The sequence below is a fragment of the Mustelus asterias genome, chromosome 4, assembly GCF_964213995.1.
Source record: "Mustelus asterias chromosome 4, sMusAst1.hap1.1, whole genome shotgun sequence".
Lineage (NCBI taxonomy): Eukaryota > Metazoa > Chordata > Chondrichthyes > Carcharhiniformes > Triakidae > Mustelus > Mustelus asterias.
Window position 1 is genome coordinate 94070743 of NC_135804.1, and position 144179 is coordinate 94214921.

Sequence of the window (144179 nt, forward strand, 5' to 3'; positions counted from 1 at the left end):
AAGGGGTGGCAGAGTGAATCAAAGGTTCCACCACAGCATTTGAATATTTCTAATCTCACAGCAGCGGCTACACTTCAAAAGTACTTCATTAATTGTAAAATGTTTTGGGACATCTGAGAATGTGGAAGATGTTATATAAATGCAAATGCCTGTTTCCTTAAGGGAATGAGGTGGGAGATGGTGCAAAAACGCAAATTTATAGCATTGATTTTGATCTTTAGCATACATCAGCTGAACATTGGGCAATTTGATTGCAGTACCTAACCGATGTTGTGCACAAGAGACTCCATCCAGTGGGGTGGTCAGGTTTCACTTAAATGTAATTGCTGTGCTGCACTCCTAGAATCATAGAATCCCTACAGTGCAGAAGGAGCCATTTGGCCCGTTGAGTCTGCACCGATTACAATCCCACCTAGTTCCCATCCTTATGTATTTATCCTGCTAGTCCCCCTGACACCAAGGGGCAATTTATCATGGCCAATCAACCTAAGCCGCACATCTTTGGAATGTGGGAGGGAACCAGAACACCCAGAGGAAACCCACACGGACACGGGGAGAACATGCAAATTCCACAGACAGTGATCCAAGCCGGGAACTGAACCCGGGTCCCTGTCGCTATGAGGCCGGAGTGCTAATCACTGTGCCACCATGCCACCCTGGCTTGAGTTTGTCAGGAAGTTTGCCATTTTGGAAGGATGATAATGGGGGGGAAAGGGTGTGCGGGTGAGGGAGGGGCGGTGGGGGTTGGGGCAGTGAGCCTGTCCCTGAGCATGGGCCTGCAGCGTTCCACTAAAGGGATGAGTTGGGCAGAATCAGAGGGATGACCAAGGACTTAAATCATGAGACTGGAGATTTTACAGAAGGAGCATTTTAAATAATCCTGAAGGTTCCAAACTAAGAAATTAATTAATTAATGTTGTGGCCAGATTTTCAAAAGTCAAAACGGGACACAATGATAATCATGTGAGGGTGGGGCTGTGATGATTGACATGTTGGGTGACCAATGGCAGGAGCCTGCTGGGAGGTCATGTCACGACATCCATTGGAATATATCCATTTAGAGTTGGCAACCTTATTCTGTAGATTGTGTAAAAGGTGTCATCAGCAATGGAGCTGTTGGCACCAATAGCGGGTAATGGCTGCTCCATTGGAGAGGTCAAAGGGCGGTGGGGAGAGGGAAACAGATGTCTGCTGCATGCAATGTGATGGATGTTAACAGGAAGGAGGACAAAATTTCACCCAAATTTTCTTTCCTCTGGGCACAATTTATATTTGACAAAAGGGAAAGAAGAAAAGAAGAAAACTGGGACATTTGAATGGTTTGTATCAAGACGCCAGGATATCTAATGATAAACTGGGACTGTCCCAGCAAAACTGTTAAGTCTGGCTACCTTATTAGTTAATAATACAACCAAAACTTTTTACATTGATATCTTTAACTTGCATGGGATCTGGCTGCTTCCTCCCAACATCACTCCATTCCCCAACCCCCAATATGTCACCACGAATAGTGATTAGGTTTAGCAATTGAGTGATGAGAGAAATTACATAATCACCTTAAAGGCACCCTATGGGATCTCAACTTATATTGAATAATAAGTCTTTGTGGCACAGTGGCATAGTGGTTAGCACTGCTGCCTCACAGCGCCAGGGATCCGGGTTCAATTCCAGCCTTGTCTGACTGTGTGGAGTATGCACATTCTCCCCATGTCTGTGTGAGTTTCCTCCAGGTGCTCCAGTTTCCTCCCACAATCCAAAGATGTGCGGGTTAGGTAGATTGGTAGATGCTAAATTGTCCCTTAGCGTCAGGGGACTAGCATGGTAAATATGTGTGGTTACGGGATAGGGCCTTGGTGGGATTGTTGTCAGTGCAGGCTTGATGGGCCGAATGTCCTCTTTCTGCACTGTAGGGATTCTATGGTTCTTTCTACTGGGAACATCTTCAAGGCCTGTTTGAAAATTGCATCAGGCAGCTGTCAGGCTCATCCAGCTGCTCGGGATAGAAACTGTGCCAACATTCAAGATTAAATTGAATATGTTTATAAAGAAGAAAGGGATATAAAGCAGGAAAATGTAGTTTGGATTCTTTCCTGACATTGATACAAGGAGCAGAAGGGCAAACACCAAATAAAAACTAGTGGGCACCGTAGAACATGGAATGTGTGGTAGCTATGATGAAATATTATGATTTAATTTTATAAGTTTATTTTTCAATGAATTTATTGTTTAAAATGTCTGCTCCCATAAAAAGGGAGCACTTGCGGCACTGGAGCGGGCCAGTGTTGTTCGAAGGAAAAGTAAAACGGCCTGCTCAGCGTTTTTGTATTTTCCGTGTACAACAGCAATGAATCAAGCAGCATGGAAGCTGCACCTTTCTGCTGGTGGTTAAAGTTTCTTTATGTAGCCTGGATCTTAAATGAGAGTTATTCTTCTCAGATCCTGAGTGCTTCTTAAAAGTGTTTCCTTACAACCAGGCCTTTGTTGTCTCTGTCTGATTGCTGTCTGATTGTAATCTTGAGCCAGGGGTAAAGTTGCAGGGCTGGCACTGAGGGGAAGCGGGGGAGGGGTGGGAGGCTGGTCATCAATATCTAGCGGTTTTTCCTGATAAACGCCGAGTGATTGATAGAATCATTGCACGGAAACATGAGCAGTTGGACCTGCTGGCCTGCTCGTTTGAGCTCAATGAGCTGAAATTCAATTCTTGCTATTCACACTCACTGAGAGAGGAAAAATCTACCTCATGTGTATTGGGGTGGAATCTGATTAAATGTCACTGAATTCCTCCTTGAATACAACAATTTGTCCCTCAGTCTGGTTTCTTTAGGTGAACTTGACACCTTGAGTTTGTCGTATGGTAACACTTGTTTTGTCCAATTCTGCATTAAGTTTCGCCTAAAGTAGCATGCACAGTGTACACAATTATTTGATCTGATTCATTATTGTCACATGTATTAATATACAGTGAAAAATATTGTTTCTTGCACACTATACAGACATAGTAAAGTTCATTTATTAGTCACAAGTAAGGCTTACATTAACACTATAATAAAGTTACTTTGAAATTCCCCTAGTTGCCACAGTCCAGCACTTGTTAGGGTCAATGCACCTAACCAGCACATCTTTCAGAATGTAGGAGGAAACCAGAACACACGGAGGAAACCCATGCAGACATGGGGGGGAAATGCACAAACTCCACATAGACAATGACCCAAGCCGAGAATCAAACCCAGGTCCCTAGCACTGTGAGGCAGCAGTGCTAACCGCTGTGCTACTGTGCCGCCCAATATTGTTCAGAGAGAAGGAAAGGCGAGGGTGCAGAATATAGTATTACAGTCATAGCTAGGAAGTAGAGAAAGATCAACTTAATATATGCTAGGTCCATTCAAAAGTCTGGTGGCAGCAGGGAAGAAGCTATTCTTGAGTCGGTTGGTACTTGACCTCAGACTTTTGCAGTAGAAAGAGAAAGTTCAGAAACCTTTGTATTCTAGGAAATAGAAACAAAGCACAACAAATATGGTATAATTTTGGATTTGGGTATTGTTACAAGTTTGAATAGTGAAATGGGATTCCCTGATGGATTAATGCAATGCCTGGTGTTACTTTGTTCATTAAGGTACAAGGTTCCATTCTTGATCTGCTGGTTTGCCACAATTTATAGCTGTGTCTCTGTTATACCAAAATGAAAAATTGGCTACAGTTCCTGATTCTAATATTTCTCTGATGACTCCTGCTGGTGGGTACTTGTGCATGGAGAGAGAAAGGGGTTTTGCAGCCCCTGCGATTGAATCCCGCCAAAAAGTTAAGGCTAAAAGTTTTGTGCTCCAGGAAGCAGAACTGGGATTTATTTTTTTCAAATATTTCCTCAGATCTCCATTTCTATAGCCATCTTCTTTTTTGCTTCTTTTACATCCTGTCACCCTTTTAGGGTTTGTGTTATCTCATTTTCTCTATAAAATATTGTATGGCTTCACTTTTCTGCTGTTAAGCAAGTATCATAGAATCATAGGATCCCTACAGTGCAGAAGAGGCCATTCAGCCCATTGAGTCTGCACTGACTCTCTGACAGAATGTCTGACCTTGGCCTTCTCCCCCTGCCCTATCCCCGTAACCCCACAAATTTACCATGGCTAATCCACCTAAACTGCACACCTTTGGACACAAAGGGGCAATTTAGCATGGCCAATCCACCTGATCTGCACATCTTTGTGCATATAAGTATAAGTGCAAAAGAACGCCGTCTACTTTGCACCAAATTACACAATGACCTAAACTTTAAAGCAACACCCCCAAGCCTTTTTGTCTATCTCTCTCTCCTCTTTTAAGATGCTCCTTCAAATCTAGCTCTTTTTCAAGCATTTGATCATCTGCGCCAATATCTCCTGTGGTTCGATCTGTGTTTTTTTATTGATGTCACTTTTGCGTTAACCCGGGAACATTTTGTTACGTCAATTGTTCTCCATCAGCGGTTCCCAAATTTTTCCTTTATGAGGACCACTTGATCGTCATCAAAAGCTTTTGAGGACCACATTGTACGCAAGCTGTTTTAAACATTTCTTTTTAGATAGCTTATGGCTGACAGGACAGGACTCAAACTCATATATCAACGGGTATTAAAAACTCAGCTATTTCTAATAGAGTGATGCACACTCACCAATACATTGCACTCATCACAGCACATTTACCTGCAGGATGCCTACAGTGGAAACAGATAATGCTTACGTAATGAGAAGGCTGATGTTATTTCGCAGACGTCAAACGCTAAGTATCAGGCTCCAGGAATGACAGTCTCAATCGGAGATTTGGTTCAATGTTAATTTTCTTCCGATATTTGGTCTTCAATGTGACAAGCCCTGAAAATCCAGTTCTGCAAAGGTAGGTTTTAGGTAAAGGCATCAGAAACTTTACTGCCTTGTTGGACAGTTCTGGGTATTCTGAAGCAACTTTAACACAAAGGTCAATCAGGGTCAATAAGATCAAGCATCAGGTCAAGCCCTTCGAAGGGTCATCCAGATTCGAAACATTGGCTCTATTCTCTCTCCACAGATGCTGAGATTTTCTAGCATTTTCTATTTTTACCTCCCCATGGATGGTGCAGTGAATGGATGTTGCTAGCGGAGCCATTGCTTTTACACGTGTAACAACTCCACTGTGTTATCTTGACATTGCACGGGCTCAGTCTGCGCTAACTCCTACACATTTTGACAAGTCAATTCCATTGCAAATAACAATTTAGCATCAGTTATGATACATATGAGCTACTGGGCAGCAAGATGGCACAGTGATTAGTACTGCTGCCTCACAGCGCCAGGGACCTGGGTTCAATTCGGGCCTCGGGTCACTGTCTGTGTGGAGTTTGCACATTCTCCCCATGTCTGCATGGGTTTCTTCCGGGTGCTCCGGTTTCCTCCCTCAGTCCAAAGATGTGCGGGTTAGATTGATTGGCCATGCTAAATTGACCCTACTGTCAAGGGACTAGCAGGGTAAATATGTGGGGTTACAGGAATTGGGCCTGGGTGGGATGTCAGAGCAGACTCGATGGACTGAATGGCTTCCTTCTGCACTGTAGATATTCTATGATTCTACTGTATTATTTGTAACTTTTCCCCATGGACTACCTGCAGTCCCCTGACGGACCACCAGTGCTTCGTGGATCACAGGTTGAGAAGCACTGCTCTCTATAAATGTGATTTGTTGTTGTAATCATTGAATCATAGGATACAGAAGGAGGCCACTTACTTCATTCTGTCTGCACCTGTATTTCACAGAGTTAGTGCCAACCCTCCATGCTCTCTGCATACCCTTGCAATCTTTTCCTTCAGTTATTTATCCAATTTCTTTTTGAAGGCTACTATTCATTCTGTTTCCTCCACAGTATCAGGGAGCACATTCCTAATCTCAACCACTCCTCACCTCTGGTTCTTTTTGCAGTTACTTTAAATCTGTGTCCTCTGGTTATCAACCTTTCTACTGTCAGAAACAATTTCTCTATTTACTCTGAATCAGGAATGTCTTGCAAGCATTCAATTTGAGGCGGCACGGTAGCACAGTGGTTAGCATTGCTGCTTCACAGCTCCAGGGACCTGGGTTCGATTCCCGGCTTGGGTCACTGTCTGTGTGGAGTTTGCACATTCTCCTCGTGTCTGCGTGGGTTTCCTCCGGGTGCTCCGGTTTCCTCCCACAGTCCAAAGATGTGCGGGTTAGGTTGATTGGCCATGCTAAAATTGCCCCTTAGTGTCCTGAGATGCGTAGGTTAGAGGGATTAGTGGGTAAATATGCAGGGATATGGGGGTAGGGCCTGGGTGGGATTGTGGTCGGTGCAGACTCGATGGGCTGAATGGCCTCTTTCTGCACTGTAGGGTTTCTATGATTTCTATGATTCTTGAAGGAGGGGAAGGAACACCAGGGGAACCAATCTGGGGAGGGTGGAATGCACGAACTTCAAAGATAACTGGTATTGGAGGCCTCCAACTTCCTCTGACGCCCCCACATCTGCCTGAAGCCTAGGCAGGGTAACCTGTGGAGCTTCCCTACTATGCCTGGAATCTTTCCTAGTGGCTTCAGAATTGAACCCAGGGCGGGATTTGTCATGAGTGGCTATTGATTGGTCACGTAAGGGCCTCAATTGGGGCGAGGGGGGGTGGGGCCACCCTAGGCTTGATGGAGCAGGCTTGAGGAGCCGAATTACTTATACCTGCTCTGAACTGGTATGTTCATATGCACCCCATGAAATTGTAGACAGTTTGGGGGCAGTTGGGGGTGTAACACAATGACCACCAGAGAATTTTATGGGCCTCCCATCTGCAAACCTGCTAGCATGGGCCTGTAAAATTCTGCCCAATGCTTCCAAAGCTAGAAAATATTCTTATCACGTCCTGGAAATTGATTATATGATCAGTTTACGCATTTTTACACAAATACGAGGACACATACCTTGTTCCAATGCCAGAGTTTAAAATATATAATCGGAAAATTGTTTGATATATGTATTTAATTATGTCTGTTTTCAGCATCTTTCCTCTGCCAACTCTACGCTCCCACCTGCTCCTCTTTGAAGGTGACTCCATTCTGATGTACAATTTGTTTGGAGCCAGTAACTAAACTCTGCCCCAGCCCGCCCCAACCACCTCCAAGTACCCTGCCAAAGTGACCATGTGTGATGTATAAGGTAATTCAAGTTTTTAGGTGTCCGGATCACCAACAACCTGATCTGGTCCCCCCCATGCCAATACTATAGTTAGGAAAGCCCACCAATGCCTCTACTTTCTCAAGAGACTAAGGAAATTTGGCATGTCCGCCACAACTCTCACCAACTTTTACAGATGCACCATAGAAAGCATTATTTCTGATTGTATCACAGCTTGGTATGTCTCCTGCTCTGCCCAAGACGCAAGAAACTACAAAGGGTCATGAATGAAGCCCAGTCCTCCACTCAAACTAGCCTCCCATCCAGTGACACTGTCTACACTTCCCGCTGCCTTGGAAAAGCAGCCAGCATAATCAGGGACCCCACACACCCCGGACATTCTCTCTTCCACCTTCTTCTGCTGGGAAAAAGATACAAAAGTCTGAGGACACATACCAATCGACTCAAAAACAGTTTCTTCCCTGCTGCCATCAGACTTTGAATGGACCTACCTCGCATTAAGTTGATCTTTCTCTGCACCCTAACTATGACTTTAACACCATATTCTCCACTCTCTCCTTTCCTTATCTATGTATGGTATGCTTTGTCTGTATACTGCACAAGAAACAATACTTTTCACTGTATACTAATACATGTGACAATAATAAATCAAATCAGATCAAATCAAAAGGTTGAGTTTTAGATCTGAGATTGATAGGATTTTTGTTATCCAAAGGTAGGGATATGGAGTAAAGGTTATATGGAGCTAGGTCACAGATCAGCCCTGACCTCATTGAAAGGTGAAACATGCTTGAGCAGTGAATGGCCCGTACGTATATTCCTATGAAAATGTGGGATAATAAGATACTTTTTCAGAATGTGGAGATCGTTGTCTTAGCTGAGCATAATCCTATCTTCATCCGACATCCCCTCCATCCTTGGATCACCATACCTTAGGTTGCCAAATCTGACTGGATTATTCCTGGAGATTTTTGTCATATGACCTTCCGCCTCTAATCGCCCACCCATTCAAATAGCCATTTTTCCCATCTCCAATATTTTCATGACAAATACACAAAAGTTAAAAAAAAATATCTGCTATGATTTTTCTTCCAAATTGCTCACAGCAGTGTCTTGGAGATTCGTCTTTATTTCCCAGAGACACTAAGCAACAATCCTAAAGGGCTGACAGTATGACCCACACGTACACAGACAAACCCTCCAGCAATGATTTATTGATAATACTCAGCAATCAATGTCCCCTTTCTAACCTCAGGGATGGTGAGGCTGCTTGTGATGTGACTGCACTACTCTGGCTGTCAGCAGCTAACTAATCCAACTCAGATCAGGATTAATGGTGTGTAACTATTCACTGGATAGAAAGAATGGATCATTAAAATAAAGTTATATTTGTTTAAATTACCATGGAAGTGATACCAATCAAAAATATGGAACTGGAACTGAAATGGTAATGGCTTTTTGTTGTTAGATGCAGAGGACAGTCTGGTTGCTATGACAATAGACAGTTGGGCCTCCACATAAGAGGTCTAGTTAGAATGCTAATCTCAACTGACTTTCCCTTATTTCCCTATGACCTTTGGAAGCTCAGACATTCCTCCTGGTGATTGAACCTGTGGAACAACCTGGACGATGAGATTCTTGGCAAGCTCTGAAGCATTGGGTGAGCATTGTCTGTGTTGAGTTAATGCACTTTTACTTTAATGCTCTGATTTCAGGAATCTTTTATTATCCATTTGTGGGACATGGGCGTCGCTGGCTGGCCAAAATCTATTGCCCGTCTCTAATTGCCCTTGGAGGGCAGTTGAGAACCAACCACATTGCTGTGGCTCTGCCATCACATTTAGGCCAGACCAGGTAAGGATGACAGATTTCCTTCCCCAAAGGTCATTAGTGAACCAGATGGGTTTTTCTGACAATCAACAATGGATTTCGCGGTCATCAGTAGATTCTTAATTCCAGATTTTTTTATTGAATTCAAAATCCACCATCTGCTGTGATGGGATTCGAACTGGGGCCCCAAAACATTTGCTGGATTTCTGGATTAATAGTCTAGTGATAATACCACTAGATCATTTCCTCCCCTATTGGTGTATGGTCTTCATGTGCCATGCTGACCATTTACATTTCTAACTGGCATGGTGCCCAATTCAGATGCTTGACAAAAACAGAGAAGGGGAATCACAATTTCAAAAAATCACAATTTCACTATTTCCTTGTGAAGAAAATAGCTCTCCATTGCTGCTTGAAAAAGGGAAGTTTACATTTAAAAAAAATTTCCGAGTGAAAGTGTTGGCTGCCCAGTTACAATGTCATGATGTGGAGAGGATCTGCAGTTACAATGTAACAGTGCCTTCAGCTCAACACTACTATAAGAGCAGTTACACGTTACTATCGACCTTAACTCCCTGGGTTAGTCAGCAAATTAGCCTGGATTCCTGATCCTACTTTTGTCCTGTGACAACTTCTGGAAAATATACTTATGTAAATGTGCAGTGTGAATGTGATAAGACTTGGCTGTGGTTCAATCTCCTTCCCCTGTCTCCATGATCAAAGAATCATCTCTATTCACTAACCCTGATGTTAATAGAAACAGGCTTCCGAGTGGTGAAGTAGAATTGGTAAGAGAAAGCCCAGAAGTCAAATGAATTGTTAGGAGTCTGTGATCTCTACTTAACTGTGCCAATTAAATTTGACTTCTGGACTTCACATGTCCAAGTTGCACAGCAGGCATGATGCGTGCTTACATTACGCAATCTCAGCTGTACTTAAAAGGATAGTGCACCAATGGAAATTGGAGCTTAAGATGGATGGTAGACAGAGGATAAGGGCAGCACCTAAATTCAATGGCATCTTACTGGAAGAAGCAGGAGGAACAGGATTTTCCCGAGCAATGGGAGGTAAAAGCCTGTACTCTCACCAAGGAGGCATTATTGGATGTAACTGAGGAGGGGAGGGGCTGGACCATATCTCATAGCCATGCTATCCAAATGCAGTACACCCAGAGGTTGAATACCTTACTCAGGTCTGATCTCTTTTCTCTTGTAGAGAAGAAAGCGTAAAACGAAAGGGAAATTGAGCTGCCACAAATAGCCCAGCTGAGGATTTCATTTCATGTATATTACCCAACCTGAATCTTTAAAAAATTGGGACATTCTTGGGATACCTGGCACCAATATAAGCGGCTGATGTGGCATGGGTGCATATTCAATCCCGCTATGAGATTCTCCACTTCCAACTCTGAGCAAAAAGCCCCTTTGTCTTCCACCTACAATCCTGTCTGTTGTCCAATGCTATACATTGCTATCACCTAGATATTTTGCTAGTGAGAACTAATGGGCATTTCTAGTCACCTAAAGTATATCTTCAGAATGCCAATACACAAAAGCAGATGTTGGAAAACTGAAATAAAAAATTCCAATGGTTTGCTTGATGGTGATCATGTGACTCTTGTAATGTTCTTACATCTCATTGGTGAGGTTGCTCACAGGTATCATGGACCAAGTTTGAAAATGGTATTCCATGCTTTTTACAAGCCAGTCATTAAGTCTGTTCCTCGAATATGAAGACCTAGAGATTGAACTGTTACAGGGAGCTTGACACAATCCTCTTCTTGTGGTTTCCCACAAAAGCTGTGCATTGTTGGACAAGTATCCCATGTAGCTGATTAAAAATTATTGGATTGCTGTGGTGCTGCTCAGATTTCTGTGTGCATGCAGTCAATGGCACCCTGCACCCATGGGAATACAGCCAGCAAGGTGAATCTCCTGGCTATTATTATCACAGGGAAGACTTACACAATTGCCAATCCTGGCAAATAATCCATCTGTCACCTGCCTTATCTGCAGCCAACTGGGAATTCCTGGATATATCTCTGGTAGAACCATGGAAGGATCCAGAGAAGAGAACATTTATGGCAGTGATCACTTTGACCATCGCTAGTAATGCATGGCCACCAGCTCCAATGTCATTCAACTTGACAACCTCAGCCTACGGAAACATGACTCTTTCAAGAGCTCAAGGAAACACTCCTGCAAGCAGAGTACTTTGAGAGTTTCAAGTTTTACACCTTGCAATTTGTGTACTCAATACCTAATGGTGTTTAAGAAATTACATAGAACATAGAACAGTACAGCACAGAACAGGCCCTTCGGCCCACGATGTTGTGCCGAGCTTTATCTGAAACCAAGATCAAGCTATCCCACTCCCTATCATCCTGGTGCGCTCCATGTGCCTATCCAATAACCGCTTAAATGTTCCTAAAGTGTCTGACTCCACTATCACTGCAGGCAGTCCATTCCACACCCCAACCACTCTCTGCGTAAAGAACCTACCTCTGATATCCTTCCTATATCTCCCACCACGAACCCTATAGTTATGCCCCCTTGTAATAGCTCCATCCACCCGAGGAAATAGTCTTTGAACGTTCACTCTATCTATCCCCTTCATCATTTTATAAACCTCTATTAAGTCTCCCCTCAGCCTCCTCCGCTCCAGAGAGAACAGCCCTAGCTCCCTCAACCTTTCCTCATAAGACCTACCCTCCAAACCAGGCAGCATCCTGGTAAATCTCCTCTGCACTCTTTCCAGCGCTTCCACATCCTTCTTATAGTGAGGTGACCAGAACTGCACACAATATTCCAAATGTGGTCTCACCAAGGTCCTGTACAGTTGCAGCATAACCCCACGACTCTTAAACTCCAACCCCCTGTTAATAAAAGCTAACACACTATAGGCCTTCTTCACAGCTCTATCCACTTGAGTGGCAACCTTTAGAGATCTGTGGATATGGACCCCAAGATCTCTCTGTTCCTCCACAGTCTTCAGAACCCTATTACAAATTAATTCATCCGCTTACGGCTGATATTGACTAGACTGTGGGAACCTGGCGAGCTCGGTTAGTTGTTGAATGAACACAGCCCACTCTCAGCACTCGGGTATACTTTGGTAGGTTTTGAATTTTCTTCTTTTATAATGAGGTGACTGGAAAGTCAGCATCCTGACCAGATCAGGCGGCTGTTAAGAGTCTGACTACATTCACCTCTCGGCACTTTAACAATCAGATGCTACTTTCAGTGATGTTCAATGGTCGGTCCAAATATACCAGTTACTAGGTGAACAAAACCATCAGTTAAATCGCTAGTAACTGCGGTAGTCATTAAATGGCTGCTGTCAGTATTTGAAACAGCCCGCCCACAATTACTCTTGTGGGGGACAGATACAAATATTTCCATGATTTTACTGATCTCTCTTTTGACCTGAAGTTGATATTCGGACACTTTGTCCTGAGCAGCCAAACATTGAGAAAACATTGTTGAGCAATTTTACTAGAAGCTGTCCTGAACCACCAGCGAATATAGAGATGAAGATGCTCGCTTTTAATTAAAACTAACTTGCCTCACAAAAGACAAGATGTACCCTTGGATGATTTGATAGGATCTGTGATTTTTTTTTCTTTTGTTGTTTCAATAATGTGTGGGGGTTAATATTTGCAATATCTAATGTTTACATTGTCAAGATAAAAATCCTGGGCATAGGACTTAAACATCACCATTATTAATCCTACCTATGCGCATATCCCCACCAAGTGGGCTAGAAGTGTTTGCATTTCACCACAAGAAGTGTGAGAATTTTCCAGCCCCTTGTTCTGCAGTGATTTTGCCACTTTGTGCTGTACAGGGGATGTGTAAATTCCACCATTTGGTGGAATTCCAACTTTTGGAAGAAAGTTCCCTTTTATTTTCTGACTCTCGCCTCCCATCAGCCACGAAACACCAAAGCCGGGAAGAGAGTCTCAGAAAGTCTGGAAAATCTCTGCCATAAGGCTGGGAGCAGCCTCTTGGGAGCCTCCACTCATCTCACTAAGAGATGAAAAGAGTTAGAAAGCCCTGCTGCTTTATATTTGGTGGAACCGGGAGTGGAGAGATCAGCGAAGCCTGAGTTTCTGTGGGGTTCGGCAGGTCTGGGCTAGGGTTTGTGAAGAGGGACCCTGAGTGACAGGGTGAGGGGAAGGTTGGAAGATGCACTGCTGAGTGAGTGGAGAGGAGGTTTGGGAAGATGGGCTGGTTGTGAATGATGGGGAGGATGGTTAATGAGTGAGTTGGGGGTTTTGGGAAGATGGGCTGTTGAGTGAGGGAGAGAGGGGCTTGGAAAGGGATTAGTGAGTAAGGGAGGGGGTTAAGACGAGCTGCTGAGTGAGTGGGAGGTTTGGGAGAGGGGTTGAGTGAGGAAGGAAGTTGGGAAGAGGGGATAGTTACAACTTGTGTAGGATTTTTTGATTTGGTTTGATTTGTTACTGTCACATGTATTAGTATACAGTGAAAAATATTGTTTCTTGCGCACTATACAGTGGTAGCACAGTGGTTAGCACTGCTGTTTCACAGCACCAGGGACCCGGGTTCGATTCCCGGCTTGGGTCAGTGTCTGTGTGAAGTTTGCGTGTTCTCCCCGTGTCTGCATGGGTTTCCTTCGGGTGCTCCGGTTTCCTCCCACATTCTGAAAGATGTGCTGATTAGGTGCATTGACCCGAACAGGCACCGGACTGTGGTGACGAGGGGAATTTCACAGTAACTTCATTGCAGTGTTAATGCAAGCCTTACGTGTGAGTAATAAATAAACTTTAAAGACAAAGCATATCATACATGGAGAAGGAAAGGAGAGAGTGCAGAATATAGTGTTACAGTCATAGCTAGGGTGTAGAGAAAAATCAACTTAATGCAAGGTAGGTCCATTCAAAAGTCTGATAGCAGCAGGGAAGAAGCTGTTCTTGAGTCGATTGGTACTTGTCCTCAGACTTTTGTATCTATTTCCTGATGGAAGAAGGTGGAAGAGAGTAAGCCTGGGGTGTGTCCTTAATTATGCTGGCTGTTTTTCCGAGGCAGCGGGAAGTGGACACCGTGTCAATGGGTGGGAGGTTGATTTGAATGATGGACTGGGTTTCATTCACAAACATTTGTTGTTTCTTGCAGTCTTGGACAGAGCAGGAGCCATACCAAGCTGTGATACAACCAGAAATAATGTTTTCTACGGTGCATCTGTAAAAATTGGTGAGAGTCGTAGCTGATATGCCAAATTTCCTTAGTCTTCTGAGAAAGTAGAGGCATTGGTGGGCTTTCTTAATTATACCGATGGCATGGAGGGACCAGGACAGGTTGTCGGTGATCTGGACACCTAAAAACATGAAGCTCTCGACCATTTCGACTTCATCCCCCTTGATGTAGACAGGGGCATGTCCACCACTACACTTCCTGAAGTTGGTGACTATCTCCTTCGTTTTATTGACATTGAGGGAGAGATTATTGTCGTCACACCAGTTTACCAGGTTCTCTATCTTATTCCTGTACTCTGTCTTGTCATTGTTTGAGATCTGACCCACTACGGTGATGTCATCAGCAAACTTGAAAATCGGATTGGAAGGGAATTTGGTAGGAGAGAAGGGCTTCACACATGCAAGCAGACACCCACCCATGCACACACATATACTGCACACATCCACTGCACACACATATACTGCACACATCCACTGCACACACATATACTGCACACATCCACTCACACACACACTGCACACACATATACTGCACACATCCACTGCACACACATATACTGCACACATCCACTCACACACACACTTCCAAGTTGGAATAAACAACAAGGGCTTTAATGTTATTGTCTCTCAAATGAAATGAGGTTGTGATTTAATGGTGTGGGGGTCACCCTTGGGTAAGAAGACTATAAGGTTATTTAAGGCCAGACAGAGGTACACTCTCAGACTAATGTTTAAGAACACAGAGACTGAAATTGATTGTGTCGACATCAATTTATTTTGGTAGATCAATCTTGCAGATATTTGAGTAACTTGAGATACAAGTGGAAACAAAAAATACAAATGTCAACAAACACATCCGCAAATTCACAAAACAATCCACCTTCTCAAGGGCAATTGGAGATGGGCAATAAATGCTGACCTCGTTAATGATGCTTCCACCCCATCAGAGAATAAAACAAACCCTTCTTCAAACTATTACTTAGCAGATTTGAACCAACATCGGTGTTAGGGCTGCAGCACTGCCCTGATTCTCAAGTTTGCACTTCATTGGGGTGTGAATTTACCCAAGCATAAAAATGCATTCGCTTTGTCTCACTTTATTTTCCTCCATTTTCCCCTAATCCTGATACATGAATGTGTAGAGACCATCCCTTAACAATCAGTTCTGATGAAAGGTCAGAAATCCGAAACGTCACCTTAAATGTTCATCCTCGAGGTGGATAGAGGGAATTGGGAAAATTCCTGGCTTTTCAGGCCTGTCTGGGGATGAAGTGGCTCTGGAGACCTGTTCCTCAGTGTCAGGAGGTGGACCCAGGCTAGAGTCAGGCTCGCCAAACTAAGAAAATACATCAGAGATGGAGGTGGGACTGACTTCGGAGGTGGACTTTTCACGACTTGGGCCTAGAGTTGCCAACTGTAATTGAATGTATTCCTGGAGATTTTATCACATGACTTGTCCCCACTCTTTAGCCATTAAGCAGACAACACATCCATCCTTGTGACGTACTGCCTTTCTCTGCCAATTGGAAAACAACAAGACTCATTACCCAATCAGATGATGCTTGTCAGCCAAATGGCCTTTTTCCCTCGCCATTTTCAATGTTTTTATATCTGGTGAAGAGTCTGTTTTTCTCCAGGTGGTTGCACACAAGTCTCCTGGTGATTGATCTTCAATTCCTGGAGCCTCCAGGCCAATCCTGGGGATTTGGCAACCCTTCTCATGCCCTATATGAAGGGTGACCCTGGGAGTCACTCAGTGACAAGAAGGATGTTATGAAGAGATGGCAAGGCTGCATGGGAGGAGATTTCATTGCCTTGTGATGTGAGTTGAAGTTTTAAATGTTGACCACCTGGTTATATTTGCTGTCAGATATGGTCCATTTAGAGACTTCCAGGAGTGTCCACACAGCTAATATTCACTGTTTGTAAAGATCCTCCACCCCAGTAATGTGGATGCCAGCATCATTGCAAGAAGAACAGGTCAGAGTACAGCAAATGAAATGAGCAGGGCACCTCAGGGGCGAGTACCAGGACCCCACATGTAGATCCTTCATGTCCAGCCACATGTCATTTCATCTGTCACATTTCCAAGTGTGGCTACCCAGAAGTGCCTTGCTCATCACCCTAACATCAGCACATTGAGCTCACAAGCATGTGTGACTCCAAGGGAGTATTCCAGCTGGGTCTTATAAGCTCCAGATCATGAAGTTCTGTGGTGATCAGACACAAGCGCAGTACACCTAACCCATGGGTGAACCACCTCCACCCCCCCCCTCCCCCCCGCCTGCCACCACCCCCACCTCAACAACATGCACTGCTCATGGATGTCGAATAACTCAGCATAAAGGGAGAATCATGACATGCTTTATTCATTGTGTTGGCAGAATATTCCAGAAGAGCAGCGTGCTTAAGTTTCATGGATTTAATGCACCCAGGTTCTGTGATCAGGACCTGGAGACCCTGGTGCAGGAGATGGAGGACTGGAGGGATGCTCTGGATCCAGCAGGTAGGAGGAACCCTCCTGTCACCACGAATAGAGTGCAGCAGGCATTTCCTGCTGTGGTGAGGACATCAGCAGCATTTGGACAAAGATGGATTCGGTGCTGCAAGCTGTGCTCAGGCAAGGTGAACTGTTTGACTGGAGTATATATCGGATGGGAGACAATTGCAAGTATGTCACCATCAACATGGATGACCGAATGGATGTGACACTCTCATACTCCTAAGCATGAATGGGAGACATCTGATTGGCAACTTTGAGTCCTGGCCACATAGATCATGAATGTACAGGGATGCATGTGGACAGATGAGCCTCAGTGATCCTGTGCAGGAGAGGGACAGGTAAATAGTACGTGTGCCTTCCCAGGCCAATGTAGGAGATACCCAAGCACCCATTGCAGGTGCTAAAGGCAGTGACAAAGGCACTTTTGATCATGGTTTCACTGGTGGTAGTGATGGTTGTCTAGCACGTGGGAGGTGGATCGAGTGTAACAGGCAGTTGTAGGGTATAGAGTACAAAGGAACCATTCTGGGCTGAGGTTTCTGCTCTGATGGATTTTGATAGTGACCTTTGAGGGGCACAGTGGCACAGTGGTTAGCACTGCTGCCTCACAGCACCAGGGACCTGGGTTTGATTCCTGGCTCGGGTCATTGTCTGTGCGGAGTTTGTACCTTCTCCCCGTGTTTCCTCTGGAATTATTCTTCTGTGACAATGTATAAATAAATAAAAACTTTGGGGTGGCACGGTGGCACTGCTGCCTCACAGCGCCAGGGACCCGGGTTCGATTCCGGCTTGGGTCACTGTCTGTGTGGAGTTTCCACCTTCTCCCTGTGTCTGTGTGGGTTTCCTCCGGGTGCTCCAGTTTCCTCCCACAGTCCAAAGATGTGCGGGTTAGGTTTACCATGTGCCATGGTAAATTGCCCCTTAGTGTCAGGGGGTTAATAGGGTAAATGGGTGGGATTGTGGTCGGTGCAGACTCGATGGGCCAAATGGCCTCCTTCTGCACTGTAGGGACAGTCTATGATATAACTGTGCATGTGCTGGCACCAAGCAAAGATTGCACTCATTACTTCCAGTTGCATCTCACTCTGATATCCCAGCGCTGCAAGCCCAGCCCCCAGAGGCGGAACCTCCAGCAGGCATCAAGAGGAGGAGAATGAAGAGATGTCTGAGAAAGCGCCATCCCATCTACCCAGCCCACAATTCACCAACACAGATACTAGCACTGCAGAGGGAAGCAGGGCGCATTCCGTGCCTGCTGCCCATGGTGAAGGTCACCGTACCAGAGTGCAGGTGGAGGTGTCTGAGTTAGACAGGTCACTGCACAGCCCCTTCAGAAGATAGAGGGCAGTGACAATGATACTCCAGCTGGCAGCCTTATTGGGCACAATACCTGAATCAGCAGTTGCAGATGTGGGGACATCTGGCAGAGTTCCCTGAGTTTATTGTTTAAAACTAAGGGGTTGCTCATTTAAGACAGAAATGAGGAGAAATTTCTTCTCAAAGTGGATTGTGAGTCTCTGGAACTCTACCTTAAAAGGCGTGGAAGCAGAGTCCTTACATATTTTGAAGGCGGAACTAGATGGAGTATTGATAAACAGGGGGTGAAAGGTTATCAGAGGTAGCCAGGAATGTGGGATTGAGTTACAATCAGATCAGCCATGATTGCATTGAATTGTGGAGCAGGCTTGAGGGGCCAAATGGCCTACACCTGCTTCTAATCTGTGTGTTGTATGTAGGCAATGTGCGCTGATGCACAGTGATTGGAGGAATCCAATGAATTTGACTTTGTCTCAGGGGATTGACTGCATGAGCTCTAACCATGAAAGACTGGCCAATCTCATGGAGGGTCACGTGCAGCATCACACTTAGTGAATGTAAGAGCAGCTTCAATTCCTGCAAAGGGAGCAAAGCTCACTCAGTGGGCTGGATCAGTCCATTCAATGTTTGGACACTGGCCTCCATGGAATGCATGAGGAGTTGTGTACCAATAACAGGATGTTCTCGCTGGTGGCACAATGGAAATTGGAATGGATGATTGCTATGCCCCAACAATCAACCCCACCCAAACGTCCAGAAAGACAACCCAGAGTTGAGCAGGTTGCAGAGGAATGTGAGTCTGCTGTGAGCAGTTCTGCCCACTCATCTTCCACAGTTCCCTCCACAGAGCCCTCATCTGTGGTACATTCTCCTGTGACCACGGCTGCCCCTGTCCATCCATCACTCTCCTGAGAATTGTGAAGAGAGAAGCCATGCATTGGCAGCATAGCCAAGGTGGATGCTGATAGCAGTTGACCGTGGGATGTTGGTGTCAATGGACAGGTTTGCATTTATTGCCCATCCCTAAATGCCTTGGAGAAGGTACTGCTGAGGTTTTTTTCTTGAAACGGTGCAGTCCATGCGTTGTAGATATATTCGCAGTGTACCTACAGGAATTCAGCTCCAGGATTTTGACCCTGCAACTGTGAAGCAGTGCCAATATAGTTCCAAGTCAGAATGGTGTGTGGCTTGTAGGCGAACTTACAACTGGTGGTGTTCCCATGTATCTGCTGCCATTGTCATTGTGGATGGTAGTGTCACAGGTTTGGAAGGTGCTGTTGAAGGAGCTTTTGTGAGTTTCCATAGTATATCTTGTAGATGGTACACTCTGCCACTGTGTGTTGCTGGTGGAGCGAATGAATATTTAAGATGGTGAATGGGGTGCCATTCAAGCTGGCTGCTTTGTCCTGGATGGTGTCAAGCTTCCTTAGTGTTGTTGGACCTACATTCCTCTAGGTAAGTGGAGAGTATTCCATCACATTCCTGACTTGTGCCTTGTAGATTGTGGATGGGCTTTGGGGAGTCAGGAGGTAAGTTACTCACCACAGGATTCCCAGTCTTTGACCTGTTTTTGTTGAAACACTGTTTATATAGCTAGTCCAGTTCAGTTTGTGGCCAATAGTAACCCCCAGGATTTTGATTGTTGGGGATTTTGTTTGTGGTAATGCCATTGAATGTCAAAGGGCAATGGTTAGATTCTCTCTGTTGGAGATGGTCATTGCCTGGTACTTGTGTGCTATGAAATTATCTGGTCAGACCCCATTTGGAACATTGTGAGAAGTTTTGGGCCCCATATCTAAGGATGGATGTACTGGCCTTGGAAAGGGTCCAGGGGAGGTTGACAAGAATGATCCCTGGAATGAAAAGCTTGTCGTATGAGGAACGGTTGAGGACTCTGAGTCTGTACTCGTTGGAGTTTAGAAGGATGAGGGGGGATCTTATTGAAACTTACAGGATACTGAGAGGCTTGGATAGAGTGGATGTGGAGAGGACGTTTCCACTAGTAGGATAAACTAGAACCAGAGGGCACAATTTCAGGCTAAAGGGACGATCCTTTAAAACGGAGATGAGGAGGAATTTCTTCAGCCAGAGAGTGGTGAATCTGTGGAACTCTTTGCCGCAGAAGGCTGTGGAGGCCGGGTCATTGAGTGTCTTTAAGACAGAGATAGATAGGTCCTTGATTAACAAGGGAGTCAGCGGTTATGGGAAAAGGCAGGAGAATGGGGATGAGAAAAATATCAGCCATGATTGAATAGTGGAGCAGACTCGATGGGTCGAGTGGCTCAATTCTGCTCCTATGTCTGATGGTCTCATTGGTTTTATGGAATGTTACTTGCCACTTGTCAGCTCAAGCCTGAATAGTGTCTGGATCTCGTTGCATTTGGTCACAGACTGCTTCCATATCTGAGGAGTCGCCAATGATGCGGAACGTTGTGCAATCATCAGTGGACATTCAAACTCCTGACCTTATGAGAGAGAGAAGGTCATTTTGAGAGTATAAACCATGACTTCCTGTTCTCTCCTATCTCTTTAAATTGCCTGGTTGATTCATAAATGCTGTGTGTGTGCATTACACCCCTCCCCAAGTATCAGAAACATCAAAAATGTATTGAGATGATGCATTAAAATGGTAAGATTAAGACTTGAAGAGATCGAAATTCATCTTGGTCAATGACACAAAACAGGGGCACCAGTTAGACCCGCTGCCCAATAGTCAGTTCCATTCATTTCAATAGACTGATCGTCAAGCAGATGAATAAAAGACAACAGATGCAAGCACACCTATTTATCCCAAAATGGATTGTGGGACCTATCACCCTTCTTACTCCAGGTTTGCCACCCTTCCCCTGATTGTGATCAGCTCTGGAACTCCCACTCCCACCATTACCCTGACTACCTGCAACCATTCCTATGAGTACCTGGCATCAACCTTCTGCTCCACAAATTCCTGCTCACCAGCCAGATAGTGATTCTCACCGGGAATAGGCAGGAGTCCAAGCCAGAATATTTAATGAGACCAGGGAATCACAGGGTGGAAACTTGGGTCAAGATCCTGAAATGATCCAGTTGGAAGGAGGCGAGACCCCACCCCCATCCCAGCCCCCGCCGCCCCCCAGCGCAAGTTGGGCAGACGGAGGATCAGCTCTCACAATGTTTCTGAGCACTGGTACCTCAGGAAGTTCAGGCTCTTGTGACTGGTCACTGCTGGTATCTGTTGCCTTCTGGAACAAGATCTCCTTCCCAGGGAACCCATTGTGCACACACTGCCAATGGTCCACAAGGTATCACCAACCCTTCATCTCTGCCTCTGGGTGTTCTCTTTCTGCAAGAAAGGAGCTCTGAGTGATGGGAATAGTTAGTGTGCAGAGGAGGGAAGGACTTTAGTGTTTGAGTAAAGTAGGAAAATACTGCAGGTGCTGGAATCTGAAACAAAAAACAGAGAAAGCTGGAAAACTCAGCAGGTCTGGCAGCATCCATAGGAAGAGAAAACAGAGTTAACACATGACCCTTATCAGTCTCAGAAGGTGCAGTGACTGTCCCTTTACCTGCTCCCTCCTCACCATTCAAGGTCCCAAACACTCCTTCCAGGTGAAGCAACATTTCCCCAGCACCTTCGAACTCTATATTGAGAGACTAAATGCAGACTGGGTGACCGCTTTGCAGAACACCTCAGCTCACAAGCATGACCCCAACATTCCTGTCCCTTGCCTTTTCAACTCAACATCTTGCTCTCATATCCACATGTCCGCCCTTTGCCTGCTGCAATGCTCCAGGGAAACCCAACTCAAACTGGAGGAGCAGTGCATCATCTTCCAATTAGACACATAGGTGTCCAGATAACCAACAACCTGTCCTGGTCCCCCCATACCGATACTATAGTTAGGAAAGCCCACCAATGCCTCTACTTTCTTAGAAGATGATATTTGGCTAAGACTTTCACCAACCTTTACAGATGCACTTAGAAAGAATTCTTTCTGGTTACATCACAGCTTGGTATGGCTCCTACTCTGCCCAACACAGCAAGAAACTACAAAAGGTTGTGAATGTAGCCCAATCCATCAAGCAAACTAGCCTCCCATCCATTGACTCTGTCTACACTTCCCGCTGCCTCAGCAAATCAGCCAGCATAATTAAGGACCCCACGCATCCTGGACATTCTCTCTTTCACCTTATTCTGTCGGGAAAAGATACAAAAGTCAGAGGTCACGTACCAACTGACTCAAGAACAGCTTCTTCTCTGTTGCCATTAAACCTTTGAATGGACCTACCTCGCACTAAGTTGATCTTTCTCGACACCCAAGTTATGACTGTAATACTACATTCTGCATCCTCTCCTTTCTTTTTCTATGAACGGTATGCTTTGTCTGTATAGCGCACAAGAAACAATACTTTTCACTGTATACTAATAAATGCGACAATAATAAATCAAATCAAATCAAACACGTTACACTCCTTAGAACTCAACATTGAGTTCAACAACTTTAGACTGTGAACTTTCTGGTCCATTTTTTGTTTTTTTTATATCCCAAGCATTTTTGTTCCGATGCAAAAACTTGCCTTCCCCCTCCCTGCCTCATCTCTCACTTGTTCTTAAATTTTGCGACGTTTTTGTTGAAATCTCTCCCAGCTTCCACTAACCACTGTCCCAGCTGTTCCAACCCCTCTTACATATAGTCACATTTTTCTCTCCCTTTAGTTGAGGAAGGGTTCTGTGGACTCAAAAGGTTTTCTCTCCCTACAGAGCCTGCCGGATGTATTTGAGATGTGGTTCACAAGTTGAAAATCATAGAATCATACAGTGCAAAGGAGGCCATTTGGCCCATCAAGTCTGTACCAACCACAATCCCACCCAAACCCTATCCTCACAACCCCATGTATTTACCCTAGCTAGTCCCTCTGACACTAAGGGTCAATTTAGCATGGCCAATCAACCTAACCAGCACATCTTTGGACTGTGGGAGGAAACTGGAGCACCCGGAGGAAACGTACGCAGACACGGGGAGAATGTGCAAACTCCACACAGATAGTGACCCAAGGCTGGAATTGAACCCAGGTCCCTGGCACTGTGAGGCAGCAGTGCTAACTATTGTGCCACTGTGCCACCTGGTCCCACTGATGTGCCGGAGACTAAGGCAGTAAGATTTCATCCAAAATCTCTCTTAGCTTGGCATGTACCTTTGTCACTCGACCAGGCTCCCTATGCACACTGATCTCACTCTGACTTAAAGTCACGGCTGTTAACCTGTATTTCCTTCTTTAGGTGGGCAGCCTTGCCAACAGTTGCTATTTTTACTTGAACTTTTAACTCCAAACTTCAATTTTACATTTGAACAATATTGATGCAATTCCTATCCACCTATAGCTCATACAATTTGTGGAAATGATCTTGAGATTTGTAAGCAGTGCCGAGCTACATAATTAAAATGTAAAAACAAAATACTGCAGAGGCTGGAATCTGAAACAAAAACAGAAGTGCTGCAAAAACTCAGCAGGTCTGACAGCATCTGTGGAGAGAAAATGGAGCTAATGTCTGGATGACTCTTCTTCTGAGCTGAAGAGTTCTGAAATATATTCAGTTCTAAAATGTATTTAGTTCTTTATTGATAATAAAGTTTAAAGTTTATTTATTAGTGTCACAAGTAAACTTACATTAACACTGCAATGAAGCTACTGTGAAAATTCCCTCGTTGCCACACTCCAGCACCTGTTCCAGGACACTGAGGGAGAATTTAGCATGGCCAATGCACCTAACCAGCACATCTTTCAGATTGTGGGAGGAAACCGGAGCACCCGTGAAAACCCACGCAGACACGGGGAGAACGTGCAGACTCCGCACAGACAGTGACCCAAGCCAGGAATTGAACCCAGGTCCCTGGTGCTGTGAGGCAGCAGTGTGAACCCGCTGTGCCACAGACTGCCTTTCAAAGGTTACTTCTGTTTAATATTTTTAGCCCTTCTCTCACTCATTATCCCTGAGCAACATACACCATAGAATCATAGAATTCCTACAGTACTGAAGGAGGCCATTTGGTTCATCGAGCCTATACCGACAATAATCCCACCCAGGCCCTATCCCTATAACCGCATGTATTTACACGGTGGCACAGTGGTTAGCGCTGCTGCCTCACAGTGCCAGGGGCCCGGGTACGATTCCCAACTTGGATCACTGTCTGTGTGGAGTTTGCATGTTCTCCCTGTGTCTGCGTGGGTTTCCTCTGGGTGCTCCGGTTTCCTCCCACAGTCTGAAAGATGTACTGGTTCGGTGCATTGACCCGAACAGGCACCGGACTGTGGCGACTAGGGGAATTTCACAGCAACTTCATTGGTGTTAATGTAAGCCTTACTTGTGACTAATAAATAAACTTTAACTTTTGCTAATTTCCCTGCCACTAAGGGTCAATTTAGCATGGCCAATCAACCTAACTTGCACATCTTTGGATGCATCTTTCACAGCTGAAAGTTTGAGTGAGCATGCCCTAAGCATCTGGCAGTGTTCTGGTTTAAAGCAGACTTTTGAAATGGCTTGAGGTGGCTTGAGGTGACTCTCTCAGATCAGATCAGGCCGTGATCCCATCCTTTAACTCTGTATGAAACAATCCATTATTATGCCCTCAATGAGAGATCTCTCACGGTGCAGCCTATTTTAAATATTGGATTTGATTTCTTCTTTCCCTGATGTTTATTTCCTGTTTGGGAATATTTACCAAGTGACAGATGCCCTCTGGTATCTCTTCAAAATGGCCATTCGTCACGCTTGGCAATGAACAGATTGTGGCAGATGAACTGATTGCATCAGGCTATTCTTCTCTAGGCACTACAGCCTAATATCCATACATGCGCACCAGTTAATGACTCCAAAATTATGGAAAGACAAGTCACTCATCCACACCTGAGTAAAGACTCAATATTTGGACTCGTTCATGCAGAAGAGCCATTTAAACCCTGTGTCAGCAGTTATCTGGCTTCCACAGAACTGTACTTAAGACCAGTTAGCACTTTCACAAGAGGAAAGGAAAGGGGTTAATTGACATGAAGGACATGACAGTGGCTAGTACTGCTGCCTCACAGCGCCAGGGTTCAATTTTGGCCTCAGATAGCTATCTGTGTAGAGTTTCTATGTTCTCCCCATGTGTGCATGGGTTTCTTCTGCATTCTCCAGTTTCCTCCCACTGTCCAGAGATGTGCGAGTTTGGTTGATTGGCCTTGCTACGTTGACCCTTACTGTCAGGGGGAATTAGCAGATTAAATGTGTGGTGTTACGGGACGAGGGCCTGGATGGGATTGTTGTCGGTGCAGGCTCGATGGGCCGAATGACCTCCTTCTATTCTGTAGGGATTCTATGATTGCAGCACATTCCAGTTCAATTAATCCCAAGCATTGAATTACATTGCACATCAGCTTTGTGTTACAGAATACAGATGCACCTCGACCCAATGACATTTCCTGTCTGTGTGGCCCTTAATTTGTTATGATAAACGTATGTCAAAAGGAAGAGAAATAAACCATTCAAATAATTTTTATTGTGGAAATGTGGCTCTGAAATCCCCAATCTGTTACTCAATCCTCTCTGGCAGGTGAAGCTTGCTGTTACATTTAAACAGTGAGGATTGCATAAGCAGCAATATGTATTCACAGGAATCTATAATGGCAAGTAACCCCAATTCCTGAAGATATTAGCTCTTTTTTATGCTGTGAGTAGGACATGGGCAGTATTTAAATGGAAGCTCATGAACTATGAGAGTATCTTCCCTTTCGAGCTGGCATTGTACGGACAATCTTTATTTTTTTCTGTAATGACCTGGTACAGATAGAAACCTATGTTTAGCATTTATCCAGAAAGTATGAACCTTAGGCCATGGATGCCAAAGGTCAAGGGTTAATTGTCTTTAAATTGGGAATGCCTGTAAATGGCAAATTATCAACCCAAAACTACTTGTGAAACCATGCATTGTTTTTTAAAAAGACGTTAGAATATACTGGCTGGAGACCCCTAATTGAATATTTAAAAAAGACTAAAGGCACATTCCAGTGACTTAGGATCACAGTCAAAGATGTCGGTACATTTGCATCACTGTACCTTCGACATTCCAAAACCCATTGAAATGGAGACAATCTGTCTGAAAAGCTGCAACAGGAACTATGACCTTGAAAGAGAATGGGCAGAAATGTTTGCTCCCACGAGAACCAGGAATCATGGTGGGTGAGGCACTTAAATTGGTGCAAAGTGAAAAAAAGGTTTGTGATGGCAGAATGAAGTGTTTGAATTTTGTTCTCCCAGCTTTCAAGGCAAGTTAAAGGCTGGTAGAGCTTCCGGATAATCAATGTCAGGATGTCTATTTTTATGTATTAGCATTTAATGAGCACGCTCATTAAAAGGCCATCTCACTGGAATTAAATTCACCTTCCAAATTAAGTTTCCTGCCAACGAGAATTTGTAACATTCAGTTTTATGGCTGTATATGTGATTTGCACCCGGTGAGCTTCACTTCTTCCGAGACTTTGAGATCAGTAGATGCTGTTTACACCTTCTTGGGGACTGCACATCATTTCACTCATGTTGAGAACCAGTGGCAAAAGCTTCCGGAGGCAGGCTAAGGAGGGAAGCAGCAGCAGCGGCTGGTGGGGTGGTGGTGGTGGGGCAGGGGGGAAGGGTGGGGGGGGAGAGGGTGGAGTTAGTGGAGAGAGTATCTGGGGAGCGGGTGGGAGAATGTCTTAGAGGGCAGGGTCAGTGGTGACAAAGGTCCATCCTGAGGGGAGAACTCAGGGTACCGGTGATAGGAGGGAACAGACACAGTCACAGTCAGAGAGACAAGTGTGTGCAATCTGACGGAAGGACCAACGTGAGAGTTTGTTAAGTGAAGGTATCATGGATAGAAATTGCTGGAAAATCTCAGCAGGTCTGACAGCATCAGTGGAGAGAGAATACTGCCAACGTTTCGAGTCTGGAGGACTCTTTGTCTGAGCTCTGAGCTTCATCCGAGGAATAATGCAGAACTCCTGGCTTGCAATGAATGTATATCTGGGTGCTATTTAAATATGGTGCCAGGACTTTCGAACCCATAAAATAATGTAAGGGTGGCAACTTCCTGCCCACCCACCTGCCATGCGATTCACTGTGTTACTCACGGGTGCATAATTAATTGGCTGAACAGCAGAGGATGGTGTGTGTTCAACCAGCCAGCCACCAGTGGGAGTCATCTGACTTCCCTGCCTGCCACCTGACTTAGTCTCCGCAACAGAAAATTCCACCAAATGAATGAGAGCCATCTCCAGTTCCAATAGCAAAGCATCCAGACAATCACCTGGGTACTCAGCTGGGTGGAGATAATCACAGTAAGAGTTTTAACAACACCAGGTTAAAGTCCAACAGGTTTATTTGGTAGCTGTGGTAAACCACTATTAGCTTATTACCTGTATATGTGACATGCCTGGACACATCCCTGCTGGCCCTACCCGAGACTCCTCCCCCCCCCCGGTCCAGGTATAAAGGCGACTGCTCCCCACCCCCCTGCCTCAGTCTGGACCAGTTCATCGGCATGGGTGTGCTCCAAGTCTTTTGCTAATAAAAGCCTATTTGTTCTTGCATACAAACTAGTCTTTGCTCGATTGATGGTGCATCAGTAGCAAATACCATTAGCTTTCGGAGCGCTGCTCCTTCGTCAGATGGAGTGGAAATCTGCTCTCAAACAGGGCACAGAGACACAAAATCAAGTTACAGAATACTGATTAGAATGCGAATCTCTACAGCCAACCAGGTCTTAAAGATACAGACAATGTGAGTGGAGGGAGCATTAAGCACAGGTTAAAGAGATGTGTATTGTCTCCAGACAGGACAGCCAGTGAGATTCTGCAAGTCCAGGAGGCAAGCTGTGGGTGTTACTGATAGTGTGACATAAATCCAACATCCTGGTTTAGGCCGTCCTCATGTGTGCGGACCTTAGCTATCAGTTTCTGCTCAGCGACTCTGCGCTGTCGTGTGTCATGAAGGCCGCCTTGGAGAACACTTACCCGAAGATCAGAGGCTGAATGCCCGTGACCGCTGAAGTGCTCCCCAACAGGAAGAGAACAGTCTTGCCTGGTGATTGTCGAGCGGTGTTCTTTCATCCGTTGTCGTAGCGTCTGCATGGTTTCCCCAATGTACCATGCCTCGGGACATCCTTTCCTGCAGCGTATCAGGTGGACAACATTTGCCGAGTTGCAAGAGTAGGTACCGTGTACCTGGTAGATGGTGTTCTCACGTGAGATGATGGCATCCGTGTCGATGATCCGGCACGTCTTGCAGAGGTTGCTGTGGCAGGGTTGTGTGGTGTCGTGGTCACTGTTCTCCTGAAGGCTGGGTAGTTTGCTGCGGACAATGGTCTGTTTGAGGTTGTGCGGTTGTTTGAAGGCAAGAAGTGGGGGTGTGGGGATGGATAATCACTCAGCCATTGGGACCCCTGGCGGGGTGAGGAATTCCCAGCCATGATCTAATCAGGTTACAATTGGAATACACTAGCTATGACCTTATTTGGATCATTGGATAGTTTAAAAGATGGCATTTGCTACCAAATAAACCTGTTGGACTTTAACCTGGTGTTGTTAAAACTCTTACTGTGTTTACCCCAGTCCAACGCTGGCATCTCCACATCATAGTTTGAAAGAAGTCATGTGATTGTTTTAAGCACCTGTTTTCTCTGCAAAACTGCGATGCTGAATGAACAAGACTCTGAGTGATTATCTTATCTTTTCTTTCACTCCATCCAACATGCAAGTTTTCGAACACTGATTTCGATGATCCATATGCTGCAGATAGAGATTTCAAACAGAATTCAACATTGTGCTCTTGTCTCCAGAAGAACAGATAAATTGTCCCTTTAAACCAGCTCGGTGCCAAAAGAAGCAGGATCACCAAATTCAGCCTGGAGCCAGCTGAGTCACCAACCTTCAAGAGCCCCACCTCCCACCACATGATCCAGGCCAATGTGGGTTGTCTGCATTGCCAAATGGAAATCGCAGTCGATGCAGGAATGAGCGGTAGGCTCCTTAATCATCTTACAGAGCAGCTAATCTGAACCTGAGTCAGCCCATCTCAAAATGGCTTGCGGTTAAGATGGGGGAATCAGCACGGAGGCCAGAGGCACCGAATTGCAGGTAGCCCATCTCCGATCCAGATAGTCACCCTTTTAAACATTCAGCCCCCTGTGTTAAACAGAGCAAAGAACAGTCTTCTAATCGATAGCATTGGGTAAACTAAGTCCTTTTTCTGGTGCTGTGGGAGATATTTTGAAATGCAAATGAAGGATGGCACAGCCTCACAGTGCCAGGGTCCCAGGTTCAATTCTGGCCTTGGGTCACTGTCTGTGTTAAGTTTGCACGTTCACTCCGTGAGTTTCTTTTGGGTGCTCCGGTTTCCCCCCACAGTCCCATGATGTGTGGGTTAGGTTGATTTGCCATGCTAAATTGACCCTAGTGTCAGGGGATTAGCAGGGTAAACATGTGGGGTTACAGGAATAGGGCCTGGATGAGATTGTGGTCAGTGCAGACTTGATGGGCTGAATGGCCTCCTTCTGCATTGTAAGGATTCTATGGATTCGAAGCTATCTTGCATTATGCAGACATCTTGGTTTTGTACAAAGCTGGCTTTGTATGTGTTAAGACTGCTATGAGAAGATACTGACAATTTGAAACATGGTTGCCATCTATTGGTCATGAATAAAATTGCAGAAACAGGGCAACAACCTCAATGGAGGCTGCAGGTAAAATAATCTCTTTACACCAAGCATTGAATAATTGCCTTGGTGACATCTGTAGATTTAAAACTGATGTGGAGATGCCGGCGTTGGATTGGGGTAAACACAGTAAGAAGTTTAACAACACCAGATTAAAGTCCAACAGATTTATTTGGTAGCAAAAGCCACAAGCTTTCGGAGCCTTAAGCTCCTTCTTCAGGTGAGTGGGAATTCTGTTCACAAACAGGGTATATAGACACAAACTCAATTTACAGAATAATGGTTGGAATGCGAATACTTACAGCTAATCAAGTCTTTAAGGTACAAACCATGTGAGTGGAGAGAGCATTAAGACAGGTTAAAGAGATGTGTATTGTCTCCAGACAGGACAGCCAGTGGGACTCTGCAAGTCCAGGCAAGCTGTGGGGATTACAGATAGTGTGGCATGAACCCAATATCCCAGTTGAGGCCGTCCTCATGTGTGCGGAACTTGGCTATCAGTTTCTGCTCAGCGACTCTGCGCCGTTGTGTGTCGTGAAGGTCGCCTTGGAGAACGCTTACCCGAATATGAGAGGCCGAATGCCCGTGACTGCTGAAGTGCTCCCCAACAGGAAAAGAACACTCTTGCCTGGTGATTGTCGAGCGGTGTTCATTCATCCGTTGTCGCAGCGTCTGCATGGCTTCCCCAATGTACCATGCCTCGGGACATCCTTTACTGCAGCGTATCAGGTGGACAACTTTGGCCGAGTTGCAAGAGTATGTACCGTGTACCCGGTGGATGGTGTTCTCACGTGAGATGATGGCATCTGTGTCGATGATCCGGCACGTCTTGCAGAGGTTGCTGTGGCAGGGTTGTGTGGTGTCGTGGTCACTGTTCTCCTGAAGGCTGGGTAGTTTGCTGCGGACAATGGTCTGTTTGAGGTTGTGCGGTTGTTTGAAGGCAAGAAGTGGGGGTGTGGGGATGGCCTTGGCGAGATGTTTGTCTTCATCAATGACATGTTGAAGGCTCCGGAGGAGATGCCGTAGCTTCTCTGCTCCGGGGAAGTACTGGACGACGAAGGGTACTCTGTCCACCGTGTCCCGTGTTTGTCTTCAGAGGAGGTCGGTGTGGTTTTTCGCTGTGGCACGTCGGAACTGTCGATCGATGAGTCGAGCGCCATATCCTGTTCTTATGAGGGCATCTTTCAGTGTCTGGAGGTGTCTGTTGCGATCCTCCTCATCCGAGCAGATCCTGTGTATATGGAGGGCTTGTCCATAGGGGATGGCTTCTTTAACGTGTTTAGGGTGGAAGCTGGAGAAGTGGAGCATCGTGAGGTTATCTGTGGGCTTGTGGTACAGTGAGGTGCTGAAGTGACCATCCTTAATGGAGATGCGTGTGTCCAAGAATGCAACCGATTCCGGAGAGTAGTCCATGGTGAGTCTGATGGTGGGATGGAACTTGTTGATGCCATCATATAGTTGTTTCAGTGATTGTTCACCATGAGTCCAAAGGAAGAAAATGTCATCGATGTATCTAGTGTATAGCATCGGTTGAAGGTCCTGTGCGGTGAAGAAGTCTTGTTCGAACCTGTGCATGAAGATGTTGGCATATTGAGGTGCGAATTTGGTCCCCATGGCTGTTCCGTGTGTCTGGATGAAGAACTGGTTGTTGAAGGTGAAGACATTGTGGTCCAGGATGAAGCGGATGAGTTGTAAAAGTGCATCTGGAAACTGTCAGTTGTCGGTGCTGAGCACTGAGGCCGTTGCAGCAATGCCATCATCGTGGGGGATGCTGGTGTAGAGTGCCAAGACATCCATCTCGCCAAGGCCATCCCCACACCCCCACTTCTTGCCTTCAAACAACCGCACAACCTCAAACAGACCATTGTCCGCAGCAAACTACCCAGCCTTCAGGAGAACAGTGACCACAACACCACACAACCCTGCCACAGCAACCTCTGCAAGACGTGCCGGATCATCGACACAGATGCCATCATCTCACGTGAGAGCACCATCCACCAGGTACACAGTACCTACTCTTGCAACTCGGCCAATGTTGTCCAACTGATACGCTGCAGTAAAGGATGTCCCGAGGCATGGTACATTGGGGAAACCATGCAGACGCTGTGACAACGAATGAATGAACACCGCTCGACAATCAGCAGGCAAGAGTGTTCTTTTCCTGTTGGGGAGCACTTCAGCAGTCACGGGCATTCGGCCTCTCATATTCGGGTAAGCGTTCTCCAAGGCGGCCTTCACGACACACGACGGCGCAGAGTCGCTGAGCAGGAACTGATAGCCAAGTTCTGCACACACGAGGACGGCCTCAACCGGGATATTGGGTTCATGTCACACTATCTATAACCCCCACAGCTTGCCTGGACTTGCAGAGTCTCACTGGCTGTCCTGTCTGGAGACAATACACATCTCTTTAACCTGTCTTAATGCTCTCTCCACTCACATTGTTTGTACCTTTAAGACTTGATTAGCTGTAAGTATTCGCATTTCAACCATCATTCTGTAAATTGAGTTTGTGTCTTTATATGCCCTGTTTGTGAACAGAATTCCCACTCACCTGAAGAAGGAGCTTAAGGCTCCGAAAGCTTGTGGCTTTTGCTACCAAATAAACCTGTTGGACTTTAATCTGGTGTTGTTAAACTTCTTACTGGATTTAAAACTGAGCAGGAAGAATTCTCATAATGGAGACGACGGGAATTTCTCCCCATTACTATAAATATCTAAGTGTGAAAGGGAAAGAAACAACTTGCATTTATGTAGCTTCTTTCTTGATCTCAAGACATCACATTGTACTCTACATTGTCAAATTCTTTTGAATTTTAATCACTGCTGTAATGTAGGAAACATGGCAGCCCAATGACTGTAGATGGAGGAAGAACAAGTGGATGGCCATTGCCACTGAGGTATCACAGCAACATTGAGGTTGAACAACTTTTTTTTGATTTATTATTGTCACATGTATTAACATACAGTGAAAAGTATTGTTCCTTGCTCGCTATGCATACAGAGCATACCATTCATAGAAAAGGAAATGAGAATGTGCAGAATGTAGTGTTACAGTCATAGCTCGGGTGTAGAGAAAGATCAACTTAATGCAAGGTAGGTCCACTCAAAAGTCTGACGGCAGCAGGTAAGAAGAAGCTATTCTTGTGTCGGTTGGTACGTGACCTCAGACTTTTGTATCTTTTTCCCGACGTAAGAAGGTGGAAGAGAGACTGTCTGGGGTGCGTGGGGTCCTTAATTATGCTGGCTGCTTTGCCGAGGCAGCGACTTCCCGATCAGGTCAGTGACACCATCCTCAAAAGCCCCCAGGAAGAATGGAGAGCTAGTTTAAGTAATCTCTGCCAATTTTCCTCTTACCTTCACTGTCGAGTGTAAATTTCTTGAGTGTAGGATGAAGGAAATTATGCCCAGTCCATCATGCAAACCAGCCTCCCATCCATTAATACACTGTCTACATGGCATTGTGGCACAGTGGTTAGCACTGCTGCCTCACAGCGCCAGGATCCGGGATCGATTCCCAGGTTGGGTCACCGTTTTGTGTGGAGTTTGTGCATTTCCCCCGTGTCTGCATGGGTTTTCTCTGGGTGCTCAGTCCAAAAGACGTGCTGGTTAGGTGCATTGGCCATGCTACATTCCCCCTCAGTGTACCCAAACAGGTGCTGGAGTGTGGCGACTAGGGGATTTTCACAGTAACTTCATTGCATTGCTAATGTAAGCTAACTTGTGACATTAATAACTAATTAATAAATAAGCTTTAAACTTCCCGCTGCCTTGGAAAAGCAGTCAGCATAATCAAGGACCCCACGCACCCCGGACATACCCTCTTCCACCTTCTTCCTTGGGAAGAAGATACAATAGTCTGAGGTCATGCACCAACTGACTCAAGAACAGCTTCTTTCGTGTTGCCATTAGACTTTTGAATGGACCTACCTTAGATTAAGTTAATCTTTCTCCACATCTCCTTTCCTTCTCTGTGAACGGTATGCTTTATCTCCATAGTGCGTAAGGGACAATAGTTTTCACTGTATACTAATACATGTGCAATAATAAAATAAATTAAATCAAATCATATCAAAAAGATTCACTTCATTATATTTATTTACAGCTTATAAAGCCTTTGCTCACCAGAATTCATTAATTCTTTTAAAAGGAATTTATTTGCTTCATTAATTTTAACAAATTGTGGAAATGACAAGATTAACTTCTTCAGTTAATCTGATACATTCCTCAGAGATTGCAGACAGTCATAGACTCTGATGGTGTTTGAGCTTACCATCATGCAGCACAGTGGCAAGTGGTTAGCACTGTTGCCTCACAGTGCCAGGGACCCAGGTTCAATTCTAGCCTTGAGTGATTGTGTGGAGTCTGCACATTATCCCTGTGTCCGCGTGGGTTTCCTCTGTGTGCTCCGGTTTCCTCCCATGGCCCAAAGATGTGCAGGTTAGGTGGATTGGCCTTGCTACATTGTCCGTTAGTACCCCAGAACGTGTAAGTTAGGGAAATTAGTGGGATCAATGCGTGAGTTCCGGATATAGGGTGCCCAGTGGGCCTGGGTAAGATGTGCTGTTAGGAGAGTTGGTGCAGACTCAATAGGCCAAATGGTCTCCTTCTGTACTGTAGAGATTCTATGATTCAGTGACGGCTTGAATCATGCTTAGGAAAAGTTAAACAACAGTCAGATGCTGGCACAAAGATGGGGGCGGCATGGTGGCACAGTGGTTAGCACTGCTGTCTCACAGCACCAGAGCCCGGGTTCAATTCCCGGTTTGGGTTACTGTCTGTGTGGAGTTTGCACGTTCTCCCCGTGTCTGCGTGGGTTTCCTCCAAGTGCTCCGGTTTCCTCCCACAGTCTGAAAGACATGATAGTTAGGTGCATTGACCCGTACAGGCGCTGAAGTGCGGCGACCAGGGGAATTTCACAGTAACTTCATTGCAGTGTCAATGTAAGCCTTACTTGTGACTAATAAATAAACTTTACTTAAGGAAGCATCTGCATGTTTGGCCATGGATGAGAATATCTTTGCATGTTTACATGTCAGGCATCCCTTAATGGTTAGTGCTGCATGGGGTAAACTGTTGCATAGAATGGCCTTCCCGGTGCTTGCAGGCATACTGCCAATTTGTGACAGCGAGCCAATGGCTGAGAGGTTTAAAGTTTATTTATTTATTGTCACAAGTCAGTTTACATTAACACTGCAATGGAGTTGCTGTGAAAATCCCCTCGTCGCCACACTCCAGTGTCTGTTTGGGTACACTAAGGGAGAATTTAGCATGGCCAATGCACCTAACCAGCAAGTCTTTCGGACTGTGGGAGGAAACTGGAGCACCCAAAGGAAACCCACACAGACACAGGGAGCACGTGCAGACTGCACAGACAGTGACCCAAGCCAGGAATCGAACCCGGGTCCCTGGCGCTGTGAGGCAGCAGTGCTATCCACTGTGCCACCGTGCCACCCATACTGGGAGCTTTTCAACATACTTCTGGCAAAATGCTGGCAGAAGGGGAACAGTCCCGAGGAGCTATCCAGCTATTTTGCCAGTATGGACAGCCAGGTTTTTTTTTCTGTGCGACATTTCACATACTTTTGTTATACATGAAAACACAATACTCAATCCAAGCCAGACGTGTTGCATCAATAGCAATGACATGAATGATGAGTTAATCTGTTTTAGGAGATAATGATTGAAAGAGAATGTGGGGAGTGCATGATGTTATGTATACCTAATGTTCATATGTTTTAGAAGTATAACTTTTTAGTTTTCGAAGTGTAATTTTAAATGTAAGTTCAGTGGGGAGACGAACACTGGTAAACATCTAGAGGCTGGAAAACCACACAGACTTAAGATAATTACAATTCAAAATGTAATTTTGTATTTACGGGATAAAGTCAAATTAGAAGGGTTAGAGTCATAAATCAGCAAGTTGTCTTACTTAGTTAAAGAACTGGAGACATGAGGTTATCCCAGTAAAGGATTTAAGTTATTCAGGTTTCCCAGAATTAAGGAAAACTTTGGAATTAAAATGTAGTTAATTTCAATTTTTACCTGCAAGCAGGTGTCATATTGTGAGGGAGGTGGCCGGAGCTCAGTGAGATTGTTTGTTTGTTTTATCAGATTATCTTTGAGACTGGAATGAGGCAATGGCCAGCAGACAAAACTAGGTGAGCAGCTAAGAGACTGTGTTAGATATGGATCTTATGTAGCTTATCTAGAGCTTCTTGGAAGTTGAGAGATAAAGTCAGACCTACACCTAAAGTGGACTAAATGCGAGACCTATCATCCGTGATATGGCCTGCAACTGGGATCTGGCATTCAGGGTAAGACAAAGGCAGAAAGAGGAAAAACGACTGGAAGATTTGTTTAGCTGGAAGTTAAAGGAAGAAATCAACAATAATCCTAAATAAAAGGCAGTTAACCTTGTTATAATTGAAGTTCTGGAAGTAGTCAGCTTGGGTGCAGTTTGAAATCATAGAAGTGGGCTATTGGAAACCAAAAGTGTTTTCTGACATCTTAAAACACTTTGCAGGAGTTGTAGGGAGGCCTACACCAGAACTGTGGAGTCCAGAGTCATGAAGTCGGTAAAGAAATTGGAGAGTCACTAAGCCAAAACGCTAATGGAAAGACCCCCATAAAATCTTGTACCTCAGTGGATAGTTGGAACACTGAAGAGAAATCTGAATGAATTCCAGAGAGGTGGTGACATACCTTTGAATTGGTCCCAGGAAAAGTGAATGAACCTTTAAAGATTTCTTAAGACAAAAAGAACACTTGTGAGGAAGTAAAACAGTAGCACAGATATAGCACAAGTCTGTATCTATTAACGTAGTGCTACGTTAATACTTTACTTAATTTGTTTATAAAGTGAAATCTTGTGGCATGGTCCTCTTGACTAATTGCTTGTGGTTCAGATTTCTTCTTTAAACATTAACAGCTCCTAACAGGATTGGAACATTGGAATTTTCATCCCTCAATTCCACAGGATCTTCACGTTACTTGACCAACTATATCAGACTTATGTGTGGTCTAGTTAAAGAAAACAACATTTATAGTGCACGTTATAATATCACCAAGATATCACAAAGTGGCCAATATTATTAGTTAGACAAACAAGTTTGCTATTTATTGTCCCGCAAAGCCCTAAAATAGTAAATGAGCCTAACTTAACAAAATATGTTCCAATGAAATAAGCATAAGCAAAATTCCTGGTACATATAGAGTAACTGACAATTAGAATATTGAAACCACATTTAACCAGAGTAGGAGGGATTAATTGACATTATGGAGAATCACGTGGGAGGCTTAAGCTGTTCTCACGTTTTAATACAGTGAAGGAATAAAAACAGCTATTCAGGCAATAGGGAAGCTGTACATTTAAGTCAGAAGTCTGTGTTAACAGTAAGCAATTATACATGACATCTATTTCCAGCAGACCTTTATTTAGGTTACTTATAAAATCAAATGCCTCGGTTGAGACTCTGGGGAAATTCCTCCCCTCAGAACACACGTGGAATGGAACATTCCAGTTCCTTTAAGAACTATGCAGCAGTGTGAGGCTGGGGAGGAAGCCCAGCAGCTCACAGGAACTCAGTTATTTATTATTTAACTTTGTGTTCTCAGGGACCTGAGTGAGCGGTAAGCATAGAGAGCACAGCACATAATCTCCCATTGAACCCATGAAGGAAACCACTAAATGTCTCTCACCCAAGGGTCACAGTTCACTTAGCCGAAAGGTGAGACGAGATAACATGCCTGTTACCAAGGCGACACTTTCAGTCTACAGTGGTTTACCAAAGAAAAATGGAGGCGGGAATGATTTCACTAGCTCTCTGTGAGAGCTAGTACTCAGTTCCTGGAGCTAACAAACTGTTGTACTTTCAGCCTCACTCCTCAGGTCCATCATGTCAGGTTTCATTGACTTTGTTGAGCTGTATATTAAACAGCTAATGTTCTCTGTTCTCTTGTGACAATTGGGCTAATTCTGAACTCTCATGTGCTGGCAGAGAGAATGAGTCAGTGAATCAGTGCTACAATTTTTCCGCCCTCTTAACCTGATCCTTGTATCTGTAGCAACCTTCTGGCAGAGATGAATTATCGAATTACTCTTAACTGTTTTCGATTTTGTTTTTGAAAATGTAATCCCCCCCCCCATTTTCCAACTTTCTGTTATTTGACCATGGTGAGGGACTGGGGGAGGGGTGTGCGGGGTTATGTGTGGGGGTGTGTGTATGGGGTGTGTGTGTGGGTGTGTGTCTGGGAGAGGGGTGTATGTGCGGAAGGGGTGTGTGTGGGGGGTATGTGTGGGTGTGTGTGGGGGAGGGGTGTGTGGATGGACGGGTGTATGTGGAGATGGGTGTGTGGGGGAGGGATGTATGTGGGGAGGACTGTGTGTAGGGGAGGGGTGTGTGTGTGGCGGGGGTGGCAAGAGATGGTTTTTAAAAGTTGAACCTGATCCTAACTCATACACTTCCAGCCGGGGTATTTGACTGTGGTAAAAGAGCAGATACTCTGGGCACTTTTTTAATTTGCTAATTTAGGTTTATACATAGTATGCTAACTGTTAATGCAGCTGAGATCAGCTAATACATTAATACAGCATATTGGGAACAGTTTGTTGCAAGGCACAGAGTCCCTTCTGAATTCAGTCTCACAGTTTTAGCCCTCTTTTGGGAGCTGCCCCTTTTACTTTGTCCTGATTTAATTTGAGTTTGTTTACTTGGTTTGACCTAAAAAGAGGTCTAGGTGTTGGAGGCCAGGAAATCTCTGTTACCTTCTCTGAATGATCATTCTTCATGCATAAATTTAGATAACAAGGGCGGGCAGATTATTTAACCAGGGGGGTAAGTCACTGCTGAACCTTATCGCGACATTGATACACATGTACTTTGCAGCAGGAGCCTCTTGGCAAGGTGGACTCGTGCTTATTAGCCCAGGGAACTGAGGAGAACATACTGCCATCCCACCTGAAATTATCGAACTCAGCACATGCCAGGAATTGAATCTGTCTTCAATCGTACACATTAGTGCTTAGAGTGGATTTAAAACATGAGGGAAGCTGCCGCCTACAAATCATCTTCATTCTTTTTATTTTAGGTGCCCTCCTCTTACCCATGGCCAACAAAACAGAAACTAGTGAAGGGCAAATTCCATTGAAGCACCTTGACGATGACTCCTGTGAATCGTGTCACAGCCGCAGTAACAGTATCGTGAAATACAGCGATGAATCGTTTGCATCCTATACTGATGAAAATGAGGAGAGTGGTCAATCCTACAGTCAATCATTTGAATCTTATCATCCTTTCAATGAGGATTCTGAACCAAGTACGGAATCAGTAACCACTACAATCAAATCTGAAATGGAATCTCCACATGTCAAACAAGGTGAGGGGGAATAATCAACTGTTAAGATGCATTATTGGGCAAGCTTTAACATGCTATCTTTGAATTTTCTTTCCCCTCCAATTTTATCCCTATTTCTTGCCCAGTGACTCCTGCGAAATATACTACATACCAATTGTGTAAATATAGGAACAGCAGGACCAGAGTAGACCATTTAGCCCTGTGAGCCTATTCCGTCATTCGGCGAGATCATGGCTAATCAGCAACCTAAATCTTTTTCCTGTCTTTGTCTCATATCCCTTAATACCTATGCTTAACAAAAACCTATCAATCTCAATTTTGAATTTGACAATTGATCAACCATCAATTGCCATTTGTGGAATAGAGTACCAGACTTTTACCATCCTTAGTATGAAAAGATACTTTCTAATATCACTTCTAAAAGGCTTGTCGATATCTTTTACGATGTGGAGATGTGGAGAATAACTTTTACACCATGCCCCCAGTCCAAGAGACCCCAACCAGCAGAATTAGTTTATTCTGATGCCCCTATCTGTTCCCCTTAACATCTTGAAAACTTTGATTAAATCACCTCTTAACCTTCTAAATTCCGGGGAATACAACCTAAGTTGTTTTTAATCTTGTAAGCTAACCTGTGGAGTGGGATAGCATTATAAAAAATCAGTGCTGCCCTCTCTCCTCGGCCCAATATACCTTTCATGAGGTGCAATGCCAGAACTGCTCATCATCCTTTTGGTGTTTTCAAACCATAGAATCATAGGTTTATACAGCACAGAGGAGACCATATGCTCCATCACACTGGCTTTCTACAAGAGCTACTCAGTTAGTTCCACTTCACTGCCCTTCCCCCTTAGCCCGGCAATATTGTTTTGTTCAGATGCTTATCCAATTCCCTTTTGAAAGCCAGAATCAAATCTGCCTCCACCATGATGTCAGACAGGGCGTTCCTGATCCTATCCTTTTGCAGTGTTGATCCTTTTGCAATCACCATAGATCTGTGTCCTCTGGTACTCAACCCTTCCACCAAGTTGAACAGTTTCTCTCTAACTACTCTGTCAAAATTCTTCACCATTTTGAACAGTACCTCATAAATTACTCTTCCCAGAATTGGACTCAATGGGCGGGATTTTATGACTTGACTTGTCCCGAAACCATAAAATCCCACCTGAGGTCAATGGACCTTTCGATGGTCCGCCCTTCGCCAGCTCCAATTCCTGTTGCAGGCGGGATAGTAAAATTCTAGCCAATACTTCAGTTGAGGTCAAACCAGTGTTTTAGAAAGTTTCATAATGTTTAGCTGAAGGATGGTTTCTCGTTCTCTGAATATAAAGACCAAAATTCCATTTGCTCTTTCGATTATTTTCTGACACTTTTATGATCTATATACAGTTTCTATAAACCACTTTTTCTAACTTCCCCATTTAAAATATACTCTGTTCTATCTTTTTTAGACCGAAAGCAGATGACCTCAAATTTGACTACATTGAAATCTATTTGTCAGTTTTAATCATTCATTAAATTTTTCAATATTTCTTTGTAATGATATGATTCCACTTACATTGCTTCAATTCCTTGAGCTTCACCTTTTGTCAGTAGTATCTTCTGCATCTTTAACGAAAGCTACTTGTCCAGGTTCCATTACTGAACCAGGTGAGCTGGCTGAACATCCACAGCAGCTGGAGGACTAATTAAAGTTAATTAAAGCTGTCATAGGCGGGTGACTTGACTTCTTGGAATACATCCGGCTTAACGCCAGCTGTATTAAGTACAACCCAAAGATGGAGCTTTAAACAGGTGACAGATCACTTATTTGACTCTGCAAAGGGATTAATGCCTGTATCAGGTGTAGGCCCTAAGACCATTTTTTTTTGCTGACATCAATATGGCGGCAGTAAATTTCACAATTATTAATGAACTTCCTGTCATCAAATTGGAACCTTAACAGGCCCTTAGATATCTGAAAAACAAATGTTGTATGGCAAATTATTAGGTACAAATGTTTAATTTCCCAGCATTAACATATCTCACTCTGATGAGCTCAAGATTTCTTTTTACAAAAAAATATTTGTTCCTCTGAACTTTTTTTGCTGAGGTGTCCAATGGTGTGGTGTTTTCCGTGATAATATCCAGAATATTTATGTGCTAATGTGTTCCATGTGTCCCTTCACATGTCCTTTTCACTCATGATCCTTTCTGAGTTCAGGCTTTCAGATGTATAATAAAACCAGTTACTCACTGTCACCCATTTGACTCTGTCTGCTTCACCGTCAAATTATCAATCATTGCTATAGACAGATGTCCTCACCTTGAACCCTCATCGCTTGCCCAAAGACCATTAACTATTTGAGCACCTTCAGAATACCCTTTGTATAATATCAGTAAAACTGTAAATATGTAAAGTTTAGTAAAATTCAACAGAACAAGAATGTATTGTTTATCAGTAGGGAGTGAAGCCATTTGGGAGGCTGGAGATGGCCTTTCGTTGTGAGGGGCTGTCTTTGGGGTAAATTTCTCTTAACATGATTTCAGCAAGGACTTATGGGTCCACCAGATATGATACTAATGTCACATTAAGTTTCTTTTATCATATTAATTTTTCTCTAGCAGCAGGTCAGCAGTTTTGAGCAGCTCTAAATCTGAGAGCACTATTTTAAAATTTAAACAATTTCGTTTAGTGTTTAATGAAGACCACGAACAATTGGAGCAGGAGAGACCATTATTTTGACCTCAATTTGAAGCACTCAGTTGAGAATCTATCTTGAAGAGGTGACAGGAAACATTACATACAACTTACAGCACAGAAACAGTTCATTCAGCCTCACCTATCTATTCTGGGATTTATGCCAAGAACAAGCCCCTTTCCACCCTAAGTTATCTAACCTTGCCTGCACATCAAAACATTCCTTCCCCCTCATGTTTACCTAGTTTCCCCTTAGGAAAATAGGAATCGGAACAGGAGCAGGCCATTTAGCTGCTTGAGTCTTCAATGAGATCATTGTTGGTCAATGATTTTTTTTCTGCCTTTGCGCCACTTTCCTTTATATGTTTGGCTAATATGAATCCATAAATCTGTTTTAAAATCAACGATTGATCTTGCACCAATTGTCATTAGAAAAGAGAGTTCCAAACTTCTACCTCCCTTAAAGTTCAGAAATATTTCTTCATTTCATTCCTCACAAGTCTAATTTTCAGACTATGCTCCTAGTCCGAGACTCCACAACCAGTGGAAATAATTTCTCACAAACTTACTATATTTGCTCTCCTTAATATCTTGAAAACTTTGATTGAATCACCCTTAACTGTCTAAATTCCAGGGAATACAACTCTAGTTTGTTTATTCTTTCCTCATAACTAACTTTGGAATCCAGATATCTTTCTGCTAAATGCTGTACTCCCTCCAAGGCAAATATATTCTTCCTGAGGATATATTCCTCCTCACAGTACTTAAAGTGTGGTCTAACCAAGGTTATATGTAGTTGAAACAAACTTATTTCCTTAGTATTCTGTTCCTCTAAAAATGAAGACTAAAAATAAGCCTTCCATTAGAATGCCATTTTGATTATCTCATAAATCTGATCACGGCATTTTTAGCATGTGTGCCTGCATCCCTAACTCACAGTTGGATGTCCACTATTATCTATTTGCCACAATTTTGTCCCTTCTCTTAGTCTATCAAAATATTATTGTAATTTTCCACTTCCACCTACACTGCTTACCAGCCCCGTCTATCTTTGTGTCATTAGCAAATTTGCATATCTGGCTTTTTATCCCATTTTGTCCCAACCTGTCCTGGTCCCCCCCATGCCGACGCTATAGTTAAGAAAGCCCGCCAATGCCTCTACTTTTTCAGAAGACAAAGAAAATTTGGCATTTCCACTACGACTCTCACCAACTTTTAAAGATGCACCATAGAAAACATTCTTTCTGGTTATATCACAGCTTGATATGTTTCCTGCTCTGCCAAAGACCACAAGAAATGACAAAGAGTCATGAATGTAGCCCAGTCCATCGCACAAACCAGCCTCCCATCCATTGACTCTGTCTACACTCTCAACTGCCTCAGAAAAGCAGCCAGCATAATTAAGGGCCCCATGCACCCCGGACATTCTCTCTTCCACCTTCTTCTGTCGGGAAAAAGATACAATCGTCTGAGGTCATGTACCGACCGACTCAAGAACAGCTTCTTCCCTGCTGCCATCAGCCTTTTGAATGGACCTACCTTGCACTAAGTTGATCTTTCTCTACACCTTAGCTATGACTGTAACACTACATTCTGCACGCTCTCTTTTCCTTCTCTACGAATGGTATGCTTTGTCTGTATAGCACGCAAGAAACAATACTTTTCACTGTATGCTAATACACGTGACAATAATAAATCAAATCAAATCGTCTAAGTCACTAATGAATACAGTGAGTAGTTGAGGCCACAGTACAGCCTCTTCTGGGAGACCACTAATCACATCCTGTGAATTAGAGTATCTATCCATTGTCTCTACTCTGTCACTTGCTTCTCATGATGTGGAGATGCCGGCGTTGGACTGGGGTAAACACAGTAAGAGTTTTAACAACACCAGGTTAAAGTCCAACAGGTTTATTTGGTAGCAAATGCCATTAGCTTTCGGAGCACTGCTCCTTCGTCAGATGGAGTGGAAATGTGCTCACAAACAGGGCATACTGAGACACAAAGTCAAGTTACAGAATGCGAATCTTTACAGCCAACCAGGTCTTAAAGATACAGACAATGTGAGTGGAGGGAGCATTAGGCACAAGTTAAAGAAATGTGTATTGTCTCCAGACAGGACAGCCAGTGAAATTCTGCAAGTCCACGAGGCAAGCAGTGGGGGTTACCGATAGTGTGACATGAACCCAAGATCCCGGTTTAGGCCATCCTCATGTGTGCAGAACTTGGCTATCAGTTTCTGCTCAGCGACTCTGCGCTGTCGAGTGTCATGAAGGCCACCTTGGAGAACGCTTACCCGAAGATCAGAGGCCGAATGCCCGTGACCGCTGAAGTGCCCCCCACAGGAAGAGAACAGTCTTGCCTGGTGATTGTCGAGCGGTGTTCATTCATCCGTTGTTGTAGCATCTGCATGGTTTCCCCAATGTACCATGCCTCGGGACATCGTTTCCTGCAGCGTATCAGGTAGACAACGTTGGCCGAGTTGCAAGAGTAGGTACCGTGTACCTGGTAGATTGTGTTCTCACGTGAGACGATGGCATCCATGTCGATGATCTGGCACGTCTTGCAGAGGTTGCTGTGGCAGAGTTGTGTGGTGTCGTGGTCACTGTTCTCCTGAAGGCTGGGTAGTTTGCTGCGGACAATGGTCTGTTTGAGGTTGTGCGGTTGTTTGAAGGCAAGAAGTGGGGGTGTGGGGATGGCCTTGGCGAGATGTTCGTCTTCATCAATGACATGTTGAAGGCTCCGGAGGAGATGCCGTAGCTTCTCCGCTCCGGGGAAGTACTGGATGACGAAGGGTACTCTGTCCACCGTGCCCTGTGTTTGTCCTCTGAGGATTGCCACAGACCCCTCCAGACGCTGAAAGATGCCCTCATAAGAACAGGATATGGCGCTCAACTCATCGATCAACAGTTCCGATGCACCACAGCGGAAAACCGCACCGACCTCCTCAGAGGACAAACACGGGACACGGTGGACAGAGTACCCTTCGTCGTCCAGTACTTCCCCGGAGCGGATAAGCTACAGCATCTCTTCCGCAGCCTTCAACATGTCATTGATGAAGACAAACATCTCGCCAAGGCCATCCCCACACCCCCACTTCTTGCCTTCAAACAACCGCACAACCTCAAACAGACCATTGTCCGCAGCAAACTACCCAGCCTTCAGGAGAACAGTGACCACAACACCACACAACCCTGCCACAGCAACCTCTGCAAGACATGCCGGATCATTGACACAGATGCCATCATCTCACGTGAGAACACCATCTACCAGGTACACGGTACCTTCTCTTGCAACTCGGCCAACGTTGTCTACCTGATACGCTGCAGGAAAGGCTGTCCCGAGGCATGGTACATTGGGGAAACCATGCAGATGCTACGACAACGGATGAATGAACACTGCTCGACAATCACCAGGCAAGACTGTTCTCTTCTTGTGGGGGAGCGCTTCAGCGGTCACGGGCATTCGGCTTCTGATCTTCGGGTAAGCGTTCTCCAAGGCGGCCTTCACGACACACGACAGCGCAGAGTCGCTGAGCAGAAACTGATAGCCAAGTTCCGCACACATGAGGACGGCCTAAAGCGGGATCTTGGGTTCATGTCACACTATCGGTAACCCCCACAGCTTGTCTCCTGGACTTGCAGAATCTCACTGGCTGTCCTGTCTGGAGACAATACACATCTCTTTAACCTGTGCCAAATGCTCCCTCCACTCACATTGTCTGTATCTTTAAGACTTGATAAGCTGTAAAGATTCGCAATCTAATCAGTATTCTGTAACTTGATTTTGTGTCTCTGTGTGCCTTGTTTGTGAGCAGATTTCCACTCCATCTGACGAAGGAGCAGTGCTCCGAAAGCTAATGGCATTTGCTACCAAATAAACCTGTTGGACATTAACCTGGTGTTGTTAAAACACTTGCTTCTCAGCCAGTTTCCTAACCAGTTCAATAATTTGCCAAGAATTCCTGAGCTTCACCTTTATCTAACACACTCCTGTGAGAGACTTTGTCAAATGTTTCTGGAAGTCCATATAAGTAATATCCACAGACATACCACCTGTTCACTGCTTCAAAACATTCAGTTAACTTCGTTAGGCATGATATTTCCTTTACAGACCCATTCTGACTCTTCCTGATCAGTTGAATGGTTTCAATTTGTCCAGTCACCCTATCTTTCCCGACAACAAAGTTAGACTAACTAATTCACTACTTTTTCCCTAATATCCTTCTTAAATAGTGGAGTGACATACACAATTTTCCAAATTAAAAAAATGAGAGAACTTTGGAAGATTATAGTTAGGACATCTGCAGTGTGTATCATCTACAAAATGCACTGCAGCGACTCACCAAGTCTCCTTCAACAGCACCCTCTAAACTTGCAGTCTCTACCACCGTGACAGATACAGGCAACAGATGCAATGGAACATGACCACCTGCAAGTCCCTCTCCAAGTCATACCAGCCTGACTTGGAATTATATCACTCCTCCTTAACTGTTATTGGGTCAAATTTCTAGTACTCCTGGTCCCTTCCCTTTTCAATAGTTTACTTGAGGGGAAATTGGTAAATTTATTTGAGGGAGAGAAAATATTCATCTTTCTATATAATGGGTGTACCTACAACACAGGAGAAGCAGTTCACCCTCTCAAGGAGAATTAGGGAGGTGTGATAAATGTTAACCTTGTCAAAGATTCCCACATTACAAAAATGAGTTTTTAAAAACTGTGGTCTAACCAAAGTTTTATACATAAGTATAACATAACTTCCCCGTTTTTCAATTCTATTCTTCTAGAAATGAACTCCAATTTTTGATTTGCAACTTTTTGGCATTCTTGTTTAACAGAACTTGAATGGCAGCTGGGATTTAGTAGGTCAGTTTGAGGCACTGGGGGTGATTCTCCCACTGCGACCTGCATATTTTCTGGCGGGTCCGATCGGGAGAATCACATGTTGGCCATTTCACGGGATTCGCGCATGCGTTCCTGACGCATGTGCGTTTCCCAAAGCCGGAGAACAGATGCAGTCGAGACCGTGCTGGAAACTGGCGGGAAGAGAGGTAAGTAATTTAAATCTGTTTTTAATATATTTTATATGTAGTTTAAATGTGATTATTGGGCCCGGCATGGAACTTGCTGGGCCCGATAGTATCTCCCACCCCGCCAGGGGTACTTCATTCCAGCGGGGTTTAGAGTAGCTCGCCACATTCGGGGAACTAGCGGGAGGCCCCGCTGGACTGAAGGAGGGGCAATCGGGGCCCCCAAGGGGTTGGGCGGTGGGGGAAGGGTGGTGCCTCCTGGGCATGGGCACCTTGGCAGTGCCAGCCTGTGCCCCTGGCACTGCCCAAGAGGCCAAGTGCTCATGCCCAGAGGGCACCTTGGCACAGTCCAGCAGGTATTGGGCAGTGTCAATGGGGCGGAGCCTATTGTGGGCAGGGCCTAGAGGTGATTGGTGGGGGTGGGGGGCCCCGCCGCCACTCTGCATGGAGATCGGTCTGGACTGGAGGGAGGCCACTGATTGAGGCGGGCTGGGGTGGGGATGGTGGTCTGCCGGGGGGGGGGTCTGCCTCTTGGGGGGGGTCTAACCCCAGGGGGGGTTCGGCAAAGGGGAGTCTGCCGGGGTGAGGGGGTGGGGGGATCGCCCCTGCTGGGGAGGGTGGGGTTAGGTGGGCTGGACATCAGGACGCTCTGGGACGGGGGGGGTGGCCGAGGCTGGCTGGGGAATTGTTGTGGGGGCCATGATCGGATTGTGGGGGGAGCTGGATGGGCAGCACTGTGGGGGTCCCGGGCTGGCCAGCGATCGAGCTGGCCAGCAAATGGGGAGACTGACAGACCAGGGCCATTGCGCATGCGCAGAGTTCCAGAACTGTCAGCCTCTGGCGCGAATAGGCCCCACCCCCTCCAGGTTTTTAATGAGATTCACGATTGTGACCTCTGCATTGCACAGAGTGGAGGGATTCAGGTCTAAAATTGCACTGAAAAAACAGTTGTGATCTAGACTAGTTTTCCCACCAATTCAACACTTTTGGGAGAATCGCCCCCATTGTTCCTGAGCTTGTCGACTGCAACCTCAGGTTTTAGAGGAGAAAATGCTTTGCTTTCATTTCTGGGGTTCTGCCATAGAAGATGCATGTTGCTGGCAGGCTGTCAAGTGTTAGTTTCTGAGGATTAACCAGGGCAGGTGATCGATGAGGGAAGCAGCCTCTCTCTCTCCCCTGTTTTTACAGGTGAGCGAGCCTCATTTTTTCTGTATTTATTTTAATAGTTGTTGCCTGTTCCTGAAGACATTTAATCAAGTTATTATCTGGGCTAGGATGCCATAGCAAGTCTCCTAATAGGTTTTTTAAAAAATCGTTTATCTACATATTGCCTTATTTTTCTTGTCATTTGTCTTTTAGCAGGAAATAACTGGATTTGACAGGCACATTTATATGAAAGATCCTATTTCTCAGCTGTGCACTGAATGTGTAAATAGTGGATTGACAAGAATATAACTTTTAAAAACAACTCACATGTCTCCGAGAAATGGAACTGACAGTGCAGCTTTTATCACATAAGAGGAACATTATTTAATATTTAAAAAAAAGATTTATATTTACACAGAACTCAGAACATTGTCAGGATATTTTCTAGATTATAGAATCATAGAGCAGCACAATGGCTAGCGCTGCTGCCTCACAGCGCCAGGAACCCGGGTTCGATTCCCGCCTTGAATCACTGTGCAGAGTCTGCATGTTTTCCCCGTGTCTGCATGGGTTTCCTCCGGTTGCTCCGGTTTCCTCCCACAGTCCGACAGACGTGCTGGTTAGGTGTATTGGCCATGCTAAATTCTTCCTTAATGTATCCGAAGAGGCACCAGAGTGTGACGACTAGGGGATTTTCACAGTAACTTCATAGCAGTGTTAATGTAAGCCTACTTATGACACTAATAAATAAACTTAAAAGTTTGGAATCCCTACAGTGCACAAGGAGACCGTTTGGCCCATTGAGCCTGCATTGACAACAATCCCATCTAGGCCTTATCCCCATAACCCATGTATTTACCCCACTAATTTCCCTCACGCTAAGGGCAATTTAGCATGGCCAATCCACCTAACCGGCACATTTTTGGCGTGTGGGTGGAAACCGGAGCACTCGGAGGAACCCATGCAGATGCGGCAAGAATGCGCAAACTCCACACAGATGGTCACCCAAGGCCTGAATTGAACCGGGTTCCTGGCGCTGTTAGGCAGCAGTGCTAACCACTGTGCCACCATGGGGATAACTGGTCTTTGTTTTCAAAATTATGTTTTGTTAAACATTTTCTTTTCATTTTCTTCTCTTTCTTTCCAGAGGTAACAATTCCCTTTAACAAGCAATTAAAAAAGCGCACAGAACCCTCAGAGATATCATCCAAATGGCTGTCATTCACTGGATCATAAATGCTGCCTGGCTACTCAGCCATAGCCTGCATCAGATCTAAGCCATTTCCTGTCTTCAGTCAACATCATAGAATCATAGAAACCCTATAGTGCAGAAAGAGGCCATTTGGCCCATCGAGTCTGCACCAACCACAATCCCACCCAGGCCCCAGCCCCATATCCCTACATAATCACCGCTGATCCCTCTAACCTACGCATCTCAGGACTCTAAGGGGCAATTTTTAGCATGACCAATCAACCTAACCCGCACATCTTTGGACTGCTCTGAACCCAGGTTAGGGTGAGTGGATTTTTCCTCAGAATTTCCCCAGATGATTGTGATATGAGGGTTTCTAAACTCCACTCCGAAAGCATGCTTTAAATCCCTCTCCTTACCAGGCTTTCCATTAACATCAACACATGCACACTGACTGATTTCCCCCTGCCACACACACACACACACACACACACACCCTAAAATGCTGAGGGCAATTGTCCCACTCCTTATTGTTGCAGGACTAATATTATCTAACACCAGCACAGGGGATTTACAAGGTTTGTGTTTATAGTTCACTAGTTAAACTTGCAAGTCAGTGATTGAACTCTGCGCTGATCTATATGGGGAAAGGAGGTGAAAAAGCACAGTCAAGTGGAATGTTTGAACATTTTGCTTTGCTCAAACTAAGAACACTGACCCATCATCATATTATAACTTTTAATGGTGCATTATTGCAAACTCTACATATTTCCAACTGGCATTGATGCTGTTTCGATCCTGGTTGATTGTATAACTGGATGGGAAGATCCCAGAATGGAACGCTGGCTCAAAAGCCTGCAACTATTATTTTTTTAATCAAATGTGAAGGAATAGAGTCACAGGACAATGAATTAGTTTAACAGTGGGAAAATAAACATTTATTAAACATGAAAAATTGGATTATAATACAGTACTCCTTTACTCCTCCTTTAGTTTAACAAATGCATACGGATTTTAAGATTAATACAGGTGACAAAGTACATGTGAACCTACAATGGTTTCATTAACACAAAGTCCATTTTTTAAGCATTCCGATCGGATGCGGTCAAATACACACACTCTGCTCTGAACCCAGGTTAGGATCAGTGGATTTCTCCTCAGAATTTCCCCAGATGATTGTCATATGAGAGTTTCCAAACTCCACTCCCAAAGCATGCTTTAAAACCCTCTCCTTACCAGGCTTTCCATTAGCTGGTTGCATTCCAAACTCCACTTCATGTTTTCCAAAGGGCTGCCAGCCCCAGGCAAGGCTTAGCACCTAGTTTCAAAGGATGGTCACTGCACAGAAGGAGACCATTCAGTCCATCAAGTCTGTGCTAACTCTCTGCAACAGCAATTCAGCTAATCCCACTCCCCGACCCTTTCCCATAACGCTACACTTTTAAAAATGTAGGTGTTTATCCAATCCCCTTTTGAAAGCGACAATTGAATCTGCCTCCAGTCTACATTCTCAGACAGTGCAAATCCTAAGCACTTGCTATGTAAAAAAAAAATCATATGACCACTACCATCTAGAAGGACAAGAGCAGCAGATATCTGGGAACATCATCACCTTGAGGCTCCCCTCCAAGCCACTCACCATCCAGACTTGGAAATATATCATTGTTACTTCACTGGGAACCCCCTCCCTAACAACACTGCGGGTGTATCTACAACTCAGGGACTGCAGCGGTTCAAGTAGGCAGCTCACCACCACCTTCTCAAGGGCAACTAGTGATGGGCAATAAATGCTGGCCAGCCAGCAACATCCATATCCCAAAAAATATGTTTAAAAACATGTTGTCTTTGGTTCTTTTGAATCACCTTAAATCAGTTTCCTCAGGTTCACAACGTCTGCACTAAAGTGAACAGTTTCTCCATGTTGACTCAGCCGAACTCCTTCATGATTTTGAACACCTCTATCAAATCTCCTCTTAATCTGCTCTTCTCCAAGGTGAACAACCCCAGCTTCACCAATCTATCCTTGTAACTGAAATCCTTCATCCCTGAGACCATTTTCATAAATCTTTTCTGCAGCCTCTCTAAAGCTTTCACATTCTTCCTGAAATATGGTGCCCAGAATTAGGTAAACTTCTCCAGCTGAGGTCAAACTAGTGTTTTGGTGAGGTTTCACCTTGTCTTTGTACTATGCCTCGATTCATTAGGCCAAGATCTCTGCATGCATTTCTAGCCACTTTCTGAATCTGCCCCGCCCTTTCAACAATTTGAACACAAATACTCCACATCTCCCTACTCCTGTACTCCCTGTAGAATTGTCCCCTTCATTTTATATTGCTTCTCTTGTTCTTCCTACCAAATTGGATCGCTTTGCATTTCTCACATTAAATTTTATCTGCCACTTGTCCGTTCATTCTGCGAGTCTGCCTATGTCCCCTCGAAGTCTATCACTATCCTCCTCACAGTTCACAATACCTCCAAGTACGCACAGGCCCAAGGCATTAATATAAATAATAAAAAGCAGCGATCCTGACGCATGCGCCTGTGAATCATTACTGTACACCCTCCTTCAAACTAAAACCATTAGGAGGAGAGGAACAAAAGATTAGGGAGGATAGCCAACATTAGCATCCAATTTTGCTGTTTTTTCAGTTCATTTCTGAATATTTCCCAGGGCACTGAATGTGCCTGCTTCAGGAAGAAAATTGTCATTAGCTGAGATAGTCATTGATGCAGAAGTGATTGAGCTGTGAATGTTAATTCAACATTCTCATTCCCTCCGGCGCAGTATTTATTACCAGCCAGGTTCTTATATTATCAACACTTGAGAAATATCAATCAAGAATGGACAGCAGAAAAAAGGAAATTACTGCTGTTATTTTTTTTGCCCAATTTCTTTTCCTTTTCATCTGAAGGAATAAGCATCTCCTGGGGTACAGTTGCATGTATTAGAAGCCCTCCAGTGTCTTGTTTGAGTGCTCATTCTCTGTGGGATCAATAATACAACCTGCAAATCCAGAAAGCTTTACTGCAATTTGAATGTCAACACCCATGTTATGAAGCACAGAAGCCAGGGGCTGAGCAGTACTACATACATTGAGCATTGGGCAGCATGGGCATCAAGAGCCTATGGTATTATAACCACATGTACTAACCAAAGTCTTACCAAAACCTCATTTATAATGGACAATGCTTCAAAAGCACATTTGTTGCTCAGTGTCTGTTGCAAATAGGTGATGCATGGGACAGTTGGAATATCTTTTCTTGGTTAATCCTGATCTTTCACAAAGATGACCTAGCTTAACTGCAGCTGGACTGTTGTGCTTGAGAGACTGATTTTACTACTTACCATCAACTTATTGCTTTCAAAAGAGATCCACTCAGAGCAATTGCAAAGATCACAGCATGAATGCATCATGTACACTGAGCATGGCCCACTTTGTTATGTGTAGTGCCTAAAATGCAACGGTTCAAGAAACATTTAGCAGGACTGTACCTTCAGTCCAAAGGAGGCTATTCTGTATCATGATATTGTGGAAGTACCCTATTGAAGATTGGTTCTGATTTCACCATTGGCAGAACCCTAATGGATGTTTTCCTTCTCCAACAGCAGTGCACTGAAGTAATAGATAATAGAAACATAGAAAAACTACAGCACAAAACAGGCCCTTCGGCCCCACAAGTTGTGCCGAACATATCCCTACCTTTTAGGCCTACCTATAACCCTCCAACCTATTAAGTCCCATGTATTCATCCAGGAGTCTCTTAAAAGACCCTATTGAGTTTGCCTCCACTACCACTGACGGCAGCCGATTCCACTCGCCCACCACCCTCTGTGTGAAAAACTTCCCCCTAACATTTCCCCTGTACCTACCCCCCAGCACCTTAAACCTGTGTCCTCTCGTAGCAGCCATTTCCACCCTGGGAAAGAGCCTCTGAGAGTCCACCCGATCTATGCCTCTCAACATCTTTTATATCTCTATTAGGTCTCCTCTCATCCTACGTCTCTCCAAGGAGAAAAGACCGAGCTCCCTCAGCCTATTCTCATAAGGCATGCCACTCAATCCAGGCAACATCCTTGTAAATCTCCTTTGCACCCTTTCAATCTTTTCCACATCCTTCCTGTAATGAGGCGACCAGAACTGAGCACCAACACCAACACCAACCATCTTCACCACCCCACCAACCTTCGTGTCGTCGGCAAACTTACCAGCCCATCCCTCCACTCCCTCATCCAGGTCATTTATGAAAATGACAAACAGCAAGGGTCCCAGAACAGATCCCTGGGGCACACCACTGGTGACCGACCTCCAATTAGAAAAAGACCCATCTATACACACTCTCTGCCTTCTGCAGGCAAGCCAGTTCTGGATCCACAGGGCAGCAGCCCCTTGAATCCCATGCCCTCTCACTTTTTCTAGAAGCCTTGCATGGGGGATCTTATCGAACGCCTTGCTAAAATCCATATAAACCACATCTGCCGCTTTCCCTTCGTCAATGCGTTTAGTCACATTTTCGAAGAACTCCACCAGGCTCGTAAGGCACGATCTGCCTTTGACAAAGCCATGCTGAGTATTCTTGAGCATACTACACCTCTCTAAATGCTCATATATCTTGTCCCTCAGGATCTTCTCCATCAGCTTACCAACCACTGAGGTTAGACTCACCGGTCGGTAATTTCCTGGGCTATCCCTATTCCCCTTCTTGAAAATAGGAACCACATCCGCAATCCTCTAATCTTCCGGCACCTCTCCCGTCTCCATCGACGACACAAAGATCATCGCCAGAGGCTCTGCAATCTCTTCCCTCGCCTCCCACAGTAACCTGGGGTACATCCCATCCGGACCCGGCGACTTATCTATCTTGATGCCATTCAAAGATTCCAGCACAACCTCTTTCTTAAAGTCCACATACTCAATCTTTTCAGTCAACCGCAAGCCCGCAGTACATCCACCCAGGTCCTTCTCCTCTGTGAAAACCGAGGCAAAATACTCATTAAGTACCTCTGCCATTTCTACTGGTTCCGTACAGATTTTCCCGCCTTCACCTTTTATAGGCCCTATTCCTTCACGTCTCATCCTTTTACTCTTCACATATTTATAGAACGCCTTAGGGTTTTCCTTAATCCTACCTGCCAAGGCCTTCTCGTGACTCCTTCTGGCTCTCCTAATTTCCTTCTTTAGTCTCTTCCTACAAGCCGTATACTCATCTAGATCCCTATCTTCGCCAAGCTCTCTGAACCTTTTGTACGCTTTCCTTTTCTTCTCGACTAGGTCCCGCACAGGTTTCGTGCACCACGGTTCCTTTAACCTACCAACACCTCCCTGTCTGTTCGGAACGTTGTCCTGTAGAACTCTAGACAGACATTCCTTGAATGTAATACTTCAACTGATACCCTTGCTTATATGTAGCTGACCCAATCAGACTCGGAATTGGACTAGGATCTTTTCTACAGAGGGCTTTGGCTGTGAGATTAGAAAGATTGGCATAGCTGAGAACTGCTTTGCTAGTCTTAAGTGATTTGATTTGATTTGATTTAATTTAATTTATTATTGTCACATGTTTTGGCATACAGTGAAAAATATTGTTTCTTGCTGCTATACAGACAAAACATACTGTTCATAGAGTACATAGGGGAGAAGGAAAGGAGAGGGTGCAGAATATGGTGTCACAGTCACAGATTTGTTATTTTTTTTATTCATTCGTGGGACATGGGTGTCGTTGGTTGGCCAGCATTTATTGTCCATCCCTAGTTGCCCTTGAGAAGGTGGTGGTGAGCTGCCTTCTTGAATCGCTGCAGTCCATGATCTGTGGGTTGACCTACAATGCCGTTAGGGAGGGAATTCCAGGATTTTGACCCAGTGACTGCGAAGGAACGGTGATATATTTCCAAGTCAGGATGATGAGTGGCTTGGAGGGGAGCTTGCAGGTGGTGGTGTTTCCATGTATCTGCTGCCCTTGTCCTTCCAGGTGGAAGTGGTTGTGGGTTTGGAAGGTGCTGTCTAAGGATCTTTGGTGAATTGCTGCAGTGCATCTTGTAGATAGTACACACTGCTGCTACTGATCTTCGGTGGTGGAGGGATTGAATGTTTGTTGATGTGGTGCCAATCAAGCGAGCTGCTTTGTCCTGGATGGTGTCAAGCTTCTTGAGTGTTGTTGGAGTTGCACCCATCCAGGCAAGTGGGGAGTATTCCATCACACTCCTGGCTTGTACCTTGTAGATGGTGGATAGGCTCTGGGGAGTCAGGAGGTGAGTTACTCGCCACAGTTTTTCTAGCTTCTGACCTGCTCTTGTAATAGGGTGTAGAGAAAGATCAACTTACTATAAGGTCCATTCAAAAGCCCGTTAGCAGCAGGGAAGAAGCTGTTCTTGAGTTGATTGGTACGTGATCTCAGACTTTTGTACCTTTCTTCCGATGGAAGAAGGTGGAAGAGAGAATGTCTGGGCTGTGCAGGGTCCTTAATTATGCTAGCTGCTTTTCCCAGGCAGTTGGAAGTGTGGACAGATTCAATGGATGGGAGGCTGGTTTGCATGTTGGACTGGGTTACATTTAAATGTTTAAAATAGTCCAGGCAAAGGAGAAGAAATATCAGTCACGGTTCCTACTTCTATCCACCGTCTGCTGATTACAGCTAGAATGTGCATATTTGTGGATATCTGATGAGGACAGCATCAAATTCCTGGGAGGCATTCCACTGTCAAATAGCCTGCAGTGAAAAAGGAAGATTAAAAAATAAGTTGATTTTCTGTACTTGCTCATATGAAGAACAGTGCAATAAATTGATGTATTATTGAAACAATTTATCGAGACAGGCAATTAAGAGGAAAATAAATGTTTTAAAGTATTGTGTGTGAAAATTGTTTTGTCTTAGTACTTGAGGCGAGGACTGATTGACTTACACCTGACTTCTACATCTCATGTAACTTCAAATTATTGATCCACATCCCAGCAAACATCAGCAGATAATTTGTTCTCATCTAATATTTCTTTGTTTTGAGAATTTGTGAATTAGTTTCAACTTTCTGTTGGTGTTTGCTCCTCTATGTTACTGGCCCTTTCCATTGGGTCCAAGCCAAAATGATCTTTCTGCCACTCTGACATAATTTTCAAGGACAATTAAAAGGCAGTTTTATAATTAGGTTTAAAAGCATCTCATATCTCCATTCCCGCTTCTCCATTCCTGAAGCTGTTGATTTAATACCAGGGTAAAGTTCAATGGGCAGCACATGCCTTTCACATCTCACTGTTCTTCAGATGTGGACTTCTATAGTTTAAAGTATAATTTGCTACAAAAAATAGGGAGTCCGATCTTACCAAAAACATTCTAACTGCCAAATAAGCGTGCAAATGGGAGTAATTCGCACCGTTTTTTGGATGACTTAAAAATTGACTCTTATCTGACTCGGTCAAAAAAAATGAGGCCAAACTTGTTTCCGCCAGCAGGGGGAGTGGGCAGGACCCAACTCACCCGAAAACAGGCTGATAACAGCTGAGTGCGCAATTGCGCATGCTCGGATCTCTGTTCGCAGAACACAGAGATCTGACAGTCTAGCTAGCCTTCTGGATAATCCCCCCCCCCCCCCCCCCCCCCACTGCTACTGTGGGGCTCTGCGGCCGATTTCCTGTTGCCTGTCCAGACCCAACCCTTCGCCCCCTGCCTGGACCGATCGTCCCCACCCCCAGCACGAGCTGTCTGATCCCTCCACCCCTATAGGGACTGATCAAGGCCAAAACCTGCCCACACTTCATGGACCAGCTGTTGCAGAGTGCACAGAGGCCCACCCTCTGATCGGACCACCCTGTCTGGCTCCGCCCTGTCTGGTGCCATCTCCTTGGCAGTTCCCAGTGACCAGTGTGCATTGCCAGGGTATCCAACTAGCAGTACCAGGGTGCCCGGTGGACAGTACCAGGGTTCCAGACTGGCAGTAACTAGGTGCCAGGCTGGCAGTGCCAGGCTGGCACTATCCAAGGGGCATCCCCCTCTGCCCCGACCCCCCTGGGGGCATAAGTGGCCTCTGGTCCTCCTGGTAAGGTCATCGCATCTGGTCCCCGTTGAGGGCGTCCAAACATGAACCTCACCAGAGAGAATCTTCACTGACGAGGCCACAGAGGCAAATGAGCCCGGATGATTGTGTCCTGCGCTCACTTGTAATATTTAAGTGTTTTTTACCAGAGCGTTTAATAATTGCGTCCTTTTCAGGCGCAAGGCTGATCTCGCCGGATATCCACTGCCGGTAAGAGCGTGAGAGGCGAGAAGTCGGCTAGCGGGGTGAGAAGGTAAAATCGCCCCCAGGGTCTCTGCAATGGTGTTTTACTTTAACTATTTGTCATAATAAAAGTTTTAAAACAGGAAATCTTGTTATATCTTGTTGTGAGATTCTTTTAGCTATCAACTGGAAGGTTGAATTTCTTTTTTAAATACTTCTGTTCTCCTCTGTGATCAGTTACTTCACCACTGAACAAGAACTGGATATGGCAGCATCCTATTATTTCTAACTTGTTACCACACAGTGATGTTTTTATCCATTTAGCTATTGGGAGAGCTCCAAGATCAATTGGAACTTTTGGTTATGTGATATTTAGCATTTCATCGTTAGAACTGCAACTCACGTGCTCTTACTTTCGCAACATTCCCCATCTTTGCTGCTACTTCACATCTACTGCTACTGAAAACCTGTCTATTCTAGTCTTCATTACTCTGTTTCCTTCCTGTCGCTAATCATTCAAAACTCCACTCGCCAGAATTAAGCCCACACGCTCAATATCCCATTCTCACTGGCTCACACTAATCCCCTGTCCCCCAATTACATCAAATATAAAATCATTGCCTTCATCTACAATACATCTCCATGGACCTTGCTACATCGACTTGTGCAATGTCCTTCAACATTGCATCCTATTCCGTTCCTTCAGTTCCTGTAGCACTGGTCTTTGTGTATCTTTCTTCCCATCTGAGCCTTCAACCATTTCAATCTCACCCCCTGGAACTCCCTCCCTAAACCCTTCTATCTTGTCACCTCTTTCCTCACTATTCAAAGTCAGCTCAAACCTGTTTCTTCATCCCTTTCCTGTGAAGCTCCTTGAAATGATTTTCTGGATTAAAGATGCCATATAAATGCAAAAGATGTCATTGTGGAAATAACCCCTATGAAATACTAATGGATTAATAAAACCTCAGCTAAGTACTTAACAATGGCAATTTAATTTTTTTTTAATATTGCGAAACTTTTTAACTGCCCATTTTACGAAGCAACTATTGATGTTTTTTAGAAATAAAAGAAGAATTTCAATGCTGCGAAGACCCTGAAGATTTACTCGCTAAAGAAACATTTCTAGAGAAGCATCTTGGTATATTGAACAGTCGCAGGTTTGACTCAACTCCATACCCTCAAAAGGAAAAATATATAGTATCTCAAAAAGGTAAGACATCTGGGAAAAATTGTTCAAATTTATGATTTCAAACTCTTTTGGTAATACTAATTTAAACCAGCATGTTATTTAACAACTAATATTCAGAAATCAATAGCATGAGTAAAACATTTGCTTTCTTTTGTGTATATAGTTTTCATGAAAGTGACAGATTAAGACAGTGAAGGACAAGTGAAGGACAAAACAGAAAGATTTCCTTTTGAGGGATTGGTGTTGAGGTAGGGGAGTCTAAAACTAGAGGGCATAGGTTTAAGGTGAGAGGGGAGAGATACAAAAGGGTCCAGGGAGCAATTTTTTCACACAGAGGGTGGCGAGTGGATGGAACAAGCTGCCAGAGGTAGTAGGGTACAATAAAAGGTGGGTACAATTTTGTCTTTTAAAAAGCATTTAGACAGTTACATGGGTAAGATGGGTATAGAGGGATATGGGCCAAACACTGGCATTGGGAATAGCTTAGTGGTTGAAAAAAAGGGTGGTATGGACAAGTTGGGCCGAAGGGCCTGTTTCCATGCTGTAAGCTTCGATGACGCTATGACTCTAATGATGATGATCCATTTTGGAACGCAACCAGGCTTTCTCAGAGTAGATACAGTTGGTTGGTAGCACAATAAAGCTTCCAATACTTCTGCTTATGAGGAACCAGAGTTCTTTTTGCTCCAAACTCCATTCATAGCTGACAGAAAAAGAATTTTTCCACCCCAAGCTAAATATGGTCCCTGCAGAGAATGCCCAATGTGCCAAGCAACTCCAACAACCTATTCCTCCAAAACACTACCGACTTTGGGATTCAGTAAACCAGGCATCACTGGTGAAAGTGACCTTGGAGTTTATGTCAGTAAAATACTGGTTTCTTTGAATTTTTCTCAAGATATTCTTTGCAGCTTCATAATTTTCTGGGCTAAAGTTTAGCACCAGAAAATTATGACTATGTCTGGATTGAGTTGAGGACAACACATTTCAGTCTAATTGAGGTGGAACAAGGGTGACCTGCACTCCAGTGGATGGCACTGCTTGTGGGTCAGGAGGAACCCCATGACCCAAACACCCCACTTATCAGATCTCTTCCCCCTACAAAGACTCCTGGGTCAGGGGTTGGCTCTCCACCACCATGGCCTTCCCCTACCTGGGATTGATTACCCAACCTCCAGGTTGGGAATTTAATCTCCTCCTTCTCTGGAATTAGAAGGACGTGCTCTGGAATCAGGTCCCTAGCCTCAGGTTTGGTGTTTGGACCAACCTGGTCCTGTCACCTTCTCTGGAGTCCTTCTCATCCCTTTGAATACCAGGCCTGTCAATTAAGCTAATTTCTGGGACATAAGATGCACAAAATGGAGTTAAAACTGCACAGCATGTGGGAAACCTTCTGTCCAAAATCCTGCCCCTGCCTCCATAACCCACCCATTTGTATCCGGGCGACTGTGTATTGTTTCCTAACTGTAGATTAATTTGAGTAAGGTGACTAAAAAAAACTATGTCCTAAAAGATTAAGTTTAAACAAAGTGAAAGTAGCTGTGGAGTAAAATAACATAGGGAGACTATGCACATCGCGGCAACCCCAAAGCAAAATTAGTTCTTTATTTGATGTTCCTGTCAGTGGAATAGGCTAAGCAGCTTTTGAGACTTGTTGATATCCATCACTTTCAGACATTTACTCAACTCTCTTCGGCTTTACCGTTCCCCGATGTCATTTGCCATTTTCCAGCCTAAAGGCAGAACTGTCACCTTTCAGGGAATGTTAGGAATGCATTAACTAGTGTGCAATCTGTCAGATTTCCTTACAGGGCTGCAACTGCATTTTTATTGTCCAAGTTTAATCTCTTCCCGTGTTAAAATACTGGGATATAAATAACAAAAGTAGCCAGAGAAAAAGAGACACTTGTTAAAGGGCTTGTCAGTTGTTTTTAATGTCTGTGATGAAGTGATAGAAAGAATTTGAAGAGGTGATACTCTTGTCTACTCGTACCTACTGTTAATTTGTGTACAGGTTGAAACTGTCTATTTCTGAGGCAGTTTTAGCACAACACAGAGGTTAGATGTGTCCCTAGCTGTCAAATTGCTTCCACTGCCCATAATTTGACACTATTACCAAGCATAACAGTTCTTAGCAAAGTTTTCGATGTGAAACTATGTCTGAGCCTGTGATGTCAGAGCATGCCATGTCAGAACCCGTGATGTCAGCGCTAGTGATGTCAGAGCGCGTGGTGTCAGAGTCCATTATGTCAGATCCTGTCTTGTCAGAGCTAGTGATGTCAAATCCCGCGATGTCAGATCCCATGATGTCAGAGTCCGTAATGTCAGATCCCGTGATGTTGGAGCCCGTGAAATCAGAACTTGTGATGTCAGAGCCAGTGACATCAGAACCCATGATGTCAGAGCCTGTGATGTCAGAACTTGTGATGTCAGAGCCAGTGACATCAGAACCCATGATGTCAGAGCCTGTGATGTCAGAACTTGTGATGTCAGAGCTTGTGATGTTAGAGCCTGTGACATTGGGGCCCGTGATGTCAGAGCTCGATTTCAGAGTCCTGATGTCAAAGTTCAATTTCAGAGCCCGATGTCTTCCTGATATATTTGCCTGATATCAGAGTCTGTTTTCTGAATCTGTGGTGTGCAGGTTAATTCTGCAGGCTGATATTAGGGCCTGGTGTCAGATCCTGGTAAAGAGTCGAATCTCAAGGTTTCACTATTAGAATTCACAGTCTGGGTTCAATGTCAGAGCTTGCAATGTCTGGGCCCATTGTCAAGTTCTGATCCTTGGATCTGATGGTTGAACCTGATCTAAGCCAGATGCCAGTGCTAATATTAGAACCCATTGTCACAGTTCAGTGTCTGAGTCTGACATCAGAGCCCAATTTCAATTTGATATCGGAAGTGGTGGCAGATGTTTGAGCCTAATGTCAGAGTACTGTGACAAACCCTCCTGTCAGGGGTGGAGTCAGGGCCTGATGTTAATGGCTGATGTCCAAGCACACAAAGCCAGCTCCTGCTTAATTTTTAAAATTTCATTGTTAAATTTATGATTTTTTTCCAAAATTAGTTCTTAGGAAGTGAGCATCACTGACAATTTATTGCCCACCCATAATTGCCCTGGAACAGATTGTGGGGAGCTGCCAACAACTGAATGGCTTGCTAGGGCATTTCAGAGGGCAGTTCAGAGTCAATCTGGAGCCACATCTAGGCCAGACTGGCTAAGGCTGGCAGATATCCTTCCCTGAAGGATATTACTGAATCAGTTTTTTTGCTATCATCTGGTAGATCCATGATTATTATTAATGAGTCTAACATTTTATTGCAGATTTATTAATAAATTGAATTTAAATTCCTCCAGCTTCCATAATGGGATTTGACTTTGTGCTTGTAGCTCATTTGTCCAGGCCTCTGGATTATTAATACAGTAACATTATCACTTTGCTACTTCTGACACTAATCTACCAAAACATTTGGTCTGATATTAGGATATCTGACATCAGGAAATACTTGTCCAACATTATGGGCAGCATGGTGGCACAATGGGTGGCACAGTGGTTAGCCCTGCTGCCTTACAGCTCAAGGGAACTGGGTTTGATTCCTGGCTTGGGTCACTGTCTGTGTGGTGTTTGCACGTTCTCCCTGTGTCTGTGTGGGCTTCATCCGGATGCTCCAGTTTCCTCCCACAGTCCAAAGATGTGCATGTTAGGTGCATTGGCCATACTAAATTGCCCCTTAGTGTTCCGGGATGCTTGGGTTAGAAGGACTAGTGGGGTAAGTAGGTGGGATTATGGGGATAGGGCCTGGGCGAGATTGTTGTCGGTACAGACTCAATGGGCCGAATGGCCTCCTTCTGCACTGTAGGGTTTCTATGATTTCTATGATGAAGGACTTGAAATTCATCTTGGGCAGTATAGCAACAGAAACGTGTCATATGGCGAACCCAATACGGATGGCATTAGAATGAATAATAATCAAGCTAAAACAGGGTGGCTGGTGTGATACCACCCACAATGGCTTTCTACCTGTTCCTGTATAATCCAACTGCAGGCGTGTGTTTGACATCAACAGTTGCTATGACACAGGGGGGAGTGATCTGATCTCCTGTGAGTGGAGTGGTTTACTAGGATTTGATCTGATATAGAATCTTGTTGGTCTGACCTGGATGGAAGTCTAAGATCAGTGGGTGATCTAACATCAGTGGTGGCAGAGGGGAAGTACGTTATAATGCATTTTGTGTGTGGTTTGTCATCAGACCTGTCAGGCTAAAATCTGAGCACATTTTGCAGAGGGCTGTCATGTTTGGATGAGCTCCAGTGTGCTATTGCATTGTAATCTAAAGGTTGTTTCACAGCCTAGGTGACAGGCTGAACACATTTGATGTGCTGGTATGCAAAACAGTGCCAGATACAATTTCATACTGATAAATGCAAAGTATTGCACATAGGAAGAGAAATAGGGTACATAATCTGAATCTTGTTAAAATAGTTAAGGATGAAGAAAGAAGTGTTGTCAGCATATTAATAGTCAACATTCACGTGCCCAAACATTGCCAAGTAGCAAACAAAAAGACAAAACAATAACGTTCAAGTTAGAACTGGCTCTGAGATGAGATATTGAGAAGAGTGCCCAGTTCTGGTCCTCAAGGTGCAGCTCTGCAACCTGGAAGACAGTGGCAAGGAGATATCACAGAGATACAGAAATGTAAATGATACACAAAAGATAGATCAAATACTACTTCAAATTACATTGTGACAATTACACAAAAGGGCACAGGTTTAAACTTCCAGAAGGTAAACTGATGTCAGGGAATCCTCCACACAAAGTTTAAAGCTTGTGTAGAATGGACATTTTAAGGCAAAAAAAACTCCAAAATAATTGAAGAATGCAGTGCAGATGGTTGTTTAAAGTTGAAGGGATTTCTTTATCTGTATCTATCTTGTGATCCATCTAAAACAGAATACATAAACCATGGAGAATAAACCACTCTTCAGGTTGTAAATTTTCCAAGGAATTCTGTGTTCTTATCACAGCTGTGAATAAACTGTTGAATTTTTGAATGCGAACATCCCTTGATGAACTATGCAGCTTGTTAGCTGGTGAAAACTTTCAAGTTGACTAGCAGTAAGGATACCGGCGGCCAGGTTCTGTTGGGTGACAGTATCAGCATTAATTTGGCACAGTTCCAACTAGAAGAGACCCAGGTGCAATTTGATTGCTGGATGATAGTAACCATGGAAATAGGTGAATTTTAATAGTCATTTCTAAAGAAGGCCCATATGGAGCTGTGATTAATTTTTGGAGCATGTGAGAGGAATTAAAATTGATTACATCATTAAAACAAATTGAGTGAGAATCACTTCAGATAAATAAAAGTTGACAAGACTTACATAAGAACCAGAAGGAGACTGGTTCATGAGCCATGGAGAAGTCTGTCAGAATCTTTGTAAATTCCTCCTCTGTTCCAATGTTGAGACACTTGATCATCATTTATTTTTCCCCATCTTAGCTACAGGGGGAATTCTACTGGTAAACATGCTCTGTACCAATGGATTGTGGATGACTGAGATGTGGTTGCATCGAAGGTATCACAAACTACGTCTTCAGTATTTGGGTGTTATTTATTCATCTCAGAATTCAACTGATGGAAATGGACTTTCATGTCAAGGATACAACATTTTTCTGTCCAATATCCCCACCCTGCCCCTCTCATCGAAGCACTGACTTTTGTTCCGCCAACTTGTCCATTTTCTTGTCCATGTCTCATTTGTGCGGCAGGTCTTACAGTTGAACCTGGTCCAATCCTCAATTAATGTCTGCACATGCACTTTCCACAGTAAGAAGTTTAACAACACCAGGTTAAAGTCCAACAGGTTTATTTGGTAGCAAAAGCCACACAAGCTTTTGGAGCTCCAAGCCCCTTCTTCAGGTGAGTGGGAATTCTGTTCACAAACAGAGCACATAAAGACACAAACTCAATTTACATGAATAATGGTTGGAATGCGAATACTTACAACTAATCAAGTCTTTAAGAAACAAAACAACGTGTTTTGTTTCTTAAAGACTTGATTAGTTGTAAGTATTCGCATTCCAACCATTATTCATGTAAATTGAGTTTGTGTCTTTATATGCTCTGTTTGTGAACAGAATTCCCACTCACCTGAAGAAGGGGCTTGGAGCTCCGAAAGCTTGTGTGGCTTTTGCTACCAAATAAACCTGTTGGACTTTAACCTGGTGTTGTTAAACTTCTTACTGTGTTTACCCCAGTCCAACGCCGGCATCTCCACATCATGCACTTTCCAGCAGGTGTCACTGCAGACATGGGTGTGATTCTGAGCTGATTGTTCCCTGGTGTCCTGGCATCCAATAATTCCTCTGGCCAAGGTGAACAATTTCAACATAAGCCAGGACCTGAGTATGGGCCTCTAAGTCTGCATTGCTTCATATTACATCCTAATGCCTGGCGTCCACTGTGGCGAAGCTTTGCACAGCAGAGATGCAAATTGATAAAATTACCCATACTGTGGCTATTAAGGGACATTGATATGAAGTTTTCCAATGAAAAATGAAAGGCAAAATTTTAGAGCACTACTTTATGCATGAAGCCCTGGAGTATTGTTTGAAAAGGGAAATTTTTTTTCCAGACACAGACTATTTCTATTATTCACAAGATCTTAAAATGAATTAAACATTGAAATCTTGTTTAATTTTTAATGCAATAACAGAAAAATTGAAAATGTAACTTGTGCATTAAATTCAGATTGAGATAATTATCTGGTCATTTATCTTGTTGCTGTATGTAGGAACTTACTTGAGGTGTTCAAGATTATGAGGGGCATGGACAGGATGGATAGGGAGCAGCTGTTCCCCTTAGTTGAAGGGTCCCCAGTTACAAGGGGATTCAAGTTAAAAGTGAGGGGTGGGAGGTTTAGGGGTGATTTGAGGAAACACATTTTTACTCAGAGGGTGGTGGAGGCAGGATGCCTCACATCCTTTAAAAAGTACCAGGATGAGTACTTGGGACACCATAACATTCAAGATTATGGGCCAAGTGCCAGCAAGTGAGATTAGATGGGCAGGTCAGGGTCTTTCATACGTCGGTGCAGACTCGATAGGCCGAAGGGCCTATTCTGCACTGTAGTATTCTGTGATTCTCTGACTTAATTGGCTATCGCTATCTGTCTGTATTCATAACAGGCACTTTAAAATAATCACTGATATGACAGGGGTGAGATTAAGGGCTTGGAAATGTGATTTATGATATATGTACATATAAAAATAATAGAGAGAAAAATACCTATTGGTCCATCTGCTTGCATTTGTCATGTGCTTTATGTATGATTAATTAGTTGGGCGCCCGGTGGCACAAGTGGTTAGTACCGCTGCCTCAAAGCACTAGGGGCTCAGGTTTGATTCCTGGTTTGGGTCATTGTCTTTGTGGAGTCTGCACATTCTCCCTGTGGGTTTCCTCCAGATGCTCCTGTCCTCTCCCACAGTCCAAAAGACATGCTGGCTAGGTGCACTAGCCATGCTAAATTCTCCCTCAGTATACCCGAACAGGCACCGGCCGCAGTGTGGCAACTAGGGGATTTGCACAGTAGCTGCATTGCAGTGTTAATGTAAGCCTACTTGTGACACTAATAAATAAATAAATAATTTCCGAGTGCAATAATTACATTTACATGGCCACAGCAGCAGCTATAGTAGACAATGGATGCTGGAAAGTGGACATGTTGAATGGAAACAGTGGCAGTGATCAGAAATAGTTTCTCAGCAGGGTTAAGAGTCAAAGGACCATCAAAAGATGACTGGGCCTTTGAAAGATGCTCAAATACAGATGAAAACAGGCTCTTAGGTTCATGACTATAAGCATTTGTTGAGATCTTTACCCTTGATGATGATGTTCTATTGGGAGTATTAAGAGTTGCTACTAACAGTCAGTTGTTAATATTAAAATACATGAGGTTATCATCTTAGATGGAATAAGGAACCTTAAAATGGTTGTCAATTCCAATGATAGCTACCCAAGGCTCCTTAAAGAAATAGGGCAGATGCTGATTGCTCATATCTTTAACAGTTCACAGAAGAATGGCAATGTTCCGAAATGTTGGAAGGATGTCGATATTATCTTAGTATTTATATAAGTGTGATAATACAAGCGTACAAATAGGAGCGCAAATAGGCCATTCGGCCTTTCAAGCCTCCTCTGTTCAATAACACATGGTTGTACTATTTGTGTTTCAAGTTCCATATTCCCATCTATCCCCAATAATCTTTGATTCCCTTGCCTAACAAGAATCTATCTCCCTCCACCTTAAAAATATTCAACAACCACGTCCCAAGGCAGAGAGTTCAACTTAGCACAGCCATCGAAAAGAAAAACATTCTCCTCATGTCTGTCTTAAAAGGTTGACCCCTAATTTTAAAACAAAGCCCCAGGGTAACTGGAAGCTCATTAGCTCGACTCCAGTAATGGGTAAAGTACTCCTTGTATCCTTAGAAATGCCTTACATGACCTCTTAAAGAGAGAAAGCATTATCAAGAATAGCTGATAAAGCTTCTGGAAAAGGAAGTTGTGTTTTACTAAGTTGATTAAACGTTTTGGGAAAATTGCCAGATTTTCTGTTATTCTTTCACAGGATGTGGGTGCCAGAGGCTAGGTCATCATTTGTTGCCCATCCTTAATTTCCCTTGGGAAAATGGGGGTGAGCCACCTTTTGAATCATTGCAGTCTATATAGATTCACAGTGCTATTAGGGAGGGAGTTCCAGAACTTTCACACAGCGACAGTGAAGGAACGGCGATGTAATTCCAAGTCAGGATTGTGTGTGGCTGAGGGAGGAACTTGCAGATGGTGTTCCATACATGTACTGCCGCTGTCTGTCTAGATGGTAGAGGTCGTAGGTTTTGAAGGTGCTGCTAAAGGAGCCTTAGTGGGTTGCTGCATTGAATCTTGTAGATGGTGAACACAGCTGCCACTGTGAATTGGTGATGAAGGAAGTGAATGTCGAAAATGGTGGATGAGATGCCAATCAAGTGGACTTCTTTGCCCTGGATGATATAGAGCTTCTTGAATGTTGTTGGAATGACACTCAACCAGGCAAGTGGAGAGTATTCCATCACACAGCTGACTTGTACCTTGTAGATGGTAGATAGGTTCTGAAGAGTCAGGAGGTGAGTTACTCACCACAGAATTCCCAGCCTCTGATCTGCTCTTCTAGCCACAGTATTTATATGGCTAACAGTCACATTTGGCTCGTCCAGGTCAGTTCCTGGTCGGTTAATAATGGGGGATTCAGTAATGGTCATGTAGTTTAAGTGGGTCAAGGGGAGATAGTTAGATTCTGTCTTGCTGAAGATGGTCATTGCCTGGCACTTTTGTGGGATGTTGTCTAGGTCTTGCTGTGTATGGACACAGACTGCTTCATGACCAGAGGAATTATGAATCATGTTATTACATTATCCAATCATCAGAGAACATCTCCACCTTTGACCTAATGATGGAGGGAAGGTCATTGATGGAACAGCAGAAGATGGTTGGGTTTAAGGCACACTCTGAAAAGCTGCTGCAGTGATATCCTGGAGCTGAAATGATATATCTCCAAGAATCACAACCATCTTCCTTTGTGTCCAGTATGACTCCAACCATTGGAAAGCTTTCCCTGATTTCCATTGAATTCAATTTTGTTAGAACTTCTTGATGCCACACTCTCAAATGCGGCCTTGATGTCAAGGACAGTCAAGCTCACCACACATCTTGAGTTCAGCTCATTTGCCCATATTTGGACTAGAGCTTGAATGAGATGAAGAGCTGAATGGCCCTGGTGGAACCCAAACTGAACATCAGTGAGTAGGTTTTTGCTGTGTAAGTGTTAGTTGCTTTTCACTGTAAACTAATTCATGTGACAATAATAAATCAAATCAAACTGATAACACCTTCCATCACTTTGCTGATAGTCTAGAGCTTATTGATGAAGGATTAATTGGCTGGGTTGGATTTGTCCTGTTTTTTGTGGACAGGACATACCTGGGCAATTTTCCATACCTCGGTAAATGCCAGTTTTGTGGTTGTGGAACGGTTTGGCTAGGGCACAGGTAGTTCTAGCGCACAAGCCCTCAGCACTACTGCCTCGGTGGCACAGAGGTTAGCACTGCTGCCTCACAGTGCCAAGGACCCTGGTTCAATTCTGGCCTTGGATGACTCTGTGGAGTTTGCATGTTTTCCCCGTGTCTGCGTGTGTTTCCTCCCACAGTCCAAGGATGTGCAGGTTTGGTAGGTTGGCCATGCTAAGTTGCCCCTTAGTGTCCAATGATATGTAAATTAAGTGAATTAACTGTGTTAAATGTGCGTGGTTACAGGGATAGGGCAGGGATGTGGGCCGGGTGCGATGCTGTTTTGGAAAGTTGGTGCACATTTGATGACCTGAATGGCCTCTTTCTGCACTGTAGGGATTCTATGGTTCTATGATTCTATGAATATTGTCAAGGCATACAGCCTTTGCAGTATGCAAGGCCTTTGGTAGTTTCCAAGTGTTATGTGGAATGAATCAAACTGGCTGAAGACTGGCATTTGCACTGCAATAACCTCAGGAGGAGGCTGAAATGGATCCTACGCTTGGTACTCCTGGTTGAAGATGGTTTCAAATACTTTAGCCTTGTTTTTTTGCATGGATTTACTGGGCTCTCCCACCATTAAGGATGAGCTGGGCCATGAGGTTACGTATTATGGATGAATACAATTCTGCTGCTGCTGATGGCCCAGCCTTGAGTCTATCCCATTTTCCTTGGCGGTAGTGCCAAACAACATGATGGAGGGTAACAGAACTCAGTCTTCACAAGAACTGTGGGTGGTCACTCCTATCAATCATGGACAGATGCAGTAGCTTGGTGAGGATGAGTCAAGTTGTTTTTTTTTCTTTCTTGTTGGTTCCCACATTGTAGACCGATGTTACCATCCAGTGAGGAACCAGTAATTTTTTGGTTTAAAGTAGACAAAGTTTGAAATCCTGGTTACCCACTTAGAGAATAAAGCTACAAGGTACCATAGTTTTGAGCAAACAAATTAAACTTAATTATACAAAATCAAAAAAGTAAAATAATTTTCAATATCTATCTTGGACTCTGACATTCAACTTTAACATGTGGTAAATGTGAATTGTCCTGCAAAGGGTAGGCAAACACACCACACTGCCCATTAAATGGCAGATGCGAGCAAGACAGATCCTGTAGATAGCTCAGCAATTCACCCAGATGGCACTGACCATTGTTCGTCACAAAATCTTGTCAAAACTCTCTGCCACATGAAAGATTTTGACACTTCACTTTCAAAGCTCTAGGCCAGAATTTTACCGTCCCACTTACCACGGGAATCAGAGCGGGCGAGGGGCAGACAATGGGATGGTCCGTTGACCTCGGGTGGGATTTTACATTTTTGGGATGAGCAAGGCCGTAAAACCCCACCCCTAGCCTCTGGATGCCATCAAAAGCTACTCCACTCAGACTGCCTCAAAGACTGCTCACCTCCTGTTGATTAAATATCTTCTCCGAGGACTGTATTCCATGGGATTCACAAATCTGAAATCTTGCCTCTAATTACTGACATGTTTCCAACTCTATCAGACCACTACCTTCACTAAGTTGGCACTGCCCTTGGGTTTCCCTGAATTCCAGTCTCCTGGCTGCACCAAGTTATAAATACCTCCCAGGGTTTCCTCTGAGCCCTAACCCTTTCCTGCATGAAACCAGCAGCCTCCCAACACTTTTCAGCTCCCCAGGACCTCTTTGAGCCTTAATTTTCTCTAGCATGGAACCCTCTCTCCCAGCAAATGCACAGATAAATAGAAACTGAGAACCTTCCTTAGCTCTACCTATCTCCATGACAATGTAGTTTTTTTTAGGATTCACTATCTGCTTTTAAACCAATTTATCTCTAACTCCCAAAACAAAACATTTCTGTGGGCTGTACTTCATTGGGAACAGTATGTCTCTGTTTCTCGGCTAAGTAAGATACTGTTTTGGTATCATATTTTTATAACTGTTAACTCCTTAAGTCAACATGACCTTGATCTCTTAATAGAATCCAAGCTGCTTTAGTTGCATTTTTCCCATTTTCTACAGTTAAACTTTATTCTTCCCTAATTAATAATTACCTCTAAAATTTTAACATGAACCATGAACAAGATATTTGTCACATCCAGTACAGCAAATATGTCCTTTAGAACTCAGCCAGCTTTGTCAGTAATGATATTACCGAGGGACTCTTGATGATGGATATTGACGTCACCCATCCAGAGTTGAATCAGTGCCCTTCTAACCACCAGTGCTTTCTCCAATTGATGTTCAATATACTGATTTATCAACTGAGGGAGGGTGTTGGGTGATTCTGTACTGATTCATTAGGAGGGGGTTTTGGGGTGTAGTAGATGGTACAGTTTCCTTGGACATGTTTAACTTGATACCATTAGTCTTCATGGAATCCAGAGTCAATCCCAGGGCAACTTTCTCCTGACTGTATACCACTGCGCATTAGTGATTCAGATGGGATTTTATGACAATCGATAAAGTTATGATCGCCATGAATGAGACAAGCTTCTCTAAATTCCACATTTGTGAATTGAATTTAAATTCCACTAGCTGACACGGTGGGATTTGAACTTATGTCCTCAGAGCAATAGCCTAGGCCTCTGGATTACTAGTCCAGTAACATTGACTCGATACAACCACCACCACCCACCACACATTCTTTCCAAAAGCTTTTACAAGAGACTTATCTTGCGGAATGTGCAGTAATCTGCAGTGATAAATTGAGAATTGGTTAAATGTCTGTAAGCAGAATATTGTTGTCAATGTATTTTGATCTGCTTGCAGACTGGTTATCAGTCATGTCTTTCAGGAATTGATGCAAGGTCCTTTGCTATTTACTATTTTCATAAATGATGCAGATTATGGATATGTGCCAGTAATACAGTTGTAGAAGATGCTTGCCTACCCTAGGGAGATCACATTGCCTTGGGAATGGACCCATGCTTGGCAAATGATGTTCAACTTAGAAATGCGTGGTGTTCTGTATGTGGGAAGATCAAAAGATAAAACTGCATCCACCCTACTGGGAGCAGAATTGAAGTCAGCAGTGAAAAAGAGATCCAGATGCTACAATGCATCACTCTTTTTAATGTTTATGACCAACAGTGTGAGACTACAGCTAAAGCCAGCTAAGTATTGGTAGAAACATTACCCACTTTTAATGAAGGATGTTGCATCACATGTGTTTATAATATAACAAGGTCAATTTGTGAGTGACAGAGCTATCCCCTTCTCATCACAAATGTGTGTTTTGCTCCCATCAGGTTACTTTTTCTCTAAGCAAGCTTTGGTATTAGTGTTCTTTCTTCTGGGATTTATCTTGCATTCTTTCCTCATTAGAGACCACTCAGCCACCCCCAGTAGAATCAGCACCTTTGCGAATGTATTGCCGTATGAAAATTGATCAACTTCAACAACAACTACAAGCGAAAAAATCAGTGTCCTATAATCATGGAAAGCAACATTCAACCAGGCCATTGAAAAGACAGCCTGCTCCTCAACAAAACCGCATTGTGCCTCAGCATCTGATAAACCAAGTACGGCTTAAATGCATCTCAGAGACAGTTAAACAGGTACTCCAGATTACATTACATTCTCAGTGAAATCATTGTTTGTTCATCTACTTGTTGCAGCAGGATTAAAGTATATGGCATCCTATTAGGATTAGGGTTAAGGCACAGGAGTGGCGATTAAATAAGTTATATAATTGCCATTTTTTCTTCTCCTCTCAAGAGAGTTATTTCTGGTCCACAATTCCAAACGCATCAGGAACTCTCTATTAGTCATGTTTTAGTTAGTCTCACCCCCAGCAGCTGTCGGGATGCTCCGGTTGTCCTTAGCAAACTCAGCTAACATCAGAGCAGAAACAATCAGTGTTGTCATTTCACCGACCCGGCTGAAAAGTGGGTGGTACTTTGAGGTCAGGTGACTCAAATCTTGACCTCACCTGAGTCCCAACTTGGGGCAGGAATGGTGAGTGTGTTGTTGAAGGATGTGGGGATCTGTCCGATCTCTTCAATGGTGAACCTTGAAGATTTGAGCTCTTGCCCACAATATGCTGACGCTCAAACACAGCTGGCAGCAATGTTATTACCTTCAGCAGGAAGGAGTTTTAATTCAGTGGAACACGGGCTGGGATGATGGGCTGATGGTGTAGGTCCTGCTGCTGCTGGGCCTGCTGGAAATGTTTTTCAGCAAGGTAAGCCAAGACGGGTGAGGAGGGGGAATTGTGAAGGTCCATACCCAAGGGAGGGAGAGAAATCTCGGCCAAGGGTTATTGAGTTAGGAAGAGCACCTTTAACCTCGTTCAGCTAGGAGTGTTGCTGCCGCTAATTTTTGCTGCTGGTTGTGTGACTGTTTGGTAGCTGGTCAGGTCCACAGATACAATGCTCCATGTGTTCCAATGCCATCAGCGGGATGTGGCTTTGCTATTTGAATTAGACTCCCACACCTCTAAGATGGCGTAATGAAGGAGCAGTGCTCTGAAAGCTCATGATTCTAAATAAACCTGTTGGACTTTAACCTGTGAAACTTTTACTGTGCCCTCTAAGATAGGCAGCCTTCTGGGGCCTGAATTCAGCCAAATTAAGGTGTTGGGACAGGAATGAAGCATAAACTCCCTTATCTATCTTAACCCCCACAATTTGCACTGTTTACTCGAGAAGGCAGGAGTTAAAATCAGGACACTAATTTCATCTTTGCTCACTCTGTAGCAGCAGTCATCGATGATCAGGAAGAGAAGTCCTGACTTTTAACCATGGGTTCTGCCCAAATGTACCCGGCTCAGACCCGGCTCAGATCAGCAAACTCCACCACACCAAAACTCAAAGCAGCGACCTTTCGGGGACATATGGCATTTTATTTAAAATTCAGGATAAGACTTGCAAGCAACAGCATAATCAGTTTTCTTTTGCAGCTTAACTTTCAAAGGTTGCCCTTGTGACAATTGGCTTTATGGCGATAGCACTTTCCAACTTGATTCTAATTGCTTTTGATTCCTGAGTTTCACGATGCATTCCGCACAATCAGCCTTAATCAAACCTTCTTGTCGCTTCATCTGGTGGCAGCCAAATATCACAAGCACCTCCGTGATACGGAGACCACAGTGGAGAGAAAAGTGAGATGGCTGTGTAGCAATTCCGGAATTATAAGCGATTAAATCTGCACTGGTGCATTGCAGTGAATAGAATGTTGGAATTGAAAACCAGCTTGTGCAGCTGTGATATACCTTTCATGTGGGATTATCCACTGTACAGGATAATTAAAAATTACTGCAAATCATACCTACATTCCATTCTTGGCACTATGGCAGAACTCATCCTCGTGTGCATTTGAAACAATTAAATTTGCAATGCTGCTGGGAAGGGCTGCTAAAGTGGTGCACTATTTTTAGATACTGCTGTCATCAACAATGTTCAGAGTCTCAGGAAGCAAGTCTGAATCAGTAAAATGAGATTGTATGCAGGAAAAAGTTTCTTTAATGCATCTTTGATTATTTGAAGCTTGATATATGTCAGGTGAGAAACCAATTATTGTTTGCCAGCAAGTGTAAAAAGCCAGTGATATCAATCTTGTCTCGTTGAACTTTTACCTCAGGTTATTTGCTTGTGTTCACTGCTGAAGATCACTCCCATCAAAAAAAAGCACTCATTCCCTTGGAACCAGAGCAAGTATTTACCTGTTCAATATCCAGGTCATTCTACCAAGAACAAATACTGATCGGAGGCCCTTTGTCAGTAGATTCGGATTCGTAAATTTATAATATGCTCCACACATCCTTGACTTCAGAAAGCGGAAAAAAATAAACACTCCGATCAGACTGTGGTTGATCTATAAACTAACACTTATTACCAGCAAATTTTAATTATATAAATTAAAATTAGAGGGGTGGGGGGGGGGCACTCATTGGACTTATGCACAAGAAAGAGACAACTTTCTACCCAACCATTTGCCTCTCTTTTGTGATTATGTCCATGCCTGGATGTCCTTGGAGAGGGGGGGGGCATTGTGTCCTCCAGTACACTTGAGGCTTTCCTCAAACAGTGGGCAGTGCAGGGGCTGGATTGCATTATCTCCCCACAGAATGATATCTTAATTTGAATTGTTAAGTTCCCTTTCAAGTTTTGTGCTATTGTTACAGTGTCCCTTTAATGGGTGACCCATTAGTCCATTGGTTTACTTGTTTAACTGTCATGCTCAAAGGGGGAGAAAGGGACACTTATTGACAACGGTGATGGGTCATAGGGCCCGATTTTACCATTTTGATTCTAAGTGCTGGGTGGACTTGAAACTGGGAGTGTTTCAGATCCGACTTTTAGACCCGTTCTCAGGCGCCCCCATACACACTCTGCCTGCAAAAATATCAGCGAGTCCGAATCGCGCTGCACAAACCTGTGGGTGGGGCTTATCACACCCGAAATACTGCAGCTCCGATCGGCACCTCCGACTGCACATGCGCAGAACAAAATGATAGAATAACGCTCCCCTGCCACTTTGCTCCCGGGCCGGATAATGCCTCCCCCTGGCCCCCACAGACATTGCCCCACCTCCACAATATTACTGACCCCCTTATCCCCCCACTTACCCACCACCCAGACCGATCCCAGCCCCCTCCCCCCTTCCTCCCCAATGATCTCAGACAGAGTGGCAGCGGACCCCCCTTCCCCCACACTGATCGCAGGCAGAGAGATCCACCCTTCCCCTCTCTATCCTACAGATATCAGGTAGGGTGAACTCTCTCACCCCCACCCCGGACCCTCCCGCACAAGGCCCCCATCTTCTCCAGACTCTGATGTCTGTGTGACACCTCCCTCTCTCTCCCCTGTCCCCAATCATTGAGGCACTGATCCACTCCCGCCCCCCTCCTCATCAGCACACCTGCAAGTGCTCACTTGCCTTCCCCTCAATGCTAACAAGCAAACTGCGTGTAACTTGCTGGAATATTCTGCCAAACTGCCTGCAGCTGATCTGCTCTAACGAGGGGTAGCTCCACTAAAAACTCAAGAATGGACAGGCATTCCTGCACAAAATGTGTGCACGACCAGCCCCCCGATTTTCTGAGGGCGACCTGGGGAGGCTGCTGGATGCAGCAGAGGTGAGGCAGGACACCCTCTTCCCCCCAGGAGGACGAAGAGCCAGGGAGGCTGATGGAAATGCGGTCTGGGAGGAAGTCGCCGACTTGGTCAGTGCCAGGGCACTGGCCCCCCAAACCAGGAAGCTGTGCTGGAAAAAAGTCAATGATCTCATCGTTGCAGCAAGGGTGAGTGCCGAACCCCATTTTGCATCTTCCCCCAAATTTCCCCCGATTCTCCCATCCCCAGCACCCTGCATGCTTCCAGCTCCTGACCCCCAAGTACCTCCTTCCTAACCCCCAAGGGCGCTTGCCCTCTAAGGGCCACCACCTGAGACTCTGCAGGAGTCACGCCATCATTTCTTTCATGGCTCCTTCTGTCTCCACAGGAGAAGACGACCATAACACCTGTGAGAGGACGAACACAGGGGGTGGTGAGCCAGACCTCTGGGTCCTCACCCCCTTTGAAGAGCGGGCGCTGGAACTGTCAAGGGAAGGGGAGATACGGGCTGTTAGTGACAGCATGGTCGGGCTGCTGTCAAGACGTGAGCATCTGTCATTCCTCCATTCATTTTGAGACGACTTCTTGGCGGCACGAGTTTCGACTGCGAAGGGCAAGGTTTAAAGGAGATATACAAGGCATGTTTATTTGCACAGAGAGGGTAGTGGGTGCCTGGAACTCGCTGCTGGGGGAGGTCGTGGGTACAGATACGATAGTGATCTTTAAGGGGCATCTCTACAGCTATGTGAATGGGATGGGAATAGAGGCATATGGTCCCCGGAAGGGAAGGAGGTTACAAATCAGATGAGCAGCCTGATCGCTACAGGCTTGGAGGGCCGAAGGGCCTGTTCCTGTGATATAATTTTTTTGGTGCTTTGTTCTATGTTCACTGGAAAATGTGAATCACATGTTTGGCATCCCAGATTCCTCTCCCTCCCTTGCACTTAACCTTGTGTCCTGTGTTGCAGGGACAGATCCGGACGCCCCGGGGACTTCTGGACTCTAGGACCTACTGCAGCTCCCACCCATCCTGGTCCAGATAGCTCAGACTAGTCCTCAGAGGATATGGGTGAAGGGGCCTCCGAGGGTGGCACAGTTTTGGCGCCAGCTTCCACCTCACAACTCACCATCCCAGATACTGACATGTCAGTGGGTCCAGTTAGTGGTGAGGCTTCTGGGTCACTCTCTGGTGAGCACAACACATCTGATAATGTACATAGGGAGAAAGAGGGAACGTCCGAGATGTCTGGCATGCGGGGGCTTGCTGGAGGCGAGGACTCAGCTGGCCCCAGGCTACATGCTGGGCCTCTGAGATCACTTCTCCCTCAGCTGCTAGAGATGCAGCAACAGAACCAGGGAATGCAGGAGGGGCTGACGGCCACACTGGACCAACTGCAAGGCTGTTGGGAGGAGTCCCAAACCTTTCAGGCAGACCAGCGATTGCCTGAATTGCATGATTCCCAGGCCAACACTGCAAGGGTGGCGTCCGCAGTGAAAAGCCTGGGGCAGGGGATCCTCACCATGAGTGGCACAGGCTCCAAGTGATGGCTGAGTCACAGCGGGTACAGCTGAGGGACCGAAAAGGCTTCTCGAGATTCTGCGACCCATGGCTGAGAGGCTCGAGAGCTTGCAGGAGACCCAGTGGGACAGCGCTGGGACACAACGGACTATGGCAACACCCCTTGAGAATGTGGCCCAGTCACAGAGGGTCATGGCTGAGAGACTGCAGAGCATGGCCCAGTCTCAGAGGGCACTTGCTGCTGCCATTGATAGATGGCCCCTGACTCAGAGGGCCATCACAGAGGGCTTGACCACCAAGGGCAGGTGGTCCTCCAGGACTGGCAGGACCAGGTGATGCTGGAGCTTCTGGAGCTCACTGCAGAAGCACTGCCATAGCATGGAGTGTCCCAGGGGCCCACAGGAACCCCAAGGGAGGAGGAAGGGCTCGAGCCCATGCCAGGGCCTTTCAGCCTGGAGACTGTGGCTGTGGCTACACCTTCTGACTCCTCCCTTCCTGACACCGGGGCATCTCAATGGCAGTGGGATGAAGAGGGTGTCATGGAAACGTCCCATACATCTGGAAGCCGGCCAGTGCCCTCAAGGTCCAGGGCCTCCAGAGGAGCCCGCCACGCGCATCACAGGCCACGGGGCAAGGTAGGCAGCTGGCCCCCTCCACCTCCGATGTACATTCTGGGGAGTCACTGAGACGTAGTAGTAGACCACGTAAGGTTAGGAAGTTGTAGTTGCGCTGAGATGGCACGGGTGAAGGGCTGCACTAGTTAGAAAGATATTTAAGCACCTTCATGTTTTCTGTTCACAAGTTTTTGTGTTAGAGCATCTTATTTAAACACCTTTATTGCAATTAAATGTTTTTCACCACCCACCTATGACTAATTTGTCTCAGATTAGTCTGGAATAGGAATCCTCCTCCATTGATGATCGCCGGAGGGATCATGTTGATGTCAGTTGGGGAGGCCCCTCAATGCTGTGTCACTGAGAAAAGGAAGACATTGGTTCCCCAGACCCCATGAATGATTCCCTCCCGCCCCCACCCCACCCACCCCAGGACCCTCTATGGGGGTCTCAGATCCCTTACCCACTACACCGACATGGGCCCAGGTGCCAGCGTGCATGCGGAGCTCAGGTAGGAGTCAGACTAGTTTGCACCAGGGCATCATTATAATGATGCTTAGTGAGTTGGCATCACCGTCCTGCCTGCCAAAAAACTCACTAACGCTGCATACCTAGGCCCACCACTCTGATGTGACACTGTTGCAGGAGATAGAAGGAATTTTGGAGGGGGCGCTGGGTGGGCGGATGGAAACCACAGACACAAGTCCCTAGCAAGTGAACTGCCTGGTGATCAGTGCCTCCCTTGCCGCCCTCGCATGCCTCATTTGTGCTGCCAGCCCTCCAGCGCCTGGGTGGTGTTCCTCGGCGTGCTCTTCCTCTTCTTCTTCCTCCTCCTCCTCTTCCTCCACCAGGTCATCCTTGCGAGGTTATTCACTTTGGAAGAAATAATAGCAAATTGGATTATTATCTAAATGGAAAGAAATTACAACATGCTGCTGTGCAGAGGGACCTGGGGGTCCTTAGAACATAGAACATAGAAAGCCACAGCACAAACAGGCCCTTCGGCCCACAAGTTGCGCCGATCACATCCCCACCTCAAGGCCTATCTATAGCCCTCAATCCCGTTAAATCCCATGTACTCATCCAGAAGTCTCTTAAAAGACCCCAACGAGTTTGCCTCCACCACCACCGACGTCAGCCAATTCCACTCACCCACCACCCTCTGAGTGAAAAACTTACCCCTGACATCTCCTCTGTACCTACCCCCCAGCACCTTAAACCTGTGTCCTCTCGTAGCAACCATTTCAGCCCTTGGAAATAGCCTCTGAGAGTCTACCCTATCCAGACCTCTCAACATCTTGTAAACCTCTATCAGGTCACCTCTCATCCTTCGTCTCTCCAGGGAGAAGAGACCAAGCTCCCTCAACCTATCCTCATAAGGCATGCCCCCCAATCCAGGCAACATCCTTGTAAATCTCCTCTGCACGCTTTCAATGGCTTCAACATCTTTCCTGTAATGAGGTGACCAGAACTGCGCGCAGTACTCCAAGTGGGGTCTAACCAGGGTCCTATAAAGCTGCAGCATTATCTCCCGACTCCTAAACTCAATCCCTCGATTAATGAAGGCCAGTACGCCGTACGCCTTCTTGACCGCATCCTCCACCTGCGAGGCCGATTTAAGAGTCCTATGGACCCGGACCCCAAGGTCCTTCTGATCCTCTACACTGCTAAGAATGGTACCCTTCATATTATACTGCTGCTTCATCCCATTGGATCTGCCAAAATGGATCACCACACACTTATCCGGGTTGAAGTCCATCTGCCACTTCTCCGCCCAGTCTTGCATTCTATCTATGTCTCGCTGCAACTTCTGACATCCCTCCAAACTATCCACAACACCACCTACCTTGGTGTCGTCAGCAAACTTACCAACCCATCCCTCCACTTCCTCATCCAGGTCATTGTGCATGAGACGCAAAAACCCAGTCTGCAGGTGCAACAGATGATCAAGAAGGCAAATGGGATGTTGGCCTATATCGCAAGGGGGATAGAATATAAAAGCAGAGATGTCTTGCTGCATCTGTACAGGGCATTGGTGAGGCCGCAGCTGGAATACTGTGTGCAGTATTGGTCCCCTTATTTGCGGAAGGATATATTGGCCTTGGAGGGAGTGCAGAGAAGGTTCACCAGGTTGATACCAGAGATGAGGGGCGTTGATTATGAGGAGAGACTGAGCAGATTGGGTTTGTATTCGTTGGAATTTAGAAGGCTGAGGGGGGATCTTATAGAGACCTATAAGATAATGAAGGGGCTGGATAGGGTAGAGGTGGAGAGATTCTTTCCACTTAGAAAGGAAACTAGAACTAGAGGGCACAGCCTCAAAATAAAGGGGGGTCAGTTTAGGACAGAGTTGAGGAGGAGCTTCTTCTCTCAGAGGGTGATGAATCTCTGGAATTCTCTGCCCACTGAAGTGGTGGAGGCTACCTCGTTGAATGTGATTAAATCACGGATAGATGGATTCCTGATCGGGAAGGGAATTAGGGGTTATAGGGATCAGGCGGGTAAGTGGAACTGATCCACTTCAGATCAGCCATGATCTTATTGAATGGCGGGGCAGGCTCAAGGGACTAGATGGCCTACTCCTGCTCCTATTTCTTATGTTCTTATCCTCCCCAGCAATGGCCGACTGGTCAGCCTTCATGTCCTCTTCTTCCTCCAATAGGTCACCTCTCTGTAGAGCCAGATTGTGCAAGGCACAGCACGCCACCACAATATGGGAAGAGATCACTGGGTTGAATTGGAGGGCCCTGCCTAATCGATCCAGGCACTGGAATCGCATCTTGAGGAGCCCAATACACCTCTCCACTATCGCGTGGTTACATGGGCCTCATTATAGCAGGTCTCCACCTCAGTCACAGGCCTCTGCACAGGTGTCATCAGCCATGTCCGAAGCGGGTAACCCATAGCACCCACGATCCACCCCCGCAGCCTGGGCTCCTCCTCAAATGCCTCCAGGATATCCGAGCTCCTGACAATGAAGTTGTCGTGGATATCTTGTGCAGACATGCATAATGTTCATATTATGGTTACACACTAGTTGAACATTCAGGGAGTGGAACCCCTTTCTGTTGATGAACCTCTGCTGATTCTGTAGGGGGACCTTGAGGGCGACATGTGTGCAGTCGATGGCCCCCTGAACATTAGGCATCCCTGTAATGGCTGTGAACCCTGCAGCCCGGGCTTCCTGATGGGCCCGGTCCAGGTTAAATTTGATGTACTGCCCAGCCCGGGCATACAGGGCTTCTGTGACCTGCTTGACACAGGTGTGCACAGCTGACTGGGAGATGCCACAGACATCTCCGCTAAGGGTCTGGAAGGAGTCAGTCGCATAAAAGTTCAGAGCGGCTGTCAATTTGACAGCCACCGAGAGTGGGTGCCCCCCCCCCCTTCCCCGCCCCGAGGTGCCAGGTCCTGCAACAGGTCTCCTTTCCGAGGTGGAGACGTCGGCGGCACACGGTGTCCAACATCTGTTCAAATGACACTCATGCACGGAACTGCTGGGGTCTCCGCTCCCTCTTTCTCCTGTACCCCCCCCGCTCTGAGTGACGGCCACCTCCTGCTTCTGGTGGGCGTCTCCCTCTACTCCTGCAATTGGCAAGGCCTGGGCCTCCTGCGCTCGCAATTCTTCCTCCTGCTCCTCCTCCTCAGCTCCAGCAGCAACCAAAAGAACAGCAAGATCAATTGGTTGCATCGCAAAAGCCATCTCATCACTCTGAAGGGGGGAGGGGGAGATGGAGAGGAACACATGTAGAGGTTAAGGAACACTACTTGCCCCTCGCACATCAAAAGTCACAGCCCCCCAATTCCCCCAGCCACATGCTCTCCACAATCACAGCCCCCCAATTCTCCCAGCCACATGCTCTCCACAATCACAGCACCTCCCCCAATTCCCCCAGCCACATGCTCTCCACAATCACAGCACCTCCCCCAATTCCCCCAGTCACATGCTCCTCACAATCACAGCTGCTTGCAAAGTTGAGAGGCAGTGCAATTTTTGCACATCCTTCAGCTGGAAGAGTGCTTAGTGCACTAGGACGCAGCAGCACCACAAGACTCGAGGTCAGTGCTGAGATCCGGCTCCGCACCGCAAGCCAGACATCGGAGACCCTGCTGAGCAACAACCCCCCGCCCCCCCCACACTCCCAGAGCCGCCACCAACCCGGGACAAAAAATGGCCGCAACAAAAGGACACCTGTGAGTAGCAGAGAGCCGTTGGATGTTATACACTTACCTCCTCACTAACCCTCACTGATGGAGCGCCCGAATCAGACTTTTATGGAGCATGTCTGTCTTGTGCCGATTCTGGATTGGCGAACGCGGTGGTAAAGGGGCAAGTGCTGGTAAAGTTGGGCGTGCAGCCCATTAATTCAATTTAACTGCATTGAAATGCATTTAAATGGCTGTCGCGCCCATTTCGAGCACGGTCCCGATCATGGCCATTTTCGGGCCTTGATAAAAGGGGAACCGGCGCAGAGGCGGGTGCAGATCATGCTACTTGCCTCACGTCCAACTTTACCAAGTTTTCGCGCCTGAAAACGGGCGCAACTTGATGGTAAAATTGGGCCCATAGAGTTGGGAGCTTTACTTTTGGAATGTTTAATTGTGTGCATAAATCTAATACTGAGTAAAGATTAACTTCTGGCCTCCTTCACTAACTGTCAATAAGACATTTGACAGTAAATAGATAAGTAAAGTAGTAATAAATAGACTTGGCCATTGAGGTATGAAATGTGAAAAACAGCCAAGTATCTTCCACTAAAACATAGTGTAGGGTTGTACCTGAAGCAAGGTTCCTGACCATAAATTATCATAGCTTTCACTGCTGACCACTGAACTTTCTGCTTAGTTTATTATCTGATATTTTCTGAACAACTACGGAATTGGAAAAAGATGACACGAAATATAGGGGACAATTATCCTGTCTGTTTCTTCCATGTAAAGTAGCTCATGCCCCTCGGAACAAAGCCAGAGATCCATAATACCCATTCTGATTAGGCCCAGAGGCAGAAAGCTCTTCCTCGCTACATTTGAATATTCAAATGACTCAGGAATAATATCATAATGCCTCCCTGCGTCTTTGTCTGTCCATTACGTCAGCGCAATGATCTCTTATCCTGCTCCTGCATTTCTAACTCTGATGTCCAGAAATGATCAATGCTTGCCCCCTCCTATTTCTCATCTATATGCAACCATTTGGTGACATTATCCAAAGGTAATTTTCACATATGTGCTGAAAACAGCCAGCTCTACCTCATTATCACCTCTCTAAACTCCTCGGGGGGAATTCTCTGACCTCCCAGCTGTGTGTTTCTTGGTGGTGGGAGATGACGTGATGTTTGCTGGCGGTGGGCTTCTCTGGTCTTGCTGCTGCCAATGGATTTCCCACTGATATCACCCATGCCATGGCAAAACCCATGGGAGGGCACTTCCAGCGGGACCAGAGAATCCCGCCAGTGTGAACACCCAGAGAATTCCCCCATTCAATTCAACTGATGCTAAATTATCAGACTGCTTATACAACATCCAGTACTGGATGAGAAGAAATTTCCTCCGGTTAAATATTGAGAAGACTGAAGCCATTGCTTTCGGTTACTGCTCCAAACTCATTCTCTAATTACTAACTTCATCCTGCTTCCCAGCAAAAGTCTGAAATTAAGCCAGTCTATTCACAACCATCGTGTCACATTTGGTAAAAGTAAAGGTAAGGTTTATTAGTGTCACAAGTAGGCTTATATTAACACTGCAATGAAGTTACAGTGATAGCAGTATAGGTCATCTATAAAGTGTGTTGCAGCAACTCACAAAGGCTCCTCTGACAACACCTTCCAAACCCAATACCTCTACCATCTAGACAGACAAGGGCAGCAGGTGCATGGGACATCACCACCTGCAAGTTTCACACCAAACCACACACCATTCTGACTTCAACTACACTGGTGTTGCTGGGTCGAATCCTGGAACTAACTCGCTTTCTGACGTCACTGCCCGTTTACCTACACCATATGGACTACAACGGTTCAAAGAAGGCAGTTCTCGACCACTTTCTCAAGGGCAATTAGGGATGGGCAATAAATGTTGGTCTAGCCAGTGATGCTCACATCCTGCGAAATAATCTTTAAATGTTGAATAAAATCTGGCTTGCTAGTTACAATAGTAGTTCATTGACATATCTCAAAGGGCTAGCATTATGTCATTATTAATGCTTGGCTGCTTTGTACAACCTATTATTACCTCAGTAAGGGATCCTAAGTTCACAAATATAATGACAGCTCAAACATTAGCTGTCTTTGATGTTGGGTTATGAATGCATGTCAGTTTCTATAAGGGATTAAGTACTTGCAGCAATTTAAATGTTTTAAATGGGCTCGCTTGAGTGTGAGATTTTTTTCCACAGTAAATATATATTTAGGTTTCTATTTTACTTCACATCAACATGACTCCTAAGGTTTGCTGGATAATGGGTGAGTTGGCATGGAGGATGTTAAGAAATAAAGTGGTAAGTTGGGATGGCATGAAATTGGCATGGAGCTATAAGGGGTCATGGGGTTAGCATGGGTTGGCATAAGTTCACATGGAAGCTATAAGGGACCACCATGAGGGTGGGTGGGGAGCATGGATTAGCTTGAGTTGGCATGGATGAGGCATGGAGAGTGCAGGGGGCTGGTGAGGGGCCGTGAGATGTCAGGACTAGAGTGCCTAATGTTAAATAAAACAACTTTGACAACGTCTCAAAAAAACCAAAACAAACCTTTTAACAGGTCTGTAGCTCGGCTGCCCGTGTGGCTGCCTCTGATTTGTGTCCAGGGACAGCGAGTCTGACTCCATCAGGCACCCACCGCCGGAGGCAAACACCTACCATTCTGGTGAGTTTCTCCTGAGATTGGGGTGGGAGTTCTCTTGACTCATGCTGCTTGACTCTGGCCATTGGATCTGAAACACTTCTAGATAATTTATTACCAGTCAAAAGATCAAATAAATCTTTTTTTTTATTGACACACATGCATTGGGAAATTGGACTGGATTCTGCCATGCACGTATTAGACTTACAAACTGACTATATTAACTTACAGAAACCCATCCAAATGGTAGTAGGACTTGTCCAAGCTCGCCTAGCCACAACAGAGTATCAAGTGAAATTATCTTATACTTGACAGTGTTATCAAAGATATGCGATACAAAGATGCATTAGATAACACTTCACTGTTCTGACAATATCCATGATAACATAATTTATATTATTACTAAGCTAAGCAATGAGAATTACCTAAAGTGCCAGTAAATATGTTATTCATTGATAAAATCCACATTTTCATAGACATAGTAGTAATTGAAATGTATCACAATGTCACATCAATAGCTGGGTTTTGCTCAATTACAGAGCACCATTCAGTATATAAAATTACAATGTGACATAGCAAAGTTACGTATGCATTCAACACATTGCTGGCGGGTTTCCAAGGTTCATGCTTTCTGTCAGTGTCTTGAGTACAATAAACGCAACAACCACACAATTTGTAATATGTTGACCATTGTAGTATTGGACATAAGAACTAGAGCAGGAGTCGGCAATTCAGCCCCTCAAGCCTGCTCCGCCATTCAATACAATCATGGCTGATCTAATCTCGGCTTATTTCCAACTTTCTGCCAACTGTCATAACCCTTCATTCCTCTACTATTTAAAAACCCATCCATCTCCTCCTTAAATTTGTTTATTATTCTGGCGTCCACTGTACTCTAGTGTAGAGAATTCACAGATTCATGATCCTTTGAGGGAAGTAATTCCTCCTCATTTCTGTTTTAAATCTGCCACCCCTTTGCCTAACACTACAATCTCTCATTCAAGAATGTCCAACAAGGGGAAACATCCACTTTATGTCTGCCCTGTCAATCTCCTTTAGTATCTTTTTTACATCAGTTAGATCTCCTCTCGTTCTTCGAAACTCCAGTGGGTATAGGCCTAACTGTTCAATCTGTCATCATAAGACAGGTCCTTCATCTCTGGAATCAACCTAGTGAACCTTCTCTGAACTGCCTCTAATGCATTTACATCCTTCCTCAAGTAAGGGGACCAAAACTGTGTGGGGTACTCCAGATGTAGTCTCATCAATGCCCTATACAGTTGCAACAGCACTTCTCTATTTTTATACTCCATTCCATTAGTAATAAATGTCAAAGTTCCACTCGCTTTCCTTATCACCTGCTGCACCTGCACACTAACTTTCTGCAATTCATGCACGAGGACCCTCAGATTCCTCTGTACCGAAGCATTTGGAAGTTTCTCTCCATTTAGATAACTCCACTGACTAAAATGGATAACCTCACACTTACTAACGTTAAATTCCATCTGCCAAATTTTGGCCCACTCATCTAACCTATCTAGATCCATTTGTAAATTTCTTATTTCCTCATTGAAACTTGCTTTCCCAACTTTTTAGTGTCAGCTGCAAATTTGGCTACAGTACATTCTATCCCTACATCCAAGTCATTAATATAGATTGTAAATAGCTGGGACCAGAGGACCGAACCCTGTGGCACCCAACTAGTTACAGCTCGCCGACCAGAAAAAGACCCATTTATCCCGACAATCTGCTTTCTGTTGATTAGCCTATCTTCTACCCAAGCTAGTATATTACCCGCAACCCTGTGAAATCTTACCTTGTGTATTAAGCTTTTGTGCAGCACCTTATCAAATGCCTTCTGGAAGTCCAGATACACTACATCTACAGAATCCCCATTATCCATGTTGCTTTTACATCTTCAAAGAACTAGCAAATTAGTCCAACACGATTTAGCCTTCATAAAAGCATGCTGGCTCTGATGGATTTGTATGCCTTTATCTGCAGTGTGCAGCTACAGCTTTCTCTTGGCTACTGTGTGACAGCAGCGCATATAATTTTAGGGTTGGAAGGCTATAATTAACAAAATATCTCAAGGATCAGTGTTTGAGCCTCAGCTATTTACAACTTACATCAATGACTTTGAGAGGACCGAGTATGATGTATCCAAGTTTGTTACCGGTACAAAGTTAGGTGGGAATGTAAGCTGTGAGATGGACATAAAGAGGCTGCAAAGGAATATGAAAATAAAGGTTTTGATATAGAACCTTTCATGATCTCAGGATATCTCAAAGCACATTACAGATAATGAAGTGTGTGATGTCCCACTTGCTGGGAAAAGCCTGTATTTTCTTTTGTGCAATGTCCCTTTGAGACCTAAGTGGGCTGGAGAGCATTCTGAAATAGGGTTATTTGGTTTCTATATTATGAAATCATTAGATTCTGAGAAATGACCATGTGATCTGAGGCTACCATGGGGCTAAGAATCAAATGTTAATTTTGAAATTTCCTACCAGCAAAGAATCAAAGGTTAATTTGAAAACTAATTGCAGTGGGATTGGCTTACTCTGTTTTCTGTCTGGCAATTCAGAACATGCTAGAATTCATGTAAAGAGGAAACAAACAATGTTCTCTCTGAATGGGACAGTTTTCTGGTTAGCTGTCTTCAAACAGATTCTGGTGTTGAATAAGTTCTCTGAGAATAGAGCAGAGGCTGTGTTACTGGGCATTTTATATAGTTGAACAGAGCACAGAGCAAAAAACAGGAAGGCCAAAGGGTTATATTTCAATAAGATCCTTTGCTATTGACTCAATGTTGCCAGAGCCCACCAGACCATTTAAAGGGTCTCTGTCTGGGAATTCTGTGCCATCAAGATTGTCATGACCTGAGTGAGAGATTGAGAATGTAGCTTGACAGCAGTAACCATGTCCGAGGACTTTGGTTGAATAAAGGCTGCTAGTAAAAGTGACATAAGGGTTGAAACAATTGGAATTTTACATTCACTTGAGAGGGTATAGAATCATAGAATCCCTATTGTGCAGAAGGAGGCCATTTGGCCCATTGAGTCTGCACCAATTCTCTGACTGAGCATTTTAGCCGGGTCCATCCCTGCCCTATCCCTGTAATCCCCCGCCCTATCCCCATAACCCCACTCATCATGGTTAATCCACCTGATTTACACATCTTTGGACAGTGGGAGGAAACCGGAGCACCAAGAGGAAACCCATGGGTAGGCAGGACCCAAATCTCATCCAAAAATTGACACCTCTAACAATGCAGCACTTGAGTGAAATTTTTGTGCTCAAATCCTGTAGTGACATCTGAACACAGCCTGCTGACTCAGAGGCAAGAGTACTACCAACTGAGCTACAGCTGATATCATTAAGTAGCAGGTTAATAGACTGGCCAAGTACATGACAGATTAAATTTAAAACTGGATTTAAAGAGTACCTTGATCTCCAGCTGTCTGGCTAAAAGGTTGATTGGCTGGCCCTGAGCAGTTTAATGCTAATGCACTAATTACTTTAAAATGAGACTTCTCCTCTCTCGGGAGTTGGTCACATCTTAGATGGTTGCTGGCCAATTGCATGCTGGCAGCTGTCTAGTCCCAACAGTGCCAGGTGGGAAAAGTGGCCACTGCTGGAACTACAGTCCCCACACCACCCACCCACCCCACCACCCAACCCCATCCCCTCACCCCAACAAAGAGAAATCCGTATTTAAGATTAGTGAAAGGTATTGTTGGGGGACAGGCTGGCAGCTCCAGATGAGAAAGGTGGGAATTGAGAGACTGGGGAGGGGAGGTAAAGGAGGGAAGAGTGATTTTGTGCGGCGGGGGAGGGGGGGGGGGGGAGGGGGGCTCTTTTGGGCATAGGAAACTCGCAAAAGTGGCTCCCCCCCCCCACTTGCCTGATACCAGCCTATGCAGGTAAAGTTGTGTGGTTTCTTAGATGGTGTGGGTTTTTTTACCCTGCAGTGGGTAAAATAGCAGTGGGGCAGGATGAGTTTCTTAAGAGGCCGTAAGGGCCTCAATAGGTCCAAGGGCAGATAGGTCACTTGACACCTCCACTGCCCCCTCTAAAATTTGATTAGGGAAGACAGGTAGGCTGTGGGTAGGCCATGCGCTGGATTTTACAAGTTTCCATGTCTTCAAGCCTGCTGGCTGGGGAGCATAAAATCCGGCTCATATTCTGGGATGTTTTCCACTTTGGAAGGAATAATGTAAAAGCAGATTAGTTTTTAAATGTTGAGAGTTGGCAAATATTGGTATTTAGGGACTTGGATGTCCTTGTACATGAATCACACAAAGTTAGCATGCAAGTAAGCAAATAATTAGGAATCAGAGTATGTCAGTCTTTTTAACAGAGAAAAAGAGTGAAGAAGTTTTGCTGCAATTGTAAGGGCCTTGGTGAGACCACACCCTGGAGTACAGTATAAAATTTGGCCTCTTTACTAAAGAGGATGCACCTGCCTTAGAGGCTCTGCAGCGTAGATTTCCTGGACTGATTCTTCAGGAATTGTCCTATAAGAAGAGATTGAGTAGACTGGCTCTATGTTGCCTGGAATTCAGAAGAGTGAAAGGTGACCTCATTGAAACATTTGAAAGTCTTAAAGCACTTGATAGGGTAAATGCAGCAAGGATGTTTCCCCTGCCTGGGGAGCTTATAATTAGAGGTTACAGTCTCAGAATAAAGCTTTGGCTAAAGACTGAAGTGAGGACAATATTTTTCACTTTGAGGTCTGTGCCTCTTTGAAGTGCTTCTTTGCCCCTTTGGATGCTCAGTCGCTAAATATGTTCTGGACAGGTTGATAAATTCTTAGATAGTAAAGAGAATTAAGGGAAAATAGGATAGTGCAGGAAAGTGGAATTGAGGTAGAAGATCAGATATTATTGTACTGAATGACAGAGTAGGCTTGAAGGGCTGAATGATCCACACCAACCAACTGAGTCAACCTCCCTTCCCCCCAGGAGTCCAAGTTGCTGTGGCAATATACACTACTGCATGTTCTAGGGAACATAGAGCCAGTCTACTCATTCTCTTCTCAGAGGACAATTCCTGAAGAAACAGTCCAGGAAATCTACACTGCAGTCCCTCTAAGGCTGGTACATCCTCTTTGGTAAGGAGGCCAAATTTTATACAATACTCCAGGGTGTGGTCTCACCAAGGCCCAACATACACCACTACATGCCCGGGGCTATGGAGAGTGATATTAAAGGCTCCAATTATTTCCATCACAAAGCAAAGTCTACCAGAGTGGAAATTTTAAAACTGAGGTTGACAGATTATTTTTAGTATTAAGAGATATGAAACCGAAGCATATAAATTAAATCACATATCAGCTACAAACAAATGGTAGAGCATGCACAGAGGGCTCAATGGTCTACTCTGTTCCTACCAGTAACTGCAAAAGGCAATTCAATGAAATATATGGCTGTGACTGGAGGAGAGTGAGAGGTATCAGGTGAGGGGAGGCAGGTGAGGGCTAGGACCACAGGTGATTCAGTGTGATACAGAGAGTGGAAGCATACCTTAGCAGGGCTACTCAGATCATTGAACTTTTTCATCATTACAGTTCAGATTGTGGTTGCAAAGGTTCTAGAATTGATCTACTTGTTCTTCCACTGAGACTGGGAACCAGTCTGGCAAACATTCTAGTTCCTGTTGGGAAGAACGCCTCCCCCTCCCTAATGACCAAGACATACTAAGTGAAGGACAGAAAATCTGGGGGTGTTTTCCAGCACCTCCTCTACCTACTAGTATAAAGCTTTTTAACCACTTTTAATCTTTGTAACGAAAATGATTTGATTTGATTTATTATTGTCACATTTATTAACATACAGTGAAAAGTATTGTTTCTTGCGTGCTATACAGACAGAGCATACCATTCATAGAGAAGGAAAGGAGAGAATGCAGAATGTAGTGTTACAGTCATAGCTAGGTGTAGAGAAAGATCAACTTAATGCAAGGTAAGTCCATTCAAAAGTCTGACGGCAGCAGGGAAGAAGCTGTTCTTGAATCGGTTGGTACGTGTCCTCAGATTTTTGTATCTTTTTCCCAATGGAAGAAGGTGGAACAGAGAATGTCTGGGGTGCGTGGGGTCCTTAATTATGCTGCTTTGCCGAGGCAGCAGGAAGTGTCGACAGAGTCAATGGATGGGAGGCTGGTTTGCGTGATGGATTGGGCTACATTCACAATCTTTTGTAGTTCCTTGTGGTCTTGGGCAGAGCAGGAGCCATGCCAAGCTGTGATACAAACAGAAAGAATGCTGTACCTCCCATTTGAGATGTGCAGGAATCAGGAAAGCTCAATTTCCTTCCCATTAAGGTAAGCTACTAAGGAAGAGCATTAGTTCATACTGGTAGCTTGCCAAAGTTCAATCGTATGAGACACAAACACCAATAAGCTTCTCACCCATGTGACCAGACATACAGAACAATCACTCTGGATCAACCCTGGAGTCACTAGATAGCAATCAGGATTAGGAGTCTTAATTTTGTTTCCCCCCTTTTAGCCCCTGGGGTGCTGACATTAAGTGTTAATGCCCAACCGCCACCTTGCTTTCGCTCAGATAAATTGACGCAGACAAGAAGATGATTTTGTTTAATATAGTTTTGATTATTTGAAGCTGGATATGTGTCAGCCAAGAAAAAATATTACTTATGGGTAGGAATGACATTCAATCTGAAAAATAAATAATATTTAGTTTAATCAGTTAAAGCGTAATGGGGCTTGGTGATGATATAATGCTGGTAAAATGTCATTCAAGCAATGAATGGGTTTTATGTATGTTTAGAAGAAAAACTCAATGTTCAGTTTAAATCACAAATGTTGGACAAGTAGATTATGTGAAACTGGTGCTAAAATTATTCAAAAGTTACAGTAAGGATATTACAGTGGAACTTTCATTATCCGTATTCCAATTATTCACTATAATTTTATAACATAGAACATAGAAAAAATACAGCACAAACAGGCCCTTCAGCCCACAAGTTGAGCCGGTCATGTCCCTACCTACCTAGGCTTATATATAGGCTTACCTATAACCCTCAATCCTATTAAGTTCCATGTACTCATCCAGAAGTCTCTTAAAAGACCCTATCGAGTTTGCCTCCACCACCACTGACGGCAGCCGATTCCACTCACCCACCACCCTCTGAGTGAAAAACTTACCCCTGACATCTCCTCTGTACCTACTCCCCAGCACCTTAAACCTGTGTCCTCTCGTATCAACCATTTCAGCCCTGGGAAAAAGCCTCCGAGAATCCACCCGATCTATACCTCTCATGCTATCTTTTTCATGCTATCCAGCTTTACACAAGACCATAGATCCATCCATAGATATTTACAGCACATCTGGAGTACTGTGAGCAGTTTTGGTCCCCTTATTTAAGGAAATATATTATTTCCTTGGAGGCAATTCAGAGAAGGTTCACTAGAATGATCTCTGGTGTGGAGGGATTGTCTTATGAGGAAAGGTTAAACAAATTGGAACTCTACTCATTGGAATTTAGATGAATGAGAGGTGATCTCAAATAAATATATAGAATTCTTAAGGGGCTTGACAGGCTAAATGCTGAGAGGGTGTTTCCCCTCATGGGAGAGTCTAGGACCAGAGGGTGTAGTCTCAGAGTAAAGGGGTGCCAATTTAAGACTGAGGTGAGATGGATCTTTTTCTCTCTGAGAATTGAGAGTCTTTGGAATGCCTTACCACAGAGAGAGCTGTGGGGACAGAGTCCTTGGGTATATATAAGGCTGGGATAGGTAGATTTTTGATCAGTAAGGGAATCAAGGGTTACGGGGAGTGGGCAAGAAAGTGAATGTGAGGAATGTTGGCTCAGCCATGATCCTATTGAATGGCAGAGCAGGCATGAGGGGCTGAATGGCCTACTCTTGTTCCTATTTCTTATTAGCTTTAGAAGAAGGGCATTCAATCCATCATATCTCTGCCAGCACTTTGCTGGAGCAATCCAAAACTGAACCAATATCTTTCTCTCTTGCCATAATCTTTCCTCTACTTCAAATATTTATCCAACTTTCCTTTAAATTTTGCATGGTCACTGCCTCAAATACTCTCTGGCGTGAATTTCTGTGCTCTCATGGTGTAACAGATTACTTTCTATATCTCATCGATTTAGTGACAATTTTCAGTTGATGACCTCATGTCAAGGTGCTGTTGACAATGTTACCAAATTACCCTTGTTCAGCAGCAACATGTTCATTGATGCTCAGTTTGGGTTCTGGACCCTTTATCAGAAGGTCAGAAATGAGGATGATGATTGAAGTATTTTGTACCATTCACAGCACCTCAAATGCTGAAGCCGTCGTTATCCACATACAGCAAGGCCTGGGCAACATTCAAGCTTGGGCATGATAGGTGGCAAGTGAAATTAGTGCCATCACCAACATGAGAGAATCCAGCTATCTCCCTTTGCCATTCATCAGGATTTCCATCTCTAAATCCCCCAACATCAACATGCTGGAGGCTATCATTGAGTAGAAAATTAACTGGACCAGTCATATAAATACTCTGGCTACCACAGCAAGCTAGAAACTGGGAATTCTGCGGTGAGTAACTCACCCCCTGACTCGCTAAATCCTGTTCATTATTTACAAGGCACAAGTTAGGAGTGTGATAGAATACTTTCCACTTACCTGGATGAGTGTAGCTCCAACAACACTCAGAGGTTTGACACTATCCAGGACTAAGCACTCTACGTGATTCTCATCCCATCCACCCTTTAAATTTTCACTTCCTCGATCACTGACACATTGTGGCAGCGGTGTTTACTGTCTACAAGATACTCTCCAGCAAATCACCCAGGCTCTTTGACATCATCTATTGTGGTAATATGACCCCTTTAAGGGGGCGATCCTTTGAGGACCATGTGATGGGTCGGACCCTATGGATAGGCCCCATGGTAGCCAAGCCAATCGGGAGCAAGGGCGCGTGTCCTGGGATGGGGAGGAACCTCAGTTGGAGCCAGGGAGGTGAAGAAAGTAGATGTGGATTGCAATTCTGTCAGACCCTTATTTTTATATATATATATTGTTGTTAATAAATCAATTATTGCTTGAAGCCACAACAAGCCACCTTCAAAATTACTACATCTTCTAAATCCACAACCTGTACCACCTAGAAGGGCAAGGGCAGCAGAAACATGGGAGCACCAGCCCCTGTACTCCCCTCCAAGCCTCGCAGCATCCTGGCTTGAAACTGTATCGCTGTTCTTTCACTGCTACTGGGTCTAAATCCTGGAACCTCTTTCCCAATAGCAATGTGTGTATCCTCAACATATTGACTGCAGTAGTTCAAGAAGGTTGGTCACCACCATCTTCTCAAGAGCAATTAGGAATGAGCAACAAACGCTGGATTTGCCAGGAACCGTTAAAAAGATTGCACCCAGAAAAATTTCTAAATTGAATTTACCATAAAAATAACAGTGAGGTTAACAGCATCACTGTTATTTATGTATTAGTTGGACAGCAACCTCAATTCAGTGCCAGTGTGCAGTTTAATGCAAAAATACAGAAGTAGTTGTCTGAGATGCGTCTCGTCCACAAGCTGTGTGAAAATGCCCTCTCATTCCCTACTCAAGTTCATGGAATGGCTAACGTTCCTGTCCTATTAATACTGACTTAGCTATTGATCAAAGTAAGGGCTTGGCCCTTTCAATCTAAGTACCCTTGTTAATAGCATATTAAATGTTAATTGCAGCCAAGCAATCATACTGGCACTAAAATTAATAATTGCAATCATAGAGCTTCATTCCTTCAGCTTTCATTTGCTATTGCAGACTTTAAAAAAAAATGTTGGTTTTAAAACCATTTTTGTTCAATCCTTTTTTGACCAATATTTCTTTCCCTCTCGCGGCACGGTAGCACAGTGGTTCGATTCCCGGCTCGGGTCACTGTCTGTGTGGAGTTTGCACATTCTCCTCGTGTCTGCGTGGGTTTCCTCTGGGTGCTCCGGTTTCCTCCCACAGTCCAAAGATGTGCGGGTTAGGTTGATTGGCCAGGTTAAAAATTGCCCCTTAGAGTCCTGGGATGCGTAGGTTAGAGGGATTAGTGGGTAAATATGTGGGGGTAGGGCCTGGGTGGGATTGTGGTCGGTGCAGACTCGATGGGCCGAATGGCCTCCTCCTGCACTGTAGGGTTTCTATGATTCTATGATTCATTATGCTTTGTTACATGAATTGGCATTGAATTTATTAAGCAGTGGTACTACGGCTGGCTCTGTTGTTAAGCAGGGAGGGACAAAGAGGACTAGAGCAATAGTTATAGGGAACTCTATAGTTAGGGGTACAGATAGGCGTTTCTGTTGGCGTGCAAGAGACTCCAGGATGGTATGTTGCCTCCCTGGTGCCAGGGTCCAGGATATCTCTGAACGGACAGAAAGCATTCTGAAGGGAGAGGGTGAACAGCCAGAGGTTGTGGTACATATTGGTACTAACGACATAGGCAGGAAGAGTGATGAGGTCCTGCAGCAGCAGTTTAGGGAGTTAGGTAGAAAGTTAAAAAGCAGGACTTCTAGGGTTGTAATCTCAGGATTACCCCCTGTGCCACGTGCTAGTGAGGTTAGGAATAGGCAGATAGTGCAGCTCAACACGTGGCTAAACAGCTGGTGTAGGAGGGAGGGTTTCAGATATCTGGACCATTGGGGTTTCTTCCGGGGCAGGTGGGACCTGTACAAGAAGGATGGGTTGCATCTAAACTGGAGGGGCACAAATATTCTGGCCGGGAGGTTTGCTAGTGTCACACGGGAGGATTTAAACTAGTTTGGCAGGGGAGTGGGACCCAAAGCAAAGGTGAATTAGCTGAAGGGGAACCAGAGAGTAGGGCCAGTAAGACTCAGAGAAATAGCAGGCAGTGTGGGATTGCAAATCAGAGAGGGTCTGGTGGACTGAAGTGCATTTGTTTCAATGCGAGAAGTGTAACAGGTAAGGCAGATGAACTTAGAGCTTGGATTAGTACTAGAAACTATGATGTAGTTGCCATTACAGAGACTTGGTTAAGGGAAGGACAGGATTGGCAGCTTAACATTTCAGGATATAGATGTTTCAGGCGTGATAGAGGGGGATGTAAAAGGGGTGGGGGAGTTGCACTACTGGTTAAGGAGAATATCACAGCTGTACTCCGGGAGGACACCTCGGAGGGCTCGTACAGCGAGGCAATATGGGTAGAGCTCAGGAATAGGAAAGGTGTGGTCACAATGTTGGGGGTTTACTATAGACCACCCAACTGCCAGCAGGAGATTGAGGAACAGATGTGTAGGCAGATTTTGGCAAGGTGTAAAAGTAACAGGGTTATTGTGGTGGGAGATTTTAATTTCCCCTATATTGACTGGGACTCATTTAGTGCTAGGGGCGTGGATGGGGCAGAGTTTATAAGGAGCATCCAGGAGGGCTTCCTGAAACAGTATGTAGATAGTCCAACTAGGGAAGGAGCCATACTGGACCTGGTACTGGGGAATGAGCCCAGCCAGGTGGTCGATGTTTCAGTAGGGGAGCAGTTCTGGAACAGTGACCGCAATTCAGTAAGCTTTAAGGTACTGATGGATAATGATGAGTGTAGTCCTCAAGTTAAGGTGCTAAATTGGGGGAAGGCTAATTACAACAATATTAGGCAGGAACTGAAGAATGTAGATTGGGGGCAGATGTTTGGGGGCAAATCAACATCTGGCATGTGGGAGGCTTTCAAGTGTAAGTTGATAGGGATCCAGGACCAGCACATTCCTGTAAGGATGAAGGATAAGTATGGCAAGTTTTGGGAACCTTGGATAACGAGAGATATTGTGAGCCTAGTCAAAGAGAAAAACGAAGCATTTGTCAAAGCTAGGAGGCTGGGAACACACGGAGCAAGTGTAGAATACAAGGAAAGTAGAAAGAAACTTAAGCAAGGAGTAAGAAGAGCTAAAAGGGGTCATGAAAAAGCATTGGCCAGCAGGATTAAGGAAAATCCCAAGGCTTTTTACACATATATAAAGAGCAAGAGGATAGCCAGGGAAAGGGTTGGCCCACTCAAGGACAAGGGAGGGAATCTACGTGTGGAGCCAGAGGAAATGGGCGAGGTATTAAATGAGTACTTTGCGTCAGTATTCACCAAAGAGAAGGACTTGGTGGATGATGAGTCTGGGAAAGGATGTGTAGATAGTTTGAGTCATGTTGAGATCAAAAAGGAGGAGGTATTGGGGTTCTTGAGAAACATCAAGGTAGACAATTCTCCAGGGCCTGATGGGATATACCCCAGAATACTGAGAGAGGCAAGAGAGGAAATTGCTGGGGCCTTGAGAGAAATCTTTGTATCCTCACTGGCTACAGGGGAGGTCCCAGAGGATTGGAGAATAGCCAATGTTGTCCCTTTGTTTAAGAAGGGTAGCAAGAATAATCCAGGTGATTACAGGCCGGTGAGCCATACATCAGTGGTAGGGAAATTATTAGAGAGGATTCTTCGAGACAGGATTTATTCCCACTTGGAAATAAGTGGACGTATTAGTGAGAGGCAACATAGTTTTGTGAAGGGGAGGTCGTGTCTCACGAACTTGATCGAATTTTTCAAGGAAGTGACGAAGATGATTGATGAGGGTAGGGCAGTGGATGTTGTCTACATGGACTTCAGTAAGGCTTTTGACAAGGTCCCTCATGGCAGACTGGTGCAGAAGGTGAAGTCGCATGGGATCAGAGATGAGCTGGCAAGGTGGATACAAAACTGGCTAGGTCAAAGAAGACAGAGGGTGCGTTTCTGAATGGAGGGCTGTGACAAGTGGTGTTCCTCAGGGATCAGTGCTGGGACCTTTGCTGTTTGTAATATATGTAAATGATTTGGAGGAAAATGTAACTGGATTGATTAGTACGTTTGCGAACGACACAAAGGTTGGTGGATTTGCAGATAGCGATGAGGACCATCAGAGGATACAGCAGGATATAGATCAGTTGGAGACTTGGGCGGAGAGATGGCAGATGGAGTTTAATCTGGACAAATGCGAGGTAATGCATTTTGGAAGGTCTAATACAGATAGGAAATATGCAGAAAATGGCTGAACCCTTAGGAGTATTGATAGGCAAAGGGATCTGGGTGTACAGGTACACAGGTCACTGAAAGTGGCAATGCAGGTGGAGAAAGTAGTCAAGAAGGCATACGGCATGCTTGCCTTCATTGGCCGGGGTGTTGAGTTTAAAAATTAGCAAGTCATGTTGATGCTTTATAGAACCTTAGTGAGGCCGCACTTGGAATATAGTGTTCAATTCTGGTCGCCACACTACCAGAAGGATGTGGAGGCTTTGGAGAGGGTACAGAAAAGATTTACCAGGATGTTGCCTGGTATGGAGGGCATTAGCTATGAGGAGAGGTTGGAGAAACTTGGTTTGTTCTCACTGGAGCGACGGAGGTTGAGGGGAGACCTGATAGAAGTCTACAAGATTATGAGAAGCATGGACAGAGTGGATAGTCAGAAGCTTTTTCCCAGGGTGGAAGAGTCAATTACTGGGGGGGACATAGGTTTAAGGTGCGAGGGGCAAGTTTTAAAAGAGATATATGAGACAGATTTTTTACACAGAGAGTGGTGGGTGCCTGGAACCCGTTGCCGGGGGAGGTAGTGGAAGCGGGTACAGTAGTGACTTTTAAGGGGCGTCTTGACAAGTACATGAATGAGATGGGAATAGAGTGATGTGGTCCCCGGAAGCGTAGGGGTTTTTAGTTAAGTCGGGCAGCATGGTGGGTGCAGGCTTGGAGGGCCGAAGGGCCTGTTCCTGTGCTGTAATTTTCTTTGTTCTATTGATCTTTATTATTCAACTTTGCAGTTCCTGATTCAGCCTCCATGGGCCAGATTTTCACCATGGAGGCAGGAAGCTCAAGTCAGAAAACCTCCCAACACCACAGACCTGTCCCCATGGAAGCAACCCTGTATTTACATTATCGAGTCAGGCCTGTTGCCTCTGAGGTCAGGTTGGAGGCAGCAACAAAGATGGGCAAGTGTCAAAATGAGCTGTTTAGAAGACTTTGGCTCAGCTTTATAAAAGGTTGTAAGGTCCTCTAGCTCCAGACCCAGCTCCCATCCCTCCTCATACCCCCATGCCACCTCCATGCCTCCACATACCCCCATGCCACCTCATATCTCCATGCCACTTCCTCGGCCCCTCATATCCCTATGTTTCCTCCGTGGCTACTCACTCAGTATCTACGATGGGCAGACCTCAGGAGCCATGTGGTGATGAAAAAAAATTAAATTAACAATCTAAGAGAGTACTCATTCCTACACACTTGATACTAAAAGAAAAACTAATTTGTGTAACCTATTCAAAGATTTTAATTCCCTTCAGTAGTAAATCTATTATAAAAACTGTAATAATTCTTTTTCACCAGTTAAAGGAAAAACAACAACACGTTTATTTACAGGTTAAAACTATACAGAGGTGTACCAGTCTCATGACTGCAATCAGCTCCTGAGAAGGTTCTGGAACAGAAAACCGAGCTCACAAGGCTGATCCCCCCACCCTGCTCCCCGATTGGTTCCTCATGTGATCTTTACTCTGCCGATTGATCCTTAAAGGGACAATAATCACAAAAACCAATAGCTATTCACTAACCACATCAAAGACAGCTAATCCTTTAATATTCCCTCAACACTGTCAATCAAAGGGTGGGATCTTGAACCCACTCCCTCAGTCTGCGGAAATGGCAGAACACCAAGCCCCAAGAATGTAGAAGAATCTTTCAATTCAAGCCTCAGCAGTACACAGCTTGCACTGTGGAGAACCCGCAGACAAGATAGGATGCTAATAGCTGACACCAATCCCATGCTCAATATCATGTGTCGCACCATTTTTGAGGTGCCCTGACAGGATGCAGACATCGTTGCCATGCATTCTTTCTGATGCACCCCATGATGAACCCAATCAGTTTCATTCCCCTGTGGCTATTCCTGTAGCCCTGCAAATTTATTTCCTTCAAGTGCCCAACCAGTTTCCTCTTGAAATCATAGATTCCAGCACTCTCGTGAGCAGCAAGTTCCAGGACGTTACCATTCACTGCATAAAAGGTTTTTCCTCACATCCCTCCTATATCAGAAAACACGGAAGGGAGCAACGAGAATCTTCTATGCTTTGGAGTCAGCTTCTGATGTGAAATGCAGATGAAGTCACATTACCATCTTACAACTGATAAAACAGTTTGAGCAATTTGCAGTGAAATTGGGAAATCTGATTGAAAGAGACATGGAGGTGGAGACAGGAAAAACAAGGCAAAAAAGATCAAATACAAATGATTCAGGAGACGCATTCAAAATAAAATAGCTTTCGGGTGGACATTTGTTACAAACATTTTGGTGCGCAGTGACACCTTTGTGGTCAGCATTTGAATCCATTTCAGATACAGGTTGTGAGGAGTAACTCTTTAGTCTCAGCTTGTTTCCTCAAGTATCTTGAACATCAGAGAAGATGTTTAAGGTCTCAATTAGGGGGTATTTTGCGAGCTTGCCAGCATTTTGTCCCTAGCGGAGTGCCCTCACAGTCTAATCAAATCACCCAGAAAGGTTTCCTTCTGCTCAATTTAGATCTATGCCTGCAAGGCTGACTCTCTGAGGCACCCTTACAGTCCTCAACCTCCTGAGCAGTGTCCACCTCTCCTGATGGGGCTGCCGAGGCTTCAGAGCTGCTTAACAGGTCAGCGAGTATGGACGTGGTCAATTTGGAAGCTATCTCCCAGAAGATTGCTGTGGCAGACTTTCTGCTGACAAGTGTAGGCTTGGAATCCCATTTGTTTCTGACATTGGCGTCACAAAGCTAGGGGCAAAATCTTGCTCCTTTTTTTATTCATTCATGGGGCATGGGTGCCGCTGGTTGGCCAGCATTTATTGCCCATCCCTAGTTGCCCGAGGGCAGTTGAGAGGCACATTGCTGTGGCTCTGGAATCACATGTAGGCCAGACCAGGTAAGGATGACAGATTTCCTTCCCAAAAAGACATTAGTGAACCAGATGGGTTTTTCTAGCAATCGACAATGGTTTTGTGGTCATCAGCAGATTCCTAATTCCAGATTTTTTATTGAATTCAAATTCCACCATCTGCCATGGTGGGATTCGAACCTGGGTCCGTAGAGCGTTAACTGAGCTTCTGGATTAATAGTCTAGCGATAATACCACGAGGTCATCACCTCTACCTGTTGTATGTTGTACACTCCTCTTCGTTCCTGTGCTAAGGGTTTTGCTGGTCCCATACGTACAAAACCAACATTTATGTAATGTTAGGATAGAAGGTATGCACCAATATTCAAGCTTTGTTAATTATCTACCAGTCTTCAAATTTCTACTGCAGGGCCTTTCCATTATGGCAAATGGCTGAGGCCTCTCTGTATTTTAATTTCCACAGAAGTATGTTCCACTGGAGAAATACTGAATGTGTTATAACACAGCTGTCGAAAATAGTTGATAATTTGAATTATTAGATAATTTCAATGAAATTACTGACCTCTTAACTGAGCTTACAACCCATTTAAAGTAAGTGGGTTATCATGTCCCTAAAATAGCAGACAATTAAGCTAATAATGTATTGGTATCAAGCAGCATAATATGTAGGTTACAATGTTTGATGGATGTCTGTCTAGTTCCTCAATGTTACATGCATGTGTTTTATACTAACTAATATGTAAATTATGTAATAATTGAAAAACTTGTGAAGGAACAAATAAAAACTATTCAGCCAAAGTTCACACTTCTGGCTGCAATCAATTGGTGCATGTTGAAAAGTTAATGTGGACATGGATAAGCACCGGACAGGACTCAGCTGTAATGTCATCTGTGGTTGAATAGATTAATCATGGACTTTGCACACTGAAAAAGATTACTTGAAGGAGGGACTGGAAGGCTCTTAGTACTTGTGGAACTGTAACTCAACAAGAATCAGCATATGGGATGGCACAGTGATTAGCACTGCTGCTTCACAGCATCAGGGACCTGGGTTCAAATCTGGCCTCGGGCCACTGTCTGTGTGGAGTTTGCACATTCTCCCCATGTCTGCGTTGGTTTCCTCCGGGTGCTCCGGTTTCCTCCCACAGTCCAAAGATGTGTGGGTTTGGTTGATTGGCCATGCTAAATTAACCCTAGTGTCAGGGGGAGTAGTAGGGTAAATATGTGGGGTTACGATTTTAGAACTTGGGTGGGATTGGGATCGGTGCAGACTCGATGGGCCAAATGGCTCCCTTCTGCACTGAAGGGATTCTGTTCTATGACTATTGAGGAAACAGAGAAAGGGTCTTGCTTTGTCATCATTGTTGCTCTTATTTCTTTACTCTTTTGCCTTTTTAGATTGTGGAAACCAGCATGCACCAACCCGCCAGATGTGCTGCCTGCCTTGAGAAGGTCAGTAAGCTGGCAGAACACAACTTCCTCCGCATCAAGAAGATACAATTGGAAGAAGCTTCTCTCCAAGAAAAAATAGAGGAACACATTTACACCAAGGTATGCAGCTTTATTTTCACCTGAGTCTTTGGCGCTGTGTCGGATGGGAGAATTGCACTCCAGTCCCTTCATCTGTAGAATTCAATATCTTTTTACCCTTTTCTACAGGATTCCTCATCTTTCTACCACCCATCTGTTTATGTGGGGCCACCCTTGTGATGTCCATGCCTGTGAGGATGGCAAGCAGTGCTCCTCTGCCTGTGCAAACCCTCCCTGTCACATTGTGTACCCTATTCTCCTGTAAGGACAAACAAGTGAGAAAAATAAGGCATTGCAGGCTGCCCTCACAGAGTCCCTACAGTGCAGAAGGCCATTCAGCCCATCAAACTTGCACTGACAACAACCCCACCCTATCCCTGTAACCCCCCCCTGACACTAAGGGGCAATTTAGCATGGCCAATCCACCTAACCTGCACATCTTTGGACTGTGGGAGGAAACTGGAGCACCCGGGGGAAACCCACGCAGACACGGGGAGAACATACAAACTCCACACAGACACCCGGGGTCAGAATTGAACCTGGGTCCCTGGCGCTGTGAGACAGCAGTGCTAACCACTGTGCCACCATGCTGTCTTATTCTAGTCGCTCATTTAAATAAGAAGCTGCATCTATCAGTGCTGCCAGGTCCTCAAAAGCGTCAGATCTTTAAGCCTTGCCAACAGGTCAATAATTATTCTGGGCTCGCATTTCTCCTAGGTTCATGAACATCATGTGGCCTCCGGCTGTTGAGTGTCTGTTGAGGGTTGTAGACATGGAAGCCTGTCATGGGGATGTCACATTGGAATCATCTTGTCAGAACAAAGAAAATCATTAACCTTTTTTGGCACTGCATCCAAGTCTTCTGGGCAACACTGCATCTCTTTCAATTCTACCCAAAGAGATTCTGTCCTTGACCCCTCCAGGGCATCCTCCCTCTCGGGACCGTAATATTCCCCCTAAACAATAGAGCCACCACCGGCCTTTCTTCCTTTCCCTATCTTTCCTGAACACTATGTAGCCAGGAATGTCTCAAACCCAATCCTGCCACTTTTGGAGCCAGGCTCTGTAATTGCCATGATTTTGTATTCCCATATAACTATTATTTCTGCAGATCACCAACCTTACTTACCATGCTCCTTGCATCTACACTCATTAAACCTCTCGTGGATTTTCATGTATTATCTCTTTGCTTGATCCCATCTAATAATAAACCATTTCTTCCTCTAGTACTATCTGTCCTGTTCTTTTGGGCACCTTGTTTCTCCTTTCTATTACTGCATCTTGTTGACCATCTCCCTGCAAAATTAAAAGTTAAAGTAAAAGTTTATTTATTAGTCACAAGTAGGCTTACATTAACATTGCAATGAAGTTACTGTGAAAATCCCCTAGTCGCCACATTCCGGCACCTGTTCAGGTACACTGAGGGAGAATTTAGCACAGCCAATCCACCTAACCTGCACATCTTTGGACTGTGGGAAGAAACCGGAGCACCCGGAGGAAACCCACGCAGACAAGGGGAGAATGTGCAAACTCCACACAGACAGCGACCCAAGCCGGGAATCGAACCTGGGTCCCTAGTGCTGTGAAGCAGCAGTGCTAACCACTGATAAGTTTAAAACTTCCCCAACAATATTAGTATAACTCTCCCTTTGAGGAGGTGCAACCCTTCAGACCCATACAGATCTCATTTTCACCAGAACTGGTGCAAGTTTCTCAGGAAACTAAATTCCATCTTCCTGCACCATCTCTCCAACCACACATTCAACTGACCTGTCCTTCTATTTCTGTACTCACTGGCATGTAGCATCGCAAGCAATTGGGAGATAATTACCTTTGAGGTCTTGCTTATTAATCTGCCTAAAATTAGAATGGCTTGCTATTCACTACGGTAAAGTTAGAAGTGAATTTTAAGATCATCAAGATATAAATAAATATTTTCTGGCATGGTGGCACTGGGGTTAGCACTGCTGTCTCACAGTGCCAGGGACCCGGGTTCAATTCCAGCCTTGAGTCACTGTCTGTGTGAGTTTGCATGTTCCCGCCGTGTCTACATGGGTTTCCTCCGGGCGCCCTGGTTTCCTCCCACAATCCAAAGATGCGCAGGTTAGGTAGGTTGGCCATGCTAAATTGCTCCTTAGTGTGTAGATTAGGGGGTTATCGGTGCAAAATGCGTGGGGTTACAGGGATAGGGTTTGGCTTGGACTCACTTAAGATGCAGGCGCAAACTTCTGAATGGCCAACTTCTGCACTGTAGGGATTCTATTCTATTCTCTTTCCAGGACCATGTATCAAGAAAAAGTGAATTACCCCACCCCTACACTTGTAATGGACAGCTTGTGATATTCTGACAAGAAGGAAAATATCACTTTGATAATTTATAAAATTGTGTTTTCTCAGCTGAGTTAAAGGAACGCATTACTTTGCCAGTTTTCCTGACATTTGAACTAGCCCTTCAACCTCCACAGCCTCACTCCTGTGACTTCAGACAAGGCACAAGTGCTTTGTTTTATGGAAGAGGAATTGGAAGACCATGTTGCTGAGGCACCACCAGTAGCCCCACAGCAGAGCTGCTCGTGCCTCCGGTTGTCTAACAGTCTTGCTATGCAATGGGAGGCCATCACTGACTGAATACGCATGCAGCAATCCAAATTGCATCCCAATTCACCACAAGTCGGTAGATGTAAAGGTTAAAAATCACCCTGAGATTCTTGCTTATTGTCTGATTCAAGCCTGCCACTTGAGACATCATTACATTGGCTGATCAACTCTGCACAGCTGCTGGAGCAGATCGTACATTCATTATTTGCCAGAACTGAATATTTCAACCACTGCCTCATTGTAAAACAACAGCACTATGGAGACTGCAATTTTGAAGAGTGGCAAGATTTGGAATGATCCAAGTAGTCAGATTACACCCACATAGTCAAACTGACAGCAGAGTCAGACAGGACTCATAAGCTGAATATGGCCCATAGGCTGTAGTTTGGATAGCACAGTCTTGTTACTCCTTCAGTCTTGTCATCGGGGGAGCTGCTAGTTTTGATTCAACAGTGTGAACCTTAATATATTTTGAAATTATATTGCTTTTGTAACATTTGAAAGGAAAACTTGGTTTCTAATTTCTTTTCATACACAAGTAGAAATTGCTGGGTAAAGAAAGTAGGTTAATCAGCATGTGTGAAAAGCAATTGGATTGCCCCCAAATCCAGCCAGAAACCTAGCGCACCACACTCGCCCGGTGCAGACAGTAACAAGATCACACCAAATGGGTCCACTGGCCTCAGTTGTTTACTATCTGTGCCTTGCGATTCCAGAGGCAAAACATTAATCCTCGGAGGAATGAATCTGGCCCAAGCTCAAAGCAGCTCCTGGGAATGGGGGAGCAAGTCTCAGCAGGCAGTGAAGCATGAATCTCATGTGAAGCCAGGAGGAGCACTGCTGCTTTCCCAGTTCCACAGTGAGTTAAAACTCATCTTTCCAGTTGCCTCCATTAAAGATAGCTGGTTTGGCTGCTCAGAGGACTGACAGGAGCTTGTCCAAAGATGTGCGGGTTAGGTTGATTGGCCATGCTAAAAATTGCCCTTAGTGTCCTGAGATGTGTAGGTTAGAGGGATTAGTGAGTAAATATGTAGGGATATGGGGGTAGGGCCTGGGTGGGATTGTGGTCAGTGCAGACTCGATGGGCCGAATGGCCTCTTTCTGTACTGTAGGATTTCTATGATTTCTATTTCTATGATCATTTTATGCAGCCCCATACTGCAGCCAGTCACAAACTAATCTGAAAGGGGGCCTGACACAAACATTAGACTCCCTCTGCCCCATCACCCAATGCCCCCCCAACCCCCATGTGTACAGAGCCAAACAACTGTTTCAGACGAGAGCTTGGATTCTACCTTTATCAATATGGCAAGATGGGTAGGCGTGATGCATGTTCCACTGCAGAATATGTGCATGCTTGGGTATGTACCTTTTATCAGACTGGAGGTTGAAGGATGAATTGGGTCCTTATTGAGTTTGGAAAATCTACCTTTCCAACTTTCCTAGAATGTGTTTCTCTCAACTGTTGGTTCAGATTAGCTGTACACACCTGAAATGTCACAGTATGTTTTTTCTTTTTAAATAGATTGGCGGACCTGTTTTTATTTCAGATATTCAGCATTTGTAATTTTTCCTTAATTCTACTCTCTTTTTTATAGGATGCATTGACACAGATTGGAGAAATACATAGTGGCCTTCCAAAATACTCAGATACTGCTTCTCTGGTGTGGAAGAGATTACTCGATGGAAATGCTGTAAATTAATTCCGTAAAGCTTGAATCTTTCACAGCAGTTTTGGAAACGGCCTCACAAACAATAATAAATGCTCAGATTGATCACTAATACTTACTGAAATGCTTATTTTCCCAGACTGAGAACAGTTTAATATCTGCCTCACTGATGCGCGACAATCGAGCACGAGACACAAGGCTTCAGTAATTGAAGGCTTTTATTGACAAACAATGGAACTATTTAAACACGAGTACACCATTCCAGACTGGAGGGGTCCCGCCTGAGCAGAGGGTCTTATACCTCTCCCCAGGAGGCGGGGCCCGACCGGGATGTGCCACAACAGCATCCACCACAGGTGTATTAATCCCACAGTGTAAACACCCTAGCCCAACAACAACATTATAACAACCCCACAGTGTCAACACCCTAACCCAACAGCAACATTAGAATAACCCCACAGTGGTAACCAACGATGGTTCACCACATTCACCCCTCCTTTGAAAACAAAGGCCGGCGGGGTGCGAAAACAGACTACATATATACAAAAAAATCTACAAGTCCAGACGGTCTGGAGGACCGCACCGTCGTTGTGACCTCCTCAATACCGGTTGTGACACCGGAGCAGGTGCTTGCGGTGGCGTTCTCTCCAAAACAGCGTCCGGCTGTTCCCTCGAGGACTCACGGGCCGGTTGACCCTGGTGAAGCGGTGGTGCAGGGGATCCCGGTACCTTCTGCGGTGGCGCCGATCTCCGAGTCTCAGGCAAGCTGTACATGGGAGTATAACTGTTATGCACTGGTCCCGGTGCTGACCGCGCCACGTCCGGGGAAGAAATAAGCGATAGGGGATTCGTGACAGGGGGTATGGGAGCGACAGGAGTTGCTACGTCCCCTGCGGGCGCCAGGTCTCGGATCGAGACTGTGTCCTCTCGCCCGTCAGGATATGCCACATAGGCATACTGAGGGTTGGCGTGGAGGAGGTGGACCGGTTCGACCAAGGGGTCGGACTTGCGGGCCCTCACATGTCGCCGCAGAAGGACGGGTCCTGGGTACGTCAACCAGGCTGGTAAAGATATCCCCGAGGATGACTTCCGAGGGAATGAGAACATCCTCTCGTGGGGAGTAGCATTGGTTGCCGTACACAGGAGGGAGCGAATGGAGTGAAGCGCATTTGGAAGGACCTCCTGCCAATGGGAGACTGGAAGGCCTTTGGACTTCAACGCCAATAGGACAGCCTTCCAGACTGTAGCATTCTCTCTCTCCACCTGTCCGTTGCCCCTAGGGTTGTAACTCGTGGTTCTACTAGAGGCAACCCCGTATGAGAGCAGGAATTGCCTCAAGTCGTTACTCATGAACGACGAGCCCCTGTCGCTATGTATATAGCAGGGGTACCCGAACAGGGTAAAAAGATCACGGAATGCCTTGATCACCGTGGCAGTCGACGTGTCCGCACAGGGGACAACAAACGGGAACCGGGAGTACTCATCTATGATGTTAAGAAAGTACACGTTCCGGTCTGTTGAGGGAAGGGGGCCCTTAAAATCCACACTCAGCCTCTCGAAGGGGCGAGTGGCCTTGACCAATTGTGCCCGGTCAGGTCGGTAAAAGTGCGGTTTGCATTCCGCGCAAATCCGACAGCTTCTTGTTACCGACCTGACATCCTCCACCGAGTAGGGCAGGTTGCGGGCTTTGATGAAGTGGTAGAGCCGAGTGACCCCAGGATGGCACAGATCATTATGGAGGGCGTTCAAGCGGTCCTCCTGCATGATAGCGCATGTTCCGTGCAAGAGGGCATCCGTGGGCTCATTGAGTTTCCCTGGACGATACATAATATCGTAATTATAGGTGGAGAGCTCAATTCTCCACCGCAAGATCTTGTCATTCTTGATCTTGCCCCTCTGCGTATTATTGAACATAAACGCCACGGACCGCTGGTCCGTGATCAGGGTGAACCGCTTCGCCGCCAGGTAATGGCGCCAGTGTCTGACGGCCTCCACAATAGCCTGGGCCTCCTTCTCCACCGCTGAATGCCGAATTTCGGGACCTTGGAGGGTGCGGGAAAAAAACGCGACGGGCCTGCCTGTCTGGTTTAGTGTGGCGGCCAGGGCGAAATCAGATGCATCACTTTCCACCTGAAAAGGGATGGATTCATCCACCGCGTGCATCGTGGCTTTCGCAATGTCACTTTTCAATGCCTTGAAGGCCAATTGGGCCTCTGGCGTGAGTGGAAAAGTCGTGGACTTGATAAGCGGACGGGCTTTGTCCGCGTAGTTGGGGACCCACTGCGCATAATAAGAGAAGAAGCCGAGGCATCTCCTCAGTGCTTTTGCGCTAGCGGGCAAGGGAAGTTCAGTAAGGGGGCGCATACGGTCTGGATCAGGACCAATGACCCCGTTTTCCACCATGTATCCCAGGATAGCTAACCTGCGCGTACGGAATACACACTTCTCCCTGTTGTAGGTCAGATTCAGGCGAGACGCAGTGCGCAAAAAGTTCTGGAGGTTTGTGTCATGGTCCTGCTGGTCATGGCCGCAGATGGTGACATTATCCAGGTACGGGAAGGTAGCCCGCAACCCGTTCTGGTCCACCATTCGGTCCATAGCACGCTGGAAGACCGAGACCCCATTGGTGACACCAAATGGAACCCTAAGAAACTGATACAGACGACCATCCGCCTCAAAAGCCATGTATTGTCGGTCCTCTGGGCGGATGGGGAGTTGGTGGTAGGCGGACTTAAGGTCTATGGTGGAGAACACCCGGTACTGCGCAATCTGATTGACCATATCAGATATGCGCGGGAGAGGATACGCATCCAGCTGCGTATATCGATTAATGGTCTGACTGTAGTCGATGACCATCCGGGGTTTGTTCCCGCTCTTAACCACCACGACCTGTGCTCTCCACGGACTAACGTTGGACTGTATGATCCCTTCTTTGAGGAGCCGCTGAACCTCAGATCTGATGAAGATCCGGTCTTCAGCGCTGTAACGCCTACTTTTCGTAGCGATGGGCTTGCAGCCTGGTACCAGATTCTTAAATAAAGAGGGTGTGGTGATCTTTAGTGTGGAAAGATTGCATGCGGGGCGCTTTGGACGATTTGGAGGCTGCGGCTGATTCCCTACTGCCAGCGAAGGGAGTGGCCCACCGTACTGTAGGATCACACTCTTCATGTGGACCATAAAGTTTAGTCCGAGGAGAATTGGCGCACAAAGATGCGGCAACACAAGGAGCCTGTATCGCTCGTAAATTGTGCCCTGCACTTCCAGAGTTACCACACAACGTCCTTGGATCGGTACAGACCGGGACCGTGATGCCATAGGAATTGTCTGTTTGGCAGGTAGAACCCGGAGTCCACACCTCTTTGCAGTGTCAGGGTGAATAAAACTCTCGGTGCTCCCACTGTCAAACAGACAATAAACAGTACGACCATTTACCTTAATGTTCATCATTGAACAGTCAAGCCTGTGATGCTTAGCCTGGTCCAGGGTGATCGACGCCACCGTTGGCCCTTGGACGTCACTGCAGGCAGCCGAGGTTGATGCTGAGGACCCCTGCTGGTCGCTCCTGGTCGTCGTCGACCAAGATGGCCGCCCCATGAATCGCACATGGTTGAGGACGCCAAGCGTAGCGACTCCTGGTGGTCTTCCTCCTCCTCCGCCAGCCACAATGGCGTCGTCCTGGGCTCGCACGTGGTCGGACCTCGTGGGTACTGCGACGCCGATGGAGATGATCTCCGTTCTGGAGGGTCACAGGCTGCACTGCCGTTCTTGGGCTTCGACCTGCAGACTTTCGCGTAGTGCCCCTTTTTTACCGCATTGATTGCAGATCACCGTTTTAGCAGGACACTGTTGCCGTGGATGCTTGGCTCCTCCGCAAAAATAGCACCGCGGGCCGCCTGGGGCTGCCGCCGTCGTCGGGTCGATATGGGAGTGCGAGCCCATGGGGCGAGGAGGGATTTGTGACTGCTCCTGCCACGTTGTCTCCACGTGGTCCTCCGGATACAGGGCCAAGCTTTTCGACGCCGCCTCCAGCATTTCAGCCATCTCCATCGCTTGGGTCAGGTTGAGATTCCCCTTCTCCAACAGCTTGAGACGGATGTACGAAGACCTTACCCCTGCCACAAACGCATCTCGGGCGAGGTCGTACATGTACTGCTCAGCCGACACAGTTTTGCAGTCGCAGCCCCTGGCAAGCTGCAAGAGCTCATTGGCGTAGTCCTCCATGGTTTCGCCCGACTGCCGACGTCGTGTAGCGAGGAGGTAACGAGCGTGGATCTCGTTGGGAGGTCTCGTGTAGCGCTTTTTCAAAAGCTCGAGGGCCCTCGGGTAAGTGGTGGCCGCACGAATCGCGAGGTAGACAGTGTCGCTTACCCTCGCATGGAGGACCTGGAGTCTGTCGTTATCCGTAGTAACTGCTGCAGAGGCTGCCAGGTAGTCCTCGAAACACTTCAGCCAGTGGTCGAAGGTGTTAGAGGCGCCGACCGCACGTGGATCCAGCGTCAGACGCTCTGGTTTTAGCATTTGTTCCATACTCTCTTTTATGTCGGGAGTTTTGTGTTTGTCAATAAAATTGATGCGCGACAATCGAGCACGAGATACAAGGCTTCAGTAATTGAAGGCTTTTATTGACAAACAATGGAATTATTTAAACACGAGTACACCATTCCAGACTGGAGGGGTCCCGCCTGAGCAGAGGGTCTTATACCTCTCCCAGGAGGCGGGGCCCGACTGGGATGTGCCACAACAGCATCCACCACAGGTGTATTAATCCCACAGTGTAAACACCCTAGCCCAACAACAACATTATAACAACCCCACAGTGTCAACACCCTAACCCAACAGCAACATTAGAATAACCCCACAGTGGTAACCAACGATGGTTCACCACACTCACCAAAGTTATCCTTTGGTAGCACACGGTATTCACGGTAGCACAGTGGTTAGCACTGCTGCTTCACAGCGCCAGGGACCTGGCTGCAATTCCTGGCTTGGTCACTGTCTGTGTGGAGTTTGCATGTTCTTCCTGTGTCTGCGTGGGTTTCCTCCGGGTGCTCCAGTTTCCTCCCACTGTCTGAAAAATGTGTGGTTAGATGCATTGACCCAAACAGATGCCAGAGTGTGGTGACTAGGGAAATTCCACAGTAACTTCATTGCTGTGTTAATATAAGCCTTACTTGTGACTAATAAATAAACTTTAACTTTAACTTTCCAGATAAATAATCAAGTGAAAAGCTGTTTACTAATACTTTAACCAAACATTAATACCAACTCCCCCAAAAGATATTCTTTAATACAATCCAGGGTGACACAGAATACAAGTACCCCCAGTTCAATTCTCAGCCCAAGCAGAGATAAGCTAGCTAACAGGAAACAGAGGGCCCCATTTTAACATTTTCATTCTAAGTGTTGGGCGGACTTGAAATTGGGAGTGTTTCAGATCCGACTTTTAGACCCATTCTCAGGTGCCCCCACATGCATTCTGCCTGAAAAAATATCAGTGAGTCTGAATCACGTTGCAGAAGCCTGTGGCTGGGGCTTAATGCGCCCGAAACCCTGCAGCTCCGATCAGACCCACCAACTGCACATGCGCAAAAACAAAATAGAATGCGGCTCCCCTGCCACACTGCTCCTGGGCTAGATAATGCCTTCCCCCGCCCCCCCCCCCCATGGACATTGACCTCCCTCAACATTACTGACTCCCTTATCCCCACCACTCCCTGCCACCCAGACCGATTCCCTCCCCCCACCAATTGCAGGCAGAGTGGCAGTGGTCCCCCTCCCCCCACTGATCACAGGCAGAGTGGTAGCGGACGCCCCCTCCCCCCCTACCCCCCGACTGATCTCAGGTAGAGCGGCAGCAGCCCCCTCTTCCCCCCCCACCGATTATAGGCAGAGTGGCAGCAGCCCCCCTTTGCCCCCCATCGATCTCAGGCAGAGTGATCCCCCCTGCCCCTCTCCCCCCACCCCGGACCCTCCTGCACAAGGTCCTCATCTCCCCCTGACTCTGAGGTGTGACACCTCCCTCTCTCTCCCCTGTCCCCAATCATAGAGGCACTGATCCACCCCCCCCCCCGCCCCCCAATCAGCTCACTTGCCTTCCCCTCAATGCTAACAAGCAAATTGCATGTAACTTGCTGGAATGCTCTGCCAAACTGCCTGCAGCTGATCTGCCCTAACGAGGGACAGTCCCATAAAAATCCAAGGATGGACAGGCAGTGCAGGAAAAAGATGACCATGACCAGTCCCCAGATTTACTGAAGGCGACCATGGGAGACTGTAGCAGAGGCGAGGCGGGACATCCTCTTCCCCCCAGGAGGACGCAGACCCGGGGGAGGCTGATGGCAATGCGGCCTGGGAGGCAGTTGCTGCCTCAGTCAGTGTCATGGCACTGATCCCCAGAACAAGGAAGCAATGCCGCAAAAAGATCAATGACCTTATCCGGGCAGCAAAGGTGAGTGCTGAACCCCATCTAGCATCTTCCCCAAATCTCCCCCAGATCCTCCCATCCTCAGCACCCTGCACGTTTCCAGCTCCTGACCCCCAAGTACCTCCTTCCTATCCTCTCACCAAGAGTAGCACTACGCTTGCTCTCTAAGGGCCACCACCCGACACTCTGCAGGGGTCACGCATCATTTCTTTCATGGCTGCTTCTGTCCCCACAAGAGAAGATCGCCCATAACACCCGAGAGAGGGGGTGGTGAGTCAGATCTCCGGGTCCTCACCCCCTTTGAGGAGCGGGCGCTGGAGCAGTCCAGGGAAGGGGAGATACGGGCTGTCAGCGACAGCATGGTCGGGCTAGAGTCAAGAAGTGAGCACCTGTCAATCTTTCTCTCAAATTGAGGCAACTTCTAGGGGGCATGGGTTTTGGGTGCGAGGGGCAAGTTTTAAAGGAGATGTACGAGGCATGTTTATTTGCACAGAGAGGGTCGTGTGTGCCTGGAACTCGCTGCCGGAGAAGGTCACGGAGGCAGACACAAGAGTGACATTTAAAGGGGGTCTTTACTGCTACGTGAATGGGATGGAGATATGCTCCCAGGAAGGGTAGGGCGTTACAATTCAGATGGGCAGCATGGCCCCTGCAGGCTTGGAGGGCCGAAGGGCCTGTTCCTGTGATATAATCTTCTTTGTGTTGTTCCATTTTCAATGGAGAAATGTGAATCACATGTTTTGCATCCCAGATTCCGCTCTCTCTCTTGCACTTAACCTTGTGTCCTGTGTTGCAGGGACAGATCCGGACGACCTGGGGCCATCTGCTATTGCAGAGGGCTCAACGACCATGGGTAGGACGCAGGTGATCCTCCAGGACTGGCAGTGCCAGGTGACGTCGGAGCTCCTGGAGCTCACTGCAGGAGCACCGCCATCCCATGAAGTGATCCAGCGGCCCACAAAAACCACAAGGGAGGAGGAAGGGCTCGAGCCCATGCCAGCGCCTTTCAGCCAGGAGACTGTGGCTGTGGCTACACCTTCTGACTCCCCTCTTCCTAACACTGGGGCATCTCAGGGGCAGCGGGATGAAGAGGGTGTCATGGAAACATCCCAGACACCTGGAAACAGGCCAGGGCCCTCAAGGCCCAGGGCCTCCAGAGAACGCCCACCATGCGCATCAATCACAAGCCACAGGGTGAGATAGGCAGCTGGCCTCCTCCACCTCCGATGTACATTCTGGGGAGTCACAGAGATGTGGTGGTTGGCCACATAAGGTTAGGAAGTTGTACTTGCACTGAGATGGCACGGGTGAAGGGCTGCACTAGTTAGAAAGATATTTAAGCACCTTAATTACATAGAAATTACATAGAAACCCTACAGCGCAGAAGGAGGCCATTCGGCCCATCGAGTCTGCACCGACCACAATCCCACCCAGGCCCTACCCCCACATATTTACCCGCTAATCCCTCTAACCTACATATCTCAGGATTCTAAGGGGCAATTTTTAACCTGGCCAATCAACCTAACCCACACATCTTTGGACTGTGCGAGGAAACCGGAGCACCCGGAGGAAACCCATGCAGACACGAGGAGAACGTGCAAACTCCACACAGACAGTGACCCAAGCCGGGAATCGAACCTGGGACCCTGGAGCTGTGAAGCAGCAGTGCTAACCACTGTGCTACCGTGCCGCCCAATGTATTCTGTTCGCACATTTTTATGTTAGAACTTATTATTTAAACACTTTTATTGTCATCATTAAATGTTTTTTCACCACCCACCTGTGAATAAATTTTCTTGAACAAGAATCCTCTTCCATTGCTGATAGCCGGAGCGATGCTTCATGTTGATGTCAGTTGGGGAGGCCCCTCAGTGCTGTGTCACTAAGAAAATGAAGCCATTGGTTCCCCAGACCCCATGAGTGATTCCCCACCGTTCCCCCCCTACCCGCTCCAGGGCCCTGTATGGGGGTTTTAGATCCCTTACCCACTACACAGACGTGGGCCCAGGTGCCAAAATGCATGTGGAGCTCAGGTAGGAGTCATAGAAACCCTACAGTGCAGAAGGAGGCCATTCAGCCCATCGAGTCTGCACCGACCACAATCCCACCCAGGCCCTACCCCCACATATTTACCCGCTAATCCCTCTAACCTACGCATCTCAGGGGCAATTTTAACCTGGCCAATCAACCTAACCCGCACATCTTTGGACTGTGGGAGGAAACCGGAGCACCCGGAGGAAACCCACGCAAACACGAGGAGAATGTGCAAACTCCACACAGACAGTGACCCGAGCCGGGAATCGAACCCGGGACCCTGGAGCTGTGAAGCAGCAGTGCTAACCACTGTGCTACCGTGCCGTCAGACTAGTTTGCACCAGGGAATCATCATAATGGTGCTTAGCGAGTCGTCATCACCCTCCTGCCTGCCAAAAATCTCACTAACACAGAGTACCCAGGCTCACCACTCTGGTGTGACGATGTTGCAGGAGATAGAAGGACTTTGATGGGGAGAGGAATGGAACCCACAGACACAGGCCCCTGGTGACTGAAGCACCTGGTGATCAGGGCCTCCCTTGCCGCCCTAGTATACCTCATTCAAGCTGCCAGTCCTCCAGCGCCTGGGTGATGTTGCTCAGCATGCTCCTCTTCCTCGTTCCCCCTCCTCCTGCTGGGCACTCTCCTCCCCAGCGATGCCCGGCTGATCAGCCTCCATGTCCTCCTCCTCCTCCAATAGGTCACCTCTCTGCTGTGCCAGATTGTGCAAGGCACAGCACACCACCACAATGTGGGAAGAGATCAGAGGGTTGTATTGTAGGGCCCCGCCAGAGCGGTCCAGGCACCAGAATCACATTTTGAGGAGCCCAGTGCACCTCTCCACTATTGCGTGGGTGGCTACATGGGCCTCATTATAGCGGATCACTGCATCAGTCATCAACCATGTCCAAAGCACTAACCCACATCACCCACGAGCCACCCCTGCAGCCTAGGCCCCTCCTCAAAGGCCTCCAGTATGTCAGAGCTCCTGCGAATGAAGCTGTCGTGCACGCTGCCTGGGTGTCTCGTGTAGATGTGCATAATGTTCATATTATGGTCACACACCAGTTGGACATTTAGGGAGTGGAACCCTTTTCTGTTGGCAAATTTTTGTGGAATTTGCCGTGGGGCCTTGAGGGCAACTTGGGTACATTCGATGGCCCCCTGTACATTAGGCATCCCCACAATGGCTATGAACCCTGCAGCTCGGGCTTCCTGATGGGCCTGGTCCAGGTTAAATTTGATGTACTGCCCAGCCCGGGCATACAAGGCTTCTGTGACCTGCTTGACACAGGTGTGCACAGCTGACTGGGGAATGCCACAGACATCTCCACTAGGGATCTGGAAGGAGCCAGTTGCATAGAAGTTCAGAGCGGCCATTAAGTTGACAGCCACCGAGAGTGGGTGCACCCCCCCTTCTTTTCCTGCCCCCAATCTAAATGAATGCTGGCCACCTCCTGCCTCTGGTGGTCGTCTCCCTCTACTCCTGCAAATGATAAGGCCTGGGCCTCTTGTGCCCACAATTCTTCCTCCTGCTCCTCCTCCTCAGCTCCACCAGCAACCAAACGAACAGCAAGATCAATCAGTTGCATCACAAAAGTCATCTCGTCACTTTAACCGGGGGAAGGGGACTGGAGAAGGAGAGGAACACATGTAGGGGTTAAGGAATGCTGCTTGCCCCTAGCCCAGCAACTCCCACTGTCCATACTGCCCATTCCCCACCAACATGTCCCTCAAAATCACAGACCCCTCATTCCCTCAGCTACATGCCCCCATAATCACAGACCCCCCCAAATCCGCCAGCCACATGCCCCCAGAATCACAGACCTCCCCCCCACCCCCACATCCCCACCCACATGGTCCCCAGAATCACAGCTCCTTGAAAAGTTCTAAGGCTGCAACAATGCAATTTCCAATAGCCTTGTGCACATCCTTCAGCTGGAAGGGTGCTGAGTGCACTAGGACCCAGCAGCATCCACAAGTCCCAAGGTCAATGCTGCAAATTGGACATTGGACACCATGTTGAGCAGCAGCCTCTCACCCGCAGAGCCCTCCCCACCGCCCTGAAAAACAAAATGGCTGCAATAAAAGGCACAGAGCTGTCGGACGCTAGGCCACTACCTCCTCACTAACCCTCACTGATGGAGCGCCCGAATCGGACTTATGAGGAGCATGTCTGTTTCAGGCCAATTCCAGATTGGCGAACATTGTGGTAAAGGGGAACGTGCCAGTTATGTAGGGTGTGCAGCCCGTTAAATGGATTGAAATGCATGCAACTACAATTAAATGGCCGTCGCACCCGTTTTGGGCGTGGTCCCGATCGCGGCCATTTTCAGGCCTTGGTAAAAGGAGAACCGGCGCAAAGGCGGGTGCGAATCACGCTACTCACTTCATTTCCGACTTTACCAAGTTTTCGTGCCAGAAAATAGACACAACACAATGGTGAAGTTGCCCCAGAGAGTAGTCACTAATGGGTCAAGCGGTGTGCCACATGGACCAGTCCTGGGGCTTCGTCTTTTGCAACTTTAATATCAATGACTTGGATTAAGAGGCCAAAGAGGTGTATGCTGATGATACAAAGATAGGTAGATGATAAGATGTAAAAAGGACATGAAGAGGCTACCAATGGATATAGATAGGTTAGTTGGGTGGGCAGAGACCTGGCAAATGGAGTATAATGTGGAAAAATGCGAAATTGTCCATTTTGGCTGGAAAAATAAAAATGAAGCATGTTATCAAAATGGTAAGAGATTGCAGAGGACTGAGATGCAGAGGGATCTGGGTGTCCTAGTGCATGAATCGCAAAAGATTAGAATGCAGGTACAGCAAGAAATTAAGAAATGTAATAAAATGTTATCATTTCTTGCAGGGGGAATTGAAAACAAAGATGGAGAGATTATGCTTCAGTTACACAGGGCATTAGTGAGACCAGATCTGTGTACATATTATTTGAGGGTGAATGTAAATGCATTGGAACTAGTTCAGAGAAGGTTTACTGGACTAATACCTGGAATGGGCAGGTTGTCTTATGCGGATAGGTTGGAAAGACTAGACTTGAATTGACTGGAGTTTAGAAGAGTAAGGAATGACTTGATCGAACCATATAAGATCCTGAAGGAGTTGACAGAGTGGATGTGGAAAGGATGTTTCCCCTTATGGAAGACTATAGGAGCCACTGTTTAAAAACAAGGAGCCACTCATTCAGGACAGAGATGAGGAGAATTTTTTTTCTCACAGAGGGTTGTGAATCCTTGGTATTCTCTTTGTCAAAAGGCAGTGGAGGCAGATTTTTTGAATATTTTTAAGGCAGAGGGAGATTCATTCTTGATAAGCAAGGAGGTGAAATGTTATTAGTGGTAAGTGGTAATATGGGGTTGAGGTTATAATCAGATCAGCCATGATCTCATTGAATGGTGGAGCAGGCTCGAGGGGCCAAATGGCCTTTTCCAACACCTAATTCATGGGTTTGTATGCTCATATGTAGATAATTGCTCTGAGCTGGTACAGCAGTTTTGGCACTGCAAATACCTTTGATAGTTCTGGGCTAGAGAGAGGGAAGGAGAACTCATATCCTGCGCATGATTGCTACCACTTGGTGAAGTATATATTAATCCTGGGTACGGATAAGATTACGATCAGCTGTGACATCCCTTTGGTTATAGATTCTCAGCAAGATTGGATAGGAGCTAAAAATTGAAAGAAGAAAGACACAATAATCTAATTCATACCCAAGTGCAGGAGATGAATTCAATGTTCTTCACTGGAAATGATGCTTCATTGGATGATGGTGGGATTTATTTTCACTACTGAGGTAAGATAGTTTGATTTGGGAAATTTCCCGACTTAGTGGACCTGCCTGAAGATAAAAGGTCCTGTCACATGCAATTTTTATTCAGAGGGGGTGGGGGCAGGATCAAGTCAGATTCATTGACCCCAGAAGCGGTTTGGGTGTGGCCACGGGTGTGGGCAAGTGCCTTAGTAGCCTGGTTAGAAGGCTCTGAGCCAATTTGGAGAAACAGATGTCTGGCTATCCTGTCTCTGTTGATACAATTTGCAATACAATTGCTTGGCTGAGCTCCAAGACTCACAAATGGATTAGCTCAGCAAGGGTTCTGTTTTGACAGGTGGAAGTGGAGCAGTTGCTTTGATTGATTGACATATTTATGAAGTTAAAATAAGTTATTCTTTTTTTGTTCTGTTTTGTAAATGGCTATATGTTTATTTGGACAAGATGAAGAGGTGCAAAGTAAGGGAAAGCTTCTAATACCTTGAATACTATGACTGGTTCTGTTGGATTGACCTTTTATAGGGTTGCGAGATTTTCCAAACCAGATTTCTACATTTTCTTTTCTCTATTTTGTATTTCGGGACTTGCCATTGTAATCATATGGCTCATTGGTTTTGTGCATATTGTGTGACAAGCACAGAAGGCATGGGGAGCATGGAAGGAGCATGGAGTTATGGGCAGCATGATGGCACAGTGGTTAGCACTGCTGCCTCACAGCTCCAGAGACATGGATTCGATTCCCGGCTTGAGTCACTGTCTGTGAGGAGTTTGCACACTCTCCCCATGTCTGCGTGGGTTTCCTCTGGGTGCTCCAGTTTCCTCCCACAGTCTGAAAGACGTGCTGGTTGGGGGCATTGACCTGAACAGGCACCGGAGTGTGGCGATTAGGGGAATTTCACAGTAACCTCATTGCAGTGTTAATGTAAGCCTTACTTGTGACTAATAAATAAACTTTACTTTGAAACTTTAAATTGCCCCTTAGTGTCCCGGTTAGTGGGATAAATATGTGGGGTAATGGGGATAGGGCCAAGGTGGAATTATTGTCAGTGCAGACTCAATGGGCTGAATGGCCTCCTTCTGCACTGTAGGGATTCTATGATTCTATGGTGATCATGAGGGGGCATGGGTAAGAACTTTTAAACTTACCTTAACAAAGGTTCCCAAATCCAGACTATTGCTCATCACCATGAATCATCCACAAGCTGGGTCGATGTCTTTGGTTCACATTACTTGTACTTAATAGCAACTCACAATAAGGAAGGCAAGAGGACTAATTATTACAAATGCTGTCAGTTTTTCAGATTCCCATTGCCAATTTTCCCACCCACCTAGTGTTTTCCACCATCCTTTCCTTCAGATAGCAATGCTTTACAATGCACAAGAAAATAAAAGGATTTCAAAAACATACAGACAGGTTAAGTGAGTGGGTAACAGGGTGGCAGATGGAGTATAATGTGGGGAAATGCAAAGTTATTCAATTTGATAAGATTAGAAAAAACAAATATTTTTAAAAGGTGTGAAATTTGTAAATATTATTGTTCAGAGATACTGAGCCCCCCCCCCCCCCCCCCCCCCACTCCTCCCCACCCCTCTCCCCACCCACCTCAAGGTACGAGGCTGTGCTATCTGATTAGGCTGCAGTTTTTGGGTATCTAAAAGCACGAATGCTCTTGTTTTGCCAGTATAAGTGCAGCTTTTCTCTGATCTACAATGTGGTTTTGCAAGAATCACCAAGGGAAAAACGGTAAAGGAAAAAGAAAGAGAGTGTAGAGAGACCAAAACACATCTCAGAGGTAGTTATCACATCTTTTTGGATGTACAGTGATCTGTTTCCTCTCTCGATTTCTCACTGCGAGAGCTTGTATTTAATAACCTCAAGGCATATTTTAAAAGAGATGCTACCAAGTGCAAGTGTTATCTGTTCCACAACCACGAGAGAAAACATCCCTAATTTTTAATTTTCCCAAACCCCACAACACTAATCTAAAACCACACAACCTTCACTTTCAATTACTTTATACAGAGTGTTATAGTGAGTTATAGACTCTTATTGTGGGCATCTTCCTATTTGAATTGATAGACCAAAGTCTTTGGTGAGTATGAGTGTGAGTGACATCATTGATAGCACAAACGTTCGCAGATTTAGTCTTACCATGAAGGGCCTGTGTGACTGCCTCCAGTTCTGAGTCCATGCCGTACTGTATTTTGATATTTTTATAAGTAAAGAAGATTGAATATTACAAGACATTCGATTACCTATTTGTGACCAAAGTAAGCAGGGGGGCGGGGGCGGGGGCGGGGGGCGAGGAGTGGATTCTCCCGTCCCGCCAGCCATGGGAATTGCAGTGGGCGGGGAACAAAATATGCAAAGGTCCAATGGCCTCAGGTGGGATTCTCCAGTTTTGGGGCAAGTGTGGCTGCTGATTCTCGCAAAAAAAATTCGAAGTGTTGAATTTGCATTAAAACTGGAGTAAATCCCGCTGTTTCTTTCAGTGGGATTTTCAAAATGAACCTCCCATGCTCTGTGCACTGCAGAGTGCCCCCCAGGAATATTGCAAAATATCAGTGGGCAAGGGTCTATTCCCATTGGAGAGGTTGGCAGCATTGCACTGAATGGGCCACTGCGCGCGTGCCAATCTGTCAGCGCTGAGATTGGCACATGCACAGTAGCCCGCACTGCCGGCCTCCCAATTACTGGCCAGCTCAGTCACTGGCCAGCTGATCCCACATCGCTAGCACACAGAACCGCCCCCCCCTCCCCCGCTCATGACACAATCACTGTCCCAATCACTGTCCCCTAGACGTGACTGGGCCAAGACTTGATCAATGCCATCCCCCCACCGCACCCCCCCCCCCCCTCCCCCCCCCTCCCCCCCCCCCCCCCCCCCCCCCACTCTGCCGGCAATCCCAATCTCCCCCCCCCTGCACCCACTGGCAGCCCCTTCAGTCCCGGGCCTGCTAATTACATAGTGCGGAATTGACAGCACCAAAAATCTGGTGCCCGAAGACTCGCAGAGGCCGTGGCGCCCAGCGGGAAGCCTGCTAAACGACCTCCACTTGAGTCTCCTGCAGCGCAATGGGCTGGGAGTATTGCCCCCCCCCCCCCCCCCCCATATCTTTACTGCTGGACTGCAATGAGAGTCTGCTCGTCCCTTTGAAGAAGCGGAACGGCAAAATAATAATAAAATTGGAGTTTGCATGTTCTCCCTGTGTCTGCGTGGGTTTCCTCCAGGTGTTTCAGTTTCCTCCCACGCTCCAAAGATGTGTAGGTTGGGTGGATTAGTCATGCTAAATTGCCCCTTAGTTCCAGGGAGACTAGAAGGGGGTTACGGGGATACGGCCTGGGTGGGATTGTTGTCAGTGCAGGCTTGATGAGCCAAATTGCCTCCTTCTGCATTGTAGAGATTCTATGATTCTAAAAGGAAAAGAAGAATTTGAGGTTCAGCATGGTGCTTTGAAGATTTGCACAGTGAGTAGTTAGTTTGCAACTTGAGGGTGATTGAGGGCTCTGATCAGCAGGTTCCTGAGTTTGATGAAAAAACAGGTTAGCAGCACCATGCCTACATTCAAGACTATCAGTGAGTTTTTGGAAGCAAACAGAGATTGGACTGAATATGGAAAGGTTGGAACACTTTTTCTTTGCAAATGGAATTGCTAAATAGTGCTTAATTCTGTGTGCGTGGGCAAAGTCTTCCAAACAGAGACTGGAGGTACATTTCATTTGTGGATTTAGTTGCACCTATTCAGAATCACCACAATCCTAAGCCCTCAGTGATTGTCCAATGTTTCAAATTCCATAGCCATTTTGGGAAAATGGGACAGCCTGTAGCTAACATTTTTCTGAATTAGGACAATTTAATTTGAGCGTTTGGAGCAGTATTGGAGGACGTGATCCAGGACGGACTAGTCTGTGGCTTTAATGAGGACAGCATTCATCATTGTTTGTTGGAAGAAGCCACATTGACTTTCGAGAAGGCTCTAGAAATTTCTGAGGGTGTGGAAATGGTGCCAGCAATTCAAAAGCTATTCAAAAGGCCAATGGCAGTGCACAGGTAGTGCATCAAGTAAAGGAAGAGGCTGCAAGCAAAAAGGTGAAAGCAGCAGAATATTTCAGATGTGGAGGGAGACAGTATGTGAATCATTGCAAATTTAGGGATGCTATCTGTCACTATCGCAACAAAAAGGGTCATTTTACTAAGAAATGCAGGGGTACAAAGAACAAGTCGAAGGTTGAGCAGGGAATTTCAAATTGGAAAAAGCCTCAGTCAACTGCGTATTACCTGGAAAGCTCAGAGCAGGAAGAGCCTGTCTCTGCTACAGTGGAAGTCGATGGAAAAAAAATTAAGATGGAGGTGGACACTGGAACCTATGGACCTGTAATTAGTGAGGAGACCTACAGGAAGACTTGGGGTTCTGAGCAGGCTCCCGCCCTTACTCAGGCAGGGTTCCAACTTTGGACGGACACTGGAGAGGGTGAACTTGTGCTAGGGGCTTTAAAGGTGGACATTGCGTACAACAGCTAAGAAGCAAAAGCACGGCTCCTGGTGGTAAAAGGGAAAGGGCCAAAGTTTACTAAGGCATGACTGGCTCAGTAAAGTTTTGTTAAACTGGGGTGAGATTAAGCGTGCACACGTAAGAGAGGATGTCATTCAAAAATATCCTAATGTTTTCAAAGATGAACTGGATACATTTCATGGCACTACAGTTAAGTTGTTCGTGGATCCTCAAGCTACACCTTGTTTTTTTCAAGCCTAGGACAGTGCCCTATGCCATGAAGGGTAAAATGGAGGAAGAGTTGCAGAGGCTTGGAATCAGTTCTCACAGGGCAGCCCCAATTGTTCCTGTTCTTAAATGTGACAGTATTGTATATTACAAATTTACCATGAATCAGACCTCCAAGTTGGACGCTTATCCATTGCCGCAGGTGGAAGATCTGTTTTCAACCCTTTCAGGAGGCAAAATGTTCTCAAAGCTTGACAGCTTTTGTTAGAGGAGGACTCAAAGCAGTATGTTACTGTCAACACTCATAAAGATTCGTTCAAATACAACCGTCTCTGTTGTCCTGCAATTTTACAGAGGACTATGGACAGTTTGATGCAGCAACCTTTAACCAGTGTTATTGAGATTTTCAGAGGCAGGGCTGTGCCTGAAGTGTGGCAAGTGCATCTTTCAGGCATCGAGTGTCGAATATTTGGGTAAGAGCCATCAAAGAAGCTCCAAATCCCACAAGTATGTCCGAGGTCAGGTCATTTCTGGGCATAGTAAATGATTCCAGGAAGTTTCTGCTGGACCTTTCAACAGTGTTGGTGCCACTATATCTGCTTCTTCACAAAGAAACCAAATGCAAGTGGGGGTCAGTACAAAAGAAAGCTTTGAAGGATGTGACAGCGCTGCTACAATCAGCTAGTCTGCTGGTTCACTTTGGTCAAGACAGATAACTCATTCTGTCATGCAATACCTTGCCCCACAGGGCAGTACTCTATCATCTGATGGAGGACAGGTCAGAAAACCCCATTGGTTTTGCATCACTTACGCTGACAAAAACTGAGAAAGGATATTCGCAGTTAGACAGGGAAGGTCCAGCCATCATCTTCGCTGTGAAGCAGTTTCATCAGTTCCTTATGGTCATTCATTCACTGCATGTACTGACTACAAGTCAATCAATTTTCAATGATTCAAAGTACATTCCTTCCACGGCCTTGGTGAGAATACAGCGCTGGGCTCTCATGTTGTCAGCCTACCAATATAACAAACTTAAATCCTGTTCTGCATGTCAGATCAACCAGAAGATGGTACCACTAGCACCACCACATCCGTGGGAGTGGCATGATCATCCGTGGTTTAGGCATCTTGTGGACTTTCAGGGCCTTTTATGGGTCATATATTTCGAGTCATCATGAACGCACAGTCTAAATGGTTAGAAGTACACATGAGCAACCTTATGTTCTCATTACAAAAGAGAAGCTACGCCAATTTTTGCAACTCAGTTTACCAGAGTCTCTTGTTTCTGATAATGATACAATGTTTACAAGTGATTTGTTCCAAGAGTTTATGCAAAGGAATGGAATACGCCATGTGCTAACTGTGCCTTTTCATCCAGCTTCAAATAGTTTAGCAGAACGAGCTGTTCAGATACTGAAAGAAGGATTGAAGAGAATAGTAGATGATACTTTGAGAACCAAGCTCTCATGGTTCTTGTTCCAGTGTCATATCACACCACAAACAACAAGAGGTCTCTCACCAGCTGAATTACTGATGGGTAGGAAGCCAAAGTCTCACCTGGATCTGCTACATCCAGAGCAGAGAGTGAGTCAAAGCGAGAGTGGGATGGAGACAGAAAAGGCAGAAGGAGAGACATGACTACCATGCTAAGGAGACACATTTCAACTCGAATGATTGTGTCTATGTAAGGAAATTTGGCAATAACCAACATTGACTGCCTGGAGTTATTCTCAATTGAAGCAGCCCAGTGGTCTTTGGTAGTGAAATTGACCAATGAAAGAGTCATTCGCAGATACCAGGATCACATTCATCTACACCATAACTCGGAGTCAGTGAAAGTTCCAGTAGACGGAAATGCTGCTGTGGACATTCAACAGGGAATGGTTCCTGATATAGAAGGATTTCCAGTGGACTCTACTCCAGGACAGGATGAGGAACATTCATGCAGAGATATTCAGCCTATCCCAGTGCCCACAAGTCCAGCTCCACTGAAACAAACCTCACCTGTGTCTACTGAATTACCAGTAGTACTGTACAGGTCCCAGTGTAGTTGCAAATCTCCTGAGAAACTGACATATAGTTGAGACGTGAGCTTCATTATGTTTCGTTCCTTAAGGGGGAATGAAATTAAGAGGGGCGAAGTGTTTCAGAGTGTTATAGTAAGCATCTTCCTATTTGAATATATATACTGATGTCTTTAGCAGATATGAGCATTTGCGGGCTTTCACAGGTTTAGTCCACGAGAGAGCTGTTTGACTAGCTTCCTCCAGTTCTGAGTCCATGCTATACTGTATTTTGATATTTTTTATAATTAAAGAAGATTGAATACCACAAAGGTGCCAGACTGTGGCGACTAGGAGAATTTCACAGTAACTTCAATTCAGTGTTAATGTAAGCCTTACTTGTGACTAATTAGTAAACTTTAACTTTACTTTACTCAATGTGTTCAACTATTCATCATCTTTCTTTTAAAAATCTAAACCTTAATTGCACCTTTGTCAGGAACAGAAGATAAGTTCTCAACTCTTATTTTTCAGAAGTGCATAAAGGACTAATTGTTGAGATCTCCACCTCAAAATGTTAAGCTGCAATTGCTTGTGCCCTTCAGTCACACATACCTTGGGACTTGATGCAGGTAGCAACATTTATCCTTTGATGTTTCAATCCTGTCCACCAGCAGAATTGTAGGTCAGCATTTTGCTGGGTCTGCAAATCCGCTCTAGCCTTGTTCTTTTGCCAATTATCTTAAATCTGTGTCCTCTGATTACTGACCCTTCCCTACCAAAAACAGCCCTTCTTGGTTACCTAATTAATACCCTTTATAATTTTAAGCACCTCTATTAAATCTGCCTATAACTTATTCTGCACTAACCCCAGCTTTTCTCATCTCCCCATTTAACTGTGAGTATAGGAATTTATAATATAAAATAGAATCATACAATTTCCACACTGCAGAAGGAGGCCATTCGGCCCATCACGTCTGCATCAATTCTCCGACAGGGCATCTTACCCAAGCCCTATCCCCATAACCCCACGTAGTTACATCACTAATCCTACCCTACGCATCTTTCACTATGGAGCAATTTAGCATGGCCAAACCACCTAATCTGCATAACTTTGGACTGTGGGAGGAAACCAGAGCACCCGAAAGAAACCCACGTAGACACAGGCCAAAATTGAACCCAAGTCCCTGGCGCTGTGAGACAGCAGTGCTAACCACTGTCCCAGTAACTTCAGTAAGGGAATGAGAAAATGGGAAGCCAAATCTATGTAAAAGTTAACTTTAGCTTTCATGGAGAGTATTAAAACCTATGTGAAAAGTAAATTGAAGTTTTGAAATCATAATGTTATGTGACAAAGCCCCATGAAAAATCACAGGTCAGGTGACCTGAACAGCAGTGCCATTAGAGATGTGTCCCATGGGGCAGGGAACAGCGAGAAGGTCCCAGGCAGGGACAAAGGCAGAGAAGCAGACCCCAGAAGACAGTTCGAGATAAAGGACAAGATAGAGGTCAGTAATAGATTCTATTGAACAAAGTTAAGAGAAAGGAGCAGAGCAATTGGCTCCAAGGTAAAGAGAAAGATGTGGGCAGCAGATTGATCAGAAAGCATTTTCTGATCAGGGCCAGTGTGATCTCCTGGACTCGTTTCGATCGCCACAGGGGGTTGGAGAGGAATTTCCCAGATTTTGTTTTTCCCCATATTGGCCCTGGGGTTTTCACTCTGGTTTTCGCCTCTCCCTGGAGATCACATGGTCTGGAATGGGGGGGTGGGGTGAGTTAATAGGTTGTGATGAACAAAGCATCGTAGCTGTGAGGGACGGCTCGGTGGATAGGATATTAGGATGTAGATAGGCTGGAAAATTGGGCGGGGATCCTGGATTCAGGATTCAATCCTGGACCGGGGAGCGGCGCGGGCTTGGAGGGCCGAAGGGCCTGTTCCTGTGCTGTATTGTTCTTTGTTCTTTGTTTGAAACAAAGTGGGCTTGAGAGAAGTCAGGGTATCCTAGAAGGCAGCTGAAGGTTGGTGACTCCTTACTGCAGGCCTTTGGAGCAATGCTGTTCTGCTTGGCATGGCCAAATACCTAAAAATGTGCTTGGAAGTAAGGCTCAAGTGTAGGCCAAGATCCAGGTGAAAGGAACATCAGAAGGCAATATTGAAACCCTGGAGATGGATCCTTGTTGAAGGCATCCAAGTGGAAGTGATATTTGGGAGAGAATTCCAAGCAAATTCTTTGAGCATGGGATTGGAAGCTCTTGTGACCAACACAAGGTTTCAGTTAAACCAGTTGCTTAATGGTCTGACAAGCTTCTGGGTGTGTTGTTGAGAAATCCATAGAATCTGGTTTGATTCCATCTGCCATTTACTTTGGAATGTGATTTGACTGTCCACATTTCAGCTGTTGGTTCACACGCAGTGAATACTTACCCTAAATATTTGAGTATAAGATAGAAATTGTAAATTGCGCTAACTTTATGAATTTGTATGTTTCTGTAAATGTACAGTTGGGGTGTAGGAATAATGTGATTTCAATCATTTACTGGAGTTTGTATTGAAATCTTTCCAATTTTTTTTCTAATGTAATATAGTTCATTTTTGTGTTTAATAAATATTTTATTCTTTGTCTTAAAATTATGCTCGCAGACTCCTGTGAATGTGTTCTGTAACTGTCCTCCACAGTTTCTAAACAAAAAGTTAGGATCCATGAATCATGTTGCGCTCTGGGACCTGATTTGTTCAGTATTAACGTTAGCTTTTAATTTGATTTATTATTGTCACATGTATTGGTATACAATAAAAAGTATTGTTTCCTGCGCGCTATACAGACAAAACATACCGTACATAGAGAAGGAAAGGAGAGGGTGCAGAATGTAGTGTCACAGTCATAGCTAGGGTGTAGAGAAAGGTCAACTTAATGCAAGGTAGGTCCATTCAAAAGTCTGATGGCAACTGAGATTGTAACAGTATATACTTGCAAAACCAAAATCAAATCATAACTGAGTAATCTCGGATGCACACTTACCTTGTGCTGCTCTCACTGTTCCTCCACATGTGCTTACCTCTTTTAATATGCCAGCTGCATGCACTCCCCCCAAAAGGTTCCAATAATGGACAGACTCCAATTTACCTGGAGGTCCTTCCATTGGCCTTGAAGTATTTCCCTGGAAGTAGGATCTTTCTTACCACGTATATGTAGTACTGATAATTTACATTTTAAAATAATGCCAAAAGAAAAAATTTACTTTGGAAAATAACTAAATTGAAACCCAATATTGACCAAGTACAAAAAGATCTCTTTATAAGTAGAACTTAATGAACATTTGGAAAACAAGACTAGTCAGTAAACCATCTATTGAAAATCAGTTGGAGTTTTCCCATTGACATAGGGAGTAAAGACATCCCCGATGGAGGAAAATGATTATTTTGATTGTAGGATTTGGAGGAACGTTAGGATCGAAACTGAGTCTAAAGACATGAGGCCAAATTTCAAGGACTAATAAACCAAGGCTGGCTGAAAAACATCCGACCCAAGTCTGTTTTCAGTCACGCAGCATGGCTGCCGAAAATGGGCACTCACCCCTTTAATACCCAAATGAGGGGCATAATGAGGAGCCCTTAAATAAATGAGAAAAGTAGGAATCAGGTCTTCTTCACCCAGGTTTTCCAGGCTTGGATGTGGCCTATTCAGTTTCTTGCATGCGTTTTCCAGAAGACATTCGAGAAGGTTCCACAAAGATTAGTAGCAAAAATGATAGCACATAGGGGTGGCACGGAGGCACAGTAGTTAGCACTGCTGCCTCATAGTGCCAGGGACCCGGGTTCAATTGTGGCCTTGGGTGATTGTGTGGAGTTTGCACATTCTCCCCATGTCTCCATGGGTTTCTTCCCACAGTCGAAAGATGTGCAGGTTGGGTGAGTTGGCCATGATAAATTGCCTTTTAGTGCCAGGGGCTAGCAGGGTAAATATGTGGATTTGCAGGGATAGGGCCTGGGTGGGATTGTGGTCGGTGCAGACTCAATGGGTTGAATGGCCTCCTTCAGCACTGTAGCGATTCTATCTATGATTTTATTGGAGGTAACCTTTTCATTGGCTGAATATTGTTTGGAAGATAGCAGATAGAGCATGGGGACAGTAGATATGTGCTCTGATTAGCCGGGTGTGACAACTCAGAGATCTGCTCTGTGTTTCAACTTTTCATTATGTTACTGATTTGGATGAAGGAATACCAAGCTCCATATCCAAGTTTGCGGATGACACTATGGGCATGATCTTACCTGCCGTTCACGCTACGCTCCCGCTGCAACAAGGCCGGAGAATTTGGCGGTCAACCAAATCTCCATTCACTGCAGCAGGTTGGGAAAATCCCGCCGGTGTGAATGGTGATAAGATTCTGGTTTATGTTCGGAGGGATAATAAGTAGTGCAGATTGGAACATGGGTAAATGGGAGCAAAGGAACAGGCAGGGTAAGTGAGTGCGTGATATGATGGAAAAGGGAGTGTGATGTTAGTAGGTATTAGGTCATCCACTTTAGATCCAAGAAAGGCACCTCGGTGGCACAGTGGTTAGCACTACTGCCTCACAGCACCTGGGACCGGGGTTCAAATTCCGGTTTGTGACACTATCTCTCTGTGGAGTTTGCACATTATCCCCGTGTCCGCATGGCTTTCCTCCGGGTGCTCTGGTTTCCTCCCACAGTCCAAAGATGTGCGGGTGAAGTTGATTGACCATGATAAATTGACCCTAGAGTCTGGGGATTAGCAGGGTAAATATGTGGGGTTACAGGAATGGGGCCTGGGTGGGATTGTGGTCAGTGCAGACGCAATGGGCCGAATGGTCTCCTTTTGTACTGTAGGGATTCTATTCTATATATACTAGTATTTTTTTAAAGGTGAGAAACTAGAACCTGGAGGAGAAAAGAGCTTTGGGAGTTCACGTGCACAAATGACTAAAAGCTAGATCATGCACAAGCCTCCAAACAACCCATCTACCCAACTCCTTAAGCACCAACTGCCCTACAGAATTCACAGATCACACACTGGACAGTTAAACCATTTTAGAACCCATTGAATTGGAGTGGAAATAAGTCATCCTCGATCCCGAAGGGCTGCCTAAGGAGTACACAGCTACAAAAAGCAATCAAAAAGGCTACTAGAATGGAGTTCTTTATCTCAAGATGGTTGGAATTCAAAGGAAAGGAAGTTATGCTTCATTTGTATAGTACCTGTCAGAACCCATATTCAGATTCACCAGGGTGAGACTGGAACTTAGGATTTTAAAGTTATGAGGGCAGTTTGCATAAACCTGTATTTCCTGGAAGATAGCAGGTTGATGGGTGAAGTGATCAAGGTGTTTAAACTGTTTTAAGGATATGGTAAGGTAGATTTGGAGAAACCTTGAGGGACAATAAAGGAGATGGAGACATTGGCCAGAATTTTACCACCCTGCCCTCCATGGGAATTGGAGCAGGCAAGGGGCGGAGCATGGGAAGGTCTGTTGACCTCAGCGGTGGGATTTTATGGTTTCAGGACGAGTGAAGCCATAAAATCCTGCCCATCGTCTTAAAATTAGAGTTAGGTCATTTAGGAGGCAAATCAGGAAGCAGTTTATGGCAGACATCGGGCAAGCACTCTCCTAAAGAGCTGTGTGTGCTGGGACAATTGGAGCTTTAAAGGCTGAAATTCTTAGATTTTGCTCAGATTTAGTAGCAAAGTATGGGACAAATGTGAGAAATAAGATTCAAGTAGATGGTCAGGTGGATGACATAGTGGTTACCACTGCTGCTGCAAAGCTCCAGGGACATGGGTTCAATTCCAGCCTTGGGTGACTGTGTGGAGTTTGCACGTTCTCTCCGTGTCTGCCTGGGTTTCCTCTGGGTGCTTCGGTTTCCTCCCACAGTCCAAAGATGTTCAGGTTAGGTGGATTGGCCATGGTAATTGTCCCTTAGTGTCCCAAGATGTGTAGATTAGATGGATTAGCCATGGGAAATATGTGGGATTACGGGGATGGGGTGGGGGGTGGGGGGGGGGGGGATTGGGGGGAGGGCCTTGATAAGATACTCTGTCAGAGAATCGGTGCAGACTCAATGGGCTGAATGGCCTCTTATGCACTGTAGGCATTCTATGATTTTAGAAATCAGCTGTGATCCAATTGATCTGACGAAACAGTTCCAAGGGCTTACTCCTGTTTTGTGTTTCTATATTCGCTAGAACAGATTAAATTAATGGAAAGGTTTCCTTAAAGCATTTAGAAGTTTTTTTTGTGATTTGGCAGAAATGAGCACAGAAAAAAAAGTAAAGTTAATTGCAAACATTAACTTTCAATTAGTCTGGATGGAGTGTGATCATGGAAGGGTATGACATGTTGGGCTCACTACCAATTTGATGAATGTTATCATCACTGTATCAAACAGAACCAAATGTCATTGTCAGTCGTATAAAAAAAACCACTATCAATATTCTTTGATGTTCCATGACCTTATGTTACACTTAACTGTAACAGTCAAAATTTAGACGATGTCTTCTATGTAATGGATTTTGGATGGAGGACCAATGAGAGCTTGTTATAATTAAGAAGCTGTATGCAGCTAATACAGCTGGCAGGCATTCAAGCATTTGAATCCATTTCAGGAATGTAAAGGCATTTTAGTTCCACCCAGTCAATTTTCTATTTGAGCAGCCAACACAAACTTGAGCCAATAATGGACTAATGGTGCGGGGTACTTAGCTAGCAGTATATGTTACAAACTAAGTGCTGATTCTGGACCAAGTCTATCTGACCAGGCTGGACAAACCTTATAAGAATGATATCTAATTACAGACCAAAGGCTCACTGTCACGACTTTGTGATCATGCTGTGTGATGGACAATATAAGTTAGATGACTAAGGTTCTGGTTTTTCATGATAAGAGTTCCAAGTACCTTTTTGAAGTGTGGAAGACTTTTAATATTGAAAATATTTTTACATTGCGAAAATTGTTTCTATAACTTCAGCAGCTTCCAAGCTTTCAGCAACTACAGTTAGATAAATGTTGGCAGCAAATCTTTGCCTGTCTCATCATGCTACTCAGTTGTTTTTGACTTCAGATGTAAGGGCTGGAATTGGATATGAGGGTAGATTTGCTACTTTTCGCCAAGTCCAAACCCAAGTGAGAAAAGAGGTGTGATCGCACTTGAGTCTGCTTTTTTTTCCTTTGCTGCTAATGAAAATTCATTAGAAGTTTTAATAATTATCACAACCAGTAACTCCACATTACTTCTGCTCTGTAAGGAAGGTTTTGGCGTCTGGTGTGCATTTCAGAAATGTCTTAACAGCCGACAGAGCAAGTAGATTATTGGACAGGTTGGCAGTTAGCAGCAGAGAAGGTGAAGAGACAGTTTAGATTTAACTTCCTTACAGAAGAGGCTGTGGAACAGACTGCTCAGGAAGATAATGGGGGCAGATTGTTTTGGTAAATTCAGGAATAAATTGGAATATTATTTGTCAGAGTAAACAGCTAAAAAGTAAAATTGCATATGGTATTTTTCTACTTGAGGTCAAGCCAAATTGAAACATAAAAACATAGACCATTCAGCCCCTTCATTCTGTTCCACTATTCAATAAATTGTGACTTCTCTTTTTATGCTCATCACTGCAAGATCACATAGACCCTTCAAATGTTTTAAGGCTCCTTTCAGATTGCAGGCAATTCCATGAATGGCCACTAAGTTCATTGCTTAATTTCTTATTAGTCGCAATTCTAGTACTATACGTTACTACATTCCTATATCAAACTACCAAATCAGCCAGGCTACACTGCCACTGTTCTTCTCATAATATCAGCTGCTTAATGCCCTAATGGAGAAAAACCCTAGAAAGTACAAACATCTTGAAAATGCTGTGAATGCTATTGTAGGATTCTTTTTCCAAAGGATTTCAATTTATCAAAGGAACGAGGAACGAAATATACAAACCAAATCAGTACTTTTCCTTTGGCTGCAAGGTGCTTTCTCAATCGCATGAAAGCGTAATGGTCCCTCATTACGGTGAAACCATTGAATGAAAACTGCAGGTTGGCCTAAACCTGTTAGATCAATTTTGCCAGTTTTAGAAACCATTTCGACTGCAAAGCGAAAAGAAAAATCAATCAAACTTTCTATGGAGCAATATCTTGGATGTCAGTCACTTCAGTGCTGGAGTAAAGCCCTGCAGAAAATTGCATCCTATGCATCAAGGCACATTTGAGCGGTACAATTGCTGGTTCACAAATTTTGACATAGCAGTGAATCTGTCATGTCAATGAATTGAAAACATCAGTTTAACCATCTGCTGAAAGATGATCCAGTCAAATTTAATTATGCTGAAGTTCTAAATTGTTATCAGTAAATATTTACCCAACACGGCTACCCTGATTTTGTGAGGACGGCTGAATTTTAACTCCCAAAAAAGGAATGGATTGGGCTCAGTTTAGGTGTTAAAAATTTGAAAGTCTCAAATCTGAAGCCAACCTATCTACTTCCAGTGTTAATAGTGGTGGAGCAAGGGGAGGGCAACTGACCTGCTCCCAGGCAAGCTGGAATGCTAAATATTTTGTTGAGGTTGGCAGCTTCTGATTTGAACCTGCTTTAAGACCATAAGACCATAAGACATAGGAGCGGAAGTAAGGCCATTCGGCCCATCGAGTCCACTCCACCATTCAATCATGGTTGATTTCAACTCCATTTACCCGCTCTCTCCCCATAGCCCTTAATTCCTCGAGAAATCAAGAATTTATCAATTTCTGTCTTGAAGACGCTCAACGTCTCGGCCTCCACAGCCCTCTGTGGCAATGAATTCCACAGACCCACCACTCTCTGGCTGAAGAAATTTCTCCTCATCTCTGTTCTAAAGTGACTCCCTTTTATTCTAAGGCTGTGCCCCCGCGTCCTAGTCTCCCCTGTTAATGGAAACAACTTCCCTACGTCCATCCTATCTAAGCCGTTCATTATCTTGTAAGTTTCTATCAGATCTCCCCTCAACCTCCTAAACTCCAATGAATATAATCCCACGATCCTCAGACGTTCATCGTATGTCAGGCCTACCATTCCTGGGATCATCCGTGTGAATCTCCGCTGGACCCGCTCCAGTGCCAGTATGTCCTTCCTGAGGTGTGGGGCCCAAAATTGCTCACAGTACTCCAAATGGGGCCTAACCAGTGCTTTATAAAGCCTCAGAAGTACATCCCTGCTTTTGTATTCCAAGCCTCTTGAGATAAATGACAACATTACATTTGCTTTCTTAATTACGGACTCAACCTGCAAGTTTACCTTTAGAGAATCCTGGACTAGGACTTTGCAGCCGATTTCCCCAGACCTTGGGAAACTCAGTAGCTGAAGGGCACACAAGGGGCACTTTGGGGAGAAGTGCCTTTTACAGCACTGCTTTTGGGTCAGGAGAAGTGGATTGCCTCCCTGACCTGCCAAAATCCAACTGTCGTCTGAGCTACCACCATCGCTGTGCAGCTAAAACTCCAAGCAAAACTCCACTTCCCTGTCAATGCAACACGCTACTGCTAATATCCAGGCCAATAACTATGCAATGGTGGGTGACCTCAGGTGGGATTTTCCAGTTTGGGACGAGCGTGGCTAGAAAATCCCACCCATAGAGTCATACAATGCAAAAAATGCCCTTCGGCCCATCGAGTCTGCACCAACAATAACTTGCACTAACGGCGTGCTGATCCCATTTTCCTGCACTTGTCCCATATCCTTGAATGTTATGATATTTCAAGTGCTTAGATGAGCACTTGAAAGGTTGTAAGGTTTCCGGCTTCCACTACCTTCCCAGGCAGTGCATTCTAGATTCCTACTACCCTCTAAATGAAAAGGTTTTCCCTAAATCCTGTCTGAATCTCCTTCTCCTCACACTAAAGCTATGCCCCCTCAAGATTGACACCATCAACCAAGCGGAACAGCTGCTCCCTATTCACCCTGTCCATACCCCTCATAATGTGGCAACACCTTCCCTTTTAACTTGAATAAGCTACTAGCAAATGAATGTATGACAAAAGAGCTTGGCCTGCAGAACACTTAGCTGAAGAGAATGAAATCTGGCATCTTCTAGGAAGGATAGAAAGGTTGGTTAATTTTCCACAATGCCACAGTGGAGAAACAGAGGCAACTTTGCTTCTTTTAATGCTGAAGAAGCATTGGTCTGCCCAGCAGGCAAACCAAAAAAGGATAGTCCTGGTTGCAATATATGGCCACCCTTCTGTGAAAACTGAGATGCTATGTGCATAGATATAGGTAGCTGATGAAGTTGAAGTAGTTACTAAGGTCCACTGCACACGGGGACAAATGAACAAGAAAGCTGCTTTTATCAGGAGGAAGATGGAGAAAAGTGCCTTCACTTTTATAAACTTTTCTCTACAGTTCTTGAATCATGGTATAAATCTAAAGAGGGAACTATCACATTAATTTATAACACCGTATACAATCATTGTCACACACTTTTGCAGGTTGCAACTGCACCCTGAGGTGGTCTTCTGACGATAAGAAATTTCTCATTAGGGTCAGCATGTATGTTTGAAGAGGATAGCTCTGTGCTTCTAAGAGCCACCAGTTATTTTCTCTTTCAAATGATGTTGCCACATTTATGGGTGCTGCATGGATAACAGCAAACATGTCCAGTGATTATCTGAATGCAAACTATGTCCATGTTCGTCATTGGGGTTGACATGAAGAGTGTTGCCACCATATCAAAGCTCTGCACCTGATCCAACTGATCCCTCCTTTCCCCAGATAAAGTGGAAATGTTCACCACTGCATTTTTCAATCAGGATTGACTGATCTGAGTGAGTGCAAATAAAGACAATCTCAATTAAAAAGGAAGGTAGGAAATAGTGGCATTGGAACATCGTACAATTTGTGTCACATGCAATTTTCACTTGGTGGGAAGGCTGGCAATAGATCACTTCTTAACCTTTTGGCTAAGATCAAGCATCAGATCAAGCTCAAGATGGGATGCAATGTCTCTTTTTATCAACTTGGATCTTGCATGTCTCTCTTGTGGGGACTATGAATTAGATTCAATTTGAATTTGGTTTTTGGAGCAAGGAGATGGATTCGGGTTTGCCTTGCCCGCTCTGGTTTTGTAACTTTAAGAATGAAGTAAAAATTTAAAAAGAAAAAAAAATGTGGCTGAAATGATAGTAATTTTGTTTCCCAGCCTCCCATCCATTGACTCTGTCTACACTTCCCACTGCCTCAGCAAAGCAGCCAGCATAATTAAGGACCCCATGCACCCCGGACATTCTCTCTTCCACTTTCTTCCTTCGGGAAAAAGATACAAAGGTCTGAGGTCACATATCAACTGACTCAAGAACAGCTTCTTCCCTGTTGCTGTCAGACTTTTGAATGGACCTACCTTGCATTAAGTTGATCTTTCTCTATACCCTAGCTATGACTGTAACACTACCTTCTGCACTCTCTCGTTTCCTTCTCTATGAACGGTATGTTTTGTCTGTATAGCGCGCAAGAGACAATACTTTTCTCTGTATGTTAATACACGTGACAATAATAAATCAAATCAAATCAAGTTCATAATGCTTCTGAGTTTCAAATCACCTGTAAATTTTGAAATTTAGCCCTGTACATCAAAATCGTCATTAAGAAATATCAGGAAAAGTGTCCGAACACTGACTCCTGGGGAACTCCATTAAAAACCTTTCTCCTGTCAATTAACATCCATTAATCATTACTCTGTTACCTGTCATTAAGCCAATTTTGTATTCATTTTGCTACAATCCCTTTTATTCTCTGAGCCGTAACTTTTCTCACAAATCTATTGTGTGACACTTATGCCTTTTGGAAGTCCTTGTATACCTCATCAATAGCATTACTCTCATCAACCCTCTCTGTTATCTCTTCAAAACACTCCAGCAAGTTAATTAAACACAACATGCCTTCAACAAAACCAAGCTGGCTTTCCTTAAGTAACCTACATTTGCCCAAGTGACTATTATTTATTTCCCAAATTATTGTTTCTGGAAGCTTCCCCACTATCAAAGTTAAAATGACTGATCTGTAGTTGCTGGATTTACCATTGGACCCTTTTTTTAAAAACAAGGGTGTGACATTTATAATACTCCAGTCCTCTAGCACTACCTTCAATCTAAGAAAGACTGGAAAATTATGGCCAGTTCCTCTGCAATTTCCACCCTCACTCCCTCAGGATGCATCTCATCCAGGTCTGGTGCTTGATCAACTTTGAAGTACAGAGAGCCCATCAAATACCTCCTTCTTATCAATTTTAAATTGATTTGTGCAGCATCATCCTCGTTGGTAAAGACAAATGCAAAGTATTCATTTAATATCTCAGCTGTGCTCCTTGTCTCCATGGGTAAATCCCCTTTCTCCTTAATCAGCATACTCCTCCTAGTCCCACCCTTTTACTATTTATATGCCAATAGAATACTTTTGAAATTTCCCTTTATGTTAGCCACGGGTCTTTTCTCATGCTCCCCCTTTGCTTCTCTTATTTGCTTTTTCACTTTCCCTCTGAACCTTCTGCATCCCTCTTGGTTTTCAGTTGTATTATCCAGCGGATGTCTGTCATTAGCATTTTTTTCTTGATTCTTTCATGGGCTGTGGGTGTCGCTGTCTGGGCCAGCATTTGTTGCCCATCCCTAATTGCCCCTTGTAATGAGTGGCTTGCTCAGCCATTTCAGAGGGCAGTTAAGAGTCAACCACATTGCTGTGGCACTGGAGTCACATGTAGGCCAGACTGGGTAAGGACGGCAGAGTTCCTTCCCCAAAGGACATTACTGAACCAGATGGGTTTTTACAACAATCGACAATGGTTTCATGGTCATCATTAGTCTTCTAATTCTAGATTATTTATTGAATTCAAATTTCACCATCTGCCATGGTGGGATTCGAACCTGGGTCCCCAGAGCATTACCCTGGGTCTCTGGATTAGAAGTCCAGTGACAATACCATTACACCAGGCGAAAGTTTACCAGGCTGATTCCGGGGATGGCGGGACTGATGTATGAGGAGAGATTGTCTAGGTTAGGATTGTTTTTGCTGGAGTTCAGACGAATGTGGGGGGATCTCATAGAGACTTATAAAATTCTAACAGGACCAGACAAGATAGTTGCAGGGGGGATGTTCCCGATGGTGGGGAGTCCAGAACCAGGGGTCACAGTCTGCAGATTCAAGGTGGGCCATTTAGGACGGAGGTGAGGAGACATTCCTTCACCCAACAAGTGGTGAGCCTGTGGAATTCATTACCACAGGAAGTGGTTGATGCCAAAACGTTGAATATAATAAAGAGGCAACTAGATATAGCACTTGGGGTGAATGGGATCAAAGGTTGTGGGGAGAAATCAGGATTAGGCTATTGAGTTGGACAATCAGTTATGATCGTAATGAATGGCGGAGCCAGCTCGAAGGGCCAAATGGCCTATTCCTGCTCCTAGCTTCTAGGTTTCTATGTTTAAAGTTTTAAAAGTTTATTTGTTAGTCACAGGTAAGGCTCACATTAACACTGCAATGGAGTTACTGTGAAATTGTGTTAGTCGCCACAGTCCTGCGGGTCAATGCACCTAACCAGCGCATCTTTCAGACTGTGGGAGGAAACTGGAGCACCCGGAGGAAACCCACACGCAGACACAGGGAGGACGTGCAGACTCCACACAGACAGTGACCCAAGCCAGGAATCAAACCCGGGTCCCTGGCACTGTGAGACAGCAGTGCTAACCACTGTGCCACTATGCTGCCCATGCCACTGCCTCCTCCCTGTCATTAGCATATATTGTCTTCTTCACCTTAATCTCTATCTGTTTCACCATCCAGGGATTTGTTTGCCCTCTCATTCCCCTTCGTGGAAATATACCTTCACTGTGTCTGAACCATCTGTTTATTAAAGGTAGCGCATGGCCTGTCAACCTTTTATTCCAAGTTATCTGGCCCAGATTTGTTCTTACCCCATTGAAGTTGGCTTTCCTCCAGTTAAGCATTCTCACCCTTGTCAGTAACACTGGTCAATATAAGTGTTAATCTCACCCTGGATTGTTCTTTGTCCTTTTCCATAGCCATCCCCAACCTTATGACACAATGATCACTGTCCCCCAAATGTTCCCCAACTCACATATGGCCCACCTAATTCTCAAGAACCAGGTCCAGCAGTGCCTCCTTTCTCAATGGACTGGAAACATACTGCTGTAGAGAATTATCCTGAATACACACAAGGAACTCTTTCCCCACTCTATCCTTTACACTACAACTGTCCCAGAGTATATTCAGATAATTAAAATCCCCATTATATCTACTCCGTAATTCTTGCACCTCTTTGTAACTTCTATGCAAATTTCTTCCTCTACAACCTTTCCACTTGTTGGTAGCCTATGGACTACACCAATAATTGCACCTTTTTGTTCCTTAACTCTAATAAAATTGACTCTGTCCTTGACATCCCTTCTCCCCAGCAGTGCAATATTCTCCTTAATCAATACTGCCACTCAACCCCCTTCATTCCTTTTCTACCTTTCCTGAACAGCCCACATCCAGGAATATTTAATACCCAGTTGTGCGCTTCTTTGAGCTGGGTCTCCATTCTATTTCCAAATGGCAACCGGTGCCTGCAACTTGCTAATCTTATTTCCCACATACATGCACAGCAACCCTAACTTACACCTTATTACATTCTCCCTTACTTCGAATCCACCTGATAAATTACTATTTCCCATTCTAGTGCTATCTTTCTCTCCCAGCATTCTGAGCACCTTGGTATTTTTCTTTGATATTACCTTCTGGTTCCCACACCCCTGCTCAGTTAGTTTAATCCCTCCCCCCCCGCCCCACCCCCCCCGCCTCCTTCCCCCCCCGCCCCACCCGCCTCCCCTCCCCGCCTCCCCCCCCGCCTCCCCGCCTCCCCCCCCGCCTCCCCCCCCGCCTCCCCCCCGCCTCCCCTCCCCGCCCCCCGCCTCCCCCCCCAACCTCCCCCCCGCCTCACCCCACCCCCCGCCTCACCCCCCGCCTCACCCCCCGCCCCCCGCCTCACCCCCCGCCCCCCACCACCACCCCCCCGCCCCCCACCACCACCCCCCGCCCCCCACCACCACCCCCCCGCCCCCCCCCCACCCCCCCGCCCCCCCACCCCCCCGCCCCCCCGCCCCCCCCCCACCACCACCCCCGCCCCCCCCCCACCACCACCCCCGCCCCCCCCACCACCTCCCCCGCCCCCCCCCACCACCTCCCCCGCCCCCCCCACCACCTCCCCCGCCCCCCCACCACCTCCCCCGCCCCCCCCCCACCGCCCCGCCCCCCCACCACCGCTCACCTCCCCCAGTAGCACTAGCAAATCACTCTGCAAGGGAATCAGTTCTGACTCTGCTTAGATGCAACCCATCCGACCTGTACAGGTCCCTCAGAGTTGGTCCCAATTCCCTGTTAATACAGTTAATAATTCTTCTTGTCAGTAACACTAATCAGTACAAGTGTTAATTAAATACTCACATCCGCCCACCCTTACAAAAATGTACATTATATTTTTCCCACAGATCAACCAAAATATCTAAATCATATCATTGCCAACTTCAGGGTTGTATATTATTGCACAGGAGGATATGGTGAAAGAACAGGGAAATGGAATTAAGACAATTCCAGTGAAATAGCTGATAACAGCACAAGTGGGCCAATGGCCTCCTTCTGTGTTGTAACTTCTATCATTCTATATATAGAACATTGCAGCAGTTCCTTTATTTGAAATCAATAGACATTGTGCTAAAACAGTGCAGAAAACATTTGGCAGTTTTCTTGGATATGTTAAAACATGAGCATGCCCAAATAGAAAGGCACTGTGCTCGCTCTTGGTTGCATAAAGAACAAACTATATTATGTAGGTGAATGCAGCACCTTACATTGCTTCATATTAGAATATATTAGAATTTCAAATAATACACAAAGCTCAAAGCTTCCACTAAGTAACTGGCTTTCTCGTGGGGAAAGAATACATTAGCACACTAAAATAATTGGTGAATATATTTTCAATATACTGATACCATCGCTGGCAGTGAGTTCTGGGAGGATGGAAATTGGAGGGGGCAGGAGCGATTAGGTGATCGAGAGGGGTGGCAATCAGTAGGGGACCAGGTAGTTGCTGCTAACGGTCTCCTGGAGCACTCTTGTTACTCCCATTTCCACATTCATTAAAAAGAACTTACCCTTTTAGTGGGGCCTTCCGCAGTCCCTTTGTGTATGCGTGGCTATCCAGATTGCAGCTGGCTGTGGGTGCATTCAGTACAGCTTAGGTTATAAGGTGCCCTGTTTGCAGGGGATATTGTGTATTCCCTTGAATTTCTACTTTTGTTTGGAATTGGAGAATATGTGATGAAATATCATACAATAGCCTTTGGTTACACAAAAAATGTAGCATACAAATAGCAAAAGCAGAAACTAAAAGTTAAAAACTGTGCAATAATTTTATTTTAAATATAATACATTTAGGATTAAATAGTATACCACATCTGTGCACTATGCTCTATGTAGTTGCTCCAGAAAGATATATATTGAATATAACTTTTAAAAAATACTGGAATTAAAACACTTACCATCACCTGACAATAAATCACAGAGAACATAGTAAGATCAATTTAATTTTCATTAAGGGCAAGTACATTCATATTTTCCATTTCACCCTTTCTTGTATAAGCAGATTGCAATGAAGCCTGGACATCAGAAACCATGGTCCTTCATCATTTAAATTATAATTTGACCTTATTGCTTAAGCTTTCAATAAAGAGAAGTATTCACACAAGTTATGTCTTGCATCAAATAAGATATTATCTAATACTTTGCATTTGCAAGAAGCATATACTCTTTAAAATTATAATATTGAGTACTATTAAGATAATTGAGAAAAAAGCAATTCAATAATATTTCTTTATAAACAATATAGTATGCAAAAGTACTGTAGTGTATATATATGTATACATATATTTTTATATGTGTTCATTTTATATTCCTTTCTCTCCCATGCGAACATAAGGAAAACAATGCACTGGAGCAAAAACAAAATTTACAAAGTATTTTTATATTGCAACTTTTCTCATTGAAAGTAATTTTTAAAAGAAGCACAAAAACTATTGACTGCAAATTGCCTGGGAATCGAAACAAACTTCCTTTGAAAATGTCAGTAGATATTAGGCAATCCTTTCAATAATATGTTTGAAAGTATCTGAATCATGAAAATAGAATGATGATAATGCTGGCATGTGTTAAGCTTCTCTGTGGACCTCTTAAGTGACTAGTCCAGTATAGAATCAAGTAAATAAGGAATATAAACTTACATTCATGCAAACATTACAGCTTAGGCATAACAAAACAATGTAAATGCAATAAATATTTTATCATCTTACCAGCTGTCAGTATTTATGTATATGATAATTGCAGTTTTCTTCCCTCCATTTGTAAAAATATCTTACCCATACTAAATCTATGCAGGCAAGCTTAAGACTAAATGGTTTGCTTTCAAAAGAGTTTAGAATCAGAAATATGTTTATGTAAACAGACAAGTCTGCCTTCAAATATTCCTGGTGCTGAAAGATGCTTCCTGGTTTTCCAACGACTGAGCTTTAGGATCATTCAAGTGGAGTCACATAGTTTGGAATTCCCTTGGTCTTTTTCATATTCTTCCTGGGCTCGCAGTATTTTTTTGCTTTTCAGTTTCCATTTATGGAAATGAAAAGTCGCAAGAGACGTAGATAGCAAGGTGAATATTAAAGCCAGCAGGATAACCAGTGCCACAAAGGAAGAGATACTTTCCTCCAGACGCTTTGGGTCCCCATCACTAGTTGAGTTAAATTTTGAAATGTTTTCATTTTGGTTGCTTGGCAACAACATAGGCATTGAAACTTTATGAAATTTGGAATTCATTTCGAATACAGAGGTTCAAAATCCCTCACATGTGGGTTCTTCATAAAGCATGAACGTGAGTTTAGGATTAACCTCGGCAAATGGATTGGTTCAACAATGTGCCTCCATCAACAAAGTGTCAGGTTGTGTTTAATATTAATGAATTAACATAGACAAATTGGGAGATTAGAAAGTGTTCGTGCTAGATGACATAGTCAACATGAGCGGCCTTCCATTTTCACAAACCAGTTTGTCAGAAGTAAAGTTTTCTTCTGTTCTTTTCTAACCGGTCTTAAGCAGTCCTGCAGTTGAGTTCACACATAGTTTTGAGACTCTTGTTAGGCCAAGTTCTGAGTTTCAAATCTGATGCTTGAGGTGTTGGCCTAGAAAAGGAAGAAGTTCAATTTAAAATGTATGTTTGATTCTGCTTTTGGACATGTACATAAAATCAATAACATTTTTCTTAGACAAAATGTGCAGCTGAGAAGCGAAACATTTTACGGGCGGCATGGTGGCACAGTGGTTAGCTCTGTTGCCTCATAATGTCAGGGACTGGGGTTCAATTCTGGCCTTGGGTCACTGTCTGTGTGAAGTTTGTTTCTGCGTGGGTTTCCCCCGGGTGCTCCGGTTCCCTCCCACAGGCCAAAGATGTGCAGATTAGGTTGATTGGCCATGCTAAATTGCCCCTAAGTGTCAGGGGGATTAGCAGGGTAAATACCTGGGGTTACAGGGATAGGATCTGTGTAGGGTTGTTGTCAGTGCAGACTCGATGAGCCAAGTGGCCTCCTTTTGCACAGTAGGGATTATTTGATTCTATGACTTTAAAAGCTTTGCTATCTGCATTGTATATTGTAAAGTTCTACTGACACTCAAATTTGGAATCTTGTATCATGCAAGTAGGTTACAGGTGAATTTGGAAAAAAATCATTTATGATGTTCAAATATAAGTGTCTTTTCCATTTGACTGCCTAGTAATTATAGAACTATTAGAATAAAATCT

General features: G+C 45.1%; 1 protein-coding gene across 2 annotated transcripts; it reads left to right on the forward strand.

Moving 5' to 3' along the window:
- Positions 1 to 37242: 37242 nt before the first annotated feature.
- LOC144492350 (uncharacterized) lies at positions 37243 to 106449 on the forward strand. 2 transcript variants are annotated; one of them, XM_078210346.1, is made up of 6 exons: positions 37243 to 37349; positions 38808 to 39095; positions 58394 to 58543; positions 71942 to 72174; positions 101940 to 102092; positions 106268 to 106449. In XM_078210346.1, exons 2-6 carry the CDS (start codon positions 38825 to 38827, stop codon positions 106370 to 106372), a joined length of 912 nt encoding a protein of 303 aa, XP_078066472.1. In that variant the 5' UTR covers positions 37243 to 37349; positions 38808 to 38824; the 3' UTR covers positions 106373 to 106449. The 2 variants fall into 2 exon arrangements, with proteins under 2 accessions (XP_078066472.1, XP_078066473.1); XM_078210347.1 differs by having other exon boundaries at positions 37262 to 37447.
- The last annotated feature ends 37730 nt before the right edge of the window (positions 106450 to 144179 follow it).

Excerpts from the sequence above, each read along its gene's own strand:
- LOC144492350 (XM_078210346.1), top strand. The coding sequence starts at position 38,825 with ATGGCCAACAAAACAGAAACTAGTGAAGGGCAAATTCCATTGAAGCAC. Across the intron at positions 58,544-71,941 it reads ATATATAGTATCTCAAAAAG|AGACCACTCAGCCACCCCCA; the intron begins GTAAGACATCTG and ends TTTCCTCATTAG. Across the intron at positions 72,175-101,939 it reads TCTCAGAGACAGTTAAACAG|ATTGTGGAAACCAGCATGCA; the intron begins GTACTCCAGATT and ends TTGCCTTTTTAG.